General features: G+C 41.4%; 1 protein-coding gene and 1 long non-coding RNA gene across 2 annotated transcripts in view; both read left to right on the top strand.

Annotated features, from left to right (window-relative positions):
• Positions 1-13660: 13660 nt before the first annotated feature.
• On the top strand, positions 13661-109601 carry large1 (LARGE xylosyl- and glucuronyltransferase 1). The gene is made up of 15 exons (XM_071905093.2): positions 13661-13725; positions 33923-34109; positions 48708-49006; positions 53205-53287; positions 61610-61733; positions 62325-62496; positions 84281-84385; positions 85758-85870; positions 88100-88225; positions 89310-89465; positions 96610-96773; positions 106168-106446; positions 106764-106910; positions 107483-107678; positions 109386-109601. The coding sequence occupies exons 2-15, from the start codon at positions 34004-34006 to the stop codon at positions 109581-109583; spliced, it is 2268 nt and encodes a 755-aa protein (XP_071761194.1). The 5' UTR covers positions 13661-13725; positions 33923-34003; the 3' UTR covers positions 109584-109601.
• Positions 109602-140128: 30527 nt separating this feature from the next.
• LOC139916274 (uncharacterized) overlaps positions 140129-144179 on the top strand; it is an 8063-nt gene continuing 4012 nt past the window's right edge. The window contains exons 1-3 of the long non-coding RNA XR_011784851.2: positions 140129-140219; positions 140423-140566; positions 140741-140831. This is a non-coding gene — a long non-coding RNA (uncharacterized LOC139916274). The remainder of the gene's footprint in view (positions 140220-140422; positions 140567-140740; positions 140832-144179) is intronic.

A 144179-nucleotide genomic window follows, 5' to 3' on the forward strand; every position in this document is an offset into this window, starting at 1 on the left:
CTGTAATGATTAGCCATGCAGGGTAGAGGTCTCTGGAGAGACCAAATGAGCCTTAAATGAAACCATGATTTCACACCATGACAGTGATGAGCTGTAGTCGTGCCCGTCTAGTAGGTGAGCAATGGCTCTCTCTGAACTCGTGCTCAGTGCATCTGCATAATCTGTATGGATACATCTCTGAAATGCTAATGTTAACTGAGGGTTAGCTTCAAATGCTTTTGAATTCTCTAAAAGGTCAGCAGAAATACAACAGGCAGCGTGAGGCCCAAAAACAAATAGGAATTACATTAGTTTGCTTCCCTTGAGGCCTCATTAAGACTAATTGATTGATTTGCTGTTGAATAGTTTAAGCGCTACCCAGAGCATGCCGGTCCCAAATAGTATTCCACCAGAAAGACCCTCCGCTTTTAAGACATTTGTCAATCTCAAGCTGTCTTCAGTTTGTCCATTAATCCAGACACTGAGATCAGAGGATGGAACAGTACGGAACAGTAGGTCCATGCAGATTGGTTCTCTGTTGTCCTGGGGGGGATTAGTGTGAAACGTATGAAAGGTTGTTGGGGGAGGACGTCCAGCATCCCCCCCCTGTTTGAGGCTGCTGGGCTGGATCTCCCCACCAGTCTGCAACACAAACCAGGCTCAGTGGGAGAGAAACCAGGGCCTGTTTACATCAGCAAAGCCCTCCTCTCTCTTTGGTCCCTCTCTATGGGGAGCTTTCATTCTGGCTGTTTGATTTAATATCACATGAGAAAGAGTGGAGTATGTGTGTGTGTGCGTGTGTGTGTGTCTTACACAGTTGGTTGTAATTACTCCCCGAGGGACCTCTCGTCCCCCGGAGATATTTGCCTCCGTAGGAAAACAGAAGCAACCATGGATTTCACCTGAATTACGATCAGTGCCAACGAGTTTAACCACATTTAAGTGTATTATCTGTGTCTGATTTGAGTACGTTCGCACTTTTAATTAAACCAGTGTGTTGCAATAGTCTACATGCTTTATGCACTTTGGTTGGTCTCTTCTATAAGGCACCCAAGTGCAGAATCCTCTGGAAGTGCACTGTGGATCAAAATCTCTGTTCTGCTCTGCTGTTTCTATATGGAACAAGTGAATATCAACTATATGAACTTCTGTTCTCCTGTTTGAATGCCTGTCATTCATCTGTTTGGTGTGGGGAGCAGGAATAGTTTTTATACTCTGGATATCCACTATGTACCAATAGAATAGAATAGAATAGAATAGAATGGAATAGAATAGAACAAAATGGAATAAAATAGAACACACCACAACAGAATAGAACTGAGGAGTACAGTATTAGGAATGGGACAATACTGTATATTGAAATTCAATATATCGCAATACAAAAATGTGACAATATGTATCGTGGGACAGAAAAATGAATCATGATATTAGCTCCAAATGTTCTGCTGTAGTAATCACAAATGAGACGACTTGACCATCACAATTTCACAAGCTCTCAATCCAAATTATATGTATGTATGTATCGTATTGTAGCGTATCGTATTGTAGCGCATCGTACTGTAGCGTACCGTAGCATATCGTATTGTAGCGTATCGTATTGTAGCGCATCGTACTGTAGCGTATCGTAGCGTATCGTAGCGTATTGTAGCGTATTGTACTGTAGCGTATCGTAGCGTATCGTAGTGTATCATAGCGTATTGTAGCGTATCGTATTGTAGCGCATCGTATTGTAGCGCATCGTATTGTAGCACATCGTAGCGCATCATACTGTAGCGTATCGTAGCGTATCGTAGCGTATCGTAGTGTATCGTAGCGTATTGTAGCGTATCGTATTGTAGCGTATCGTATTGTAGTGCATCGTACTGTAGCGTATCGTAGCATATCATATTGTAGCGTATCATATTGTAGCATATTGTATCGTTCCATATCATATTGTATCGTATGGTAGCGTATCGTAGCATATCGTATCATACCGTACCGTGTCTAGTCGTATTGTATCGTATCGTAGCGCAGTGTATTGTATCGTGACATAAGCATATCATCTCATCCCTAAACAGTATTAAACAGAATAGAATATGCCAGATCATAATAGAACAGAAAAGAACAGAACAGAAAAAAACTGACTAGTCGAACAGAACAGACTAGAAGTGAACAGAAAAGAATGATCTCACCTCCTGAGGGGATTACAACATGCATGCTGGGTTACACCATGCAGAATTATCATGCATGAGCAGAAGACCAGCGTTGTTCTTCACACCATTAACCCAAGCACACATATGGTCCTTGGTGAAACTTCAGTGTCATCTGCCATGACAGGCTTTGGCTTAAGATCAATTAACACTTTTTGAGCACTGATATATGCAAACAGATGCATTATGAATTCATGTTCGCAGCGTTGTTGAGGAACACTCACTGTATTAAATATGTCTTTTTGTGTTTGTAGACTTTGTGCTATTCTTAACCAGACCCTCCAACTGAGTCACATCCATAATAAAAATTCATTTCGTCTGCATTTAATATTTTACATAAATCTGAGTCACAGTTCATACAGAATGGGATTTTTGTTGTTGTCGTTTGTTGTTCAGTCAAGACCCCCTGTGAGAATGATTGTAAAACTATGATATGATAAGAGATGTCTTCCACATCTAAAATTGATTTTTGCAACGGCATTTTTTGCTACAGCATTGGTCTTCAGTAACTAAATTCAGCCAGGGAGAGGACTTTTACTTCACTACAGCCTTCATGCTATAAACCTTCATCACTGTGTTGTAAAAGTCATTTTGTACAAATCAACTCTGATCTTTATTGAGCTGTAATAAAACAGAGTAAAAGTTGTATTATTGTGAAAGCAACTACAACGATCTTCACATGGTGGTGATTGGTGTTTATGTCCAAACCAAAACTCTGTGTAGATTCAAGACTAAAAATCTGTTTGCACAAATTTGGAAACATGCATAAGAAGTCTTATTTTCAGATTTATAAAACTCTGCTTACATGTTTTAATGTGCACTAATGCCTACTCCCACAATTAGCCATAACTGGGTGTCAACATAAACATTTAGACACAAACAGCAATCTTCATCGTGAGCCAGAAAAATCTGACTTGTTCTCTGATTCTCTAACAGCCAAAGCAGACATTGTATCGTTACGCCATTACGCACCGCTATATATTATGAGGCATAATAGCTTGATCGATCACACGTGTAGTAATTTATGATCCGATATGTGCGTTATTCTTATTTCCACATTACTGTATGATTGCCTACCATCACTGTTTTATTAACTGGACCGAATCTGCAATTATTCTCTACTTTGCCAAACCTTAAATATTTAGCCTTAGATAATTCAATCTGTTAACTGAATGACATGTTCATTTTCTGCTTGGAGGCTATTCTTGTTTCCGGTAATGTTCTTACTTACTTAAACCCATGTAACTTGTCTTGACACTAAATATTCCATGCACTATTATAAATGTTAAAGTGATATTGTGGCAATTTTAATTGTTGCCTGTTATATGATGTCACCAGGCACAGGTCTTATACAGCAAGTTTTTGTACTGACACTTGAGATGATGAAGAAACTGATAGTTAGCAGTGTTAGAAATCCTAGTAGCACAATGTGGCAGGTTGCCTGACGGGTCAGCTTGTGGCTAGGTGCTGCTCTTCCATTAAATTAGTGCTAAAAATGCTAACTAACTGGCTTACGGGTCAGTCCACCTATGTGACAAGTGACAAATGCCTGGTGCAGTGAAGTAACAGACCAAAACTGCAACAGAAGACCAAGAAGCCTGTAGTTGCAGGGTATCAGCCCCTGTTAGAGCACTGTTGTCCATACTGGTTCTGGTTACATAGTGGTTTATTCGAATGAATTCATATTTTCCCACTCATTAGCTTAGCTAATTCATTAGCTAAGCTTTCAGTATGTGAAGTACTCAAGTATGTGAATGTTGCAAGGGCAAAAAATCTGCTCCACCAAGGTGAATCAATAGAATGAAATAATTCAGCTACTGCTGTTGTTCTCCAAGAGTAGATGAATTACTTCAGTATGTGACAGTTCAACATGAGCTTTACATGAATTTTGAGGCTGTAAAATATGTTATACTTGTAAAACGTAGAGCAGTAGAGGCTCGCATTTTGAGTTATGATAAGATAAGAAAGTTACCAAAAAGTAGTTCCTAGTATCCTATGACCGGCTGGTAAAATGGAGGAAAGTGAATGAGTAACACTTTCTTTTTCTTCAACAACTACAGTCATGTTGCCCTTGAGCAAGGCACTGAACCCCCAACTGCTGCCAGTGGAGCTGCACAGTGGACAACAGTAGAAGGTTGCTGTTGTACTGGGCAGCTCCTAGTGTGAATGTGTGGAACTTTCCCCAGATAAATAAGAGTTAAAATAAAAATAAAAATCCTAAACTTTACTCAAACAAATTTTGGATTGTATCTTTCACATGCAGCAGGCTAGTGTGCTTCCTCATCATGCCTATAATTTCTGTGATGATCCTCTCTCATCCTCTTCAGCTCTTGTCTACTTCTTGGTGGTGGTGAGAGGTGTGTGTGTGTGTGTGTGTGTGTGTGAGGTGGGGGAGTTGGGGGGGTCATCAGCCCTGACTGGCTCTGTCACTGGGAGTTTTAAGGCTGGATGCTCCGCTGCCGCTCAGGCGTTTTCCTGCAGCCTTCTGCCTCAGCGACACTCTTCTGTCACGAACTGCCACTCTGAGTTAAAGCCCCATGACTGACGCGATGGCTTCCTCTACCCCCCTCAGCCCCCCTCCCTCCCCTCCCCGCCTCGCAATTCTCTGTGGCATGCAGCTCGGTTAGCCCACTTAACAAATCCACACCACTTTTGTACGCCTGCCTTTGCGGAATTGGTACAAACGTGCTACCGCCGCCTGAGTATTGCGGAGAAGCGGGGATCCACTGGAGAGTCTGAAGTGCACAATATCATCAACACACCTGTCCCTATTGACCTGTGTGGGTCACAGTGAGTGTCTGTAGAGAGGACACTCAAAATGAATGCGATGTGTGTGAGCGTTGGAGCCAGTACCTGAACACACCAACACCATCGAGGCAAAAGCTGGGCTTCCGTCCAAGTGTTTTTATGCAAATTATGACGGATCAAATAAAAAAAAAGCTGAATGGAAATTTACTCAAAATTGCAAAAAAAAAAGTTTTTACGCTTGCTTGAGGCTGAAAAGTGTTTTGTCGATAAAGAAAACAGGCGATAAATTGAGAGATTGGAACACATTTATGGCGTGTAGGCTTAGTTCAGTCTCACTGCACAACAGCTCTGCAATTGAAATGTGGCTTTGGATATTCTGAAAGGCTGAAAGAAATGGTTTCTAACATGTAGAACCCTCTATCGTGGTTGTATGTCCATTAGTTGGCACATTAGAATATCGCCAAGGGCATTCCTTTGTTTTCATCTTCGGATGAAAGCATGAAATATGTCCGACATTAGCTGACACCAAAGAAAAATAACAGCTTGCCCAATAGTAATCAATTATTGAAATACTCTCCATTTTTCTGGGAAATTTGCCTTTTTTCCTGACATTCAGCAAGCCGATTTATTCCCTTCAACCCAGCTGACGGAAACTAATTTGCATGTTATGTTTTGCAACATTTCAGAAGTCTGCTTAAAATTCGCTTGACAGTTGGATGGAAACATCGCTATATTCCAAGAATGCCTCTCCACCTCGCAGTCATATCAAAACACGGCTCCACTGCAAGGCCAGTACGCCATTAAAGCCTTCTCTAGACTCATTGTGTTCCCTGCTAATCGACGCTAATAGAATTAGCTTTCACCAATGCATATCATTAGGTAATGTGAGAGTCCCTTGGCCCTGTCCTTTACAGATTACAGCAGGAGTGATTGAATTAGCGAGGGCGGATGAGCGCTAGGAATGCGTCGCATCTACAATGGGCGGTGCGCACCGCATGCTTCTCATATCAACACCATACATCAGCACTCGGTTTACTTTTTTACTTAAGCCCTATGGAACACATGATGTAATTACACACACCTAATGTGTCCCATTTGAATGCAGAACAATACATCCAAGTAATGGATCGATCAGATGGATTCAGACTTCACTGTGACACACACCAGAGTTTCCATCATGACACAAGCATCATACATGGACGATCTGCCATCGGTGAATAATAAATGAAAAGCGTCTGAACAAGACAAGTGATGTGTCATGAAATATGAATTTTTTTTTAACATGGGGGTGTCGGTGGGCTAATGAGGCTGTAGCCCTGTGATGTCCCGCAGTAAACCAGCAGGAGCCCGCACTTTTTAATACACCATCATGCTGACTCAGTCCCATTAGTGTCCACACTTAACCAACAACAATCCTCTGCCTACACCTCCTCCTCCCTAGTTCATCTCACTTACCGCTTACCGCTTTGTACATGTGTAGGATGTGGCTGTGAGTTGTAACACCCTAAAGAAAGCACTTATAGCACCGGTGAAAGCTGGGGCCGTATTCACAAAGCTTCCTAGTGCTAATAGTTGGTCCTAGTGGTGAAACTCTAAGGAGATTCTTAGAATTATGACGTTTTCCAAGAATTTCCCTTTAAAAATAAGATTAAAGAAATATTCCACTTAGTTTTAACATGGGGGTTATTATGGCTCTTGACCACCATGAAAACCAGAACATAAACTAATCACCAAGATCGGATGCAGCTGGAGGAGTTTGTAGTGTTCAGATTTTTACGTCGCATTAATTTGAAACGAAAATAGCCTGAAAACTTACATTTAGTATTAAAAAATAAAAGTAGATCTGGTCTCCCAAACAGGAAGTATCTCTCCTAGAAGAAAAATAGTCTGTCTATCAATAAAAATGTTATTCAGCGAAATGATGTTCTAAAATGTTGGACCCACAGTCAATTGAAAATCACAGTAGTGGGATCTGTTGCCAAATAACCCCCATGTTAAAACTAAGTGGAATATTGCTTTAAATCCTAGTAAAGATAGAAGCTATTCATGAAGCATCATTGCCATCAAGACAACTCCAAAGGTGAAAAACTGTTAAGAGTCGGAAGGAGGACTTTTATAAAGCTTAGAATTTTCTTAAGGAAAAGAGATAATGGCTGCAAGACGTGGAGGCGGGAGAAATGTTCTCCAAACGCTGAATGACAGGGAGATAATAAAGCGCTACAGATTAGATAGTGCAGAGATGAAGTTTGTGGTTGGTCTCATTAGAGATGCGCTCATGTCTCCCACTCACTAAAGTATTATGACGCAATTTATTTTATTCCCACTGGATGTGCACACCTTGCACTGCAACAAAACAGCATTTAGGGGTATAGCAGCATCGACATCAACATTGAGCACTTAACTTCAAATTGATAGACAAGTCATGACAAGATTGTCTCATCCATACAAATATCATCAGGCATTATGCGTCTTTTGTCAAAATTGTTAAATTGCTGTTAAATTGCTTAAACTATTTATTAAACAGGGATTTTAATTTTTCAGATTATGAGTAAATTAGGTAATTAATTGAGTAATTAATTCACATTTCTGGAGATATTGAAATCCCTGTCACATTGTTTTCCGTGTGTAATGTTATATTGTGGAACTTAGACAATGATTCGCACAATAATCACATATGCAATTACAACTAACTTGTACAATAAAATGTGTTTCCATTATTTCGCCGGTTGCTTGTAGTTTGTTTTATGTAAGTGATTAAAAAGGTTGCATTCAGTCAGACATATTTGGCTACGCTTAAATGAGTGACAAAATTGCCACGATTGCCAACACGAGTAAGGCAATAGTCTGTTTAAGCTGAGATTGCTTACTGTTTACACATGATCGCATAAACTGACAACCCCCGATAATAATCCCATTTACATGACTAAAGTACATATTTCAATTATACAGAGAAATTTTTGGAAATTGGAATGTTTTTGTTAAAAAACAATTACAGCCATGACTCTGCTCTGTCATGTTGTTCGCCGCAGCCATAGGCCTGGCTTTATTGCAATTAAAAATGCAATACTTCAGGTGCTACTTTTAGGCAACTGACAACGCATGCAGTTGTTGTTGATTTGCACTGTAGAAACTTTGAAACTGCTTGGAATAAACTACTGAGTTATAGCCAACCAGTTTGGTGTGCACAAAAGCACAGAAGTTCATTTACCTATTTTTTAAGAGCCAGGTGCTAGTTCTGAAAGATTTAATAAAGGTACCCACATTGGATGAAGCATGCATAATTGCACAGCACTTTGAAAATGCACACCACATCCCTCAAATTATTGGCTGATATGACTATAGGGATTTCATCATTCTAAAGGAATGGCCCTCATATATCCTACAAGCAGTTGTGGATGACAGATATTGATAAGAATCAAATTAATCAAACCCAATACAGACTATGCCCTACTCTCATTAAAATCGCATTTATTATGTGCATGTAATGACGCATAATGACGCCTCCTGTCTGATTTACTAAAGCAAAAACTGCTGATTTTACACGGTATTTAACGCCTAGTAAAGTCTTATTTTTGGCGCTAACATGGCTGCTGCCTTAGTCATAGGGAGGGATAGACGGAGAGGTCAAACACAATGAGAGAAAGTGTTTCTTCCATACATTACTCTGTTTGGGATGTCAGAGGATGAGATGAAAAATAGGTATAGGTTGCCAAGTCATGCAATTCTATCTCTCCTGGGAGAAATAAGGCATGACTTGGAATCATACACTGAAATAGAAAACACACCTACTCCATGAACGTCCAGATGGTTTATAATGCCCAATGTCCCATCACCAACCAAATTCCCCAGTTCAACCCACGATTCATTGAGAACTAACAGCAGGCTGCATGAGGCGATGTCAAACAGAGACCAAGGGTGTGGGTGGTTGTTAGGTAAGTGTGAAGATGTGTAATCCCTACAGTCTCCCAGTCTCACAGATGGGACATATGCTGCCTTCAAGTGCTCCTCGGTAGGTCATACTTACGAGTTTGGAAGTCGAAGGTACTTGCTATGCGTTCAAGTGGTTGTGGTCATAAATACCATAAATATGTTTCTTAATTGTTCTTTCATCACATCAAACAAATACAGAACTATCTTGTGCTTCAGCAGTATAATGAAAAGGAAATGATGCACATTAGGAGTGAAATTGAAGCTTTCTGAAGTTTGAGTCTTAATTTTAGCCTACTGAATGAGAGGCACATCACTGCCGTTATAGATGTGTGCGTGCGGCAATGCGTGAGTAGGCTATCATGTGAGAGAGAGAAGCACAAAAGTGTGGACAGTCTGTGTGTGTGCGTGTGTGTGTGTGTGTGTGTGTCCATGGGTTCCGGCATTGTTGAAACTACTGACACACCCAGGTAAGTTTGAAAATTTCAACTTTCCCACTGGTGAATACAGCGTTGTCAGGTTATTCATGTGCACTCTTCTCGTGAACACCAATATAGCCACAGCCTTTCTAAGCCAACAGAGGTGCTGTCCGTTCAGCACCACAACCATAGTGTGCTGCTGGTTTATTAGCTGAAATCACACACACACACACACACACACACACACACACACATACATATACATGCACGCACTTTTCAATGTACTTTTTTGCCTCATCCAGCACTTAGCAGTTTGGGAGAACTCGTATCATCTCTTCCTCACAGGTGATGCGTGTGGAAATATGGGTGTAAGTTGACCAGTAGTGTGGAGCGATGGGGAGACACAACATCCCTGCTAGACTGAGCATACTAAGAGGACAGGGATTCCAACTCAACAAGTATTTGTTTAAAACGCATTATTTGTAATTTGCTGAATATGGCATTCGGATTCTGGAACATCGCTACTATCAACCCCAACGATCGATGCAACCGCTCTCCAAGCATCGTTTTTGAGACGTTTGCTCCTGCAGCCTTTCATAAAAAAGTTGTAGCAAACAGGGAAGCTTTGAATGACTGTAATCAACACATCGGTAGAGAAACAAGTCACTGTGGAAATTTGATTGGCTGTTGGTGACCAATGACTGTGAAATGTTCAGCAGTGGCCATTTTTTCTTGGCCGATAAGCTAGTTGTGCGAGTTTCCCTGGTTGGAAACTAATGGACTTCCAGTGACTTGTTGATCGTGTTGCTCGCAGTGTGAATGACAAGGTTAGGCACTAATTGACTGGATTACTGGCTGGGTGACAAATACATCAAAATGACATATTCAAAACATGTCACATCTGCCTTAGCTTCCCCATGGGGCTTCATGTCTGAGGCAGAGATCAAGCACATCCCTTTTCCTCAACAGTCTGCGGGGAGGATTGTCATGATTGGCTGCTCAGATGGAGTCTTCATCCAAAAATGATGTTTCTTTCAAGGGCTAGAATACAATGATATTTCAGTGTATCCAAGAGGCACGTCGGTGGGAAAGAGAGTCGAGCGGGGAACGCGTGGTAGGTAAGAGAGCGAGGCTGAGCGGAGGGAAGGATGGGTGGATCTCCCGGAGGATTCTCGGGGGTTAGGGAGTCCTGAGCCCTCGCCAGCCAGCGGTGCAGCTCAGAGACTGGCTCCCCCGCTGAGGGCTTTGAAGGCAAGCGCCGCAGCTTTAAAGCAGCCTGCCACATGTGATCCCATTGCTAGGACTTTGAGGTTGTCACCGCATCACCCAGAGCCAGCAGAACTCCTCTTGCACCCTGTGGAATCATCTATAAATGTTGACTTCAGTTAAAAAGGACTTAGCTGCTAAGAAGAGACTTAGATTTAACCTTACGGAGGTTGGGTGAAACTTTGTAGTAATGCAGGGGCATGATGCAAAGGAAGGAGTGTCAAGGCAATGATTAACTACTTGGAGACTCACATTTCAGCACTCTTCAGTACTCATATTAACAGTTGCTTTCACTTTATATGGTTGTAATTATCGTTAAGTTAAATTCACCAAGGTGCTGCCAGACTACGCAGAAGCTGTTTTATTTAATTCATAGTACAGTGCTGGGCGTATATCATCGCTTCATTATATGGTTCATCAGTTGCAATACACAGTATGCTGCCTGTAAGATAAAGAGTGAACAGAATAGTTAAGAGGGAAAACAGGTGTGGGCTTGAAAAAAAGAAGAATTCCTGAAGAAGAGCCTTGAAGAGTCTGAATACAAGCTATGGTTGAGTTTTGTGAAAACTATCGCCTTTTTGAAATCTGCTCTGCAGTGATTTCACATTCCATACAAACCATCTCTACAACCTTCAATCTACAATTTCTATTCCTCATCAACTAACTATAATTGAAAAGGCTGCGGATCTGGTTTACCATGAATGATCCCACTGCATATTTCAGCCAATGATATTTTGTTTACTGTCTATTGAGGGCTGGAACTGTTATTTTTACTCATATCGGTCTATAGAGCAACCTTTCTTCAAGATTGCTTTGTTTTACAGTGTTAAGAATTATTATATTCCATCATGATTTAAGACAGACAGCCACTGAGAATACAAATGAGATCTCATTCTTCAATGCCCACACGGTTATGGAAGGTTTATGATGGTTATGAGCTAAGCGACATAAAACAGAGTGCAGTTCAAACGTAATTGATGAAATGTGGGGGTGGGTTGAACTTTGAGTAACCCACCTTGATGTCACTGTGCGGCGCAAACTCGAGCTCGTATGGGAGATTTCTTTTGTATTCATACTTCATTCTTTTAGAGAAATCAAATAGGATTATTGGCTCAACGTTTCAAATTGGTGAGCTGCACCTTCGCAAAACAGCCAAAGTCGAGAAGGAAAGTGATAACTCTTACAGGCATATGTCTGGCTTGACTGTTAAGCCCATTTGAGCTGCTGCACAAATCATGTAATTCAGGGTCTCTTGGGCATAGGTTTCTCTCTGATATGTACATAAAGTAGCCTAAATCTGGTGCATGCCTATGGGCGATTTCCCAGTAGATTTATTATTCCTCTCAGCTTGAGCTGAACTGTGCATCAGTATTCTTGGCAACAATTTTCTGCAGTACTAAAAAGAAAAAAAAAAAAGATAAAAAGTTTTTTGTCGATGCTATAACATGCTATGCAGAGCACCGCCACTGTATCACCTGTAATGAATGCGTAATGAATGTATGGCATATGGCTGTGGACCTCTTCCAAACAGACATTCTAGAAGAATGCTGCTGCGCTCTGATGACTCAGTGCTGCTGCAGGTGCATGGAACAAACTTCAGATGAAGGAAAAAGTAGAAAAGTCAAAGACATATTCCACACGCTGCCAAAACTGAGCTGAAGAAAAATCTAGCCAAAACAACATTGTCCCCATAATCTAAAATTCAGATCCTCGTTCATGCCATTAGGTGCCAATGACTTTAACTCAAATGTCAAAAATGCCTCTCTTTGTAATAATATTATGTTCTGTTATTATGTCACCACCTCTATGATTCTGAGGGACTCTTTCAATGCCCAGGAACTGTAAATAAGAAGGACATTAGTTAGCAGATTTGAAATATCTAAAAAACAGCAGATCTCTCAACTTGCCTGTGAATAGCACTTATGTTCTCATCAAATTAGGAAGTCTTATCTTAATGGGTAATATGTTTGTTCTCTATAAAGCACTTTTTCTCTGTTTTTTGTTGATGCACTTGCACCTTTAAGTTTGCCGCTATACATTTGTGTTAATAAATTGATTATTTTGGTTACATTTTTTTCCAGCTAATTTTTGGCAGTGTGCAGAATATTTCTTTAAATTCCAAACATTACCATTAATTTTTACCATCAATGATTCTGCAATGATTTCCACCCCTCTGGATAAAAAACACATTAGGTCACTTTAGTAATAAGTAAAGCCATGGCTGCTGGAAAAAGATTGCAACAAAATTTGTAGTTTGTTATTGGCAGTTGATAAAATACAATATCAAGTTTAAATTTTCATTGAAAGATAACTCACATAACAACTTTGTGATTCAACCTGAAATCTGGAAATTGACGGGAAGACACAATTACTGCTATTAGCTGTGATGAGTGTAAAAAGTAATGTCTATTACGGGTTTGAATGGCCATTTTATTTCCGGCACCAGTCTGACTGAAATCTATGGTCCTTTCAGTCGGTGGTCCAGTCCACACTCCAATCCCCGAGCACAACTCCGTGTTTTCCCGCCGCCCGTCTCTGGAAACGGCGCTGTGATTGGATGCTGACTGCTGGTCAGGAAGAAAGGGCTGCTGTGTTGAGGCCGAGACTCAGACACAACCAGGACCTGGACGACGCTGCAACGCCTCTATGTAAGGGATATATGCGCAACCGGACACATGGAAACCTAATTTTAACTAGCAGAGCTTCGGAAGACACCCGCCGAGTCCGTTTTCATGCTGTCGAGGCCGCCGCAGCTCTTGTTTTTCCCCGGCTGTGTGTGTCACTGGCTGCTGGTCACAGTAATCCAGACCCGCTTCTATTAATGAGACTGAGAAGAGACTAAAGAGCCGCTGTGTGGCGACGCAGCCACAAACCTGTCTGAGATACAAGTCTTTATCCAGGCCCGGAGGAAACACACGTCTCAGCTGCTGTTGATGTTAGCCCGGGCTAACAGCTGAGGCCAGGCTGGCCCAGCTAAACACTGGAGCTGAAACTACATGGAACAAGTAAGCGGTGGACACCGTCTCATTTTGCGCAAGAACAACTGTTATGACTGACCTATAGAAGCCCGTCTCCTTTTTGCTGTTTGTTACACAGATTGTTTTGCTAGGAAAAGCAGCACAGTGGGATCTATTCAGAGAGCTTGTTTGGTGACGGTTTCTCTGTGAAATCACCAGTTTGAACCCTTTCTGCATCAGGTGAGTGTTAATCCGCAGTTATTCATGAGATTGAGCCAACACGGAGCCTTCTTTTGCGATTAGAAATGCCTTAAACAGTTCGTCTACAGCAGATTTCTGGTACTATTTGTCTGTTTTTTTCCCCAACTTTCCTAACCTAACCTTAAAAAGTCCTTGTACGTAAATTCCCATTTGGGTATAGGCCTATATGCTTTAATCTAGGGAGTGCAGCAACGCAGCAGATTTTGCCTCTCTTCCATCCAAACCCACAGAAACCAGGGCAAAAACTGCTCCTTTAGGCTAATTCCCCTCATCAACTATAGCAAACTGATGGGGAGAGATGGGAGAGGAATAACCGGGTTATTACAGCCCACAGAGGGGTTAAATTCAACGCCATGAAGTTTGCCCAGTTTGTCCTGATTGGGTTTAAGTTAAAATGGATGCTTCCACCTGATGCTGCTGGCCTGGGGGAAAGACAACAGCTCTATAAACTGGGGCTTCCTGCTCAGCCATTCAAAGAAGAAGACTTCCAAGGGAGCTGTCCAGCATTACAGACACCCAAACATCAGCGACATTAAACTTTCTGTCTTTGAACTTGAAAAGAAACACATTTATAAGACTTTTCATGCAAGGTGTGAACATTTTGGCCTTGGGTTCATTTTATCTTGATGAGAAAGGATTTAATATTTTGTCATTAATATTTTTCACCTGTACTGGAGGCTTCTGGGCTGTAAACAATCCAGAGAATTCAGCGTTTTGGATGTAGACAATTGCGTCCAATCAGTCAATAACCTTCAGACAATCGATGGCTCCATCTGTCCGTAGATGCACACTGTGTAGGTATTATGTCTGTTTGTCTTCGATTAATGAATGCCAAAGCAGACTCTCAGTAGGAAGCATCCGCTGTTGTAACAGCAAACAACCCCCATTCTGTCCACTGCTTCATCGATTTCTCCGTTAAGCCCAGCATCAAACAGCCACATTTCTGGTGATGCAGCCATCACAATGTAATCACTTTGAATATTATGGAAGGGAAATGCCTCTCCAATGTAGATCAGCCCAGACTCTAAATGTGGGAGGCATATAGGAGAACCTTTGACCTCTGCAGACTCCGAGGTGAAATCCATGAGTCAGACTCACTGTTGGACATGATCTGAACATTTCAGCTGTATCCACTGTAAGGTTATTTGCATGTATTTTGAAGTGAATAAATTCACAACAAATCACAACATTCAAAAATCCTATACATCTTTTTGGAAAAAGTTTGCTACCTGAAATTCATCAGGCAATATTTGAAAACATAACACATAAAATGAATAAGCAAATGTCTTAAGACGACTCCTAACTTCAATACTAATGCATGATGTGCATAACTTTGATGCCAGCAGTCAATCTGGAAGAGTGGGTGTCATTTCTTTTCCAAATGGTGGATATCCCCTTTTGGAACCAAACTCATAACTCAACCAAATTAATTTGGGAAGCCTCTAATAACTAGGCTATCCATGTTCCAGGGAAGTGATGTCCTTATTTTTTCGATAACTGGTGTAGAATTCACTTATCAGAATAGATCATGGTGTGATGTGCAGGATGTCAAAACAAAATTATTCCTTATTTCTAAAGAAAATTGGTATACTGATGTGTGGTAAAGCCTAAATTAAGACAATATTGTCTTACTGAGAAAAGATATATGTGGGAATTGTGTGTCGCTAAAAAGTTGAAGAAACCACAGATCTCTCTGGCTACAGCTGAGATTAGAGTCATTACTATAAGCTATAGAAACATGAAGGTTCAGTGAGAGGAGAACAGAGTCTGTTATGTGATCATTGGGAAATTGAAAATGAGATTCATTTTGTGTTTTATTGTCCTTTGTATGATAATTGGAGCATAATGACTTCTATTTCCATTCATTTCTTTTGGTTAGATGACTCTGAAAGACTTGAGATATGTTTCAGAAAAGGTGGATTCGATGAGGCAAACTTTGTCAGTAAAGCCTGGAAAAAAATGGCGATGTACCTTGAGTGTGTGATAGCTGAGTTTGTTTAGGAATATGTTTGATAGACACACATATCACAACATCGTGTATGGATGTGTCCTGTAAACCCACGTGGGCTGAAATTAAAATCAATCAATCATGTCAAACCTGTTGCTATTAAAGGATGAATCTAAACATTAGAATCACTTGTTAAAGCCATAGGTTTGTCTATCTGTAAAATCTTGATGTAAGATGATGTAATGCAGTTCTCGAGCCTAGGCACATAATATAAAATGCATGGAAGGCTGCCTATTCTGATTCATAATGCCATATCTACAGTGCAAAAGTTAATGGCATCAATGCAGATCAGTGCATCTGAACGTGAAAATAATTTACAAAACATAATGTTATATGCATATTTATAATGCTGTCCAGTCAAAAGAGGTCTTGCACATAGCCTGTGATCACTTTGAATTATAAGTGGGTCACTATCGGCTCAATTTAATGTTTGTCTTATCAGAATGCAAAGGCAATATCATGGCGTGATTGCATTCTGTGTATGCCTTTTTGATGGCCCCTCCTGTTTAAATGAAATGACTTAAGTGCCTTGATAGGAATCTGGTTAGTACAATAAATCCAGTGAGGGACATGCTATCACACAGTTCTAATTAACTCCAATAAATTACTTATTTTTCAGCTGTTCTGCATTGTTGTAGCAATGGATCAGCATACAGTATGGAGGATAAAATGTGAAGTCTGGGATTATCAATGAGCAACTCATTTATAGGCTAAACCTGTGTGGATTCATCCTGCTGAATCGCTGCATAGTTAAATAGTCACATCACCAGCAAGCCTTCTTTGTCAAATATGAAGGCCATTTAGCAATGTTGGGATGCATTCTGTAACAAGGGTCCTTAAAAAGTTTGACAAAGTCTTATCATAAATTATCTGACTTTAAGGATTTAAAAAGTATTAAAATGTGTTAAATACAGTTATTAGAGGTCATATTTTTCCCATACAATGGCGGTTTTATTTGAGCGGCATGTCCACTCTTGGATCAATACAGAACGTGATTAGTAGTACAAAATGCGTCATTTGCTTTACTGAACGCAGTGGGACTTCATGTCCCTTAACTATTAATTTCCTGGTGTCCTTTCTATTTGTAGTTCCACAACTTTCATTAGCTATGTTCAATTAGAAATAGGCTGGTTTTCACAGCTTTGTTTCTTTATTTTGTTTTTTCAGTTGGTCTTGAATTCAATGCAGGTAGAATTAAAAAGGCCTTTTAAAAGTCTGAAATATGGCTTTCTAAAACCTGCAGACACCCTGTATAATTCAAGCCCAGCGATGGCCCGGGAAGAATAGTGTGAACCTGAAATAAAACGAGTTTTAGCCAGGTGCTAGCTACACAAAACCAAAAAAGAAAGAAAACGGATTACGTGTCCTGCTCTCATCCTGGGGAGAGTGTACATATCCAGAATAGCACACACTATACCTAGCACTGCATGTATTTGTAATGGTTGATGTTGTAAGCTGTGCGAGCTGACAGTCTATTGCCGGCCATCTGGCTCTGAGCTGGAAGGCCTCCCGGTTTCATGCCGAATGCAAACAGCATTCAACCAGTCCCACCCTGCTCTACCCTGTAGGGACTGAAGAACACACCCTCTGCTTTGACATTTTGATGACCGCAACAGTGACTGAAACATTGGATTGATCCTCTTCAAACAGCGGGTTGGCCGAATGCGTATGGGTGAAGCAGGGTGTCATATTGGTTCATCAGCTCAGATCCGCTGGTTGAGTCGTGGCTGTTAAATTCAGTTGGAACAATGCCCACTATTTTGGGCATCACTGCAAATGACCCCAGGGACGGCGGATTCAGACTGAATAATAAAGTGAAGAGAAATGCTAATTCAGGATGAGTGTCACAGTAGGATACGCTTCTCATTGAGGTCAGGTATAGGCCTACAGTTAGAGTATTTTCCTGATGAGTGTCTTTGCCCCTGAGACACTCCTATGATGATGTACATTCATAGAGGACATACACAACTGATGTTATCAGATTAAGACGTCCTACTTTTCTTTGAAAGATGTTGGTTCTAGTAAATCAAATTTATTTTTGAGCAAAATCCTTTAACTGTAATCTGTTCCCTCAGCTTCTGGTTGATGCCACTTTTACATCTTTTAAATAGCAATATAAAAGTCTGCTCTATTACACACATAAAGGTGCCTGCTGCCACTAACCACTATTGCTCTTAAATTACAGACTTCCATTCTAAATGTGACAGACCCATGACTCATGAGATGTACATGCCCAGCAAGCAACATGCAGGAGGTGACCAAGTTCAACGTCAACCCAAATGAGCAAAAAACTCAGAAAGATATTTAGATCCTGATTTCACAAAATGATGGAAAGAGGTAGCAGCTATGGACGACTATGGACGTTGTCTCAACTTTCATTTTGGCACTATGTTTACCCCAGTTTTCAAGATTGATGCAGGCCATTGTATCAATATCTATTCAGTGTCTAAATATTTGCTGGGTAATTCTACATGTCCATGTTTCTCCACACTAGCTAAAAACACCAAGTCACTAATTTGCCACAAGGCGTTAATTGTTCACCGTCTCCAGCTTTGACCTCACAAAGCTTTCCCTTGTTCCAAACCAATGCTGCAGTTTTCAGTGTGATCATGAACAGCCTTCTTGGGCGCCCACTGACCCACTGATATTTCAACACAGTGAAATGACTCACTACCCACTTGAAAGGCTCTCTCATTAAATGTCACTATTTCACAAGACAAACTTGTCAGAGCAGTTGAAATGGCATCCAGCACGAGTTGACTCAAACATGGCTGAACATAAGCTGCTGTTTCAACTACTAAAGATGCACATTTTTAGTGGGAATGAGTTGTGGGGAATGTGATGACAAAGCGGTGTAGTTTGAATGCAAATGTATGGAGCAAGGCCCGCCAGGCATTGAGAAGCGCCTGGACTCAGGAATTAGCAAGCCAAATGTTGGATAAACAAATTTGCTCTTGTTTAATTTGGACAGAAGGTGAAAGGGGATCTGCATTGCAGTCAAGCAGAGCTGTGGTAAATATGGTCCCAGGTCAGCTGGTGGGTAAGATGCAGTCCTATTAACATGTCTGACCCTCCCTGACCCCTGGTCCAGGTTCATATCCCTTGGTGCTCTGCCTCCGTTTATTCCTTAAAACAGTGCTCTGGTCAATGAGCTGCACATCTACCATCTTCCCAGGCTAAATGAATCAGGAGTGGGACCTCTGGGTGAGGCAAGAATCCAAAGATTGGTTCTGAAATATAATTGAATCATATCAAAATCTATTTGTATTCGTAAAGCAGTCTGTTAGCTAAACTGTCTAGTAGGATTGTTAAAGTGCCACTATGTTCAGATAGGAGTCATTCAGCATTTACATACTATCCAAAACCCTTTACTTATGTGTATGAATTAGGGTTCGGCATGGGTTTGATATGGGTTTATGAAGGCTAATACCAATATATTTGGATTGAAGCTGCCAATATCTTGTGCTGATATTCTGTACATTTGAAGTTGACCATTTTCATGCTAAAAAATGCCAACATATTACAAGTATTCAGTGTTTCCCTCAGAATTGTATCATCGTTAAGGTGGAAAAGCCTCTGAAACAGCATTTAGACCATCATGGGACAAACTCTCCATTGAAAGCCAGACTAATGAAATTCTTATAGGTGGGATTGCAGCTCTTTAAGGCAGGGTGAGGCAGGTTTCATTGCAGGTTTTAAAGACTGACAACCCTGAAGCTGTTGATCACATTCTCACCTCCATAATATTGGTGATGAACAACACTGATGGACAGATATCCTTTTGTTTTATTTTATTCTATTGAAAGACCAATATCACCCTGATATATCGACAAACTGATATATTGGTCTAACTCTATGAATCCTTTGTATGTGTAAAGGCGAAAAGGCTCATATCAGGTCCAAAATACAACAATACTGATTGAATTCTATTGTATTCTTGAACCAATCCTGTAGGATTTTCATATTGCTTTCCAAATGTATCTTTTGATGGGGGCTTTGAGAATTAAATTCTGTGTTGTGGAGGTCTTTTTGAGTGGAACCATGTTGAAAGCAAGTGGTTGCAAAAACACACATACTAATACAGTAATTAACTTGGAGTCTATGGCTAATTATTTTTTTAGTTTGGCTTCTCGCCCCGAACTGTCACAAAACCTTAATATTTCTTCATCACGCAGTTCCTGATTTATTGAGTAAACAAAGAATTATTCGGTGGCTGACTCACTGACTCTAGATGTAATTGGTTATTCATTATTTCCCATTGAGTTACTTTGATTCATTCCAATTCTGTAAACATTCAATCTCGTGCATGCTACGTTGTCACTTTACACATCTTCCATTTCTCTGTGTAATTACAAACAGATAAAGGCTATGAGACCAGCATGCCTGGACCGTGCAAAAACTGGAAATGGCTGCCGGTTGCTTACCCAAAAATCGGTGGTGCGGTTGTGTAGGTCCGGTGCAAGTGCCTCTGTCAATGTAGCTGGTGGTAAGATGTGATATGTTGGTCTTCATGTTGATACAAGGGTAAGCCGTGTATGAAGTCACACTTCATACGTCCTGGTCATCGTGCACCTGACATTCCTACTGTGAACAGATCAAACAAAGTCCTGTGAATAAAGTCATTTTTCATCTCGTCTATGTGCATCAACATGTGATGTCTAAAAGTACTTTTTTTCAGCTGTCCTCCTCAGACCCTCTGTTGCCTAGAAAAGCGTGAAGATTGTCTCTGCCAAGGGCATTTGCTATTGATTTCTGCAACAGAGTGTAGATACTGACCCAGCGGGATGCCTATAGGGAAACCACCATGCCCCTTTTCTGCCCCACTGACCCCCCAGCTGAAGAACCTCCAGAACTTTCCGCCTGTTTCTGATTGGTTTGTTCCACTGTATGTGTGTGCCATGCTGTATCCATACTGGCACGATGTGGTACGTTTTTTCCTTTATGTTTTTCTCACAGTGCAGTTTGGTTTGGATATTACAGTGTCCCGATAAGGCACAAAACCATATTTAGCCCTGCCAGGGTGATGTACTAGTTTGTGCATGCTGCTCTCCTGAACAAGCAGGACCACACCTGGTTCCTGATTCCAGTAGAAAACCCAAGGGTGCTGATACTGTGCCATAAACATAGAAAGACCGGCACAGCTAGTGAATGTCACTGGTGCAGTAGGAAAAACCCTAATAGAAGACCTCTCCATCCTATCCGTCTATGACCACAATGACGCAGCTGTTTTCCACTGCTATGAGAGCTGCTCCCAGACAAGACCCAGGAAGTCCTTCTGATAAATGCAACGATAATGTTGCCGTGATGTGGATGATGTGACACTACATTAGCCGAAGCTATTGTGGGATTCTGGGACCCTATTTTCTTCTGTAACCCAGTTAGATTGATGATTGAAACATCACAGAGAGGGATGATGGGGCAACATAGAAACAAATTGATGCTCGACCAGAGGACCATTTGCCTGTTGTCAAGGGTGATATATTAAATGCGTGTTGTGCAATTCAATGCAAATTGAATATGCTTGTGTGCAGCATCGTGCCCGTGCAGGAGGACCAATAGCTCACAGCGTGAATGAGGTCTGTAGGGATTCATCCAGCGGTTGCAGTATTGAATTTCCTTCCATTACTCCCCTTTTTAGCTAATGAATTCAATTATAAGTGTTCCTTTTTTTTTATGAAAATGTAATATTTAGTATAGAAGTTTCAGGCATTGTGTGTGGCTGCAGTGACTATGTGTGTTCACAGTTGGACAGCTTTGGAAAGGGTTTTGCTGACAGCCTGATGATTGGCAGCTTGGCTGGGATGCCACAAGTGGTTGATGGTGGTAGTGGGCTGTTTCCATAACAGGCAACTGGGAATGTTGTCCTGAGCTTTGTGAAAGATCTATGGCAAGCAATTTAAAGGGGGATTAAGTAATTTATGACATCTTTTCACAGTGGAGATGAGTAAGCTAGCTAATAAGTGCAGAGATCCAACAGAAACGTCTAGTGAAGAGGTAATATATCACCATGCTAAATACTGGAATAATAACACTCCTTTTGTCATTAGCTTTTTAGGCTTGATAACTAGGCTTCTTAGCCTTCATAGCTGAAATGTATTGTGACGGCGGTTGCTCGCTCATAGCACCATCCTTCATTGTTGAGCTGTTGAAAATGCCAGTAGTTGGTGGACTGTAAGACAAATGGGTACAGACCATTGTACCTATTTGTCTTACTGTGTTTTCCCCGTTGTTATGGTAAAAACAGTTTGGTCAGCAATTGGCCAATCGAAAGTCTGCACAGACGACAAGCCCAGTCAGTGTTTTGATCAAGATGCAGGATAACCTTACCTGGCTGTCTGAGTCTTTGATGCCAGCATGAGGCGAGACGTATATATCTCAAAATGCCAAACTTAAATCATAAATCAGAGGTCCGAAAACAAATGGAGCCTAGCAGAACCTGCGTCCCAGGGAGGACTGAGAAACCAACAGCATGTATTTGCCTTGATAAAATATTTTTTTTTGCCGAGGCGGCAGGGGGGAGGTTTTACAAACAGACAAGAAAGAGACATCTGTGTTTAGATATGTTGGCTGTAATGCATTAACTTGATGTTATTTTCTGATACCTTGTTATTACCTTATATATAACTTACTAAATAATTCAGGTGTGTATATCTTTCCACTAAATGCCTTAACAAAGCAAATTTATTAGCAAAGATAACATTCAGTATTTGGTAATGATTTCCCTGTGTTCATGCAACCTCATTAGCTAAAAAAAACAAAAAAAGTGTCACTGAATGTTTTGAAAGAAGGCAACCTAGAAGTAATTTCTTTGTGCTTTGGATTGGGGTTACTAATAAAAAAGTTTCCTCTTTTTGACTTGATCGATTGCTTATGTTGTGCAAGATATTTATCCTTTGCTCAGCTTTAAATAGGCCAACAAGGCTGGAGTAACATTGACTATGTTTACATGCACACAAAAAATGTGATTGTAAAGCAATTAATTAATTGTGAGTAAGACAGGAGACAGGACCTATTGAAAACAATACTCTGATTATGCAAGTGCTATTATGCTCCTATTTGAAGTAAATGCAATCACAGTATCATATGTGGAGTACTCTGATTTCCCTGGCATTAATCTAGACCAGTCTGAAAATGGATACACCTACATCACATGTCTGAAGTGTCAGTGCTCGACGGTGGGCTAGTTGCCTTTGGCAGCCAGATTTGGACCACTGTCAACCATTTCATGCTGTCTGGTTGCCCCTATTGGCAACCAGTTTTTCTGTGTAAAAAGATAATAAATCCTCACTAAAAGACAATAAAGTTACTTGGCCAGCTGTGGGATTTTGGAGGTCAAAGTTCACCACACGTAAACTCTGTGTGGACACGAGGGGGAAAAATATAAATAATACATGTCTTATAAATCAGGAATCAGGGAATCTCGTTTGCAAGGGAGACCTGGCCAAGGTCAGACAAAGTCCACTTAAATACAAACTGTTGAAAACAACCAAAAAAAAAACGTGTGTTAAGTTAATGATATATAATAAATATATGTAATCTATATATCACTGTTTCATTATTGAAATATTGGTTATAATTACATAGGACCTTAATCACTCCAAATATATCAGCTGTATCAGGCAATATGGCAACCAAATTGTCAATTTTGGCAACCAAAAGCTGATGTCTGGCAACCACTTTGGGCCCTAAGTGTGATCAAGTTGTGTAGTTGGTGACGTAGCTCAGGTTGTTCTGTCAATTTTTGTTGGCGTTTCCATTTGAATGCTCTCAGTCACCACATACTGCATGTAAACTAGATATTAAGTAATCTATGACTTCTGTCTATTGGTGACCAAGGAATTGCAACACCATGGACAGGTCTCTGGCACAGCGTGCGTTGCGCTGTAATTTACATTAATAATAAAGCCACATTTTCCCAATAGAGAGGAGTACTCTAAGATAGCTAATTGGAGCAGAGATCCAACAGAAACTTCTAGTGAAGAGGTAATATATCACCATGGTAAATACTGGAATAATTAATACTGATTTGTCATTTGCTTTTGACTTGAGAACAAGATGTGTTGCGATGCCGATCGCTTTCTAATACCACCACCCTCCATCATTGAGCAGTTGAAAATGTGACAGTGGGAGAGGAGGCACCTTTTAAATCACAGGAACTCTGGTGAATTATGCCATTGTAATTGTACAGTCAATCAAAGCTTCTTGTGACGTCCTAAGATGCAAGCATTTGAAAAGTGTTTTTCTGGTTCCCTCTTCCAGGACTCACACAGATGGCTGGAGGATTAATAGTTAAGGTGGTGATTGTCATTCTGTGGCAATGCAGTGCACTTTATTTTAGGTGAGGGTTTACATAGGCTTTAGCATGCTATTTTTGTCTTTGATGATGAATGGTTATGTCATCCCAATGTTCTCTGCTCCAGCATTAATTGCTTTTTGTTGCATCAAAATATCTTCCCAGATGTTTTGTTGTTTTTTTCTTTTTTTTTTAGCATTTACTTTTATTTATTTAACCATGTAGCAGCAAGACAAACATACAGAGATGTTAGGCATCTTTGGTGGAATCTAAAATCCACTTTGAGTACAAACTTGAGATAGTTAAATTGTTATAATTGAGGTGAAGTTAAGGGCTGCAAAATCTGAATTCAGGAACAATCGCGTTGAAATGTGTGGATTAGAAAGATGAAGAGGAAAGAAGGGAGCAGTTGGTAGGTTTAGAAATAAACAAAGCCTTGTTATTGGTCGTTTGCGCCGACATTAGTGCAGAGAAGGAAGTTCAGATAATTGGAGATTAACTTCCTAGACACAAGTCTGAACCAGATGGCAGCATGTGCTGCATGGAATACATTGGGCTAAATATACCATGGCATCATTAAGACCACCCTTTCAGCTGGGTAGTACTCAGGCACAATTAAAGCTGACTTTTACAAAACAAGCTACTTGATCTTACAAAGCATGCATATTTGGGCTAGAAAATGGCTGAGTTGCAACATTTATTTGAGCTGTAAGTAGCTTCTTTAAACCAATCTTGCTCACTAATTTGCTAATCTGAGCCAAAGTCTTCAGTAGCAAAGGATTAAAGTCATCGGTGAATCAAGCATATGGCATTGTCTTGGTCCTACACAACTTCCCCCACATAAAATACACACCATTGGGAGTAAAGTAGGGCAGGGGACTAAAAACAAAAATAGAGCGTGTTCAAGGTCTTATCCCACAGAAGGTAAAGACTGTCAGAGAGGAGGGTGAGAGTTAAACATATTTCTAATAGGCAATGACAGTGGGTTCCAAAAGTGATTATACTGCTTTTTCAGGGTTTCATTAATATATGGACACACCAGACAAAAACGTTTATGCAAAATTAATAAACTCCTTAACTCGCAATTGTTCTGTAAAAAATCAGCAATGAGCATTCATCTCAACTAGAAAGTCTGGGCCAGACGCTCTGTTCCGAGAGTCACAACCAACAATTTGAAGATGTCCAAACGTGTTGGAGTTGTACCTTCGCCTGAACTAAAGCTAGGCGCTGCTTGGCTTGTGACAGCAACAAGGAACTCGTAGCAAGAGAGAGATGAGAAAGGAAAAAAGCCACCATGAAGATGAATGTTTCAGTAGGCTGATTTTTCTTCTGCTTAGCCCCCAGCTCGAGTTGGGCTTGATTAATTGCTCCATCCGAACCAGTAAAGGTCTGTGTCCCTTCTGACTATAAGCAGTAGTTCATCTCATAGCTGTTGTGTAAATATATAGCACAGGGTTTACATGAACTATATGCTATATGCTAAGTGTAGCTCAGAGTGGTGGGATAACCAACTAGACAAAACCTAGAATTGCCTGTCACAACTATGAGTGAGATCTACTCGGGTGAAGAGATTGAAGAACAAATACAACAGTATAACAGTATTTTCTGAGCTTTCGAGGCAATAGAAATGGGGACTTGATTTGAGGTGCAGGTAGAGGAGACACTGACTTCAAGGCAGCCACAAACAATTTCTTTTCAAGTGCACACTGTTAACAGGGATTTTAGGTCTCCATGGCGACGGAACATCACTCCCCTTATCCTAAATTAATGAATTGTCGTCTTTTAGAGCTGGTGAGGGAAAATAGCTTCGGTACTGTGGGGTAGAGGGGGCATCCTAGGTTAGACCTCCTTAATCAAGCCACTAATTATCATGACCTAAGGTATCTTTCTATCTCTGGTTTGAGGTAATGTGAAATCTTATTACTGCATGAGGAATCACCTCAAAGGTAGACATCCTCAGCAGAGTAAGCTGATTTGCATGAGAAGTAGGTTGTCCTCGTCATGGTGTAAACCTTTGCCACTGAGGGTTTGATTGAATTTTAACCTTTAAATGCCTTTCGGTGCTCATAGCGCTCCAGTGACATACATAGGCCCTCCTTTGCATGGCAGTCCAGAAGTCCCTCCCTACTTTGACAGAATGCTAATGAGTGCACAGCTAAGGTAACATAATGAAATGGAAGGTAACTCCCCCTCTGCGATCAATATGTTTCTTTTTTTTTTTCTCTGGGTATTGCAGGGACCCATTTAGTCCAGAGTACACTCCGTACTCCTGTCAGGATAATTGTCTACTGTTTTGACCCGTGGCCACTCTTGATTATCATGTAGAGAGTGAGATTCTCCTCTCTGCTGGCCTCCGGAGATACCAGAGGCAGCTCTTCACCTTTGCGCTTCTGCCTGACTGCATGCCCATAATATGCACACTTGGTTGCACTGAATGCGTTGTTATCGCCTTCTCTGCTCAGCTCGGAAAGCTGATGGAAAGTTGATCCCTTTTGTCCTCCTCAGCTCCTGAGGAGGACATAACACTGGACATAACATAGATGGTGGAGGGCACAGACTACCTCTCATGTCACTACTTCAAAGGAGACTTATGAGATGCTCCCATAGCTCAGTGTTAAGGGCAATCTGGGATCAAACCAGAAGTGACAGGTTTAATAAACCGTTCTGAGGCACGGTGCACTGTTCTCCCTAGCAGCAAAGATTTCTTACACCGGGGGATTTTCTAGTGCGCTTCCTAACGCACGTTATGCACTCATTACGAGGCCTCAAATTCAAATCTTGGAAGTGTCAGCTGTCATCCAGAGTTGCCATATTGGAGGTGGATGGCTAAATTTAGAGGAGTCTTTCTTAAGCTATTGGACAGGACCAAATGTTGACCTCTGCTGAGTGATGAGCTGTGTCACTGCAGAATATTTTTAAGAAAATGTGAATTCGCGCCAAAGCCATTTATCTTGCTTCCGTGGTCTTTGTTAGACCATTTTTGGATAAGATAGAACTTTTTAGAATTAAGTTCATCCATCAGTGTCTAAATTCATCCGAGAGAGGTAGAAGTGCACCGGTACAGAGTTTTTAACAATCGACGCGAGTACTGAGTACTTTATTAAGTAGATACGCAGATACGAGTACTGATCCAAGTACTACTCTATTTACACTAATTCATGCTGCCTCGTTTTGCGCTATTATGAAACAATTACGAACAAGTGCATCAGTTGTGTTTATTTATTCACTTGATGAGATTTTGCTTGCAGTCCTCAGTCAAAGGAGAATAAGGCTAAATGATAATAATAAAAATAAAAAGTAGTTTGTTTTTTTTACATTAGTCAAACTCAGCTTATGAATGGACCCTCAGAAGCTGCTTATTTAGATGAGGTTAACGGATAAAACAGCCCCACAGTAAAAAGCTCCCACAGTAAAAAGAGAAAAGGGAAAAAGAAAGGAAAATAAATAATACATATATAACAAACAAATAATTAAACATACACATTTTAAAAAATAAAACAAATTTCTGGGTAGGCTATTTCATACATCATTCCATTCAGGTATCAGCTAATTGCTCCTGCTGTATAAGTAAGAGTTAACAAAATATAGCTGCAAGCAGCAATATGGAGGCCAGGAACAGTTTAGCTGTTTAATCATGAGGAAAAAAGGGACAATAGGAGGACAAAAATGAAATCTATTAGGCCTACGTAACATCTTTAAACTGTTAGAGGAACTTATAGACCATAACAATAGGCTGCACTAACATTAGCATATCAGCATAGTCTTTTAGCATGCATGATTAGCATAGTAGTATGAGTAATCGGCAGGCATCATAAAATGAGCTATTACCATAGTACCTATTAGCAGAAGTAAAAATTGTATTCAGTAGAAAAAGATCATACTGTAAATACAGCAACTAGTGACAACTTGGGGCAATAACATTATTACTAAATCTAAAATTTATTGGCTCACCTTATTGATGAACATATGACTCAGTGTATCATAATTGCATTTTGGCTAGTTTGCCCTAACTGTTGCAACAACCTGTTGGACAGCCCAGGGCCACTGAATAAAGGCTTTTCTTGACAGTAAGGGCAAATTTATTATTGAAGTGGATGTGTACAGTACCATTTACTGTCAGTCACTGTCAGACATTTTCCTGCGCTGTAGGCTTATTTTTTGATGAAATTTAAAACCTTAAAGAAAAATTATTTGAATATGTATCAAGATGCTATACACTTATTTGGTGAAATTTGAACAAACAATATAAAAGTTGAAAGAGTTGATTAGTTTTACAGTTTACGAAAAAATGATGTGATGGACTCCATAATTTCCACTAGGTAGCAGTGTACAAAAGGTTCCTCTTACCTGGCCCTACATCCTCAGAAAATTACACACCTGCAGCATGTACGGCTGATTTTTAACACATTTTTGAAGTGTCAAACTTTGGACAGTGGCTATAGCGCCACCATCAGGGCACCATCAGTCCCCAAACTGAAGTATATGTAGTTTTGGACCAGACTAGACCACTCTGCATAGTTTTATGAAAGAAAGAAAGAAAGAAATTGGCTGCCAGTCCATTGGCCCAGCTGCCTAATAAAAACATCTTTTTCAGAATAGGTTAACAGATAAAGAACAGTGTAGTATGGTAGGCCTAATAAAACAGAATGGCCTTTAGCCTTCATTGTCAAGGCTTCTCGTATAATAAATAGGTGTTATGCCTATGACCTTCACAAATGGCAGCTTTTTAGCATTTTAAAATGTTATACCTTTTATATGTATAAAAGTTTTATATTGCACCAAAGCCTATGTCATTAAAATATGGATCAGTACAGCTTCATTTGCTGATCTGAGTTCAAGTTGGGAGCTGGATCAGCACTGATACTACAACACTATTGGTATTCAGCTTTAGAGAGAGGTGATTTGGCTTGGAGGCACACAGGAAACCCTTGTATTCTGTGTGTATAATAAATGAGGTTTGGGGTATTGTTGGCAAAGGAAAAGATTATAAGTTGCATTCTACATTTAGTGGTGTATAACGCTAAATTTGTAAGAAGAATGTAATATACATCACAGAATCTCTCAACCAAGGTGGATCAAGCTTTGTGTTCATTTGCCTTTTTTTCAAACCTCGAATTCAGCTTGCTCCTCTGACATACCAGTGTCACTCCCATAGTGTGCTGTAGAGCATAATCTTTATGCAGTAGTATGTATCCACATTTCCATCGAGTCCACACTTTCATGTTTCTCCCTCTGAAAATGCATTAAAATGCAACACGATATGTGCGCTTGCCGTGAAACATGCCAATCCCCGCCTCGCCATCAACAGAGAGCTAGATGGGGGTACGTCACACCGGCAGCGCGCAGCCTCCCCTATTGTAGCATAGAGTCTCCTTCAGTTCACAGGGAATTGTTCTGGAAAATCAAAGTCAAAATTGTGTTTGATCGAAACGTTCCAGGCAATATGCATGCTCAGTTGGAGATGTGCTTTCTGTACCAGTTTAGGGCACGGTTTCCCCTCTCCAGTGACCTGTTTATAGGCGCAGTTCTGGATGTGACATTTTTGAGAAATAGCAAGAATGGAAATAAATGGAAAAAAAATTGGTTTGAAGTTTTGACAGGCAAACCACCCACTGATGCCAGATGAAGGAGCATCTTTTTGGGTAGATTTTTTGTGTTTGTTTTTCCTTTGTGTGAAGCATCAAGTTAAGATTAGAATACTGTGCCCGTGCCATAGTTCATTCAAAACATCTGTTGACATGTGAAAATGCTGAAATGCTGCTGTTTGTGAAGTTGGTAGGTATTGCGCTTATTGTTTATCCAAGCTATTAATGATAGCTGTGGTTATTAAAGAATTTCATTGTTGTGCAATTGGTGTGTGGTTCAGATACTGTAGATCTTGGTGAAAGCTGGCCCCTCCTTTTTTTTTGTTGTTGATGGATTTGGATCATACATGCTCTCTCACCAAACAGACATAATTTCTTGATGTAACTGTCACTTCAGTGTGCCCTGTGCCACAGAAGATGCCCACTCATCTAATTAGCTTGGCCCTGTACCGTTGGCATATGCTGCCAGCGCTCAAAGTGCTTTAATAATTCTGCTGGAGCTCCTTTGCGAGCCAGGCCTGTCCACTCTATTGTGCAGACAAAGCAGCTCTTTAGAGGACATTCAATTCATCCATCTCTCTTTGTGTCATTCTATCGGTTTGTGTCTTTTTCGAGATGAATTCACAGACACCAATTTCCCCTCTTACAAATTACGACTTGCTATTCATAATCCCCTCACTTCATCTTCCTTACAGTATGAATTTACAGTGATGTCCTCTTGCTCATTTATTTTCTAAATGGCTATTAAAAGGTTAAAGTGTAATTCCCTGTGCTACATCATGCACATAAATAAGGCATAATCCCTTAGGGGTGTCCAGTTGCTGTCTGTGGAGTGGTTTACTGTGTAGTGTAATGCATAACCTTTGTCTTGTGTACAATTTAATTTACTCTTGTGTACAATTTAATTTACTCAAGGTACCAAAGACTACAGTAAATATGCAATATTTTGCAGTTCCTTGAAGTTAATGGCCAGTGAAGAGGTCAAAACAATGGGCTGTTTTCCCTTGATTTCCCTCCATTATTCCTTGATATTGGTACAACAGTTGCATATAACAAGCTCTTTGTCATGTGAAATGCTGGTATATAGGCATCCAATGGTCACCTGAGCTGAAGACTCAAGACATGAGTATGTATTTGGCTTGTTTAGATTCACACTGCCCGGTTACAAGTGAATCAGGACATGCAAACTGAAGTCACATGGACTCACAAGTAGCTCGTTTATTGGACAGTTTTGGTAACCTGTCATCCTACCAGGTTAGAGGTTTTGACGGTGGGACAAAACAAATCTGAGTCCAGTCCCTGTAACTTTGGCTTAGCATGACGGCCTCGTTTGCGCTCTTTGCCGTAATTGACCTTCTCTGGTGTTCATACCACTTAAGAACACGTGAAGAAGTAGCTGAATATGAGTCATCAGTCCAGACTGCGGTTCAGCTCAGTCGGCTCAGTTCATTTTGTATGCTAGGCTTTCCAAGCATGAGGAACTGCTGGCTATCAGATGTCAACATCCATTTATTTATACCTATAAAAACCTTGTGTTTTGGGGTTGTTTCCTGTAGTTTGTTCAGATTACGCTCTCACTCCTAATGAAACGCACCGCATTTCACTTGGAAAAGGAATCGTAATCGGCCGCAAATAACCCTGATTGGTGCTTCCCCTACTTGAAATCTTGCTAATGCTCGGTGCTGCCAGTGCAGCGGAGAGTGAAGTGTGGAGGATGTACAGGATCTGTCAGTGGAGGAGAGTGGAGTTTTCTCCCGTGTCGCCAGCACCTCTTTCGTCCCTGGGATCGGTGTCAGCCTGCTTGCCCACAGGGTGTCATGAATCCTCATTACCTGGCAGGACCTGAGCACATCTCCCCTTTGAAAGGCAGCCTGCTGCTGTGCTGCGACTGGTCTAACTGGGAGGGAAGACACGGGCCAGTAAACCCGTCGTCAGAACCACATCCTGGTTCCCAGACAGGCTGTCAAGGTCAACTCATGCTCGGCACGCGGTTTTCATCTGTTCCCATAGAATTATGAAAAATTGGAGATGGGACTTTGAAATTGTCTCCAGGTTATTGAAATTCAGCAAACAAAGGGGTAGTTCTATGCAGACTACACTGCAATTTTGGATTTGAATTGACTGTTCCTCTTAGCTACTTTTGCCCGGTCACTAATGGTCTCTATTCTCTTTTCTCTCCTTCATAACAATTCTGACTGTCAGGCGGATTTATGTTATATGTGTGACCTATATGTAGCCCTGGAATGTAAAATCTCCAAGCATTTTCCCTGCTCCACTACAATGCCTACCTTCCACAGAAATCAATTCAATCCAACTCTCTCAGCACGTTTCCCCATGGCCTTTTCAACCAATAGACCATAGCTACCGTAATCATCGCTCATCACTTTTAGTGTCAACACACAGCAATTTACTATTGAGCTCTGGATATTAAATTCCATTTTCTATTAACTTACTGTCGAGTCGTGAGGGAAGACTCACCGTTGATATCTATAGCAATGACTATAAACTTGAATGGAGGGTATGGATATCGCATCACTTTTAGTATTGGGCAAGATTAGAAAAGATTGAATGTGATTCATAGCTCGTCTCCCTCTCAGATTCTCTCTCAAGTGTTTGGGAAAATTAGGGAGTTGGGATGGAGGTTGGGGACAGGGACAGGGACAGGATTATGGCACAGTCAGCATTTGCCAAGCTAAATTTGACCAAGGGTCGAAAGGGAGGAATGAGATAGGCTTCAGCTTTATGATTGCATCAATTGTTGAAGAGTTCATGGACTGTTTCTCTGTGAAGAATGTGAACTAGGGTTCGACCAATATGGGTTTCTGAACGCAAATACCGATATCTTTGGATTGAAGCTGCTGATAGATAATATTTATGTGTCAATATGTTGAAATTTTAATGCCAAACTATTAGAAGGATTCAGTGTTTTTATGTAGCTGTGGTCAGGGAGGAACCTCTGTCATATCACAGATGGATGACACTGACTGGCTGATATCTGATATTTAATAAAAGGCCAATATCTGCAATCCAATATATTGCCTAACCCTTATGTGACCCCTCCAGTCGGACTGATCCTGAATTTCAGCTTTTGCATTCACACTCTGGGAGATAAAGCCTTTTCTTTTCGCATCCTGTCCCGATCGGCTCTGCTTACTCTCTACTCTGACATCTCACTTGCATATGGTAATAAATGTCTTCAGCGTAGCATTAGCAATGTAGATCACGGTATCCAGTGGAGAGCTAATATCAGTCCGGGGTCAAAGGCTAAGGAACCATTGAAATGATACAGAGCCCTGCTATCAAAGCTGCGGTTGTTGTACTTAAGAGACTTCTCTAATCTCCCCTAGCCTCGTTTGACCCAGTCAGACTCCTCGCTCTTCACACTGCCAAGGCCACAACAAAAGCCCCATGAGATTCAATAAGCATCGGGAACAGTGATGGAAATAAATACTTCAACATTTTTGTAAACCGCTCCCTCTCCTGCATTGTAGCGGGTGACACTATGATAATTGGCATCCTGGCTTGTGTATGTGCCAACTTCCACTCTGCCAGCCAGAGGTATTGTGCCTCATCCCTGGGCGGTCTCTAGTGAAGATTAAAAATCGACTGAGGTCAACCGGGTAATTGGACAAATGTGGTTGTAATGGAAAGAGGATTTAGACTAATATCATATAATGAGACTTCTATACTGTCTGCTCTACACTGCGCTAGAAATTGACCAAAATGACTCTAGGTTATCAAAGCCAGATTTGCGCTATATGCGACTGACAAATTTATGCAGCATTTAACGATGCGCAGATCCCTTTGAAACTTGGTTGACAGGTTAATACAGGTTGAACTTTTTCATGCTCACACTTGACGTTGACACAGAGTTTGAGATTTGTGTTCTTTATGAATTATTTAGGGAGCTAGATAATTTGGCTTTCAGGAGAATTGGCAATTCACTCAGTCATCTTCAACCTCTTCAAAACTAAAACGGCTTCTGTAATTCTCTATGGCTTTACTCTTGTCTTTTCTGTTTTTTTTTGCTCTGAATTCAAGCATAGAAAAGAATCATAATTGACAGACCTACAGAATAGGAGTGAATTATTCAAAAGTTGTCGTCTTTCCTTGAGCTCAGGAATTTCAGTGATGAATTTGCCCTCCCTGTGCAAGGCAGCAACAGAAGCCGTATGCTCAGCTTTTGATGGCATCTATACAGTGTGTGCAATGCTGCTCTCCGTTCCTTTGTCTCTAACCTAGTTTTTCCTTCTTCTCCCTCCTTCCTCCCCTCCCCTTTCTCCTAGATAGTGCTATGAATCACCCTAGACAACAGCTGCTGCCCACATAGAGGTCACTTTACCTCTCTTTCCACTTGCTTTGGCCCAGAGGATGCTGGGAATGTGTCGCGGGCGCAGGAAGTTCCTGGCGGCCTCCCTCGCCCTGCTCTTCATCCCAGCGCTCACCTGGCTCTACCTGTCAGCCGGGAACTTTCAAGGTAAGCAAATGGGCCGTTAATATCAGTACCTTAAGAAATCTATTGGTATCAGTTTGTAACCGTACTATTAAAGTGATAATTGCTGTACTGTTTTGTAAGGGTGCTCCGATCAGGATTTTTGGGGCCAATCACCGATCGCTGGAAGCAGTATCGGCCGATACCGATCACCGATCACGGGGTCTATTTGAAGCCTTCTATTCATCGTGTAGCATTATTTATTTATTTAACTATTCTTAACAACATTGTATATTAAGTATTAAAATTAAGAGATGAGAAAGTATCATGAATTGACAACTGTTTATTGGCAGGCAACATGTGCAACATATTCCACTCTCTCTCTTAGAGACACAACTTAAACCATAGCAGCCTACGCTTGGTTATTGGGAGCAGCTTAGATCTTAACAAATATAGCTTTCCTTTGGAATAAAATAAATAAAATTTTATAAAATAAAAATTAGAATAAAAGCTAAATGTGCACAACACACCAAGTTAGAACAATAAATTATATATAGGCCTACTGAGGCAACAAAAATCAATTCCAATAGACGGAAAACACAGGGCCTTTATCAATTTACTCCAACTTTAGAGACTATAAAAACTGCAACATAACAAAAATATTTTTCAATATTAATCTGGATTGAGGGAGCAAACATTGAGTCAGAGTTAAAAAGTAAATATTAATGTTTTCAGTCCACTCAGTGGATACTGACTAGCACCTACAGTAGCCTATATACAGCTAATCTGCTAGTCTCGGAAACCCAGCTGTATTCCCAATAACGTTAATAACCCTTAGTTCTTCTTTTTGGGAATTCAGCCGGTCGTCTTCTTGGCATGGAAAAAAAAATATCCCTCACGCCCGCGTGTGCAATGGGAGGCAAACAGACGGGTCCGGCGAGAGAGAGAGTGAGCGAGCAAGACAGAGCGAGAGAGAGAGAGTGAGCGAGAGAGAGCGCGACACACACAGAGAGAGAGAGAGAGAGAGCGAGAGACAGAGAGAGAGAGCGAGAGACAGACTGCACAAAGAGACTACTTCTGTTTGGATCTCTTCCCAACTCGTCTCTCCCTAACATTTTTGCAAATTTACTGTCTTTTTCAGACACCTGGTAGAACTGCCAGACCGGTGAAGCCATTTTAGTGGCGTGTAGAGAAATTGCCTCGCGTGTTTTGCGTCATCTGATCGGCGCTTCTGATCGGCCTTTATAGAGACCACCGATCAAACTATTTAGAATGAATATCGGCCGATAACGATCGGTGGCCGATCGATCTGAGCACCCTTACTGTTTTGCACTGCACTTCCCAGAGATCACTTGTCAATCAAACAGTGTGTCCAGTACTGACACGTCTTTTTCCTTGGATTTTCTGTTTGAAGTTTGAGTTTCTGTAGGTGGCGCTCTTTTCTTTGTCTGTTCAGCCATGGTGGCTATCGCTGCTCATGCTAACTACCCAGTTCTTCTATTTATTCCAAACAAACCATAAACATAAAACACATCCCTGTGGGCCAGAGGATTTTTTTTTTTATCCTACCAGAATCCTTCAAGAAAGGCCTACCAGACACCGGGTGTTTAGAACAGCAAATGTAAAAGCTTTCATGAACTGGGTATAGGTTGAATCACTGTTGTGTTATATCAATTATTGATAGTAGCAAAACAGACAGTCATTTCTATGAAAATATTGTGGATTATTATTTAAAGAGTAACTAAACCCCATCTAAATCTGTGGTGAAGCCTGACACCTCATGGTGAAGAGTAGGGTACTGAACTGGCCATCTGCTATTGGCTGGTCTTTGGTGTCAGGTAATGTCATCTTCTATAGAGTACAACAGGTGGTGACATCACCTGGCAAACCTTTTAATATCAAGGGCCTAACATTGCGTTCTGCTTATCCCAGAAGTTTAAGGGAAGAAGTTTCTAGTACACAAAGTCACCCTTCTCCCCCCTTTTTTCTCGAGGTGGTATATTAATGAATTACTGAGGCCTGTCCAAAGTTGATTACTTCCTCAAGACGATTTAGTCCAGGGGTTCTTGGAGCCATTTTAATGACTTTGTCTTGGAGGATTGAAATTCTGCAGCAGTGCCATTATTAATTATGATTAAATTGACAATTTTGACTTGGGGTCACAGTCACTGGAGACTGTACATGTGAATAAATTCCCATAATGCAATAGTCACCAAGGTCTGCAAAGTAATTATTTGATTTGGCAGTAAACTCCTGGCGGTAGGGAGTTGTTGGTGGGAGTATGATAAGTTGTGAAAGGACCTGGCTGGAGGGAGCATCAGCTATAGGTGAGGCCTGAATGTGTGAGACAGCAACAATGTGGTTCCACTGGCTCGGACTCCCCCCTTTCACACTTCCCCTCTCTCTCTCTATCCATCTCCAGTCTCTTCTAGCTGCTCTGTCTCCCATCTTGACTCCCTCTTCCCTCTCTCACTCTGTCTTCCTCTCTCTCTCTCTCTCTCTCTCTCTCTCTCTCTCTCTCTCTCCCCCTCTGTGCTGTGTTTATCTGTCTGATAGAGAGAGGGGGAGGGATGGCGGGTCTCTGGGGTCCTTTGTGCTTTGTCCGGATGAGCTGCCATGTAGACCGAACCCTGGAGAGAAAATGAGGTCTCAGGGAGGGAAAAATACTTAAATTCTGGTACAGGATTAGAAATAAAGACTTTTCACTAGGGATTGGACGATATATTTATCTCATAATACGATTCGATACGCGATATGGGGTTCATGATTCAATACAACCACGATACGATGTAATAAATAAAAGTTAAATGACAACAAAGTCTGACTGTGCAGAATGATGTTTATTTCTGAGCCACAAGTCTTTCTAGAAATGGCATTGGCTTGCTAGAATAAAAACAACAATTTAAAAATGTCATTACATAGTGCAAATAATATAATTTGGATATAAAGTTTGTGAAATTGTGATGGGCAAGCTAATTCATTTGTGATTACTACAGCAGAATAAAATGTAGCTAATATCATGATTAATTTTTCTGCCCCACGATGCGTATTGTCACATTTTTGTATTGCGATATATTGAATTTCAATATATTGTCCCATTTCACTTAGTGGAAAATGCACAATGAGCATCTTCCAGGGTTTCTGGAAAAAGCTGACAATAGGTGAGTAAGCACACATCATGCTCACACACTAACATGTAATACTATGTTTGGATAAAACGTAGGATTAGGAATGGGACAATATATCGAAATTCAATATATTGCTATGTATCGACAATACGTATCGCGGTGCAGAAAAATTAATGGTGATATTAGCTCCATTTTATTCTGCAGTAGTAATCACAAATGAGACGGCTTGACCATCACAATTTCACAAGCTCTCCATCCAAATTATATTATTTACACTTTTTTATATGACATTTTTAAATTGTTGTTTACATTCTAGAAAGCCAATGCCATTGCTAGAAAGATTTGTGTCTCTGAAATAAACATAATTCTGCACAATCATACTTTATTGTCATTGAACTTTTATTAATTACATCGTATCGTGGTTGTATTGAATCGTGAACCCTGTATCGCATATTGAATCGTGAGATAAGCGTATCGTCTCATCCCTACTACTATGTCATGCAGCCATAAGAACATCGGTTAAACATAGTGATATATTTGAATTTATTTATGCTCATTTATGCTCATTTATGCTTGTCATGCTCAGCCCAGAGGCAGTTGCAGAATCATAGTAGGGTTTTTGACTGGTGCACTTTGACATCAACATACATAGGTCTGAATGAAGCAGCATAGTAAACACTTTCAACAGCATGCCTACAGTAATATATTGTAGTGTGTCTTATCTGTTGCTGTCTCTCTCCTCACTCCTCCATTTCTGAATTCTCCTCTTATTTCTCTCCTCCCCTCGCCTCTCTTTGTCTCTGTCCTCTTGCCCTCTCTCTTGTTCAGTTCAGGTTGTGCAAAAGATAAAGAGAGAGACACAGTTATCAATGAATATATGTATATAACTGTAAGGGCTATATATGTTATACAGTATGTACAGTATCACTCCTCAGCTGTCTCTTTACTGTAAAAGAAAAAAATCAAATCCAAAATGACCAATGAGTTATATTTATTCAAAGGTTATGCCTCTATATATACTGTATCACTAACTCATAATATTATTACAACCTAATGGTAAGCTATTGATGCAAATGGTTTCACCTTTCATCTTCTTCAGTTAGAAAGCTGATATCTTTCCATGCTCCATCGTTGCTGTAGTAACACAGATCATTATGCCATGGAAAGGCCTAATCTGTTCTGAATGGCTGGGCGAGTCTACTGTGCATCAGTAAAATATATGGAGCCACAAATTAAAAATCTAAATTTTAATCACATTTTCTCACATAAAAGGGAAACGGTGGCTCAAGTTGGGAAATGTTTCTTATGCATTTAAAGTTCAGCAGCCTACACAAATAGAGCTGAATGAACTTGACAAGGCCGTACTTCAGTAACTTACTGACTAACTAGCTGGCAGACTGGAGACACACGAGACATTTTGTTTACACTGATCCAATACTGTATTGACTCTAAGAAAGACGTTGTGCTCTGGTAGATGTCAAGCCTTTGAAAAGCCATTTTGCATTTGGAAACAATGAAGGGTTTAACTATAGCTTGCAGGCATCTAACCATGAAGCTCTCAGACAAGTCACAAATCAGTCCAAGCAAGCACTCCAATGTCTATCTGGCCACCAGTGGTAGTCGGCTCAAAATGCATCTAGTATATCTAACTGGCATTTAAAAGATCTTGAAAAGTCTCCAATTTATTTTAGATTTATCTTGATGAAACTAGCAGATACTTTGTTTATTTTATTTGTTTATTTGTTAGGATCCCCATTAGCTTTGCCCTAAAGCACAGCTAGTCTTCCTGGGGTCCACATTTTAAAGACATACATTAAACATTACAGTCAACACAAATGGCAAACATAAACATAAGACATATATTTAAAAAAGAACAAAACCAAACCAAAACAAAACAAAACAAAACAAAACAAAACAAAACAAAACAAAACAAAACAAAACCAGAACAAAACAAAACAAGACAAAAAAACAAAACAAAAAAAAAACATTTATCATGTATTAGTAAAACTTACACTGATGACTCTCTCAACAGTTACTGGCAAACACTACAAATCTGCATATGCATAGCATCCTACAAATATGATGTTCCTAGGTGTTTCCTTATTTGCTTTTTAAACATTGATTTCTGTGTTAATTTAGTCAGGAACAGTGGTAAAGTATTCCATGTTTTCATTGCTCTATATACTACTGTGCGTTTAAGGAAATTAGTGTTTGCCTTGGGAAGTGAAAACCGGCCTTCTGTTGCCTGTCTGGTGGCATATGTATATGACTCTAAATTGTGTTTTAATTGACTGTACTGATATGATGGAGTTTTTGATTGCAAAACTTTCCATGTTGAGAATAGAAGCGCAGCGATCAGCCTGTCTTCAACTCTTAGCCAGTTGAGACGGAAGTGCATTCTATTGATGTTGGTGCCGTACGGACACTGGAGAGCAAGGCGTGCCGCCTTGTTCTGTACTAGCTGGAGTTTGCTTAGATCTTTTTTTGTGGCATTCGCCCATATTATCTGGCAGTAATCAAGCTGCGAAAGAATAAGAGTACTTAATACAAGTTTAGTTAAATCAGGTGTTAGATATTTTCTGCATCGCCTTACTACAGCTAATGATGGGAATGATTTGAACCAAATACTATGCTTTTAGTTTTGGATATGTTAAGTATCAGTTTGTTTTCAAGGATCCACTTTCCAATAAGATCTAGCTCCCTGTTCAAGATGGCAGTCAGATCAGCAGATGTTGTTGCTGATGCGTGTACTGTAGTGTCATCTGCGTACATAGTTACTTTGATCTTCGCATAGCCCCACAAGCAAGACTAATCCTGATACTGAAATCTTATTTGGGATAAGTTCAGGCAATGAAGATTTATTTTTGAGGCCATCTTGGTGATAGTGTAATTTGCTGACACCAATGGTCATAAAATTGAAAATAAGTTAATAGAAAGTTGTTTACTTCCCTGACTCACGGTGCAGAAGCCAAAATACAAATACACATAGCCCAGTTCTCAGCACTGTAGCCCTGAGCCAGCCTCGCAGAGGAACATGGAAACACTAATTTCAGAACAAAGGGTTTCCTCATGAGTGCTAAATACTGTCTCTTCCTCATTAATCACATCTCCTGTTCATTACTTCGTTAGTTCGACCTTCTTGCAGAATTCATTTAAGTTCCTTTCGAGGCTGTGAGTTGAACCTGTGAGTTGAAACTTTCAAAAATGGATGAGAGAGTCTTTAATATTCACAAAAAAGGAGATGTCCACTCTAGGGGTATCATTCTAAGGAAAACATTCCCTCTGGTAGCTCAGAAGTGGAAATGAATGTTTCTGTATCCTCAGCATGACTTAGCCCTTCAGGCGATTATACAGACCAAGCATAGCTGTCTGGAGGATTGTGCAGTTATTACCTAAGAGTTTGTTCAGCAGACGGGAGAAGGACACCATGAAACAATCAAACAAAAGATGTTTCTGAGAGTTGTGTCCCTGTGCTCACTTCCTTCACAATCCTCTCCAGATTGCCCTTTGGGATAATGCACATCGACACAGAAGCATTGATGCCCCAGGAGACTGCAGAGCTAACCTTCATAACCCATGTCAGCAAGCTAAGGGCAGAGACACAGGCTGTAGTTTGATGGATGCCTCCTGACCTTTTTTTGTTTTGGTTTGGCTGTTCATCAGGGAATGGTTGCAGAGTGTGTGCGTGTGTGTGATTTGGAAGCCGATGGTGTCAATGTCACGGCAGACCGAGGAACTCTGGCTCTGAGACGGTGGGAGTGTATTTGTTGTTGTTGATCGCAGCTGTTGGCGGTGACAAAGACTCTTTCAACATAAGCCTGGAATTAGGAGTTCCTCGGTCATCCTGACCATGACTCAGACATAACAGGAATTCTTGAGTCAGAGGCAACTAAGTAAATTTTAAAAAGAAAAAAAAAACATTTATTTACTTAATAACTTCCCTTAATAAGTGAACATGTCATCAGGGAAGTGAGTTTTTTTGCCTGTTATTATTCAACAGTCACTTCATTGTTTTAACTTTCACAGGACATTGTACTTGTCCAAGTTCTGCTGTGACTTAGCCTAATCTTCAGACGGTGCAGGACCACTCTACAGCACTGGAATCCCCTGCCATTTGAGCCATACAGAACATGACAGTTTCAGGGCTCTGTAACTTGATTTAGCTCTGCTCTGAAACAACAGGCTCAGAGAAGATGAAAGGCTCTCTGCTTCACCAATATCAGATGAGGTTTGTACTGACAGTTATACTGTGTTTCCTCATATAATGCTGTGAATGGGAACAAAAGTTGTTCGCTGTTGTTTCTAGGGGAATTTATAGTGATGGAGAATCCCAAGAGAACGCTGGTTTTATCTGTAATGTGTAGAACCTGAGGACCCGCTAAAGCATGAGTCAGCGAATTAAGAGAGAAAAACACTGATGGGGTGTAGACTAAATATGCTTACTCCAACGAGGTGACCAACCACGGTGACTGCAAGCTCCTCCTGATAACTTATTTACATTCTCCTCATGAATATGCCGAGTGTTGATGCCCGAAGCAAAACAAAACATCGCCTTTTTCCTATTAATTGGGACATTCATGTTTATGGAAACTTCATTATGTCACTGTGGTAAAGCCCCCACTAGTGAATCATAATGCAAATTTACACCCCAATGTTGCTCCAGATAACAGCAGAGAGTGTTCTGAACTCTGAATAATCAAAAAGTATGGTATAAACTGTAGAAATCGCTCATACGCATGAGTGCATAACAGTGAGAGAATCACTACAATCATCAGGGCATCATACCATACCTAGTTTGACAAATTCACGTAATCCTTTTCACTCTGTGGTGAATCCACCTACTTTTGTTCAACTTGCTGCACTACAGCATCCTGTCCTGCATAGGTATCTGGTTGAAAAGCTACCCACTATAAATGACTGCAGTGTCACAAGTTCTCAAATAACAAGTGCAAACTACCTTAGTGCTAGTTGCATGCTAGTTAGACAGCATCTTGGCAAATAGTCATAATAATAAATTAATAATAATAATAAATTTGCTTACCATCCACAAAATATAGAAAATCCAAAACACATTTGCACTACTCTGAAGTAGAACTACTGCTAGCTAGCTAACTCAACCAAGTTGTCTAGGTTACTGCAAAGATAGCAATGACTGCACACAACCATGGTGACCTGCTACAGATGATGGTAATGGTGCTAAACACAAACAAAAATAACAGTAGACATCATATTTGCAAGTTCTGAAAAGCAACATGAAAAGTAAAATCAAATAACAACTAACAATGCTGCTAACATACACTTAGCAAAGCCTACTACGCTAATGTTACATCCTTAACAAAGGATTCATTCCAATGCCAATTCCTGGTACGCTTAGCCAATTCCTGACACCATTGGCCATTCCAAAATTGTAGCTTATGTATGATTTCACCCTTGCCTTTCAAAATCAAGCACTTCAAAAACGTTGAGCTGAAAGAATGGAAATCACATCAAAGAGTGTTTGATGAGAATTGGCCAAGCTTGAACGGAATTAGCCACCGGTATGTTAAGCCGAACGAAGAAGTCCAACAAACAATAAGCAAAACCTAAATCAATCTAATGTTGTAAAATGACATGACATGCCTATCAGGAAACCAGGGAACTTGAAATTAATCTTCCACTTGCTAGCCAAACACTTCCACTAGCAATTTGAAATGTAGAGAAATGTGAATGGATGATGAACTCAATCTTCCAGTGTAACTGCAGCAAAGTGGTAATAGTGGTAGCAAGAGCAGTAGCTTAAAGGCTATCAGCTGGCCTATAAAGGTTAGTACCACAGGCATTTCAGACAGTTCAACATGGACCTAATGAAAATGTAAATGCTTGCCTGTCTGTGAAGCATAAAAACTCAGAACAATTTTACTGCAAACTGAGAATTGCCCATGCAAAGGAAAGGTTGTATTGGAAAAGTCCCCCCCATTATGTTCTAAATCCTATAGCTATAGCAGTGTAGTTGTCATGACTACAAGGTCCTTCTTCCCAAAACCTCTGTAGCACTTGTTGAACCAGGGAAATAACTCTTGATCATCTGTGGTAGGTGAAACAATTCAAAAGCGATACCAAACTGGACACCATCTATCCAGCTGGGCAGCGCGGACCACTGAATGGTCCCCAACCCAACTTGACATTGCACGTACATAATGTAGCATTTTATGCTACTTCTACATTTATGCCTTTATATGCCAACAATCTTTTATGAAAAATAATGTAAACTTAAATATGTAGTCAGACTTTGCCTATTCATGAAGTATAACTTTACTTGAAGTCAGCAAATGTTGCTTCTGATCTACTCTAACATATTTATATTAAAGTCCACAAGTGCTAATTTTAGCATGAAGGTTGAAATATACATTACTACTTTTACTGTATATTGCATGGGTTGTATGTCCTTGTCCATGGTGGTTATACCTCCTTGAATCTGGTACCATCCATCCCCCTCTGTTTTTACCACTTGACCATATGCTCCATTATTTTATTATTAGAAGTAGCAATAAATATTAGGACCACTTTCTCTTTCCACGAAATGGACTGACCAGGTGAATCCAGGTAAAAGGTACGCTCCATCACGGATTCCATCAATGAAATCCTCTTCAGTCTTGAAGAGGTATCCCCGATGAGGATTTTATTGGTGGAATCTGTGATGGATCATAGCTTTTTCCTGGATTCACCTGTTCACTGTACTTTATGGAAAGAGAAAGTGGGCCTAATATTGTACACACTGTGTATATTGCTGTTTAATGAAAAGCTAAAATCCCTGCAGTCTCATCCAGTGTTTATGTCACAAGTATTAATGAAATTTGTCTTTCCATTTAATTTAATATACTGTCAAGTGCCATCCATAGGCTTTGGGTTAGCCGTGACAAACTAATTTGCATAGTTTTGTGTCATTCTGTAAGTATTCTTTAAATCAAATCTAAATATCTGGAGAATAGAGAAAAAAATAGAAGTGTTTCATTGGCAAAATAATTATGGGGGCCAATGTATGTTGTTAATTTTTCTTACTACCTTTTTTATGAGATACTATGAACTGACACAAATGTGTTTTTAAGACTTAATAAGCTCAAAGGCATACTAAAACGTTACCAAAACATGTACTGACATCTAGTGGACTTTTCATTTTAAAACAACAAAAAAAACAACAACAAAAAAACACCTATCTAGTCATTCTAGGGAGACTTTTCGTGGGTAACTCGGACCACTGAACAGCCTAGAGCAACCCAATTCGACAGTGCCCGCTTTCCAAATCGATAGTGCGCACAACCCAACTCAATAGCATGAAGCTATCCAATTGGACATCACGTGATGCCCACTGAGTGTCGCAACTTGACTGGATAAGTGGTATCTTGTTAACTGGACATATCTCATTTAACAACTGTGTAGCGCACGACAGCTGGATAAGTCGTGTCCAGTTTGGCAAAGCTTTTGAATTGTTTGGCTCGCCATAATCGTCAACAACATTAAGATAAGGTTGTTTAAAGCAACATCACATCCATTGGCAGTACAGTTTGGGGAACATTGAGCTGATTGATTGTATTCTAATACTGTATACTGACTAATGTCCGGTGAGTATTCAAATGGGCCAGCAGCTGTCATACAGAATACCATCCATCCAGTCATCTAACAACATTCAAGGTCACTGACCCAGATAACTCATCAGCTTTTATTACTATGCTGTGGTGGGTATCTGGATCATACCATCACTGTCATCACCAAGATTAAGCAGCTAACACTGGGGAGATTGGCGTATCCATCTGTGCTGACACCTGCACCCCCTGTTGGGTACACAGAAGCCCTGCTCCCGCCTATCCTCTTCCAGAGCTGTAAACCCTGATCAAAAATCACATGTGGTTGGCAGTAGCCTGAAAGTTGGTGAAGTGGACTTGTAACCGAAAGGTTCCTTCCTTTTTCAAATTCACCTTGCGCCGGTTGGGAAAATGAGTAATGTACTTCCCCCCCTCCTTCAAAAACTACTGTTGAAGTTCCCTTCAGCAAGGTGTTGTACCTCTTACGTACTGATACCTGTTCAAAAAATTCAGAGTAAAGCCCACACCTCTGACGCATACTCCCAAAGTTAATAACAATGTTTTGTTCATTAAATTTGGGAACATTCATAAAACGTGTCGCGAGCTTTACTCTGCAGTCTGCACCGAAATGATGTACGAATAGACCTACAACTTTATTTGCATCCTTAAACACAGTACCCCCACAGGCAACCAAATGAACAACATTCATTTTTTAATATTGAGTTTCCTATATTTATTTTCCAGAGTCCTTTTCTTACCAAAGGATGTCTTAAATCTTGCCATGGGCCATCTCTTCTTGTTCCTTTCCCTTCTTGTCTTTCTTGATGCTATTCACTTCAGCCTCCTTATCCAAGTGATGAGACAAAATGGCGGCTGGCCGGTATACTCCTCTGCAGGTGATTCACGCTGTCTGCCAGGTGAACAGCTGCTGTCACATGATGGATGTTTTGTCGCCACACAACAGATGTCTCCGTGGAAACTGGAGGGGATGTATGGGGCATTACAGCCGACGACAATTAAATCTGACATACATGAACGCACTGGGAGCACAGCATCCAAACAGTCCATGAATCACCCTCACCAAGTGGCACAAGTGTCTCTGATATTTGGCTAAGAGGTCGGCTGGGTCCACTAAGAGCATGGGTACATGAGCTTTAATTATCACAAGGAGCTGACGGACTCTGAACTCATTTTAATATGACAGTTCTCATAATTTTTGTCATGCATTGTGCATATCTGCAAATGAAGGTTACATGTCATTAAGCCCATATGGTAGTTCAGCTTTTACGCATTCAGATTTCATACAGGGTGTGAACATTTTAAATCTGAGACATAGCTGAGCTGAACATGCATTATTAATCTTATCAGTGTAAAAACAAATAGTTTACTGGTATTTTTCACCAAGATGTGAATTACATTACATTGTATTATGTTGACATACCGTTATTTTTCCTACACCAAAGGGGAAAATCTGATTCATGTGCATTGCTAAAGCTTTTGTTTGCATGTAGATGATGAGCTTCATGACAAATATCTAAAAGCCAAATGAATTGGCTTGGCTGCATAAAAGACCAGGTGCATCTGCTGCCCTGCAAATGCCATATGCAATCTCTGAGCAGCGCAAACAAATGGCCACTCAGTCCAGTTCAGTGGGATTAGGCCCAGCAAATCCACTCAGAAAATTAATTACAGCTTGGACGAAATGGAGTCCAGAAGGTGCTTTGGTTCTCCGGGAGAGGGTTTAGTGGCCCTCCATGGTTGAAAGGCCCATGTATATGCTGGCTGCTTTTATATCTTATGGCCACGGGGGACCATAAATCTGAAGGAAAACAAAACGGTGCCACTTCATTAGTACACTTGGTTAGGGAACAAACCAAGCCAAGGCCAGTGATAAGATAGGTTTCATAACATTACTTCAATTCATTCTGGGCTGAATTTCGAGCCCGTTAACTTCTCAAACCTGGTAAATGTGAACAAAAATGGCAGTTTTTACTAATCGTGTACTGGAGTTTTCTGAAAATGACAGTCCACATTCCTCTTGTGCCAATCTCCAGGTCAAAGGGGATGGCGACTCTCCCAGTTGGGAAACTCAACTGGTTGTTGCGACTGAAATGACTGATGGTATCATACTGAAAAGCCATCTATCTCCCACCACTGATCAATACATGTAATAAGAGCTATAACGCCTCTGGTTCCCTGCTATAGTGTAACATCCATAGTTCTCTCATGCTGTCTGTTTCCCCCAGTGAGTTCCTGTATAAGAAACCCATTGTGTTCCTTAATGGCCTTCATCCAAGGCTTTCCGCTCCCCTTAGGGAGCTGCTGAGGTTTCTAAGATGTACTCAGAGAGAGAGCTTCATCCTCTCTCTAAAGACTTTTCTCCCTCTAAAAGATCCAAGGCTGCTTGTTCATATTTGAAGCAGTCAGAGAAGAGGGGAGGAAATTGCTACTGACTCGAATTAGATACACAGAGCGTGTGTAGCCCTGCTGTCAGTACTGACAATATTGATTGAATGGTATCTGTGTACTCCCTGGCTTGAGATGCATCAACACTTGGATCTGACTGCTAATTTGAAACCCTCCACGTAGGCTATGGGGCTTGTTGGTACAATGTTGTGATCAGAGAAAAAAGCTAATTATAATGACACAGTGAATAAAATATTTTGGCCTGTAATGCTTTTTACTTCTCAGGATACACAAGTGCGCATGTTCCTCCTATCTTATATTTTTGATTTCCTTTTTGATCATATTCCCTATCTTCCTTAACATTATTCATAGATAAAAGTTCAGCTCAGTTAAAAATCTAGTGCAGTGATTTTTATGGATTTCTAATGAGTGTCTTTTTTTTCAGTTTTTTGATGGTTCATCTAATTTTTTAGAACAGCTTTAGTGGTCCTCTAAGCCAATTCTCAGTAGGTTGAGGACGTGAGGAGGAACTGTTTTTGATACCAGTTGCAGACATAGCTTGTAGGATAATAATAATAAGACAATAACAACCAAAGTTCTTGGATTATGAAGGGTTACTGTATTTCTTGGGCTTCTGTATTTGATTATCATAGACTTTTTAAAATTTAGATATGGGAGAAAACCCATTTGCTGGAAATGGTGGAAAGAAAGCTGTCCACCACGGCTGCAATGGCTCCAATTCTGAAAATGTTCAGGGCATCAAACTGTATGTCTACCAACTATGGTGCATTTATGCAAATCTGAATGATTTGGCCTGTTTCTGGCCTGTTTTGCCTGGACTTAAAAACCATGAGACTGGGAAATGTGATTCTCATTGCATGGGACGTATAATGGAAATATGTTCCGTTTTGTGATTTGCCCTTTGGAGCCCCTCCAGTCTAGTCTTGTTTATTTATATAGCCCTTTACCACAGTCAAGTCTCAAAGGGCTTTACATACCATCATATACATGTCATATACCATACTACATATAAATACACACCACATACATCCTATACTATGTCATGGCAAATTTTGGTTTTCTGGGCCCATTTTGTTGTTTGGTGGTGTATTTTTCTTATACCCATGGATAACTGGCCAAACATAGACAATGTAATGCCACGTCAAGATATTTCCAGCACAGCTACAATGGAGTTTGATAGCAGAACATTTTTCACCTACGTGAAACATCAACAGTAAACGTCAGATTTTGGTGTCAGCCCCTCAGATTCAAAGAGCGAGGGCTTTTTTGCTAGACCCACCATTTTCCACTGACACTCACCCCTCATACAGGGAGAAATCCATCATAGGAAACGTACAAAATCATTATCTGAAGTAGACGGGGCAGGTTGAGGGAAAGTGGGTACACCAAAATAGTAAATTACAACACTTCATCACAAAGTCACTCCTGGAATGCACTGAATATCACAAATTGATATCTAACAGTGTAAGAACATGTGAGGGTTGATGTTCCTTTAGGTTTATTCCTCTCTCTCTGTCTGCACCCCACAGTAAAGCCACTCCCTCTGTCACCATTGGAAGCCCAGTCAACCACGCCAGTGGGCGGGGCCGGGGAGCGCCAGGCGTTGGAGCTGCGGGTTCGGGCGGTGGAGGAGGAGAACCGGGCTCTGCGCCAGGAGCTCAGCCGGCCACCCAGGAGCTCGTCGGCACGCCTTCCGAACGCTGGTCACCGTGGCAACCAAAGCCGAACCCATTCAGAGGAGGGCACCGGTGACAACGAGGGTCAGAAAGCGGCTGCAGCAGGAAACAGCTCAGACTGTATGCAGCAGCCAGCAGTGGACAAGTGTGAGGTGAGTGATACGCTGTGCTATGGATTACTATTGATTTGTTAACAGCAGAGTGGTGCACATTATAACAGAATACTGTATGATGCTGGCCACCAGTATGTTTGGTCCAAGACATACACTATACACATACATACACTACTACTGTGAATGTCAACAATCTTTTTTTTGAAACTACAAAATGTTCCAGTTGTAATGGACCAATAGGGCTGGGCGATGAGTGAGAATAATATCACAATATTGTAATCAAGAAATATCACGATGCACGATACTACCGTAAGGCACACTGGCCTTCGTGGGCTGAAGCCAATCAGAGGAGCTCCTTCTCAGGTTGAGAGCCGGCGGAGCTCCCTCTGAGGCCCACTGTAACGCGCGATGCCACAATGCACTTTGTGACGTGGACGCCACACTACACGTATTGTTACTTTTGTTGTTACTGGCTTAATTGCTCCCGGACCGTGGTCCGAAAACCCGAGGGAAATTCACTTGAATTTCCATGGCCAGAATCCATCTTCACTAGCTTAGCTGGCCTCGGGCTAGATTCTGGAGTAACCCCCAATCATGTCTTTCTGCGGCATGCAAAAACTCACGGGAGAAATTATGAACTGCAGACAAACTGTTCCTGTAGCGTGGCAGGTTTGATTCAGCCGACTGCCTTTCATATTAACTGCATTTGTGCTCTACATGGGGCAAAATGCGTGAATGAAGCGGGGGACACCATCAGTACAAACAGAGACGGAAAGCAAACAAAACATACAACCAAAACAAAGATGACCCCCAAACTCCCATAGAGCAACAGTCTTAACGCAACAGTGCTCCACAGTATCTGCAATGGGGTAGTCAGCCTTAAGTCACTTTTATGCAGTAGTACAGTATGACCTTGGTGATAGTTTCCAGAGTGAGATTGGGGCCTGACCATATTATAACTTGGCTTAAGGTTCCTATTAGCCTAATCCCCACCCAATTATGATATTGGTTTGCTGTTGGGATATGGCTCTGTCAGAGGTCCAGGTAATATGAGAGATTTAACCCGGCCATGCTGGGATCTCCACACTGATTGCACTCTTAAGTGTTGGTAGCACACTGCCTCAGCACCAAAGCAGGCCACCTTTTCGCTCAGTGGGAGTTTGACTGGATGGCTGGAAGAATCCATCCTCATAGATGGAGACAGGATCACGTCAGGCAGTCAGCCGTCTTGTTCCAGACTCAGGATATTGGCTCATGAATTTACACAAGCCCTGTCCAATTTCCTTCTAGTGGAGTAGTCAGTATTTCAGTTAAATTTCAACAAAATAATATTGTGATGAATCAGATTGTTAATACTAGAGCTGCCATAATGATGATATCATAATTAGGGTCAGACCGGTTTGCTGATATATCAGAAAGATATTGGCAATTTATTGAATATCGGCCTATCATCGTTGTCCACTGTCAATATGGTGGAGGTTCCTCCATGAAATTCTTATTTATTACTATTTATTTGCACATTTTATTTATCTATGTAACTGTTCAAATATGTTTTTTGTAAATCCATTCTTCATTTAAAAGCCTAACATATCCCAGAGTTTTCCACTATCATTGAACAGGTGCAGGGGAGCGATTTTGTGTCACATGATGGTCTGTTTCAGAGGCTTTTCCACCCTGACAAGAATAAAATTATGTGGGAAACAGCGAATACTTGTAATGTTTAAGCATGGAAATTGGCTTGTTAAAGGTATAATTTGAAGTTTGTATGAAGTTTCGGTGACGTTTGTATGTCCACATAATGCACAGTGAATTAGCTAGCCCTACTACATGTCAGCCTTCTCCAAAACAATTGAAGTAAATGGGAATTGGTTCTTTAGAGTTCCAAAATGGAGAAAAAAATGAAAATGATAAAATCATTTAAACAGCTTGTGTAGCATAATACAAGTGTTCCGGCGACAGTCTAATCGCAGTACTGCTATCTTTCAAAACAATTACATGAGAAGTTATTTTTAACTTTGACATTATATTGCAGTGGTTTCTCAATATGCTCAATATGCATGGATTCAGAAATTGATGTTGAAACACTTCAAATGAAATGGTAGACTAATACACATAAATACACAGGTTAGCACACTAAACCATTAGACAAATATCCACATCCTACTCTATCATGTTGCTATTTAAATACATTTTTTAAAAACTTTTTTTTTTTTATTAATGATGTGTAGTAGTTTTGTACATTACACGCGGCCTTATAAAACCAAGTCATTTTCTTGGAATTAACAGTATACATTAATACTTTGGTGTACTTGGTATACTAATTTAATTCTGCTTTAGCAAATTTTAAAAGTTTATATGTGTCGTGCCTGCAATTATCAGTTTTAATTGCCACTGAAACCAGCGGGATGTAGGTTACTGACACCAGTTCTGTCCTGGGGGAGAGAGTGTGCATACATCAAAGGGTAAAACAAAAAACTATGCATATTTTGTGGATTAATATTGTAATTTTACACAAAAATATCAAGATATATCGTCAAAACTGGGGAACTGTGACAGCCCTCGCTAATCTCCTGTTGAACACCTTTAGGGGAAGAGACAACTCTGTAATATATTTCTGTTTTGCTGATTAGTAATGACTAAGCATGCACCAAGAATTATAGGAGGTTCAGAGCTGATTTTCCTCTCCCGCACATTCTGTCAGTCGTTGACCAGACACATACCTTGTGCTCTCTCACTGGCAGTAGCATGATTTTTGTGTAGCGCTTTGAAAAAGGATATGCCCTCAGATGGTTTCTTATCACCACCTTCTACTTTCCACCACGTTGCCTGTCACTCACACGCAGTTTTTGGCCATGGCGAAGCACTATTCAAAAGCCTGGCGACTGCGGAGAAAGCAAGAGCTCCTTCAGGGTCTGGAAAGGCGAGTCTAGAGAAGGCAGTCTATCTGCAGTACATTCCCCTCCAGCCAGGAATGACCCCCGATTGGACGGTTAGCCTAGATGCCCTGACCCCTGCAGGGAGAACACATCAGACGCACTGAGAGAGAATGGGGTAATGGACGTGGAGTCTTGACATGTCATGCTGGCATCAGGGAAAGAAGTTTGGAGCTAAAATTGAAGCTATAACCAAAGACTTAAAGGTTCCACCCTAATCCACCCTAAAACACTTAAACACTGTTAAAAAACAGCTATTAGCGATGTGCCTTGAATTCCTTGGCCCATTTTGTTTATTGGTGGTGTATTTTACTTATTCCAGTGGACAACTGGCCAAATGACATGACGTCACGTCAAGATATTTCCATGGCAACTACAACGTAGTTTGAATTTTCTGCTATCTAAAACGTTTGTGGATTTAAGAAAAAATAAATAAGGCCTTAAAAGTTTTTGAATTAAGTACTTGATTTTTTTATTGAAATATAGCACCCAATCATCATTCATCAGTATGCCTCAGCTCTCTGTTCCTCTCTCCATCAACACTTCACATCCTGAGGCTCGTAGCAGCAGTTTAAATGGTAAACAGCAATTTACCGTGCTGCAGATTTTGCGCTGTGCAAACGCTGTTACCACTGATTTTTATGAATACAGGCCATTGTGTTTTGAGAAAGGGGCAAAAGTCATTCTGGGAAACAGGGAATCACTAAATGAAGTAGAAGTAGGTGAGGCAGGTTGAGGAAAAGTGGATACAAAAAAGTAAATTACAGCACTTGTAAGAATATCTGAAGGTAGATTTTTCCTTTAAGCAGCTCCGCTCCCCTCATTTGTCTCAGTTGAACAATATGACTGGCTGAAATGGATTTATACCTTATATTCTGGCATCAAGTGCAGTCTGATAATAGGGATTGAATTGTCCGGTCTCGCTTCAAAGGGTTTCATGCCTCGTCTAAACACTAATACTGAAGACTGATTGGCTCCAAGAGGACTATAGACGATAAGCAGTTGGCTTGATATTGTTGTGGTTAATAGGAATTCTTCCCTTGATGCTGATGAAGCAGGTGAATGAATGTTCCAATGTGTGATTTGGTATAAACACCATTCTCCTTGCTGAAAATAAAATGGTGCTTTGTGCTTTAAATCTACCAATTAAAACTGTTGGTTAATTCTACTTCCCAAATTCAAAGCCACTAATACATTTGTACATTGCATCATGCAGGGTGGCAATGTAAATATCTTTCTCTTTCCTCACTTGTATTGTTTTTTTAATTACTCTTTATCCTTCATTTTTGTCCTGACCTCCACAGACCATCCATGTGGCCATCGTATGTGCAGGTTACAATGCCAGTCGGGACGTGGTGACGCTGGTGAAATCTGTCCTTTTCCACAGGTACAGCATGCTCTCTCTATTATACACTCCTTTTTCCTCTTATTACACACACACACACACACACACACACACACACACACGCACGCACGCTCACACACACGCACACACACGCACACACACGCACACACACGCACACACACGTTTGTCTTACCATACTTGTGAGGACCTTCTATTGACTACATTCATTCCCCAACCCCATCCTAACTGAAACCAAATCCTAATACTAATCTTTACCTTAAGCCCAAGCCCTAACCCTAACATCCTAAAACTAGCCCCATGAAGAAGTGAGGACCAGCCAAAATGTCATTGCTCTGAAGGTCTAAAACTCAAACTAGTTCTCGCAAGGATAGCAGTAAAAGAACACACACACACACCAATCTGAATATGCCGCCTACACTCTGTTGCCTGGCAACACCACCACTGTGAACAGGGAGGATGGCCTCTGGCTCGGCCTCTGTCCGCTTTCTTATACAGTAACACTGTATAAGAACTGTTGGTGGAGGATACTGGGAGGGGAGCAGGTCCAGTTCGGTTTCAGTGTGCGCTCAATCTATACGTTTTTTTTATAGAAAAAGCGCTGCCTCAACAGCAGTTTGTGCTGATAATTTGAAAAAGCCTACCACACAGTGCACAGTTTGTTTCCATAAGGACCAGCTGTCACTATCAGTAACAGTACTGATGTACAACTCAGACACTTACAACAAACCACCACAACACAGCCAGTGTGCTCCATACTGACTCTTTATGATCAGAGGAACAACTACTAACAACTTTACTACTGCTATTTTCAGCATTTTCAACATAGAGTAACATGTACAGTGCCACCAACTGTACTACTGCCAATTTCAGCATTTTCAACACAGTAACAAATACTACCAACTTTACTACCACTACCTTGATCACTTTCAACAGAATAACATGTACTTCCAAATAAGGTTGGGCCGATTACTGATCCGAATCTGTACATTAAGCCCCAATACTCGTGGATGTAAAGTTGGACTCGGAAAAACCGGAAGTTGCCTAAATGTGTTGGGTCCAGACAGTGATCATTGAGCACCAGCTAGAGCACAAGAGAGTGTGTCCCCCATCGTTTCCTTACTTAGCAGAATGAAAAAACACTTCTAAGGCCATGGCACATATGCATACCATCTACAGCCTCCCTGTGAGGAAGAGACAGAAGAAGCAGTTGAGAGTATTGGAGATACAACAGCTGATGGAGAATCAACAGGAGAGTCTTGTGAAAGGACACTGAATGATCTCAAGTGTGTCTAACCACAGAGCAAATGTACGTATCCTTGGCATGCCCAGAGCCTGGTTCTGCTTTAAATGTGGAGAGGATGTTCACATTGCAGTAGCTGTATGCCAGAAAAATCTTGTCTGTGACAAACAGGAGCAGTGGAAGATTCAACATGGGGATCTTCCAAACCCCAGCTCCTGCTACGGGACGCCCAGGAGCTGTAGATTTTGCCCCATTCAGTCCCCCAACTGTTTGAGTCTGAGAGTCCATTCGCTTCCCCAGTTGTGGTGGTGAAAAAGAAAAATGGAAAAAATAAGGTTATGCGTGGACTACAGGAAACTAAACCTGCGCACCTTAAAAAATACCTATGCTCTCCGCAACACTGAGAAAGCCTTCTCAGAGTGGTGCCAAACGGTTCTCAGTCATGGACCTTAAATCAGGATATTACCAGGTGAAAGTGGCTGAGGAAGATGAGCAAAAGACAGCTTTTGTCTCTCTGCTGAGATTCTGGGATTCACACAGGCCACAGGATGTCACAATGGTCCAAGTACATTTCAACGGTTGATGGAGAAGCGTATCGGAGACCTCCATCTAAATAAGGATCATGGGTTGAAATTAATCCCACACAAATGTCATTTTTCCAGTCATCCGTGAAATATCTGGGACATGTTGTAGATGCTGGTGGAGTTCACATTGACCCAGATAACATATCTGCATTGAGGGATTGGCCAAGACCTTCCAATCAGAAGGAGCTGAAATGTTTCTTAGGTTTCCCGGATACTACAGGCGTTTTGTTAGAGGGTACTCAAGGCCACTGAACAGACTTACTGCTGGATACACAGTGGGAAGAGGGGCAATAAATATAAGAGGGAAGCCCCACAGAAGACTGTAAACACCACTGAGCCCTTTGGAGATGCATGGATGCCTTTCAGGACTCTGATTGACAATTGGCCTTTGCACCCGTGTTAGCATTTGCCAATCCTAAGCTGCCTTATATTCTTCACACAGATGCCAGCCAAGAGGGACTCGGCTCTCTACCATGAGCAAGAGGGGAAGTTTAGAGTCATAGCATATGCAAGTAGGGGACTCTCAAGCTTGAGTATCTTGCATTGAAATGGGCTACATGTGAAAACTGTCATGATTATAACAATCCTTTAACAATTCTTACAATACTACAATACTTATGTATTGACCTCAGCAAAACTATGCAGCAGGACATTGCTGGCTAGCTACCCTGTCTACTTACAAGTTCAGCATTACTTATAGGGCAGGTAACACCAACCAAGACACACAAGATTGTCAGGACGTCCTCAAGACCCCTCCCTGGAGGATGTTGGCTTCCTGGAGGAGAAAGCAAGGATAGATGAACTCCATCAGCGAGTGTTAGACAGGAACTGAACTCATGTATTCTCAGAAGATAGTTTTGCTGCTTTATGCCTGCGACACTCGGTTTACATCAGAGGTAATGGATCCCCTCAAGAGCCTCTTATTCTGGTGGAAGCTCTAGCAGTCAATGTTTCTGCAGTTCCATCCAGCTACACATGCTTGAGACAGAGTGCCATTCCAGGCATGATGCATAATGATTGGCTGAACTCCAAGCTGGAGCAACCGGGCATGAGGCTACATCTCAGAGAGTGGAACTTGCTTGAGCTCCAGGATGGGGTACTATTCAGCAGGTACTTTTACAGAGGCAACCCAGTTTTCCAGCTGGTCCTACCCGAGGAATATAGACCCATGGCCATGGGGGTTCACAATGATGTTGACCATCTTGGGGTTGACTGTACTCTTGGCCTTGCTCGCAATAATAGGTATTGGGTAACAATACGGTAACAATGTCACCCGTCTTCTGAACTAGAATATGGAAGTTCCATTTAAGAGAGAGGAAAAGGACCAGTAAGCCAAAGTTTCCAAAGTATTACATACTAATTATTCAGTAATCAAAACGTACTACATTAATGTATTATACATTATAATTACAAAATAGTTGCTCGTTATTACCAGAAATTAGCAGTTACTTTCTCATAATTTCTCTGTAATTACAGTTATTAGCCTGTAATTTGTGTACCGTAATGTAAAGTGCTACCCAAGACTTTTTATTCAAGATGTTTGTTGTGATGATCTGTAACATAAATAAAATATTGTGATTATTATTTTTGCTGAAAATATGTTCTCCCCACCATTTTTGGCACTAGTTTTGGTATGAATAACCATCCTTTACAAGAGGGATTACTTTTTAGAGCAAGCTAGAGCTATTATTGATAGGTTGGTAGCTAGCCAGCTACCCCACCTGGGCCCTAGTTAGCTAGTGCTAGTTTGCTAGCCCAAGCAAAACTTTAAATAGTGTACAAGTCAGCGGCCAATCTTATTATGAACATTTATGTTTGATAATAAAGAAAACAGAACACACTACAGTGAATTGAGTGTATTCCTATTGCAGTGTGTTACTTGTATGAAATGCTCCACTCTGCATAAAGAGAAGCCAGGCTTAGTGCCTTTCCAAAGCTGCTGTTTTCCATCCGCCTTGCAGCTGCTTCCCATTGACTTACATATAAAAAGGCGCTGGCAGTTCAAAAAAGCCAAATAGTGTGAACACGCCTTTAGACCAGCTTTACCAGTGACCAAGCTACAATAACAAGTATTTCCTCAGAAACACACACACCAGAAATGACATCTGCCTATCAACTCACCACTAAACCACAGGAAACTAAAAAATTAACAAGTCTGTCAAAGAGGCCAAGATACTTAAAGCAGATGAGGAAATGTGTTAAATTTGATAAAGCACATTATACTGTTAAACCTGGGGTTTGCAAAGTACAAGTCTGCACTCACACAAGTTGACTTATGAGCACTTAACCATTAAATAGTGTGAAACATCACTGGGTATTAAGTATGTTCCATTACACTTATGTAAACATGAATAATGAATGGTGTATTATTGCGTCGGAGATGGAGTATTCAGCCAAGAATTCTGATTAGTAATCAGTCAGCGTGCATCAAGCATCGCAGCTTCCACAGTTAACAGCACTACTTCTTAATTAGCTACAGAGTTACAGGTGAATTAATCATAAGTGCAATGATGATTTCACTTAAACTGTTACAAAGTCGCCTGGAACTCCTGCTGACAGCCACACTTGATAGCTCTCAATGTTTATTTTCTCCCAAAGCACACCCTCTTAAGATTGGGCCATTTTTCATTATTTATTTTTTTAAATGAACAAAAAGCAGCACAATCCCTCTCTAAAGTTTTATTCTGTTTGCAAAACCATTCGTTGTGGTGTCAGGTTAATCACTGAGGCACTTATTTCAAATCATCCCAATTTTGTTCATGCTTGCAAATGTGTCAGTGTGGTTTTAAATAAGGATCAAATCCAACTGTGCCTATTCATTACTGAGTGTTATGGGGATGATAGCTGAGAAAGATGGGAAAAATCAGGATAATAGTTAGTTGGAAACAACAAGGCCTAAAAGTCACTCCTCTCCCCAGTTTTGGTTTACAAATTGGTGCTGATAATGCAGTCTAGATGCTAAAATATGAAGCATGCAGCATAGAGTTTATGCTTTCTTTCTTCTGCTTTTCCCATAATTCATTGTGTGTCCGCTGACATAGTGTGTCAGATGACAGGAATGACCTTTTTTCTTGGGGACGGTACCTAAGCAGCATGGCTAATATGCTAGGCCCTTCAGGCACTGTTTAATCAGAGGCCATGTTTAAATGTTGACTTGTTGTTTTTGCCACAGTGACAAAGAGAGGAGTGGACGGACTCCTGGGAGGCCAGGCTGTTGGACTGCCATCTGTTAGTATAGAACAGTGTGCTGACTGGCTGAAAGAATGTGATGGCTGCAATAATCTCAAGGGGCAGTCATCGTCAAAACACCACCTGACCCTTCAATGAGCTGACCTGCAACTTTTATCAAGTAGTTTCATAAGCAATATATTTTGCCCCTATCTCTATTGCCGATTTGTGATGAAATATTGAATATGCTATTAAAATCCCTGTGAAGCAAGTTATAAATGGCATATATGATGTACTATTCTATTCTTTTCAATTACTTTATGTCGTTGGTCAAGTGCCAGAGGTGGTGTGTTGTTTAGCCTGCGCTGTAAATCAAACCTTTGCCATCAGTTCATCTCTCGCCTCTGTGATGGAGAGCCCAGTAGGTCCACCCTCACTGTGTGACTGATGTTGTCCGATCTCAAAGATGACATCTCTCCTTTTCTTCTCTCTATTCAGTCGGCACCGGGACTTCTCATCATTCTGATCTGGTTTAGAGTCCAACAGCAGCTATCTCCCACTGGCCTGATGGTTTCCATTAGAATAATTGGGAGGGGGAGATCGCGTTTTGGTGTCGCTCAGAGTATGTTCTCGCTCCTGACAAACAGTACTGAACTGCTGACACATTTTCAGGTGTCTTGGTGCGGTTATTTAGTGCATGTAGAGTACAAATGGCATTGTTCTCACCGGGCCAAATGAACCAAACTAAAGGAGTAAACACTCGACAGTTCAAATAAACCACTTCAAACATTCTTGCACCCTTAATCATAAAGATCCCACTGTTGGTTTCAAAGGCAACCATTCTCTTCTAGAGACACTGGGATTAAGAAGGTTCTTCGTTGTTACGTGAAGCTGAAAGCTCAGGTTTGGTCATTACCTACTCACCCTCATGCCAGTCGAAGTTGCTGGTGAAGTTGGTATATCCACACAACACACAGTGAGTTTGCTAGTGCTGCTCCATATCAGCCTTCTCCAAAAGAATTGAAGTGGCCGGGTCCTGGTTCTTTAGTGTTCCAAAAAGGGCAAAAACTGACCATAAATAGTCTCCGAGCAGCATAATCCAAGAGTCCTGAAGCCAAATGATTGCACTGTGGGTCCAAAAGTCCAATATTTACCTCATTATCTCCTAGATTTTCTGCACTTGTTCTGCACTGCTCCAAGCGTCACAACAGTAGCAAGCAGATGCCTTCAAATGCTGTTGGACATATTGTAATTACGGATACAGCACACATGAACGACCCAATAAAGTGGTACATACAAATAGGAGTCAGATTTTACATGATACCCAAGATGCCAAGATGTGACATTCTCACTCTTTCTTTAACTTTTAGGTGTCACACATATACACCTTTTATCCAATAAACATGATATCACAATATCAATTACAAAACTGATGCGAGTATTCTCCTCTTTATCCTGCCTTTGCAGCACAAAGTATCTCTGTAACACTTGTTTTCTAAAATAGTCACCAAAAGAGTGTCCTGTGTTTCTGGGTTCATTTCGTTATTTTCAGACTTAAAAAATAGCCTACTTGAATACACCAGTTGTATTTACGACTGTAAAACTCGGAAGTAGGCACTTACGAGGAGCACATGTGAGGACACAGGAGCTCTGTGATTGTGGAAAATCTAGGAGATAATGAGGTAAATATTGAACTTTTGGACCCACAGTGCATTTGTTCGGCTTCAGAACACTTGCTGCACAAGCTGGTTGGAGTCATTTTATGGTAATTTTTTGCCCTTTTTGGAGCTCTAAAGAACCAGGACCCAGCCACTTAAGTTCTTTTGGGGAAGGCTGGTAGGGAACAGTGCTAGCAAACTCGTTGTGTGTTGTCAGGATATACAAATTTCACTAGTGTTTCAACTGACATGAGGTTGAGAAGATAATGTTCATGTTCCAAATGTTCATTTTTGGGTGAACTTTAAGGACAGACTTTACCATTCCTTTCTGGAGCCGAGCAGATGGGAGCACAATGAATGTCAATTTGAAGTCACTGTGAAGATCTTTATCTACAGCACTAGAACAAGATTACAATAATCCATTTTGAAGATTAGATTATTAGATTACCATGGGCCCAGCTCTGATAATCTTCTTCTTGGGCATAATCCCAAGCGTCCAGTAAAAGGGCTCGTTGCTGTTTGTCCAGAAGGTGTGAAGACCCTTCCATTTGTGCTGCTGCTGCTGACAGCTTGTTTTGAACCCAGAGCTCGGATACATTTTGAGAGCTCCCAGCCTCCACTACTCGTTATTGAGCAAGTGCAGCTGACACATTCATTCCCAGAGTTATTCAGCACAAGACGCCCCGGGGTGCTCACATCCTCACAGAAAACCAGCTCGGTGTCGCTATCTCTTGCCCTGATTTGGAAGTTCTGAATACATATTTTTAACCCCCTCATTCTGTTTCCCTGAAGAGGCTAATGTAACATAACAGCTCATACTGGGGCAGAATGTACTGTCTTTTCTTGGTCAGGCATTGGTCGTCCTGTCTGCTGATGAGTCATCTCCTTAGCTGCACTGTCTGGCTCTACCGGCCTCAGGGCTGACTGCACACACTCACATCCAGTCTGAAAGTGTGAATTCTACCTGTTGTCTTGGTCATGTAGTTCATATGGAAATGTACAATGAATAGAATATAGACAAGTATAGAAACACATGAAATATTCATCTTGAGTATGCTGAACCTTGAAAAGGGGGTTGTGGGACTATGGATCGGGCTGTGTCCATCTGTTCATCAAGCGTGAAACATTTCAGACACCACTGGTCTCATTTTGAGAAACTTCTGGGTATGATGTACTGTATCTTCACACTGTGCTCCAGTGTTTAAAAAATACACTGATTGGCCTGATGGGGGTGCAGCATTTTTAAACTAAAGCATGATATTTCAGACACCATTGGTCTGATTTTGATTAAAGTTGGAGGGATGATGCATTTTAGCACTGTGTTCGGGCCTTTAAAAAATACACTGCTCTAATTAAATGTCAAAATTTCAGACGTTGAAAGGCCATACTACACCACCGATCCAATTTTGATAAAATTTTAATTCCAGAACTGCCTGGGGAAAAAGAATGAGTAACACTCCCCTCCCTCAATAACTGTCGTGGTGTCCTTGGGCAAGGCGCTGAACCCCGGACTACTCCAGTGGATCTGCTCAGTGGCCACTAGTAGAAGACTGTGGTTATACTGGACAACTCCCAGTGTCCAACAGCAGAGGACTGTTTTTTTACTGGGCAGCATGTGTGGAAATATATGAATGTGACGCAGGTTTTTGCTGGGAAAGGGCATGGAGTTCATTCGACTTGTGTGTGTCCACAGGCGGAACCCCCTCCATTTCCACTTCATCACGGATTCCATCGCCCAGCAAATCTTGGCCTCTCTGTTCCATACGTGGATGGTTCCTGCCGTCCAGGTTGATTTCTACGATGCCGACGAGCTGAAGGTGAGGAACACCAACTCCTCTGCACCTCAGCACTTCCCGGCTTCCCTTAGAACTGATCAGAACTGCATTAAACTTCGCTCTAGTAGTTCATGATCTGACTAGTACTTTCTTTGATTCTTCTGAGAAGTTATGAGCATTATAAACCCTCTTTGATAATGCTGATCCCAGCATATACCCAGAGAGGTTTTATTATTGAGGGAGCAAATTTTTATTGAAAATGATTGATGACTTTATACACAAGGAGCTGGAAAAGCAGCACTGGTGGCCAGGGATGGGATAAATTAATTTTCAATTCAGTCAATTTAGGAAGTGAATTTTATTCTCTAAATTCAAAAACTGGAAATCTGCCATAAAATGTTATTTTATTCAAACTGTAACGACATCTCAAACCCAGTCTCTATCATTATTATATAAATTGCACTTTTAATTCAGTGATTTAATTTTCATTTGAATTAGGTGAACTGAAAATCAAATGATCCCTATGGTACAACATCTAATTCATTGGTTATTATACTGATGGATTGTTCTGACACAGCCATCCCCGCTGGAAACCGGTCAGTGTATGAACTGGTTTGGTCTGCTGTGTTTCAGTCTGAGGTGTCATGGATCCCCAACAAGCATTACTCCGGAATCTATGGCCTAATGAAGCTGGTGCTCACCAAGACGCTCCCATCCGATTTGCAGCGAGTCATCGTTCTAGACACTGACATCACCTTCGCTACCGACATCGCCGAGCTCTGGGCCGTCTTCCACAAGTTTAAAGGTAAGACTATGCCTATTTTCTGACTGCTCAACTTCTGCTGTTGCTCAACATCTTCCAATTTGAAGTAACTTGTAGCTGGATAAATTAGACTTTCAAATGAGCTTCCCCATCACTGCCAATGACAAAAGCAAAGTGCCACATAAAAGGTCAGTCAGACTGGGGATTTGTCCAGAGGTTTACCTCTTGCTTGTTTCTAATCCCTAGTCTCCCCACACTTTCTCCAGCAATGGCTGAATGTCCATGTGGAGAAAATCAGCAACATGTCTCACCATGTAGGACTGTTCTTTTTAAATCCATGTGGTTGCCGACTATACTGTAGATGCAGATGGCAGGAGGATAGTATTGTAAGTGTGTGCGGTTACACTGGTGAGATTCCAGTGATGAGCCTGAAAGATTAACTAGGTGTCTGTTCACTTCTAACAAGCTTGGCAGGCCTTTTCACCAGGCTGTGGAAGTCTGAAGGGAATGGGAGACGAGTTTGAGGGAGGATATTAGGAAACCCGTTTTCTTGTGGTCAGCTACTCAGTGCATGGTGTAAACAAATATTCAAATATAGGGCTGCAACTATTGGATTATTTCCATTTTCAAATAATCTGTCCACTAACTTTTTTGACCAATGCACAAAAGTTCCATAGGGAAATATAGCTTCATGCGATGTGCCGGGGTTCACTACATGAGGACAAGAGATGGGAATGATCTGGTTGTTATTGGTAAATGTTTGGAGCATATGGAGTTACACTTATGTAGTTGTGCAGAGCAATTTTACTTCCACTCAGAGGTGAAGTATTAGATGAATGTTGACATACTAAGTATTGACTAATAATTGTGTTCCATATTTCCAGTGATAAGCAGTCTGTTACTGTTTGGGCAGAGATCCATAGCATTTATACTTATGAAAAACGTGGTGAAATAGAAGTGCAGTGTGTGATGTTAACATGGGTCTTTGATTTCACACAAGAATATATAATTGTATAGAGTATGTGGCTAGTTATAGTAGATTGAGAAGCATTTGGAGTTGTTCACAATGCACTGAGCGAAAGGGTTAGGTACAATGTTTGAGGATGACACAAGGAGACACTGAAAATGTCAAATGATATAGACTCAAGCATTCACTGCACATATGGCAATGTTAGGTTAACACAAACAAAATTAGAGTAGAAATGCTGCCCGGTGGGAGGAGGCAGATATTGTCGGTGCTCCCAGTGGGTAGTCTGTACAGGCTAAGACGGATTTACCAGTGAATTCAGCAATCATTGGCAATCGTTTTTCCTCCATTGATTTGGATTGTTTGAAACATATTTTCTCCAACTCCATGTCCTGGTAATAAACAGTTTGCACAGCTATGTAAACTCTTTGAATAACAAAATATTTGGGACGGCAAAGTTGATTAACCCCCACCTGCAAGGTTAAAGGACAAATTGCAAAAACTTGACATTGATCCCCACAAACAAATATTTATATGACTCATCTCTAGAGGATATAGAAGCTGCTAAGGAGTTGGTGGGAGGTGATATTAGGGAGCCCACTATGTCCTCAGATAGATGTAATGGAATGGGGAGGAAAGAAAGGAGGCAGGCAGGAGTTATGAAGGAGCTGGGACATAGAGTGGGTGGCGGAGGAGGAGGGGGGTGGGGGGTGGGGGATGTTACATATTGGGGGTCTGCTGGGAGGTAGGGAAGAGTGGAGGGAGGAAGGGAAGTAGGCAGGAGGTGGGAAGGAGGTGGCAGTGGAGTGGCTTCAAAGATTTATGGGTAGCGCTGTCCCATAGTGCACCGCAGCCAGCAGGGGTTTGGATCAATCTTAATTAACAGTTGACTCCAATGCGGCACCTCTGCCACCCACTCCCTTTGCTGTCCAGTCTGGCTGAACTGTCTAGCCCCATTACTTTTAAAGTGGTACAACAGCCCGCTAAGACACACTCAATAAATGTTACTCCGAAGCTTTAGCTTTCTGCAAATTACCAGCTGATACACAAGCTTATAAGGATGCCAAAGAGAGCTGATACAGTCCCACGATTTAGCCGACACGATTACTGTTATGCATGGTCATTTTAACTTCTTTTGGCACCATATATCCCACCAGCATATCAGGGATGATAAAACTGTTCATATTTGTTTGAAAACTGTATTCATACATGTTGGCAAGGGTTTGGCTGGAGTTTACATGTCCACACACCCCTGAAGATTTATCCTCCCACCCAAGACTCAAAGCCAAAATCTATACTTCTATGTCATCCCTACACTGAAAGTAAACATTTCTGCTGTGTTTTTGTCGGCCCTTTATGATCTCTGCCATTTCAGCTGAAACATTTGGCTGCCACTGCCGTCAGCTGCCTGTAAAGTAGGAAGAACTGATAGCTTTGTAATGCTGACAGCCATTAAAAAAGACGGGTAGAATCGCTAGCAGTTAACTTTGCCCTAAAAAGCAGTCTGATGTGCTGTGTGTGGGATTGAGTCGGTGGGATTCTCTGTAAGTCAAATATTGCAGTCTCCTCTGCAGTCAGCAGACAGCAGCTTGTCTCTCCGCCTGCTCAGGTAATAGTGCTGCTGCTGCAGCCTCCTGCTGGGAGCTTCTCTCACTTTTTCTCACTCTGTTTCTGTCTCTCTCTCTCCGTCTCTTTCTCTCTTACCAAGTATACTTCCTTGCCTTTTCATCTTCCTTTTGTCCCTATTCTCCCTTTGCCAAACTTCCTGTGGTGATTATATTCAGACTCAGTTTGTTTTCATACACCCATCAGGGAACAGGCTTCGTTATTGGAGATAAAAATATGAGGGTGAATATTGTAACGCTGTTTCTCCAATTCCCTGTCAATGTGATGGCAAGAAAGAATTGCGATCTAATGGCGTACCTGGTTCAGGATGGACTGCGGCGACTTGTTCTGATGTGGAGTGCAATTATGGGCTACATCCTGGTGTCTTGATTGCACTCCACTCCATGTCAGTCTTCTCCAAAATAACTGAAGTGGCCTGGAACTGGTTCTTTAGAGTTCCAAAAAGGGCAAATAATTACCATAAAATTATTACATACAGCATGTGTAGCATAATCCAAATGTTTTGTACCAAACAATTGCACTGTGGGTCCAAAAGTCCAATATTTACTTACTTTAACAACCCCCCCACCCCCACCCCCTCCTCCCTCCCAGTCCCGACTAACCCTGATAGTCAGGACGATCCAGTCAATCTTAGAATCACCATTGAAATCGTCTAGTGTGACCTAGGCTTTATTCCGTTACAAAACTACAGAGTTTCCACAGAACATAGTGGAGGCAGCTCCTACCTAGCCACTCTCCCCGGCTCTCCATTTAACCCCGGCAGCACTCAGGGAGGTGAAAGGTTTGATGTGTGCCACTTCTGTTCCCTGATTGCTAATTGTATGTTCTTGCTTAGGGGCTCCTGGGCCACACAGAGGCGGTGACACACACCATTCATTCATCCATTCTCAGCAATCACTGGTCCCCCGCTTGTACTTCATTGTTGTTAAACCCCCAATGCTAATCAGCAGACATTCTGGGGTTAGGTGTGGAACCCCGGGGAAATTAGAACGCCACTCAAAAGACCTCATATTTCATTTTTTACTCCTTCCCATATACCCCGGCCTCCAGGGAGTGCATTCCATGACCCCGGCCACTCTGACAAATTTGAGGCTTGCGGGGTTGCGTGCCATGGGGGAGAGGGCAGGTATTACAAGGTCAGGGTGCTTCATGTAGAGGTGGGGAAGAGATAGAGCAACGTGCCGCACTGCATGTGACCTCATTTACATCTGAACCAGCTCTCAGGAGTTGTGTATCGCTCCTAGGGTTGGATACCGTTCACATTTGAACCGATACCGGTACCAGTACCTGGAATTCGGTACCGGTACCCAACGGTACCTTATTTCGGTACTTTACTCTCTCTGTAATAACAAAAATGTAATTTCAGTTGTAAAAAATAAGTCCAAACTTCTCAATTTCAACATTGTTATTTATTTAGAACATTGTTATTTATTTAGAACATTTTACACACCACACAAAATAAACCCCCTCCCTACCTCCCTCTCCCCTCCCAAACCCATCCCTACAACCTCCAACCTGTCACAGTCTGTCACCACCAGGGCATAGCTGGTGGCATAGCCAGGGGTAACGATGTCTTCTGTGCCAGGGTGAAGGGTGTAACCTCTGCGGCTCTCACTGTGACACGAGGGCGGGTTGAGAGTGGGACAGGGTGACCTCTCAATGAAAGCAAGAGTGTAAACAACACGACTCACGAGCTGATGATAATGATAACGCTAGTAAAAATGCTAAGCTAACGTCAGCCAAGACAATGAAAAAAGCCCAGTTATCTCCAACAACAACTTATCCAACTAGCTAATTAATTACCTGAACATGTCGATGAAGTTGTCGATGCCTCACTTAAAGTTTCATCGTCCATGGAGGGTTCAACTTCTTCGGCGCTGGCTGCATGCTGCTAACGTTAGCTACGGCTGCTGCTGGGGACTTGGCTTTCAGGCTATCAAATACGGTACACTCTTCAGTAGGGATGCCCCGATAACGTTTTTTGCCGCCGATCGTCTATGAGCCATATCTGCCGATACCGATCGGCCATACCGATAGTTTTTTTGTTTTGTTATAGCAGCTGGTATAGCAGTATTATAGGTCTAAAAGTTTCCATTTTACATACATTTCATCCATCAAATTGAGTCCTGGTTAAAAAGTATCCACATTTTCTTTTTTTCTACCTCAATATTTACTTGATCATTATGTAAACAAAACCATGTGCGTTCTAGGTAGCGCGGCATGATTTAGTGAGATAACCAAAGCACAAGACTCTGACTGTTGCCACTTGCCTGTGTTGTTGAGTCAAGTTAAATAAATGGAGACACCCTCTGAAGATATATATCCGTTTCAGTCTTTGTTTTTGTATAGCCTAAGTGAATGTTCTTAAGAGAGAGAGAAATGAGACTTTTCAGTTGCCTCTCCGCTGTTAGGGTCTTGACCAGACCTTAGATCGGGCCCAAAAAAACAAGCCCGACCCGAGCCCGTGCACGTTCTTTCTGAGCCCGGCATGGGCCCGTCCCATTGGCTGCATTTATGGGCTCAAGCCCGGTTTAAAACCAACATTTTCTTAGTAAGTTGGCTGTTTATAAGTAGCTAAACTAATTCTGAGTTGGTTGAATGACAAAAATCTGTTCAGAATTACGTGTGGGATCTTACTGAATAGCCTACTTCCTCTCGCAAAGGACTCGCAAAGCGAGTGTGGTGCCGCAGCGAAAACCCGACACTTACATTTCAAACCGTAACCTTTGATTGACTGGTGATAAAAACATAATTGACACAAGGAATTAACAATCAGACTTTGCGGATTACAGAGAAATTTGAATGACAGAAATCTGTTCAGAATTACGCATGGGATCCATGGTTATCAACCTGCCTGCGTGCGCACGGCGCCAGAGGAGAGGAGGAGACGCTGTACCGCTGCTGACTGAGATGTGAATATGTACCGATCACAGTGATTGATACATAAGGTTTAAGGTTACAATGTTATAATACATATAACATTCTGATTATCACACCAAATAGCTTACTCCCCACCCCAATTATATATAAAAAAAAAAGACATTACAAACATCTCATATTTATACTGAATATCGGCCGATTCCGATTGCTGGCCGATCGATCGCGGCATCCCTACTCTTCAGGTTTTAGAAATGTTTTGTGTTTGACCAGGTGTTTCCTCAGGTTAGACGTGTTGCCATGGCCAGCTTTGCATTTCGCATCACAGACATTGCAGCGAACGTTGTCTGCGTCAAGTTTTATAAAGTGTAACCACACTTGGGACCGCTTTCCGCTCGCCATTGCCCTGACTGTGTTGAACAAGCTGCAGGAGTGACGTAATCTCGCTCTCGTAGTCTCGCTCTCTCTCTTTCTCTCTACTCTCTTACCCAGATGCGCTCTCAGGTACTGAAATTTGGCATCGGTACTCGGTAGTACCAACGTAATTCGGTCGGTACCTTTAAAAGTACCGAGTTCGGTACCCAACCCTAATCGCTCCTAGGCCCATTTCTCTTCGTCCCCAGCTATGGCCAGGTATGAGTGAGTGATTGAGTGAGTGTGTATGTGTGCAAAGGGTCATGTGAGCATGTGTGCTACGTGTACATTTATTTTTTAGAGAACAAGTGGTGCCTCAACCATGAAGAAGAAAAGTGGGTTACCTGACTTGCACTTTGTTTCCATAGTGACCAGCTGCTACTATCAGCAAACAACAACTGTCTGACCCTTTTCCTAACATGACTATCACACAGTTAATTAGTTTAATGGGGATTATTTTCCCTTTTTCCACTGCACACTGTAACTTACTTCTAGTGACAGTGAAGAGGCAAAACGAAACAGACAGTGTTAGAGTGGGAGGCAACATCAATTCTGTTTTTCCATGCGATATATGCTTTTAAAACATATAACAGATATCGACATTTACTGGTCTGAAAAAGTCTGAACAGACTTTTTTCAGGGAATGGCTTCAGAGTGTGTTGACTTGGGGTCAGAAAATTATGAGGACAAGAGATATGTCTGAGAGAGTATGTGCGAGAAAAGCGTTTTTAATGGACTGAGCTCACTCTATATCTATCCATATTTGACATTAAGCAAATCTCATCCATACTAGTTATGTCCTGTTATTTTCTATTACATAAAAGCGCATTCCAAGAATTCCATGCAGTAAATTCACAATGATTGAAGAAATCTGTCATGTTTTTTAATACCTTATACTTTGTTGCTGTTAACCATGTAACTGCTTAGTTCTTTTTGGTGTTTTGCTTACTCAAGCGCTTTTGGCAAAGTGCTTGCTCATGTTATATAATCAAGTAATGACTACACCAACGTTTTGCCTCTATATATCGTCATATTTTAGGAATAAAAATGCAGATACTGATTTGGTTGAGGTGTTTTATTCCAAAGATTAAGTTTTACAGCATGACATTTTATATCCTTTATACATTAAGTCATTAAATTGCTGTGGATGCAGACATCAGCTTTAACATTGTGCGGTCTATTGGCATCTTTGCTTGACTGGTGAAGGGGGTTCAAAAGTCCAGCCTTCCTATTGTGTGTGCAAAAACGCTTTGAAGTTCATCAATGCTTGTTTCCGCTGGGTCCGACGTTGCAATGTAGCACAGCGAGCAACATGGATCTCATTGCAAAGCCACATACAACTTCACCCATCCACACATCATTTATTTTTAATAACGTGACCTATTCGTTTATTTCATGTGCTCAGTTCATCACTCACTCTCTTTGGGTAAAAAAGACAAATCTTTAATCGCATTGTAATTATTTGTGATGTAGTACTCGTCATCAGTAACTGCTACTACCAACTTTAATACCGCTACTTTGTCCACTTTCATTGTGGTTGTTGTTGACGTAACTGTCAGCTGCTGATGTGCTGTAGAAACCCCACCTCCTCTTCATTGTGGTTGATCGGCTCATAAAATTGCATTTCATGTCATGCTCTAAAATGCTCTAAAATGTTGAACTCTTCACAACTTTCTCGTATTTTCAAAGCAACCGTTTTACATCCGGCTTACGGCTGCTCCCACTTGACTTTAATGTAAAAAAAAAAAAGCCCTGGCAGTTTGAAATGCAGATTAGTGTGAGCAATATCTGCTGCAGTTCATTTATGGTTGATTTTAAAATAACTTGTTAATAACAACAATAGGGAGGGAAAGTCATCATGTCGCTCCCTGCTGTTTGCGTTCAAAACTGGCCATCAAAATTAATTGGATGGTTGGCACATTTAATATTTCACAACATCAGGTGCAAATACACTTCTTTTTGCGCCAATGATGTCACTGCCACAGTCCAATCCAGCAAGCTCCAGCGATACTTTGGATCAAATACTTTGGATTTGATCAAAAAGCATCCAGCATAGTGAAAACCTGTATGAATCAGGGTATGTAGGACTCCATCTTGATTGCTGTCCATCATTCTAAAGATGTGACACAATCATACATTTCAGCAGCAAGGATGCAGTTCTTTTGTACAAGTGTCTGCACACTGTTATGCCATTGCAAAAAAAAAAAAAAAAAAAAAAAGTTAAAGGGCCATTAAGTAATTATGACTTATATCAACCTCTATTAGCGATCAATCAACAAATTACAGCAACATTGACAGGTCTCTGGCACAGCCTATGGTGCCCAGAAATACAAAAGTCACATTTTGACAATAGAACGAGTTAGCTGGCTAATTAGAGCAGAGATCCAACAGAAACTTCTTGTGAAGAGGTAATATGTCACAATGCAAAAAATACTGCTTTGGCAGTTGCTTGGCTTGAAAATTAAATGTGTTGCGATGCTGATCGCTCCCTCATTGCACCATCCTCCATCTTCCTCCATCTTTGAGCAGTTGAAAATGCGTGGGGTTGTTCCAAAACAGAGTACGGGCCAGAAAGTGAGCTTTGAAAGCCCAAAATCTCAGGACCTAGCCATGTGATCATTGGTATCGTTCACCAACCCTGTCAGTCACCCACACATATGGTCATTTTGTGCTATGGGACAGTAGACATCTTGCTCATTGCACCCTTAAACATGTGAACACTTCCAAGTTGTAGCAACAAGATGTCACCCTGTTCTTCTGCTTTGACCAGCATACGGTCAAACTTGGACTGGTGTTAGCTGGTGAGGAGCCTCAGTGCAAGGTTTCTGAAATGGCCGACTTCACCGGGGGCTTTTATTTCAGCAGGAAGCCAGTGTTTGGAACAAACAAGGCTCATGAATAGGATTTATCATGCATACACACGCTCTGTATCTCTCTCTGTCTTTCTGTCGCTCTCTCTTTCTACATCCATCCTCACACTAATGCATATATAAACTAACACATGCACATGCAAGCACCTGCAACACACACATACACACACACACACACCCATGCACCTGCGATTACAGGGCTACACAAATACATGCGCATGTTATCATGAACCATTAAAAGGTTTTATCTTGCTTGTCATTGAATAATCACAAGGTCATAGGTATATGTGGATTGTGTTCTGAATATTCCACAAAAATATTTGTGCCTCCAAGTGAATTAGAGCAGTCTGAGCTTGAGTCAGATTTCCATGGAGTCTTGCAGAAGTATCGCCCCTAGTGTTTGCTCCATAATCCTTTTCAAAGACAAGCCGATAGTCCACCATGTTCTATGTAACAATGTTATATAAATCATTGACCAGAACATTAGTTCATCTGCTGTCTCAAATTCTGGGAATTTGCTGAGAGTGACCTATTTTCAGCCTGCACTCAGCAACACGGTGTTGGACAAGCTTTTTGCCTTCCAAAGCGACACGCACACATGGTGCTTTGTGGGCCCTTAAAGACATCTAAAAATGCTCAGTGGGTTTATAGGCCAATGTAAGTGGGGCATTAAACAGCAGATGTACATTTGCTTGTGCTGCTGGGTGAGACACGTCTGCCGAGTAAATCAATAATGCAGAGGTGGGCTCTGCTGATGAGAACCTGGCACTGGAGACACAACAGATTGACTGGGGGTGGGTGGGTAACAGACAGGTGCTGTAGGTGTTGCGCACACCAGCTTCATGTCCTGACTGTATGTTTCTGCTGGAGAATGCAGGACGTTGTGAACAACAGCCTGTTGCACCAGTTAAACTTGTTCAGACTAAAGTTCAAACTTTAGTCTCACTTCACTAATAAGCCTTTTCCAGTGTCCTGCCCTGCCGCTCTGTCAAACGGGTTCTGGAAGTGTTTCCATTACTAGCAGACAAGTTCAGGACATACTTCTTGGAACTAAATTACGTCCAACCTCAGGAGCAGACACCTACACAAGTCTAGCAATAACAAAATATCAAAAAACAAGATGGTAGCTTCAACCTCCTCCATTTTGCCAGTGTTGTCGTAGCATTACCCTTTATAATGCTACGACCTTTGTGGATTCTTGAAGTGCAATTGCAAACAACCAGGAACAACTGGGAACCCATCCCTGGAGCCACCTATGTCCTGGTTAGTTCTCACCATCAAAGGTTCCTGTGCAGTGGAAGAGGGCAGGACTGCTAATGAGGAAGAGTGTGGGTGTGCTGTCGGATAAGCTTCCCCACTCTTGTTGCGACCTGAGAGAGGGAGAGAAGAATTACAATTGGTCACATTAGGTTTGACCCAAATGCATGGACACTCTTAGATTGATTCAGAACAGGGTTAATACAGTAAGACATGTTGGATATCATGTCCCTAAACATTTAATTTCCTGGTGTCCCTTTTACTAAACTGCTAATTTCAGTCAGGAACACTCTAGTCACAAGCTAAAACCATTTATAGCAACAAAGGAAGATTATTCATCTGGCTCAAAGCAAGACCTGGAACTGGTTCTTTAGACTTCCAAAAAGGGCAAAGAATGACCGTAAAATTATTACATACAGCATGTGTAGCATAATCCAAGTGTGTTTTATACCAAACAATTGCACTGTGGGTCCAAAAGTCCAATATTTACTTACTTTAACAGCCCCCCACCCCCACCCCCTCCTCCCAGTCCTGACTAACCCTGATAGTGTAACCCCAATTAGAGTTTTTACTGTACAGCTCCGGCCATGTGATTGGATGAGACAGCTTTCAGAATTGAACGAAAATGTGTGCTCTTTTTCCTTTGCAGTGAGTGGTTTGCCTGGCTTCACCGAGGTCCTCCTCGCCACTCACGCCCTGCTGGAAATGTGATGTATGGGGTTTCAATGAGGCATTGAGGCTCAAAGGGCTTGTGGGACACTTTGACTGAGTTCACTGACCACGGTGTCAATAGAACCCATTTTACCAGCATTCCTACTGCCTCTGCTTTCATAGTGCCCCTCTGCTATCTACCATTCACCCCCGTTTTGAAATGTGTGTTGATTTGAGAGAGAGACAACAGAGATGGAGACAGACAGAGAGGAGAGAGTAGTAGTCAGGCAGAGGGAAGCGCACAAGTTATCACAGTGCACAGGGGCTTGGCTTAATATCAGTTTGATTGACACAAGCAATAATTGCCCATCACTGGTCTGATGAAGTCTTTCCAAAGAGGTGGTGGGCTGGAACGAGTCCCATAGACTGATACGACACTGGTACTCTAACATGTCCAGCATCCTGCAGCCTTGGGGCCCAATGGTCCTGAAAAGAGGAGGGCTTGGCGGTGTTTTCCCCGCAGAGTTGTCCTTCCCTGGTGACGAGCCTCATTTGAGAGTAGTCAGATAGATTTAACACCACACCTCACTCTCCACTAAATCAACCGTCAGTGCCTCTGCCCTGCTTTAGCCAAGCAAGGATCCACTCCACGAATTAATCTTGACAAGGACAAATTCCTCTTTACGAGGAAGTCCTATATACATATATCCTTTACTTAATAAGGTGGTGACTTGGGTGATCAAAACCAATGACGCACTTATTTGTCTCTTCTTTTTCAAGAGAGAAAAAATTATATGACAAAGAAAATGCACAATACATTTTAGTCAAGCAGCAACATATAAGGACATACATTATAACAAAGCAATCACAAAGGTCCTAGAGATGTGAGATATCATTGCTTTAAAGTCATTTAGGCAGACAATTTCAAAAATTGAAGTGCAGTCTGTTCCATTTATAAAGTGCATAGTACCAGAAACCAGTCTTCCCAATATCAGAATTTATACATACCGTAATTAAGTCTAACCAGTCTGTGATCTGGTAGAATAGTTACTGGATTTAAAAGACAATAGAGAAGTAGAAGGGAACTTCACAAGTAGATCATAGAGTAGAGTATAGATAAATATTATGCAGTGCATTTCCCATCTCGTTGTTCAAGGACACAAGCCAATTTTTTGATATGATTCACAACGGTGAGTTTGAAATGTAGGGCGTGATGGATGCAAGTGAAGGGATGAGGAAATTAAACATCAGATTTGCATTGTGCTGGAGCACAGAGCATCAATCCTGGGGAGATAGTGCCACGCTTGGATGCATGAGGAGTGTTTGGTTGTACCAAAAACCCTTTTTTGCACTGGACTAGTGTTATGTTGGTAGTTAATGAATTACCCCTTAACGTCTGAGCTTCATGAAATACAATTGCACAGGATAATTTAATTTGCTGAAACCAGTGGTGCCCCAGATAGGCTTGCATAATCAAGATTGCGATTTTACACTTCTTGATGTGTCAAATGCATTCAAAACCTTCCTTTTATAGATTCCACTACTACTTCCATTTTTCACGATGGGAGAAAGATAGAAACTGCATCAAGAAAAAGAAATTGAGTGGCAAATTTAAATTACAGTTTCAATTACAGAGAGTTTGATCCGCATTATATTAGCATTATCAGGGGACCTCTGTCGTCACCACAACACAGTAGATAATTTGTGCTGGAATTGTTACTTTACACATTACACAATCTCTGCAGTTATTACAAATCACTAGACATCCGCAGGTCAGGCTGGGTACCAAATCATGTCGGTACTACCAACTGCCAAAATATGTTACAACATTCGGTGCCAAAGTTTGGTATACTGTAATGGCTAATCTCGCATCATCTTTCATCCAATGAGTAAAGTGACTGCTGATTGGCTCGCTAGGTAACAACTTGACACAAAAAAAAAAACAAATTTGTCCAGGCATCTACTACACCTTCATCTCTCTGTTTACTTAATTAAGTTAATACATAACGTCGCAGTAATAGTCAAAAGTCTGGCTACATTTCATTTTAACATAAGTATTGAAAAAGTAACGTTTTGGTACTGGTATCAAATTCAGTTGTACTAGTATTGGTACCGGTACCAAAAAAGACCAAACAGTACCCAGCCCTATCCCCAGGTAATGTTGTGAGAGCTGAATAGAACACGTAGAGAGTTGTGACCAGCGTCATCAATAGCAGCAGGCAGATGTGCTTGCTCCCTTATCTCCTCTCTCGTTCTCTCTCTCTGCTCGGACAGAGAAGGCTGATTAATCATGAGAGAAACACTGGAGTTTTCACTGAAAATGGAGGTCAGAGGCACTAAAGGGAGTTAACACTCTAAAGGCCAAGCTGCCGTCCATTGACTGCTGTTTTGAACCATTGAAATATCTCAGCTTTCAAATTGTCCATCCATGACTTTTCCAAAAAACACACCGCACAAGCCAGTATTAGGTTTACCCCTCTCAGGCAACGGCTTGTTGGCCTGTTCTTATACCCCCAAAATCCATAGGCCTTTATAGTGTTAAAACACAAGGAGCAAAGGAAGGAGCGAGGCATGAAGGAAGGAAATGAGAGATTTGGTGAGAGAGTTGATGATAGGTGGTAGAGGGCTTTGGAGATACCATATCAGACCTTTCTCATCCATTATCCTTTAGATTCTGAGTATGAGAGTTGGCTCTTCAAAGTATATCTCCAGGGTATCTGCGGGTCTAAAATAGCCTAAATTGTCTCCTGTATTGTTTTCCCATTAAACTCACTCTTGCGACTGCGGAAGTTAAAAGGTGACTGATCAGACCCTTTGGATTTTTTGCCCACTCCCAAATCTTCAATTATTCATCTGGATTACTGATTAGGTTTACTCAACAAATGGTGGTAGTCTGCAGGCAGAATTTCCAGAGCACTATATAATGCATGATTTGTTTGAGTCATGGACTGCAGTGGATGCTGCTCTCTGCTTGAGAGCGGCTTCAAAAGGAAGATATGTAAGATATGAAACCCAGGAAACCAAATTCAGACCTGTTCCACTCCGGCAGTTTATGTGCAAAATGCTGTCCTGCTTGGTGACAGAAATGCGTCACCATGACGACACACTCATCCACATCATGACATCATACCTTCCCTTGATCCTCCACTGTCTGCTATCGACAAAACGAATGGCAGATGATGCTTTGGCAGTGCTAAACTCCCAGCATCTGCCCTTGAATTATGAACACTTAAGTGTATTACGGCTCCCTGAGTGCATGAAGCATCATCTCTCTCTTACTCAGCAGATCAAACCTTTGGTGACAGTAATGCTTTTTAGTTGATCACTTGGCCTTCAAGGACACCGGGACAGATACAGCCGCTTGCTTGGTACCGCTAACTCACTAGCTAAGCTCTCTTTTTGCCTATTAGCATTCCAGAGTTATTTAATTTTTTTGCAATTGTACATTATGTTGACAGCAGATAGGCAAACGGGTAAAAGTGTACATGGCTTAACATCATGACAGGTTAGTAAACTTGATATAAAATAGGTGGTGAGCTTGGTTGACTACTGATCTAAAACATAATGATCTGGATCTGAATGTGCGAGCAGGGGTTTTCCAGCTTAGCCCTGCTTGCTTCCATGTGTCTTTCTGGGACACCACTTGCTTTATGTAATCCTAGTTTCCTTTGAAAAGCACAGGTCTTTCTCAATATGTGTTCTTGTGTGTTCTTGTGTCCTCCATGATGCCTTTGATGTAATATTTAAAAGCTGGAGTATACTTCCAAAACAAAAGAACACCCAGGATGGAGAACATCCTGGAAGTTTATTTGCTAACCCAGGATGCATTGGATGATGACTTGGTCGACGGGAATGATCCAAACAGCGCAACAGTCTACAGTACAAAGCCGGTTGAAATAGATGGGAAAATGAACACCTATGCGTCTTAATTGACGGCACAACGTCAAGCACACAGCCCATTTGGAACTGTAAAGATGCGTTCTCTGTTCTTGCGTTCTTGAGAAATTTGTTCTCTCCAAGACGACTTGGGAAGAACATTCTAAAAGTATCGACTTGGCATTCTTGGATTTGATAATCACCTTGGAGATTTCTCAGGTTTTGCAGTTTGTTTCACGTACTAATAAAATTGTTAATCAATACTCCCATGTAAGGGAATGGGTTTGTTTTGTAGAAGATGAAGCGATGGGGTGAAAACCGAGTAATGTCAGGACCGGTGACCTTGGCTTTTGTCTTTCACCTGTAGCAGCACCATTGGATCAGCAGGAAAAAAATCTCAGACTGATGGAGATTTCCTCCTACCTCTCCACACCTAATTTAAGATCCGATAAGATTCCCCTCAGCTGCTTATATGGTGGGAGATGGATAGCTTCTTGAAGACCTTGCTTGGGTTTGCTGTCTGGGTTTGCTGTCTGAAGACCTTGCTTAGCAGCATATGCATACTATTATGTCCGACTATCTAATATATGCTGTCCAGACTCTAATCTATAAATAAAGCTATTGGCTTTAATCCGTTAGGGGCTGACAAGCCAGATAGCCAATCAGTGAATTGGAAGATCAATAGTGACTAAACAGTGCAATGTGAACTAATGTGTTGTGAAACTGAAAAGTTAGTGTAGTGGCCGTGGCTGACAGCTGGGTGCTTTGTTTGAAGGTTTGGAAAGGTTTGAAGAAGCATGGTGACTTTTTTTTTAAATGGGATATTTTCATTGTGATGTTTGTCTGAAACAGGGCATTTCCTTCTTTTTGTTGAAACAGAGTAGAGCTGTATTGATTTTGTTATCTTTCTCTCGCCTGTCATGGGTGTCTGACTTAGAAAGGGAGGATTTGACAGTGCTTTTGAGAAAGCTGGTAGTTAAGGCTTCACGGTCAGTTGCCGATCTGTTTTTTCTCATCATGGATGTCAAAACAAAAGTTTGAATTTAGTCAAAGTTTTTGGTCTGCAAAAAGATTAGGTAGAATATGAACTGGAAGGTTGATCCCCACGTAGTCTGCAGTATAACTTTCTTCACACCACCGCTTACACCAAGGTTTGATTGAGTTAATAGACACTGCTTTGATTAACACAAATCAAACCAAAGCAGAACCACTTCTAAAGTGTCTCCCAGTAAAAGAAGCTGGGTTTTGTTTTTGAGGTCTATCTAATTGTCCCACTCAGTTGTCACCTTGATAGCAGAGTGCTGGGCTTTGTTTTCCAGGGTTTCTAAAGGGCTGCCTGCTCTCCGCTGCCTGCTCCAATAAGCTCTCATTAATCTTCCTTACAGCCTTCATTAAAGCTGCCATCACTACACCCCTTCCCTCTCTCCAGGCTCCTATCTCCTCCCTAATGCCTATCTCCTCGACCTTTATCTCTGCCCAGCCTGCCTTCCATAATCTCTCGCCCCAAAGCCCACATACATCCCCTCCTCTCTCATCCCTTCATCTTCTGGATCTCTCTCTTCTCTTCTTTATTTCATTCAGCTTCTTTTCCTGTACGCTTTATACGTTTGTCTAGTGGCTCAAGAACTTAAAATTCATGTGTACTGAGTGAGTCTCACTGAGGGCTTATTGAATTCAATTTGCACAATTTCTCTCAGTTTTACTGGTGGTAGTAGCGTGCTGCCGTTACTGAGGCAGCAGTTAAAGTTCATTCCAGTTTGTAGTTGAATCACGCATAAAACCCCACTTTATGAGGGGATTATGTTCCTCCTGGCGCTGTGTTGAACAAGTTGACCCAGAAATGGCTGCTGTTGATCCCCTCCCACCTCTGTTTCTGTCCACACACAATCCACATTGTGTGCCAATGTGCATTTACTATTTGATAGTTGTCAAAAAATGGTATGAAATGGTAAAAAAGAAATGGTAGAATGACAAATTTGCAGGGGTATTGAACCATGGACCAGTTCTCAAGTTTAAAGCAAAATCCACCATAAAACCCTAAAAATAGCTAGTGCTGGTGTGTCTTGCATTCCTGGGCCAATTTTGTTGTTTGGTGGTGTATTTTTCTTATTCCAATGGATAACTGGCCAAAGGTAGACAACGTGATGTCATGTTGAGATACTGCCAGTGCAGCTACAATGGTGTTTAATTGCAATATCTAAAACATCAGCGGTAAATGTCAGGTTTTCGTGTCAGCCCCTCAGAATCAAAAAGCAAGGGCTTCTTTCTAGAGCCGCCATTTGGCAGTGATGTTCAACAGTCATACAGGAAGAAATCTCATTGTAGAAGAGGCAGAGAGACCAATTGCTCCAACGACAGTAGCCTCAATAGCCCACAGTGTTTCCCACAGGTTGACAATTTACTTGTGGCGGAGACGGGGGGGGAATTCAATAGGATTAATTACTTGTCCATACAGCGACAGCAGTGTGTCCAGTGGAATCCAGTAGTAAACAGGAACAATATGCTAGTCTTGCACTCATGTTAACTCTCTGAGTTTCAAGCAGTGTTATAAATCTCTGATTAAAAAGTGTTACTGTTTACAGTACCGTTACTAACACATGCAAGTTTGGAGCAAATTGTAGAATTTTAAGTTTCACTTTAGTTTTCACAACGGGCGGCTCTTTCAGATTGAGTGTGATGTGGTCTACTGGTTAGGGCACCAAATTCTGTCATTTGACGATGATGACGTCATGTGTACATTCGGCACATTAGAGATTGATTTAGATCAATTTCTATACATTGACCAACTTCTGATTTTGTGACAGCTATGCCAATAATGTGGCAGTGCGCCACAGATGAGCCTATGTTTGGCAAACATTGGACTTTTTGTAATTTGAACAACCGGACACGGCACACTACAGCATTGTTCTCTATCTCTCACTTTCACTTTTTCTTGACTGGCTTTCTTGCTCTTACTATCACTATTGCTCTCTCCACCAACATGTATAACCCACAGCTGAATGATCTCTCTTTCAAACTGTTTATATGCCCATACACCCATTGACTGAAGTACAAGTAGACGAGGCAAGTTGAGGGAAAGTGGGTACACCAAAACAGTAAATTACAACACTTAATCATAAAATAACTCCTGGAATGTATTGAACATAGCAAATTGATGATATTTAACAGTAGAAAAATATCCAAGGGTGGATTTTTCCTTTGAGGTTATTGCCATGTGCACCAAGTTAAAATGAAATGCTTACCGTAATTCCTCTAATATTGGCCCGGGCCTTTATTTACCTCAGCTGCAAAGGGTACCAGGCCTTTATTGGAAGCAGGCTTATATTAGAGACAGGCCTTTATTTCTAATTCCCTCTGTTTGATAAGTATATTTGCTCATATATTAGTACGAAGCCTCCTTGTTTTCTGATCTGCTTATGTTGGGGTACGTTAGGTAGCCGTTTTTTTGTTACTGCAATGCATTACGATAATTACGGTAATCGACGACGGCATGCTCCAGAGACTTCCGCCGGCCGAGCCATCTTGTGGCACTTGTACGTTACTACAAACTACAGTTACAAACAGGCACCAGGAGTTTACCGGTATCCACCGTTGTTTGCATGTAAGCTGAAGCTAACTGAAGCTAACTGAAGCTAAGAATAGAATCTATACAGTTATATCTAGTGATGGCCAAACGAGGCTTTCTGAAGCTTTGAGGCTTTACAGCCAATTGTGTCGAAAATGGGTTCACTACTCGAAGCTTCAAATAACACAGCGCGCGTGTGTGACATCTGCTGGTCAAATAAATGTAGTGCAACCAAGACGCAGATGCTCCGTTATTGCTTCTGGGATTGTTTTGGATGTGATGCGCCATGCACATTTCATTTGTTTGACTGCATTAATGTTGAAGACAATGTATGTTATTTGGCACGTCTGATTCTATATGTATATTTCTATTTTTGTTATGAAGCATTTTATGCTGCTATAACGTTTATGAAATGTGCTCTACAAATAAAGGTTATGTATAAGTATTCGGGCAAAGTATGTACTTAGGTTTTGGGGTACATAGGTGTGCTTGGGTGACAGGGAAGAGGGTGTGCTTGGGAAACAGGGCAGAGGGTGTGCTTGTGTAACTCATGACAATGTGGGAGAATGGGGATAATGCTCACAGATTTTTATTGAGAAACAGTATTTTCTCAACAGTATGAGGACTCAAACGGTTTCTTTTTTTGCTCACAATTTCCCCAGCCTTTGAGAAAACCCGTTCACAGGGCACAGATGAGGCTGGGGTACACAGAAACTGTCTTGCAAGGTGATACAAATTAGGGTATACACTTTTATGATTGGACCAGTAGGTCAGTGGGTCCTCTGCTCTTTGTAGAGGAGGATCAGTCAGGTAGCGTTGCACTTCCACTGTTGCATCCGAGGTGGCATTTTTTGCTTTTCTGGCCTCGTTGGCATCGTTGTCCAGCAGTTTCCACAGGTTAACACCTGAAAAATATGGAATAACAACCTCACCAGAAATGAACACTCAGTAGTTATTCTTCATTCATCTTCACATATCTTGGGTTGCATAATGCGTAATGAACAATTTATTAATAGCATATAAAAATTACCTGTGGAGGATGCAGCTTGTGCACTTTGTGCTGCAGGGTCTGGCTGTGCTGGCTGGATTGGTGCCTGGGAAGATGTGGATGGCTGGTCTGTGTCTTGTGCTGTGCTTCTGATGAGCGCTGCACATTCTGCTGTCAGTCGTCTTGTTGCAGCCTGAGCATGCATGTGATTGTGAAATCCAAGAGTTTTAAATCGAGGATCCAGCAGTGTAGCCATTGTCATTACACTCATCGTCTCAATAGCCGATAATTTGTCTGTTAGGATTCTGACAAGGTTCTGTCCAAGCTGTGTTGCCATGTTGGTGGTGATTTGTGGCATCATGTCATTTACTGTGTATCTCAGCATACGGATGAGAGGGATGACCTTCGACCCTGACACTCTCTTCTCCTGTGAAAGCTCCACAGTGGCCACCTGGAATGGAGACAGCACCTTAAGGCATTGTTCGGTGCTGTCATATTCTTGGGAGTTCAGAGTACACACATCTGTCTTCAGAGTGGCAAGAGCTGCTGCCACTGGTTGTCTCTCTTCATATAACCGTTGCAGCATTTCCAGTGTGCTGTTCCAGCGAGTATCCACCTCCAAGATTAGTTTCTTCACTGGCCGGCCCATTTGCTGTTGCATTTGCCCCAACCTCTCTTTTGCTGTAGTGCTGGTTTTAAAATAAGTCACCAACTTCCTTGCTCTTGTTCTCATTTCATCAAGCCCAGGAGTGGCATCAATTGATTTTTTAACTACCAGATTGAGGGCATGTGCAATGCATATAGCATGCCTCAACTTCAAGTTGTTGGCGGTAGCAATCATATTAGCAGCTGCATCAGTAACAAGGCATCTTACCTTGCCCTGAATGCCCCACTCTTCCATCAGTGACTGCTTCACCTCTGCTATGTTCTCTGCTGTGTGGGTTTTAGGAAATGGCCTCACCCCTAAAAGAGCAGTGGACAGTTTGTCATTGTCGTCCACAAAATGGCATGTGACAGCAAGATATGCATCCATATTTATTGAGGTCCACATATCTGCCGTGAGGCTCACAGCCTCAACCCCCTGCATCTCAGCCTTGGCCTTCTCCTTCTGCACCACATACTCCTTATCCACCATGGCCTTGAGAGCCTGCCTTCTTGGAATAGAGTATGTGGGGTCCAGCTTTGCCACAAGCTCTCTAAATCCAACATCATCCACAACGGAGAAAGGCTGAGAATCTTTTACTATGAAGTTGACAAGAGCTTCATCAAGTTCTTGCTTTCTGTTGCCTAAAAAAGGTAATGCATAGAATATAATTCATTAGGTTTGATTTAAAAGAAATATTAAGTGTTATTGAAATGTAGTAAGAGTAACACAGGGCAATATACAACAAAGTTACATAAATACTAATCCTTTGGCATTACTACTGTGGATTTCATTAAACATAATTGATTAGTGTAATATTCACTGTTTCCTTAGTATGACAGTTGTAAGCATGATAAAGTCATGTAGGCCTACCTTGGCTGTTGGCATTAGCCGGCCTGTTCTCTGACTGAGACCTCTCATGCTTCGCCCTGTAATGCCTCAGCATTGAAGAGGTATTGTTGTTATAAGCCAGCTGCTGAGGACACAGCAAGCACTGGACCTGTAAAACCATCAGTTAGCAAAGTCAGTGATCATTTGAATGCATTATGTTATTTTACCCTTTCATTAATATTGTGCATTTTACTGTAGGCCTACACATCAAGGACAATAAATGTTTGCTTATGTTGTAATTACCTTATTCGGGGGCATCAATTCAAAATGTTCCCACACTGCGGACCTCTTTCTTGATGGCTCCATCACACTTGAAAATACGCAATCCAATCCTGTTTACTACGACACTCCAAAACACCTACTACTACAACTCACGACAAATGCATCATGTCTGGTCTTTAAATAGGGAATCCCGCGCGATCCCGCCAAAGTTTTGAATGCGCCAACCTGTCAAACCAAACCAGTCATGTGATTCAGGTACTGAACGAAGCAGTGTTTGCTTCATACGTCATAAGTCACGTGATTTTTTCCGCCCCAAAGCAAGCCTCGGCACAGTGGTTTAGATACAATTGCCTAGCGAGTACGGCGCATGCCTTGGAGCTTCGGTGTCAGACGTAACATCACTAGTTATATCATATTGCCGTTTATTTCGATGCATATGCGCGAGCTCAGTCCACCTGACAGCCCTCTGTTCTGTCGGCGGAGAGAGAGACACAGACAAGTATGGAGATTTCGGCACGCTGAGGACTTACTGTCGACGCTTTCCGGAGTTTCCCGGGGTCACGGTTCCGGCCAGTGCCGATAGCTGGGCGCCGATGTGTTCCCGGTGATCCGGCCGAGATTTTGGCGGGGGTCCCGATGCCGATGCGTCACCGGGCGTCCGGGGCTTGGATCGGGAGGATCAATGCGGGCCGTGGGCGCGGTGGAGAGGCAGCGGCAGAGAGAGGAGACGGACACGGTCCAGCCATATACTAGGTTTTGACCTAGTCTTGTTTCCTTTGTTTTTTTCCCCGGCCTGTATTTGAGGCCGGCCTTTATTTGTTTGTGTCGACCACGGCCCGGCCATTACCAAGAGCCCCCAGACACAATAAATAACTAGAAAACACAAACTAACAAGACCACATCAATTTAAACTCCACAATAAATTAATTTCAAATTGATGTGATAAATCCAATAATGAGATTGTGTTTACTTTGTTCAGGTCAGCAGGTTCTGGGTCTGGTGGAGAACCAAAGTGACTGGTACCTTGGGAACCTGTGGAAGAACCATCGGCCCTGGCCGGCCCTGGGCAGGGGCTTCAACACAGGTAAATAATTGAACACTTATGATAGCATGGTGTGGTTCTATATGATTTCACTCTTTTAATGATTACACTTTGGACAACTTGTGTGTTTCAAAACATATTAGGTGATTTCATTTTGATTTTTTGAAGTTTTTACCTTCTATAATGGGAAAACTTTTGATTGCTTTCCGAGTTCCCCCGCCCCCCCCCCCCGTTTTAGTTTACCTCTAAGGACTTCAGTCTCCACATTTCAAAGCTTAACAGTGGAGCGCATTGAGTAAGGGAGTTTATTTCATGCAGGAATGGATTGCATTTGCACAGGCATTGATGAAATATGCAGGAACCCCACAATAAACTAACACAGGCTTGTTAAAAGTTGTATGGAAAAACATTTTCAGAAAGGAGCAGGGTATAATTTCAGAGAAAGCCTCAGAGCGGCTGATAGTGAAATTGATTGGATTCCATTACACCTTGTTATTATTTTCTCCCGCCTTTTATTTTTTTCGCCATCAAATCCAGCAGGTCTTTTCCTCCAGGAGACTTATGGGCCCTCTCACTATACAAGCTCTTGGTAGGAGCCGCGAAGTATGAGGATAATCTTTTTATTGACTGTAACCCAAAACAAACAGCAGTGGGCTTTTCTTTATGGCCTGGTGCAAGAGGTGCTCTGTGAATTTCGCAGCAGACTTAGAGGGGAACAGTGCCATTCAAAGAGACCACACAGACCGGTCGAAAACTCCTCAAACAAGACCATGTTAAAGGTTTAGTGTTCTCCCGCCCATAAACTTCCCGTCACTGTGACTCAACAGGGACTGCAGATTTCGGAGATGGAACGTCATTTTATGCCTTGGCCACCGATGGCATGGCTTTATTGCTAATGCATTACATAGAACGACAATTTGACAGAAAGGCTCCAATTCAGCTGTGGTTGGTCGGCTTTGTGGCGGTGGCCCTGGCAACAGATGGAGCACAGCAGGGTGTGAAAGATGGTTTGTTTGTTCCAATCCAAAAAATTATTCACCGTGTCTCTCCCTCCGAAAGTTGGCCTGTTGATTTTATTTGTACCAGCCAAGAGGATTTATTTTATTAGCAAGGGAACTGGGAAGAACTTGGGCACCAGAAATATAAAGGAAGGTTTTCTTTTTTTCCACGTCTGTTTGGGGAGAAATTTAGCAGAGAAGCAAGTGTGCCACCAGAGGAATTCAACATGTTTTCTACATCCAGAGCCTGAGATTCTTGTCTTTAACCTTCAGCCTACAGCTTTATCACAAAAACACAAGGTTACCATACAGAGCCTTACGATGGGAATTTATCATCTTTGCGTCCAGCAGGCAGCAAGATGGTAATCTGTGTGTTCCTGAAGCCACCACAATGTGTGTGTGTGTGTGTCTTCTAGGTGTGATTTTGCTTCTTCTGGATCGGCTACGGAAGCTGAGATGGGAGCAGATGTGGAGGTTGACTGCGGAGAGGGAACTAATGAGCATGCTGTCTACCTCCTTGGCAGACCAGGTAGCGCACACACACACACACACACACATCCTCACGCATGCGCATACCTGTCCTCAAGGTCATAAATAGGTCTTATTGTAAATTGCATTGGGTCCCACCTCTAACATTGTAACAGCATATAATGACGCCCCAACAAAGGCTCTCCATTTCTGAAGAGCTATTCAGAGCTCATCTAGATGAGAGGCATGTTTATGAGATTTTAATTAAACCTTCATTAAATAAAGTCCCGCAAGGTATGCAGTTTGGAAAATGAACAGGGCTTTCGGAAATCGTTTCACTATTCCATCTGCCTTCTGCTGTATTGGCTCCTCCAATGGACTGTCAGCCCTCTTTATCGCAGCGTTCATTATGTGGCTATAGAGTTTTTATGCCTCCTATTAGGAAGCCGGGAACTTTTCGCTCAGACCCTTGTTCTGTGAACACACAAAGATCTCAAAGTCAAAGAGTCTCTCAGTCGCTCTGAAACACAGCTAAAGCACATTTCCTTGAAGCAATGTTTTCAATTTGACAAGTGTGATTACATATGAGCGAGGAATGAAGCCCCTAACATCTGTAGTCATGCGGAGCACTTAAAAGACGGAAGAAGAGTCATTACTGCTCCCAGTCAAAGGCTGCAGAAGAAACTGGCCTCATATCAGTTATGTCTGAAGAGAATATATATTACCGTATTATTTTACTTGTGAAGTGAAGTCTAATACAGCATTTGACAATCTAATGATATCCTTCCCGCGTCTCACGACAGAATAGAGATGGTAAAATTATACAGGGAATCCACAGGTCCTTTTAAAAAGCCTGAAAAATTACATTATCTAAATGTAAGGCCTTAAAAAGCGTTAAAATGTCTTAAATACAGGAACTAAATACAGTCTTAATTTTCTTCCCCATGCTATGCAGGTTTATTTTTTATTAAGTTTCATTTTAACTACAAAACTCGCTAGAGGTATGGACAGATTCTTTACATTCAGTGATATATAATAAGGCAGAGTTGGAAAGTAAGGCAAACAAAATAAGACAAATGTCATGAATTGTGTAGTTCCACCTAGGGCTGCACGATATATCGTTTCAGCATCGTCATCGCGATGTGCGCATGCGCAATAGTCACATCGCAGGACGTGCGATGTCAAGTAAGGCAAATTAACTCAAACACGTCATGCTACAACTTTTTTGCTGCTTGATACAAAAGGAAAACTCGCATGGTTCTCATTTTCCATGACTAATCTACAAGAGAAGTCTGTCTGATACAACATAATTTACTCCGATTTAAGGGTTTGTTGTAAGAGTAACGTATGTTACCTTTCCAGCTTTCGCGGCTCCAAACCGTAGTTGGGAAGCCTCTGGTGTTGTGCTAGCCTATTTTAGCTTAGCCTGGCTCGTAGCTGGTAACAAGCTTTTTACTAAGAGTCCGGACCAACTCTGCAGTGGAGAACTGGCACTTTATTTCGGTACAGCAGCGAACATAATGCACGGCCTCTCGGTGACGTTCTAAGCTCTTTTCCCACTAACTATGGTAACTTTACTCACTTAGCATCCTGCAACTCACTCTGGCTGCGGCTAAAAACCATGGATGTATTAAACTAGCTAAAAACACACTCACTTCCTATTACGTCACCCGCGCAGGTTACCCACAAGGCCACCTTCTTAAAGGGGCAAGGCTTGATAGAGCTATTCAAGTCATTTGGTGAAAATTCCTGTATTTTTACATATCGCAATATATATCGCAGAAAAAAAAAATATTGCAATGTCAGTTTTTTCCAATATCGTGCAGCCCTAGTTCCACCAAAATTTGTGCATGGGACCAGCGGTAGTGTTGGTTTTATTTTCTTATGTAATAACATTCTTAAACTTCCAATTGGTCGCATTAAGTTTGACATCATGTTGGACATCATGTCCCTGAACATTTAATTTCCTGGTGTCCTTTTTCTTATATTGCTCATTTATAGTATCAGAACTTTCATTAGTTATGTTTGGTCAGAAATAGGCTGTTTTTCACAGATTTTTGTTTCTTTATTGTGGTTGTTAAATCGGTCTTAAATTCAATTTCATATGGCATTAAAGTCTGAAATGTGGCTTTCTGAATAGATACCCTGTTATACATAGTTTGGTTGATGGATTAGATTAGGTGGGCTTCTAACAACAGTCAAATAGTCAGGGAGCAGGGTCAGACTGGCCTCTCTGGTCCGGGGCTGTAGATGATGTAACATACGGCAAGCTCTGTCTGTGTGTCTGCAGGACATCTTCAATGCTGTGATCAAACAGAACCCATTCCTGGTTCACCAGCTGCCCTGCTTCTGGAACGTCCAGCTGTCCGACCACACCCGCTCCGAGAAGTGCTACAAAGATGTGTCAGACCTCAAGGTGAGATCCTCCTGTCTCAGCTTTCCATGCACTAATTGGACTTCATTCACACCTGAACCGGGCCAAACAGCATTTGCAAACATTTTACGGGGGCGACAGTAGCCTAGAGGTTTCATCCAGTAAAAAGATTTGCTTTTTTGACTTGAAAATTAGGTTTTACCCTTCATAGCAGAAATATTTCATAGCGCCATCCTCCATCGTCAAGATCACTGAGCAGTTGAAAATGCCAGTAGGTGGGGGAGGGGGGGATTGGGAGTGTCATGAAATTCAAATGGACAGGGAGTTTTTGTTTGAAAACAAAGATATACAGTATTATGGTAATTCTGTGATATAAGGCAATAAAAATCTTACTTGCTGCCCCTTTAACCTCTTGTTATATTTCTTCAACTCTGAGTGATGAGACGAGTGGAATTTGTCATAAAGAACACAATAGTGGCAGAAAGTGTAGTGAAATATAGATAATTGATTGACAATGTGACATTATCTGTCATACTTCAAGCAGCTACAATTTTGCAGTTGCCTCAGTTCTAATGCTCCCTCTATCACATTGGCTAATTGACTGGCTGGACTGATAAATATAAATGTTAACTTGTGAGTGAGGTCATGTTTTCCCCATTTTGCCCCCGTTTTCTCTGTTGACCTTAGCAAACTGAAATTCCTGCAAGACAATAAATGGTATTTTATCATACAACTCTCTTTTTTATCCCTTATTTATCCAGGGAAGTTCGACTGAGCTTCATGCTCTTTCCAGTAACACCCTGCTTCACATTCATACGGTTCCACACATTCACACCTGTGTGTTGCCCAGTATAACCACAGTCTTCTACTGTTGGCCACTGAGAAGCTCCAGTTGGAGGTTAAGTGCCTTGTTCAAGGGCACCTCGACTGTAGTTGTTAAGGGAAGGGAGAACGTTACTCATTCATGTTTCCTAGCCAGTCTGGGGAGTCAAACCGGCAACCCTTTGGCCAAAGGGTTTCTTTTGGCCTTCTCTAGCTTGTAGGCTAGAGCCACCCATTGCAGAACCTCTTTAATACTCCGTCTCTCTTTCTCTCTCCTGTGTTTCTCTCTGGCTTGTTTGCCCAGGTCATCCACTGGAACTCTCCTAAGAAGCTGCGAGTGAAGAACAAGCATGTTGAGTTTTTCCGTAACCTCTACCTGACCTTTCTGGAGTACGACGGCAACCTGCTGCGGCGTGAGCTGTTCGGCTGTCCTAGCGAGGCCGACCACAACAGTGAGAACGTAAGTGGAACCGCTTCCTTCCTACAACCAGATTAGCCGGCGTCCTATCGGGCTACAGAGGTTAAAATGTGGTGCTGACTTGTGCTGACCGCAGTGCTGATTGCTGCTGTTAGGCTTTGTGGTTCTAAATAATGTAGTAGTGTGCGACTGTATCTCTGGCCATGTTGTCTTAATAGTGCTGTAGATAGGGAGGATGGTGATGTTCTAGTGTACCCTAGTGTAGCAGGACATGAAGCCTTAAAGCCAAATTATACTTCTGTGTCAAATTGGTGCTGTAGCTATGCCGTAGATGATTTTGGTCTTGGGTTTAAGTGGTGGGCTAGGGTATCACCTAGCATCAGCCTCACATGAGAGAAACCTTGCTGGGATTGTCAATCCATGCAGAGCCATATACAGTGGAGACATACAGCCCCCTTTGTGGCTATAACAGCCTCCACTCTTCTGGGAAGGCTTTTCACTAGATGCTGGAACATTGCTGCGGGGATTTGCTTCCATTCAGCCAGAGCATTGGTGAGGTCAGGCACTGATGTTGGGCCTGGCTTGCAGGTGGTGTTCCAATTCATACCAAAGGTGTTTGATGGGGTTGAGGTCAGGCCGGTCAACAAGTTCTTACACAAACCATTTCTGTATGGACCTCGCTTTGTCGTCCAGGAAAGGGCCTTCCCCAAACTGTTGCCACAAAGTTGGAAGCACATGTAACACTGTTCTGCTCTACTGGCCTTATGAACAGCGCCTAGATTCGTTTACTTACACTCAATAGTAATACTAACTAAGCTGTATACTTCTGATGTGTACTGAGTGGGTGACTGTCTACTTTATAAAAGAATAAAGACCCGTAAACTATGTGTATGGTCTCAATTATAATGCACCTCTAACCCTCTCTGAATAAATCACATTGGCAAAAATGAATCACATTAAACAGTTTTAATCCTCAACATTAAAATATTTATTAAACCAAAATTAGGCCTAAATAGTGACAAAATAAAATATTATAACTACCCAAATAGGCTACCTGTTGTAGGCAAATCTCACAAAATAAAAGTAAACAAATTCACCAGTTGAGGATTTCACTCTTTTTCCTTCTGTTGGGAAGTAGTCTACTCAACTCCACTTAGACAGTAGTAGAACTACAGCAAATGTACGTTAAGGACACTTTATACCTTGTACCTTCAATTACCTTACCCAAAAGGATTCAACAACATAGCAATACACATAACATGTTGGTGGGCCCACATTCTAATTAAAACAAACAAAAAGCCGGCAACGTCCTGAAATTAAACCCCCCTGATGCAGGCCTGATCGTGGCTGGTGTGCGTTGGGCCACACATACGATGACGGCCGCTGAATGTGACCATCCATGAAAACAGGGTTACTCACCCACTAGGAGTCCGGTCTACCTCAGTCTATTAGCAACAGAACGGCGGCTCCTCTCACTCGTTCCTTGACAGTCAATGAGGAAAGTCTCTCCTCCCTTGGCGCCAAGGATGCTGCTGGGCTCTGCCTGGTCACCCAGTGTGCGATCGGGTTTCCCCCTGTGCGTTGTCGGGCTGATGATATCCACTAGGGTGCTAGCTAACGGTTAGCACCAAAGCTAATGAAGTCCGAAGTCCACATGTGCTAGCTTAGCGATAGTGTGCAGTTCGCTTAGCGGTTAGCTTAGTTGAAACTCAAACTAAACTTCGACACTGAACACACTGTATTGACTTAACATAGCAGCGACTGCAAATCACTGTGTTTCACAACTTCAATATTACACTTATTAAAGCGCATTGACAGCATTACACTGAATTTCTGGAGCTTCTCTCCGCCCTCACACCGAGAGACGGCAGTCCAGTGAAAAACCAAAACATCAAACTCCTCTCACACACCCTTGCTTCACGCTCTGTTGTGGTTCTCCCGCCCCCCAGCCAATGGTAGCTAAGGAACTTGACGTTGCCTCATGACTGATCAATTAGAGGTAGAATACAACAAACAGCATTATAGGATGTGAAATTAGAATAAGCAGGCTAGTTTATAACACTTCCTCACGTGTAACCAACTGTACCTTTCAACCGAACTTCTTATGCTGCATTCACTGTCATCAGTAAATTACACTACTCCCCCATGTAAATGGTTACAGACATTTAAACACTATATTACATACACACAGAAAACAGAAAATATCCTAGGATTGTGAACAAAATAACCCAGGGGGTTACACACACAATTGTCTAGAATGTCATTGTATGCTGGAGTGTTAAGATTTCCCTTCACTGGAACTAAGGGACCAAGCCCGAACCATGAAAGACCTTTATTCCTCCACCACCAAACTTTACAGTTGGCACTATGTATTCGGGCAGGTAGCGTCCTGGTATCTGCCAAGCCTAGATTAATCCATCGGACTGCCAGATGGTGAAGCGTATTCATCACTCCAGAGAATGCGTTTCCACTGTTCTGGGGTCCGATGGCAGTGAACTTTACACCGCTCCAGCCGATGCTTGGCATTGCGCATGGTGATCTTAGGCTTGTGTGCGGCTGCTCGGCCTTGGAAACCCATTTCATGAAGTTCTGGAGCTGACATTGCTTCCAGAAGCAGTTTGGAACTTGGTAGTGAGTGTTGCAACCAAGGACAGATGATTTGTACACACTACGCGCTTCAGCACTCGGCGGTCCCGTTATTTGAACTTGTGTGGCTGACTGCTTCACACCTGAGCTGTCGCTCCTAGATATTTCCACTTCACAATAACAGTACTCTAGGACTGCTCTAGCAGGACAGAAATTTGATGAACTGACTTGTTGGAAAGGTGGCGTCCTATGACGGTGGCACGTTGAAAGGCACTAAGCTCTTCAGTACGGTCCATTCTACTGCCAGTGTTGTCTATGGGGATTGCATGGCTGTGTGCTTGATTTTATATATCTGTCAGCAATGGGTGTGGCTGAAATAGCCAAATTGACTAATTAGACGGGGTGTCCACATACTTTTGGCCATGTAGTGTATTAGTACGTTAGGGTATGCCTGTTGTTTTGAAATCATATCAAGAAGAAGGAAAGAAGAATTTGAGAATTTAAGTAGTATGAAGCAAGCGATTTGGCTTATCATATCCATAACTTGTTTTAGACCAAGACCGACTATTACACAAAAAAATATTGTGCTTCTCCTCAAAACACTGCTGGGCTCCCTAGACTTGTTCCACCTCCTCTCAAGAAAAGATATAATGCATCCAAAAAAAACCTTAAATGTAAGTCTGAATCAGGAAAATCTCAGGACATGCATGTATTTTAGACTAACCTGAGAGGTGTTTACATTACAGATACTCCACGTCTAATGTCTGAATACCAATGCGCAATTTTGGTATTTTCCTGCTGCGTGGACTTAACACAACTCTGAATTGCAGCTTTAGTGAAGTATTGAATTGTTTGCTGTCTGTGGTGCTGAACGGTGTATGGGATACTGAACAGCCAGCTGCAGTAAGTGTCTGCTATGCTATGTTTGAGGAACTGAAACAAACAACTGCAAAAATCAGCCGCAGGTTACTGGAAGTAATGTAGACTCCACACTGTGAAACACAAAGTACACACACACACACACACCGTGAGAGCAGTCGGTAGTGTGTAATGCCTAATCCAAAGTCATAACGTACTATCTGGCTGTTTGATGGGGCCGACTTTGTCAGCTGGGATATGATTGCTTAATTTGAGTCTCAGTGGAAGGAAGGTGTCGAGGTGAGGGGTTAATGGGCTGAACCACGGAACCTGCCACTCCAAACAGACAGATTCGCTCACTCCATCCATCTCTGCCTGTAGGAGAATAAGGACAATGTTAGCCAGGGGAAAAACACACCCCTCACCTCCCCACCACAGGGTCCAGGTCACACAGAGATTTCCAACAGGATGCTTCATCCTACTCGGGCCCGACCAATCACAGGGAGCTGTGGGGGGTCTGCATAATGAGGCGACTTTTCCTTTCAGGCACACAAGCAGAGAGCCCTGTGGGGTCTCAGATGGAGATCAGGAGGCAATCTGTCAAGCCTGGGTCGGGGAGGCGCCCACCTCATAAACTGGACCTGGCGCTTGGATACTTGGAGCGGGAATACATCTCTGTCAGAACAGTTAGAGGAAGGGCTCGTCACATGTGGAGCATATGGACTCGCTGTCAGTGTTTTATCATCCAAATAGAAGTTGATCCTCCCCTTGCCCCTCCTCAGCTCCTAACCCGCTGAAGGTCACCACTGATCCGGAGTATGTTTTTTTACGGAGAGACAGCCCGCCTCGTGTGGTGGAATTATTAAAGTGTCAGCTCTGTGGTCAGTTAATTAATCACATTATAATTTTCCATCATGGCGTGCCAGAGTCTTTTTGCCACCAGTCAACTCCAATGTGTCCTTAACTCAGGAAATAGTTTGCTCACTCAATTTTTCAGAGTTTGAGCAGCGATTTAAATCCCATTAAAGTGATGATTAGCCTAATGAAGTCACTCAGGGATTGGCTCCAGCAGCACACTTCAGCCTGGGGTCCTCCAGGAGCCTTGATGCCACTGCAGCTCAGTCACTCACTAAAGCTAAACTAATCACACTGTTCAAAGTAGAGCAAAGCCACAGACACTAACGCTGTACTGACAACTCCACAACCTTTTTTAGTGTTCCAGCAGACCCACGAGGCAATGAAACGTTGATTTGTTGAGCTTCTGCAATGAGCAGATCTTGACTAGAGCTGAAATGAAGTTAGATAGACCTGGGAACAGCATATTAACATGCGTTCGCATTGCGAGCAACTTGATGGGTCTCTCCATTCTCTGAGAGACACCGATTGCTTCTATGTAGTGGTCTGTAGCTACAAAGTTTTGAACAGGCAAATCATGTATTTTTCACTGCTTTAGTATTGCTTTTCATAACATTACATTGTTTTGATGAGTTAACATTGATAGCATTAATTCAAAATAAAATGAAAAAACAAAAAATTACTTTAGAGCTTGCCATCAACCCAAACGATGGATGCAACCGTTCTCCAAGCATCACTTTTGAGATGTTTATTCCTGTAGTCTTTCAAATAAAAATGGTAGAGAACTGAGAAGCTTTGTAATCAGCTTAACGTCCCTTTTGCACTTGCCAGGGGGAACTATTGTTGATGAAACAAAATCACATCGGTAGTGAAACAAGGAAGTACGCAAATCTGATGTTGACATCGGCTGTTGACATCTGATGACTGCGAAAAATTCAGCTGTGGGCAGCTTTTTTCAGCCAACAAGCTTGTTGGCTGTCCATGCAACGGCCACGTTTCCCTGGTCGCTCAGCTGTATAAGAAATTAATCAACTTCCGGTGACTTGTTCTGCTGCTTGCAGTGCAAATGCACGGTTAGGCTCTACTCTACTCCACTGTTGCAGCAGACCCCCGAGGCAACAAAACATTGATTTGATGAGCTGCTGAGATTTTAGTGGATTCGGTGTGCAGATCTCTGCTGCAGATGAAATCAAGTTAGATAGACCTGAGAACAGCATGTGGTCTCATCACAATTTTGTTTTTGTTTTTTTGATAGAATACACAAAATAAAAAAGATCTGCCACTCGTAACTGCAGGGAACATCAGCCCAAACTCACTGCGCAGACTCAAAACGCTTCCTCTCCTCACTTAATCCATACAGTTCTCCGCTCCAATAAGAGTTTTTTGATTAAATACAGGATCTTTTAGGTGGCTGGTGGGAGGGCGGGGGCAACTGTGCTTCATCTCCCTGTGGAAACAGAGCTGGCGTTTGATCCATATATTTCCCTCTCATCTCCCCCCTAATTGCATCAAAGATTGCATTAAAAGTTGCACCAAAGAGAAGTACACAACTCACACATAACTCGGCTAGCTCTCCCCAGCGCGTTCGACAGCTGAATCTGAATACTGATCAAGTATCATTATTGTGAGAGTTGGCCTTCCCCTGAGAGAAAGACATCAATAACATAGTGTGCTGATGTAGTGGAATGGAAGAGCTATTATTAGATTGGGATGGTTTGTTTATGGAAAAATATATTTTGAGCTTTGTTGTGTGAAAATGAAGGTTCATAAACACAAGCATGAATTGTAAGGGCACATTTTATAGTTTTATTAATATATTCAATTAAAATATTATTGTACTGATATTTCATCAGGGATGTTTCCATATGTCAATATTAATTCATTTTTAGTTTCGGCTTCAACACATCACAACCAGAAATTGTGATTGGCCCTCCTTCACAGTTTAGATCAAGTCAAGTCATGTTTGTTTATATAGCCCTTCATCACAAGCATATCTCAAAGGGCTTTACATACAATATCATATACATACCTGCAGACCTGCATGTCTTTGAACTGTGAGGACCAGGGCCAAGATTTGAACCCAGGACCTTCATGCTGTGAGGCGACAGTGCTAACCACTGAGCCACCATTTAAATGCCTCCGCCAATCAGGGTCCAATATAATGAGGGTGTGAGAATTTAAAGGTGCTATATATATCATTTTAGCATCAATAAAGTATTACCACATTAATTTTGAGACATTAGTATAATTACCATAAACAAAGAAACCATTGCTGAGAAGTTTGGCAGCTACCGGCCTGCATTTTGTACTGTGTGCTGCCGGTTCGGATTTGGTGGGAAGTCTGCCGAATTGCTTTATGGCACAAAGGGAGATTGCTTTGTGGCACAAAACAGGAAGAGGGCACTGTCCTTTCAGTGTTCAGCAAACAGAGCTTCAGCTTTCAGTGTCTCTGGCAATAGCAGATTATGGAAGGCCAATGGAAAAATCACTTTCCAACATGTTTATCCTCTTCAGTTAAGCCAAAGCGAAAGCCTTTGACCAAACAAGCAAAGATCTTCTTTGTGACAGGAAGCAACAGGGTTTATGGGAAATGCGGTCTTAATTTTGACTGAACACTAGCACTAACAATACCACTGGCATGAGATAGAGGCTACCAATCGTCTTGACCATGGTCTCATTTATTTACAGTATATACTAAGGTATCATAATTAATTTAGCAAAACATCATAGGACAATATTCTTATTCTGAGACAGAGTACATTTGAAATATGTGAAACATGAATAATAGGGCACTTATTATTGCTGTCCTAGCTGCACAATTGTTTATCTCTTCATAGATTGCATTAAACTCTCTGACTGTTGGTGGCGCTCTCCTCTCTGTCCACAGCTCCAGAAGACTCTGTCAGAGCTAGATGAGGACGATCCATGCTATGAGTTCCGTCGGGAGCGATTCACCGTCCACCGAACACACCTCTACTTCCTCCACTACGAGTACGAACCCAGCATCGACCACACCGACGTCACCCTGGTTGCCCAGCTCTCCATGGACAGGTACTGTGCAATACAAATGCCTGATGCTCCAGCAGTGCTCAATGGCGAGAGAGTTGAGATAAGCGATTTATCCACAAAATTGTGCGGGTTCGGCATTCAACCTTCTTTGTGCACTGAAGCTCTCGCTAGGTGCTTCTTGAGCAGCTCCGCATTTCCACAAAAAAGAGGTGTTCCGCAACATCTCCAGGATTCTGACTTACAATATATTTTCTTTTCAATTACTCAATGTCTGTCTGACTGTTCTGGAGTAAATGTGACTCAAATACAGCACCCACTGTGTGTTTTTGATTAGGCTTGCATTTAAAGGTCCCATATTCTACACTTTCCAGGGTTTTATTTTGTGTCTTGAGGTCCATTCAAAGCTGTGTGTGTGGTGTCATGTACCAAAAACACTCTCAATCCATTTTTACACGATCCATTTTCCAGCATCTCTCTGAGCCTTACCAAGAACAGGCTGTTTCTGTCGCTGTCTCTTTAAGGCTCATTAATATTAACGACCACTCTGTTTTGATTGGCTAACCATTTCAAGAGTGAAAGTGAGAAACCACAGCCCGGCAGCTACAGGTAGGGAAAACTCTCTGGTTAATAAACAATGACAACCGCTCAACCGCTTTGAAAAAAACACTTTGTTTGTCTATTATTTCTTACAAAAATGATAATGAGCGAACCTTTGTGACGCCACAAAGTTACGGAAGTCCAAACAGCTCGTTTAGAGGCTCGCTTTTCTAATATTGATTGTGTGGATTTAGTTGGCGACCGTGCGTTTTGATACTTCCACCATGCTTAGATAGCACATCCAACTCCTTTATAATCACAGAGGCAAGGGAAATCCCATTTTCCACAATATGGGACCTTTAATACCGACTATAAAGACAACAATTTCATTTTATTTAGTCTAACTGATATTATATTCAAAATAGGCTACCTCTTAGGCTTCAAGCCATTTTCAAATTGTAGCACTTGATAATGAAATCAAATTAAAATATAGCTGCAAACAGTGATTGTAGGTGTCCCAAGCACAATATGCCAATATGGAAGAAGAAGAAGAAGAAGAAGGAAGAAGAAGAAGAATTTTTTTTATTACTTATAAAGTGTAAATGCTATCATTATGAGTTTGAACACAGTTGATAAGCATGCCACACTGAGCTTGAGCTTTATCCAAGGAATCTATGGAAAAAATAATTTTGTTTCCAAGTCAAACAGTTCAGAAGTTATTGGCCAAAACGTAAAGTTGCTTGTTATAGCGCCACCATCAGGCCAATCCGTATATATTTTTAGTAGCATTTTGAGTAGCAGCTGAGATTTCAGACCTATCTGCCAAGTTTGGTTGCTGTGGATGATACGGTTTCTGAGCTCCAGAAACCTTTAGAAGAAGAAGAATCTAGCCTAACCTAATCTAATGTAACAATTACAATTGGCTTCCCAGCACTACGTGCTTGGACTCCTAATAAAAACACAGATTAGCCTATTAGGCCTAATGAAGGAACAATGCAATGATGCATGTCCATATAATATGCGAATTAATAAATTGCAACCCAGAGGGCAAGTGTGAGAGAGGGGTAATTTAAATATTCTCCCCTGTACCGGCCCAACTCTGAGCTACGCGCCCATGTGGCACAGGTCAGCATACGAGTATCTTGTCTCACATAGTTTTTGTCTCAGCCGAAGGATGTAGGCGCATGACTTATGTGCGCCAACTCTAAATCGGAGCCGATATGCCAATAATCAATAGTCTAATATTACATTTATTAACAGTACGCTGCATACAGGGATGTAGTGGGGTGTAAACCCACGTAAACTCAGTTTACCAGCCTTTTTATTTGCAGAATAGTTTACCACCTTTTCAGGCTGGTGTAAATCTTTGATGTAAATTCATAAAATATATCATGGTATCAAATTGAGGTAACTTAATGACGATGGGGAATAGGCATAAATCAATACTCTTCTGAAAATATAATTAAAAATATATTAGATTTTTCTTTATATTGATAAATGTGATGATCACTGACTGGAGGTCATCGTACAAGATTTCATTTAATACTGATATTTTCTCATCTTGTTTTTGATTTCTTGTGCAGTGTTGACCTTTGCCAAACTGCTACTTTTTCAGTAGCTATGTTCTGTCAATTGAATTTTAGGCAAACTTTTGAAATGTTGCAAAAACTAAAATGTAAATTACGTGCATTTCCATCAGGTACGTTGATGCGAATACCTTTGTTTCCTGAATGTCCAAAAAAAGGATAATATCCACCAAGTCTTAAGAACAGGATTGAGTTAGTGTTCTTAAATGTCAGCTAATGTCGGCCATATTTCAGTCTTCAAAAACAAAAAAATGCACATAAGTAACACTTTTCTGGGAGGTCAGGATGTACAACATAGACAGCGTTTCATAACTTCCAAAGCCACTTTTGAACTATTGTGCATTGAAATTGATCATGCCAAGCCTACATCATTATTTACTCAACCGATGCATTTCCATCACTATTTTTCGTATTTCTATATTGACAAAAAAAATCAGCTTCAAGCAAGTGCAAAAACTTTTTTCACAATATTGTGGAAATTGTATCAATTTTGACTTCCATCTGCCATTTTTAATTCAATGCATCATAATTTGCAAAACAAACGATGGAAACCCGTCTAGTGTACCTGTGAACACCTAGACATAATATTACTGAAAATATTTGTACACCTTGGGTTCTATGTTGTGGTGCTAGTTCTGTGAGAATATTATAGGACATGATTGGAGTACAGGGCAGTACTTAAGTCCAGTCTCAGTCTCCAGACTTGTCTTGGTCTTATGCCTATTTTAACTGGGACTTTTCTTGGTCTTAGCTGCTATTGGGAGTTGACTTTTCCCACCTATCTAAGCATTTTCAAATGTATTTTTTTTTTATCTACCTGGTCTACGTTTGTTTATTTTCTCCCCAGCACTACAAACAATTTAAGGGATTACACCTGTGTGTATATAGTATGTAATGGCCCTCAAACTTGCATTGGTTAGTCAAAATCCTATGCATTGATTAGTTGCATGTTGAAGGGCATAGTACAGAGTTCCTGCAGATAGATCTACATCTCTGTTTTAAGAAACTCCTTTAGCATTATTTTTACATTTGGAAAGACATGTACACCATTTATTGCCTGTTTCGGTCTTTGTCTTGAATATGATTTGATTTGCTCTGGTCTCGGTCTTGACTTGGTCTCGACCCCCTTTGGATCTGGTCCCGACTCAGACTCGACTGGAACTGGCCTCGGAATTGACTTGACTCGACTAAAGTGGTCTTGACTTCAGCACTATTGTAGAACAAAAAAGGGCAAGGCTGGGTTTGTTGCTGCTGCATCTTCAGCATCTATTTTTGTTCACCTGTAACATTCAGAGACAGGAGAGGGAAGTGATGCATCCCAAACGGAAGCGATTGCTCATATGTCATTTACATTTCAGCTAGACTCTCTCTGTCTTGGTTTGTGTTTGTGTGTGTGTTGCTTCTGTCCAGAAGTCTCTATCTGCGACTGACTCATCCAAACCTCAATAGAGTGAAAATGAACAGTGTGGCTGGCTGTATGAGCCATGAACACAGTGTTGATTGAACATGGAGCATTTCAGAGGAGAGGTCTCTGAAGTTTACAAGTTATTAGCCTCTGCATTTGGAGTCTTGTCTACTGTCTAGTCCATAGAAACTACTATAAAACAGCTACAACAGCCCATACAGACAATACCTCAGTGAATTCTGTGCAGCCAACATAATTAGTCCTGTTTTAGGGAAATTATTAAAATAATTTGTAATGAAATGCTAGTGGAAGAAAGAGGAGTTGTCCACAGGCCTGGAGATGTGGATTTTCACTTCTTATGGAGTGCGGGATTTGGGGTAAAGGCCTTGGGCACTTGGAGTGGACTGGAATGAAAAAATGAGTTGTGCTGTGACTCAATTAGTAGAATTAAGCACATGTTCAGTCTTCTCCTTAACAGGTTCAATGATATTCAAGCTTCTGGCTAAACTCAGAAAAAAAGCTAGGACCATTTAATTCAAACTGCTCAAACAGCTAGCCACTGGCAACAAATAACTTGTCTTCAGAATTACTCTTTTGCCTTTTTATACCTTCAGCTGATTAGAGTACAGAATTATTGGACGGACTACATTTGCTTATGCTCCATAGCGTCACCATCAGGCCAACCTTGCAATGGTACCTATTTTGTTTTATTTCTCCTACAATGCCTCAATCTCCACCAAGTTTTACACACAGCATGTTTCAACTGCCCACATAATCCTTCTATCACAGAATTTTGATACTTAATGTACATAACTATTTGGCCATGACACACAAAAGAAGTTGATGGTGAGACACGCAAACAGGAAGGGATTCATAATTCCTTAACACATAAATGTTTAAGCAACCAAACTTCATATTAGGGATGCACCGATCCGATACTGATAACGGATATCGGTCCGATACTGACTCAAATAGCTGGATCGGGTATCGGTGACAATGGGGCCGATCTATTGAATTAAATTCTATGTTTATGTCTACGTGCGCATACTACGTCATGCGTCAGCAGCGCGCCGGTAGACCTGGCCATTTGCCTTCGGTCCGTCCGGTGGCTCCTCCGGTCCAGCAGCTCCGGAGGATCCCGGAGGATCCCGCCTGCCGCGCGCAGCGTCTCCCGCACTGAATTCTCGCTCGCGAGCCTCCCGCAGCTAGCATCCAGGCTAACAAGCTAACCTGGCGCCCAACCCTCATAACAGAGCCGGGGTCGGGGTGAGCTGACCGGGGGTCGGGGTGAGCTGACCGGGGGTCGGTGCTGATGCTCGGTAGTTAAAAACACACCTGCATGAATACTTTGTCTCGGTTATATGTTTAAACTCTCCCGGGTCACCGCGCGGCCGAGCAGGCTTAACCTGCGAGGTAAAATAGTTTTCCACCAATTATACAATCGGCGCGTCCAGCCAGACTCCATTCATAAATCCAAGGTTTACGGGGACTCGGCTGTAGGTCAACGTTGTTTCCTGCCACAACACGATTTAAAGTGTTTTCCGTGTTCGTCAGATTACCAGTTAAGCCAGAGTTATTTCAGTAATTTAGGCTTATTCTGCATATTTTGAATGTTTTGTTTTTACCAAGTTACTTGTTTATACTACTTGTGTGAATTGTGATTTAATTTATCAAGTTTGTTTGCACTAGTTTGTGACTTAACTGTGATTTAATGTTTACATTTTGTTCTCATTTGATGCAGTTGTATTGTTTTATACTGGAATTTTAATTCCTGACCAATTTGTTGCTGCATTTAAAAGGTTTACACTTGAATTGTAATTCCTGTTAATTTTGAAGATGTTTTACCAAGTTGCTGGAGCACGATTATTTATTATTTTAATAATAAATAACAATTGAGTACATTTATATCTATGTATTTATTTGTTACATTTTGTTTTACAAAGTTAGGAAAGCAATGTTAAAGTCAAGCCTGATGTTGCCTTACACATAAAAGAATGATCCCAGTCTCTTCCACACAGTGAGGCATAGCCTACAGTTTATTAATTAAACACTGGTATGGGATCGGTACTTGGTATCGGCCGATACCCAAAGCCCAGTTATCGGTATCGGTATCTGGACTGAAAAAGTCGGATCGGTGCATCCCTACTTCATATAAATGTTTGTGAAGGGCTTAAAAGTATGTCAGACCACATTTGGATGTGCTCTATGGCTTTATCATAATGCCAAAATGCAGTTTTGGCCCAATGGCCGCTGGTGGCTATATTTTCACATTATTATTGCGTGGCTCACATTGGCACAGCGGTAGCCTGAAGTTTGGGGTAGCAGGCTTGTGAAGGTCGCTGGCTTGAATCCTGAGACCAGCTGGGCAGGGAAAGTGAATGAGTAATGCTCTCCCAAGCCTCAAGAATTACTATCAAGCTGTGGCGATTTTTAGGATTTTTTAAATGGGGGGTGGGTGGCCAGGACTTAATTAGCGCAAGGCCGAGGTTGAAAGTGAAAAGTGAGCCTCTATTGTATGATTGTTAAAGCTAAACATAGTCATAACTAAATCCACACAGAGATGCACTGAAATGCAAAAAGGGTTTAAAGAGAACCTTGCAATTGGATCAAACAGTCTGATGATTTTTTCAAGTTTTCCAACCTTCTTTGCACATCAGGAATTTTGACAAAATATCAAAAATAATTATATTAAAGCTGCACTGTGTAACTTTGGGTGGAAAAATAACTTGCAGAGCAATCATTGGACAAATCTAAGAATTCTTCTATCCTAGTTATCACAAGTAAATACTAATTTATTTTAGGCAATGTACGCCAACTTTAAGTATCGAATGTGCTTCTTTATACTGTAAATAGGTTGTGTATTGGAAATAAACACTAGGTCCTGCTCTTGTAAACAACAAAGTGAAACAGGAGAATTGGCGCCATTGGAGAATTGGCTGTGTACAAATAATGGCTAAATACAGGCTAGAACAAGAGAGATATCTGAAAAAGATTGTTGTGGTGTGGTTGTGGGCCAATTCAGTAAAACCGAATAGTCTGATGAGGTGGATTTGTTTCTAAATGTAGGTTACTGTGACACAGTAAACTGTCTTGTCTTTAGCCATAGTCTCTATTCCAAAACATTGAGATGTAGCTTGAAGGAAAGTCTCCTCAGTTCAGTTGTTTTTTGGCTTTGTTAGTAGGCTAACTAGCCAGCAGTCTAATTCAGCAAAGCAACTGATGTTTAGATGTGTTTATGATCTAGGCTAACAGTGGTGAAGTGATCAATTTGCAGTCAACAACAGCACAGAAATGAACCATGTTAATTCAATACTGTTGAGATGGCCAAGTTGTACATTTAGAAGCGCAATCAGTTGTTATCAGCCATAGTTGCCCAAGAGCTGAGGACCTCCAATATCGCTGCCAGAGGGTATGTTACATCTGAAAGCCCTCTGTACCTTTTGGACTTCAAACGGTGTTCTAGGGACCCATTTTTCCTCTGAGGACATCTTATCTGACCAAATAGTTTCGGCAACCTGAAATGGGTGAACCAAGTGCAAAAACAGCAAACATAACAAAACAGAAACACAACCGAGTCTGTTTTGGACATTGATCGAGGCACCTTACCACCAAATGCCCGAGAAGACTGTGGTTGTACTAGGTATTTCCTGGCAGTGAATGTATACAATGTTATGAATGTGAATCTGGGAAGCACAGAAAAAGCCTCGATTTAAAAAAAAAAAAAATGCATGATGCTGATTGGGTTCATTTATGGGCCATCAAACAGCATGGTTCGTAAGTATGTGAATAGTGAGGAAGATGTCTGCAGCTGTCAGTATCCTACCGACACCATGCTGAGAGACAATGGGGCGTATGGAGAAATCTATCTGATAAGCTATGCGAAATTGAGCTTTTAGTGGATTTTAAACACCCCACTGAAGTCAGATATGGTTAGATTTAATAAAGATCATTACATTATCTCTGAAAATACACAGAAAATCCCAAGATTTTACCATGGAACTTATCACTTTGCCATTTATATGCTAATTTTGCTGTTTGGTTTCATCATTCACAGTGAGCGGCGTGATTGTAAGCAAATTTCTACAGTGAACACTGTGTTTATGTGAACATCCAATTCCTCTCAGGTTCGTAAAGAACCGATGTCTCCAAGGTTATTTAGTCATAAACTTATCTGCTGCCTCTTTCTCTCTTGGCGTCTCTCTCTTCATTTCTCATCTCGTAATGCCATTGTTTTGTTTGAATGACTCAAGGTTATTACTGCAGCCTTGTTTGAATTGGACTGAATAAATGTGTAAATTAAAGTCAAACAAGGGATTCTGACTTGTCCTAAGCAGGGAGGATACTGGAAAATATTAAATCGCAACAACTCAGCTAACTTTACTGTTATTTCATTATTTCTTTCCTCTCACCAGTACTCTGCAGGCTCATCAGCCAAGCAGAGCTTCATCTAGCAGCATAGTTTATTGGCCCTGTTAGCTGTAGAATACATATTTTCCTGTGGATTGGCAGGGAGGCCACTGATATTGATATTTGATTCAAAGCAACCATCTCATTAGCATTAAACATATAGAACACCAACGGCTTATTTGGACTTGATTTTGCAACTCGGTATGTAAGGAAGCCTAGACAGAGTTTTGAAAGTAGACAGAGGATTTAAAGATCACAGACACTCACAAACACACACACTGTCTCTCTGATGTAAATACAGCAGTCTCTAACTGCCTCTCAAGCTACTGTTCTCATACAAAGAAGTGAACCCCTCACTGCTTCTCAGATGTCATTGAGTAGATGGAAACACCAGCAGAGATGGCATTGATTTCATATTTGGAATGACAGCTCCAACCCCAAGCTATTGGCATCTCATTCTAGCCAAAGTGGAACACCACAGTAGGTAGCGAGGTTTTGATCTGCACAGAGCAGGATTACAGTGACAGACGTTTAACCATGCTCACCTCGCCTGACGCCTGAATCCACTTAATAATAATAATAATAATAATAATAATAATAATAAAAGTTTTTTATATAGCACATTCATGAACAACTGTTAGAAAGTGCTTTCCAAAACAAATAATATAAATAAATACAAGAAAGAGTACAGGAAACAAGAGTAAATAAAAAGGCAACCAGACATGAGAATAAAGTAGGACATAAAACAGCATTATAAAACCACTTTCCTGTACAAGTGCGCTTTGAGAAGTGATTTAAAAGACGCTACTGATCTGGTTAACCTGAGGTCCTCTGGTAGGGTATTCCAAAGCTTGAGAGCTCTGACAGCAATGGCCTGGTCACCTTTAGTTGGAACATTTTGGACATTTTCATTAAGTTGGAGGTAATTTTGTGACATCCACTACTGAATATCAAAAAGGCAATCTTTGAGGCAATTTAGGGTCCTAGATTCTCCTGGGTTTATGGGTATGTAAATGTGAGTGTCATCTGTATAACAGTCAAAGTGAATAGTATGTTTGCAGATGATGTTCCCAAACAGAAGCATGTAAATGGAGAATAATAGAGGGCTTACAATTGACCCTTCAAAGTTCTATTCACAAAATAAGATTTAAACCAATTTAGAACTATGTCTTTGAGTTTGAGAACTCCCAAAATTGCAATGCTGTAACGTGTTGCCACTCCTGTCAGTTTTAAAGTTGTGAAGTTACAGGTTTTGTATGGAGGAACAGAATAGGGGATTGTTCAAAAATCTGATGGTATTATTGGATTTTTATATATACGACTACTGGCACCATGACATACACAATTTTTAATTTCATTGTGATCAAACTCTTGAACAAAGAGATGAAATTTTGCCTCGCTTCCTGTCTGAACATAGGGCTGGACTTGCATAGAATACAAGATTAGTTGACCCTTGTTTTTTGTATTGGTTTACTTACGGTCCCTCCCCCTTCTCCTGCAGGCTCCAGATGTTGGAGGCCATCTGTAAGCACTGGGAAGGCCCCATCAGCCTGGCCCTGTACCTGTCAGACGCCGAGGCCCAGCAGTTCCTGCGCTACGCTCAGGGCTCCGAGGTGCTGATGAGCCGAGGCAACGTCGGTTACCACATCGTCTACAAGGAGGGACAGTTCTACCCGGTCAACCTCCTGCGAAACGTGGCCATGCGGCAGGTCAACACGCCGTACATGTTTTTGTCTGACATCGACTTCCTGCCTATGTATGGCCTCTACGAGTACCTCAGGTAAGAGGGGAGGATGAGCGAGATCTGCTGGTAGTGGTGTCTGAGACCTTGGTACTTAGCATTGTGAGGCCATCCAGGGTATCTGCAGGTTTCTGAAAACCAAACTCAGGAAATTAATTATGAATTCCAATGAATCATGAAGTCCCATTGTGTTTAGTAAAGCAGATACGATGCATGCATAGCTCAGCTGAGTGCCTCCATTCAAGTTCAAAGCAACTTTTAGGAGCAATTTGCTATTTCAAATCCATGGATTTCCTGTCTATAATAATGTGTTTGTGTGTCTGTCTTTCTGTCTGTCTGTCTGTCTGTGTTTATAGGAAGTCAGTGGTGCAGCTGGATATGGCCAACAATAAGAAGGCTCTGGTGGTTCCAGCCTTTGAGACACTGCGATATCGCCTGTCCTACCCAAAGTCCAAGGCTGAGCTGCTGTCCCAGCTGGACATGGGCACACTCTTCACCTTCAGGTGAACCACTTTTCTATATTGCTGCCACTTGCTCTATATTGGTTCTCAGTCATGTGCCATTGATGTCTAAGGGTCTGCAGGTTTTCATTCCAAACAAACACTTCAGCAGCTGATTTATAGGTTGAATTACTATTGTGTTATAGCAATCAGCCATAGAGATTTATTAATAGGGATGGGACAATATATAAAAATTGAATATATTGCAATGCAAAAATGTGACAATGCGTATCGTGGGGCAGAAAAATGAATTGCGATATTAGCTCCATTTTATTCTGCTGCAGTAATCACAAATGAGACGCTTGCCCATCACAATTTCACAAGCTCTCCATCCAAATTATATTATTTGCACTTTGTAATGACATTTTTAAATGTTATTTACATTCTAGCAAGCCAATGCCATTGCTAGAAAGAACTTATTTATTATAGCGTATCATGGTTGTATTGAATCATGAACCCCATATTGCGTATCGAATCGTATCGTGAGGTGAGCATATCGTCCCATCCCTATTTATTTATATGAAAATGTCAGGGATTATTGCTGCAATTAACACATTTCTCCTTTCTCCTGCTAGGTACCATGTGTGGACCAAAGGCCACGCACCAACTAACTTTGCCAAGTGGAGGACAGCCACCACGCCCTACAGGGTGCAGTGGGAGGCTGACTTTGAGCCCTACGTCATGGTGAGGAGGGACAGTCCTGAGTACGACCGCCGGTTCGTGGGCTTCGGCTGGAATAAGGTGGCTCACATCATGGAGCTGGATGCACAGGTAATTAACACACCTCTTTCTGCAGCTTCTATCTATCTTTTCAAACTATCCATCCCATCCATTTACACCTTACGCAGGGTGTGTGTGAAAATGTATGAAATTATATTGTTTAAAGCAGCAATAAGCGATTTTCCAACCACTAGAGGGTGACAGAAACCGCAACACATTTGCAAAGAAAGCACAGCAAAGCTACTGCACTAGGAGGCCCTGCAAAGCAGCGTGCATGAAGGCTAATAGCTAAGCTAAACGTACCTACGGAGAAGTGTCACCGGTTACCACTCTCACTTTGCCAGATCTTTACTTGCTGTGGTGTTTTTCTGGTGAGAAATCAGTTCAGTCCAGCAGACCTTTGTTCTTATTTGTTTATTTCAATTGCCAAACTGGTCTAATATTTCATTCTAACTGGCGTTTAAAAATATGTTAAAAAGTCTTAGTTTTATCTCACGTTTACCTACACATATACTGTAAATAAATACAACACCACTCAGGTTAAGAGTTCATGTCAGTCTAATCAGTCTTTATAAACATCAACAACTGTTTCCCAAAGCCACAAACCAGGGAATGAAGACTCAAACTTGTGATGTATACTGTATGCTGTAAGCTGCTCCAGTGAACAGGAGACTGATTCTCAGGACTTTAGTTTTTAGTTTGTGTTTTTGTACCCAAATCAACTTTATTCTAAGGTTCGATCGATTTGGGTTTTAGGCTGATAGGATACTTTTTTTTTTTTTTTTTCTGAACCAGAAAATGTCTGCATGTCCCCAGAAAATCCCCCTGGGTGCTCTCCCAGTTACCTTTACCCATCTTTCCCAAATCTGTACCTGTGGGCCAGACTTCATAGATGATATCATTACAACTCTTAGTCTTATTTGTCTGATTACAGGCTATGGGAGAGAGATGTTCATGCTCACAAATATTGGTCAGACTGTCCTAGACCTTTGGAGTAATTGGAAATCTTTAATTGAGTGGGTGTTCCCTTTTAAATCCAAAGTGTCCTTGTCCTAGAGTCCTCAGAGTGAAAAATTGTTTAGTTTAGTTAATGGGGTCTGAAAAAGTTGAATAATCCCTTAACACTACATATAACTCCATTATTATGATTTGAATCTCAACTTTCTCCATCTTGTCTCACTCTTCTCAATCTACCTGGTCTCCAGTGCCTCTGTAGCAAAGTCTTTCTCCAGCTTGACCTCCTTTGTGCACTTTTTACATGTCCTCATGCTTTCTGGCTATTGGATAACCTCTTTCATCATGAATCCAATTAATCAAATTACCCTATAGGCTTTGTTAAGTTGAGTTGGCTCAGGTTTGGATGAAGAACTCTCACATCTTTCTTGGGATGACCTCCTACGCTTAGCAATGAAATCCCATATTTTGACAGAAAGAGCTAGACTAGACAAAGTCCGGTCTAGCTTTTCTGTCAAGGGACAGAAAAGCCTCCACTGCCCTGTCAAAGTATTGTGTGATTGCTAAAAATCTTGCTAAAATGAGTCGTGGTTCCTTTATTTTTTATTTTTTATTTATTTTTTAACATTTCCATTGGGTGGTTTCTGGATCACAGTAATTGATGGGAATAATATTATATTAATGTATGAAATATTTCGCTGCAGTTGGTCTTGGATCAAAGAAGTCAGTGAGTAGGTTATAAAGTAGTAGTGTTACATGCCAGTTTAGACTGCAAATCATTTGTTTGACTTTCTCTCTTTACAGGAGTATGAATTTGTGGTTCTGCCCAACGCATACATGATCCACATGCCTCACGCGCCCAGCTTCGACATCACCAAGTTCCGTTCCAACAAGCAGTATCGGGTCTGCCTCAAGACCCTGAAGGAGGAGTTCCAGCAGAACATGTCGCGGCGCTACGGCTTCGCCGCCCTTAAATACATGACGGCCGAGAACAACAGCTAGCCACCACTGCAGACCCTCGCTACCCTGGCCCTGGACTACTGACAAGCCCTGTGGGGCTGGGGAGGGGAGGGCACCAGGAAACGGACAGCTCGTGTTTGGCCATCTGGAGCGTTTCAGATACTTGCAGTGTGAGACTGGAGTCCTTCAGACTCTCTTACAACCTTTGACCCTCAGTATAAACCAGGCAGGACTCCGAGGGGTCGTCATGTCCATACTTTGCCCTCCGCTGGGGATGAGAGAGATGCTAGATCCAGGACCAGATCATTTCTGCCAGGGTGTAAAAGCTGTGAAAGACAACATGGGTGACTGCTTCCCTTTTAGAGCGGCCTGGCTCGGGCCCAGGCTGTTTGGGCCCCGAGGCTCAGCACTAGAGTCGTCCTGCTATCTGACAAACAACAGAACTGGACTGCGCAGCAGGCAAACCCAGAGTGACAGACTTGACTGTTGCCTTGGAAAGCAGACATTCATTGCCTTGCCGTATTTGTAAGACCAGTGACTGAGTTGTGGGCTAAGTGTAACATTGTGTGTGTGTGTGTGTGTGTGTGTATGCGTGTATGCACGTGCGTGCAGATGAAAGTGTGAGTATGTGTGTTCCTCTAGGACAATGCTTAGCAAAAAGCTTAGGGAGAGCTGAGAATGAAGCTTTGAAGCATTGTGGGCTTACATTATGTTCGCACGCCGCAAATGGGAACGTTTTCCAAGTGCCATGAAATGACAAAAAGCAGCGGTTTGACTGACAGCACACCCGGATCCACTTTCATAGAAAATGCAAATCATCACAAAGCAGCGAGATAAGACAAAGCAGTAGTGCCATAAGTAAACATGTCCACACACATTTTGAAAATCTCATTTCGATGAGTGACACATACTAAGATATTCAGGCAGCCAGCCAGCCAACCATCTGCTATTGCTTAATTTGTTTCATAGCTGATACTGATCAAAATAAATCTTCTTACTCGTATGACAAGGGAACTTAAGTGCAAGGATGGCTGGAGGTCAAACAAACAATTGATTTTCAGGATACATCAGCCTCAGTGTGCTGATAGGGATTGTTTTCGTGTTTTTTGTTCTGACGAGAAAATCTGACAGAAGGCCTGAAAACTGCAGTCTGTCTCGCAGTTGGTGAAATGTGCTTTTTCCTGTGTACTTTTAAATGGTTACAGATACCAATGTGGTCTACATACATGCGCACACACAAAATCTCACACCTAACTCCTGTTGGTTCGTGAAGCTCCCACCCCATGCTGTACACCAAGAAGCGAGGCACCAATCATTCAGCTCACTGTTTACTTTTCTTTCCAACAATCAGTATTATTTATCAGCGTGTTTACAGTCCTGATGTCTGAAACAGGAGAGCGACGTCTCCCATTCATGGACAGGGAGGATCTGTGGAGGACGGAAAAGGGATTTTAACTCCAGAACAGCATTTCTATGTAAATCAGCCACTTACAAACAGTCAGAAGGAGAGATGTTCAGGGACAATCTCTGTGTCTCTCTCTTTCTCTCACGATAGTGGTCTCTCACTCTGTCCAGGAAAGCTGCAAGCAGCAAGACTCGGCTGGACGGCCGACGAAGCGCCGACCGGTCCGCAGAAGGGCTTGATGCAGTCATACACGCGTGTGTGTGTGTGAGTGAGTGTGGTGTGTATGTGTGGCTGTATAGTGTGTAGCTGCGTGTGAAACTTGATTCTGAGTGTGTGTGTGTGTGAATGCGTGTTTGTGTGTGTGGCTTTTGCAAGTGATGAATCTCAAAAGGGACTGGGAGGAGATACAGTATGTAACTAGGACAGTGCTGATAGACATGCTGCTACCTGAATAAAAAGCAAATGAGTGAAACAGACTTGTTTCTGTCTTTCATCGCATCCATATATCTTCATGAAAATAGATTAGGCCTGTGAACGTGAGATGAATGTGAGGTATTCATGACTCATATATGCTACCAAAGTGGTGCACCTGACACACAAAAATAGAAATGTAGTGGAGGGTAAACCCATGTGACCCAAACTCTGTTTACCCACCTTTTTATTTACAGGAATTGAGTTTACCACCTTTTTGGGCTGACATGAATATATAAATTCATAGTATACATCATGGTAAGGAGTATCAAACCAATGCAAGCTATATGTGGTCTTTTAAGGGAAAGAACAATTATTTTTTGAAAATATTACAGATTGTTGGTTCTGTTGGTGGTTGTTTGCCTCATGATGATCACTGACTGGAGGTCATAGTTTACCCCCCTTTTTATTTACCACTGATCCAAAGCTTATTCTGTATTCAGTATTATCTTAAGTCTTCTAGGCCTGTTTATATAATCTGAGTTGTTGGGATATTTCAGAATAAAGGGACAGAGGGCTGACCTAACTCCAAATGAAATTAGAGCAGGGAGAGTGAAGCACCCAGTTTATCTGTTCCCTGGTGTCAAACTGTCCCCAGTAGAGCCATCCCTTAACTTCCCTCTAATGAAGGTCCCAGGACATCATTTCTCTTATCGGATAGGCTATTAAAAGTTTTAGAGGAGCTGCTCATTAATTCAATTTAAAATTTAATGCTTGAATTTCAGCTGAGGTTTCAGATAATAAATTTAGAGAATTGGAGAAAGTTAGCCTTGCAGTGATGTACTGTGGCCTTCTGGTATACCGAATGGGCCCAAAGATCCTTAAGGGTGCAATCGCACCTACAGTTCACTTTCTTTGGTCCGAACCATAGTGGAAAAGTTTACCTTGTTGCATTTTTGTATTTGTTTCATTTAGGTTCACGCTGCCCAATTACAAGCCAACCAGGGCAAAACAAAAGTCACATGACTCACAAGTAGCTTGTTTATTGGACAGATTTTTGGTAAACTGTCATCCTGCCAGGTTAGAGGTTTGGGTGGAAACAAATCTGATTCCAGTCCTTGTAACTTTAACAAAGCATGATGGACCTGTCTGTGCTCTTCTTCTCTGGTGTTCATACCAGTTAAGAACGCATGAAGAAATAGTTGAATATGAGCATCAGTCCAGGCTTTCCAAGCATAAGGAGCTGCTGGCTATCAGATATCAACATCCTTCTCCTTATACCCATAAACCCTTGTGTTTTACCACACCACAGTTCTCTTGGAAGAGGACCGAGACTTGCATTTTCAGGCGTCAGTGCAGTTATTTGGGGTTATGTTTTGGGAGTTTGAACACACCCTCAGCAGTCCTAAAAGTGAGAGAACAGTTTATACCTTAAAGTGATGTAGAACTTTGGTAGTACTTTGGGTTGTGTAGCTTTCTGGCCATGATATAACCCCAAAATCGGAAAAGCGAAAAAGACTGAGAGACTCGTTTTTTATATATTGGCATAATCTGCTTTGCCGAAGTCCTGTCTCCCACCGTTTTTTGACAATTTGGTAAGCGTACTCTTTGTTCCAGTTTCCTCTGACAGGATTTCGGTGTTACACTTGTTCAAACTAAAAGGTTTTATAAAGAGAAAGAAAGCGATTCACTTAAACACAATTCAGCAGCATGACTAGTTTTATTATATATTGTCAGAATCTGCTTTGTTCGTGTTTGTTTATGTGCTAGAAGTGTGATTTTCAGACCTGTTTCGCCATACAATGGTAGCGAATGGAGTGAGAATTGCAATTCTCCAATCTCCTCTACTGGAGCAACAGATAACAGAGAATCGCCGATTTTGGGGTTAGATCATGGCCAGGAAGCTAAACAACCCAAGATACTACCAAAGTTCAACATCACTTTAACGTCAAACACAAGATGGCAAGTGATACAAGGAAGCCTGTTCAGCAGAAAAGGTAGCGCCAGAAGTCTGACCGTGATATTCAGCTTCACCCGTAATGCTCGCAGTAGGGTGCACACAAGGCTGGCGACATTTATAGAGCTCTTTGGTATGATCACAACGCATTTGGACAAGCATGGCCTTCCTCCTCGGTGTCCTCAGGCTGGATTTTGCTGGTCTGAGGAGCATCTGAGGACAAATCACGAGGGAGAGAGCAGAAGGAAACAAGACATGGAGGGAGAGAAAAAGAGCTGCAGCCACAGCCGACATGTTGTGTGATCTTTATTTATAGAGATGACTGACACTGGGATCCTGCGTCTCTCTCATACATAGTGAGAAAAACCCATCGTCTTATTGTGCTGTCTATATTCTCTGGGCTCCGTTTAATAGAGTGGAGGCGCAGTGTGGATAAAATTCTAGACCCGTAGTTGAGAAGCCAGACAGCTTGGATCTAAAAGAAGTCATCTGCCATAGTATCGTTTGAAAATCATTACATGAAAACATCTATGTAGAAAAAGCTTGACTATATCTAAATATAAAAGTGCAAATGTCACTTGGCAGCCAAACACAACAGGTGATTACTAATTTTATCAAAAGTCTATCTGTCTTTGCTGAAGGCCATTGGGTTTTTATAATACAAGCACTTTGTAAAAAGTCCCTTCCAATATGCTTTTTCTTTAAAAATATTCATTGTTAAATCTGAAATATGCAATGTCTGAGAGAGATCTGGCCATAGTCTTCACACACACACGCACACACGCACACACAAACATATTGCTAGATGTCACCCCCAGACCTTTAAAACAGATTTTCATGGTCAAATCCATCCATCCAAGCCCCGGGCTGCGATGCGCTGAAGACATTGTCTCACCTTTTTGTTTTCATGAAAAAGAAAGTGAAGATCTGCGAGGAAATGAGGAATGTGTGAGAATATCAGTTTACTGGTGTGTATTGGTGTGAAGAACAATTCCAACCATTACCTAAGAGGACCAGTACCTACATCACTTGACACTGGTTTATGCGTTAGAGGATAACTGATGCTTTTTCTCCTACACATGTAACCATCTCCCTTGAAAAACAGCCTAACCCCAGGTTCAATAACAGAATTGTCAAGTACAGACAAGCATGATTCACCTAGCTTGCCAAGGCCCTGAGGAGAGTGTGAGATGCCCTAAATTAATGAATGTGTTACCTTATTAATACAGCAATTTCAAAAAAACATTCTCATATATCCAGTCCATTAAGACAATAACAGCTCATCCATTATTCTAACTTTTGGAGGAGGCACTATCAAATGTCCTTAAGCAGTGATGTAATTGGTCTATAGCACAAAGACGAGGACTTATAATCTACTGACACGTGTCAGTCTTATACATTTTCCTCCTGGCCAAGGGATCAAAGCACATAACCAACACAAATACAGGTTTATTTTCCAACACCATCTAACTCAGTATTTGCAGCTTATTTCACTAGATATGACTAGACATCATGTGCTCAACTGACAACTGTCAAATGACAAACAATGAAGATTCATCACTCATTTTACACACTTTTATAATAGTTACCCAGCATGCCATCCCACACCCAACTGCATAACTCCACCCCTATACACTATAGAACTATAGGGCCAATCTAACTCCTGGCCAGAAGTATGTTTGTTGAAACCTAAAAAGTAGTGACTGTGATGTCACCCATAGGTTTCTGAAGGGCCGTTTTGAAGCCAAAAGTTGGGGTTTACGAGCACCATGTTGACATTTTTTTGAGCCGGAGCAGCCAGAGCGAAGCCGGGGGTTGACCACAGCTCCGCAGCTCCGCCTTCTGTTGGCCCGTAATCGGCGACCTGTCGATCACTGGAAAGGCGACCTGTCAATCACTCGGAAAACAACCCCGTTTTATAACCATTATAGCCCGTTAATAACGCAATTATTTTGAAAATCGCCATATAGACACATATCAGAAGAAGTGAAATTAGCTACTGAATTTTGAAGCCAAAAAAGTGTCTGAAAGCTGCAATTCCTCTAAGGTCCGCTAGATGCTGCCTCCAAAAAGACTTCAAATCCAGCCCACTCCATGCAAGTCAATGGGACCACAACCCGACTTCTCACTCAAAATATAATTAGCACTGATAAGATTGTGTTAGTTAAGTTATGGGATTGATTTGATTAAAGTTGTTATTGTTGAGTTGGTTACTAAACAGTGTATAGCTGACATAGTTTAGTTGATGTTAGGTAAGTACCATGAATGTGGGAGGTAGGTTCAAAAGTGACTTCCCTGCTGTGAACATGAGTTACTGAGCGTGGTCAGTACAAGTTGCATGCGTTAGTGAACTTGATAAGCAGTATTGACGACTAGCTGTCAATGCTGCTAATAAACTTTACTGAACAGAAATGACTTCTGTTAATGAAGGAAGAACTTGCAACTTACTACATTGTATTAGATCTTAAATTTTTGAGGTTTTGTTTTGATGCCCACTACCGCCCACATCTGTTGTTGAGCCTGGGGTTAGGGTAGCTTCCAAGGCAGACTTTTACAGATTACTAAAGTGAAAACTTTCTAAATGACCATGTCCTCAAAAGCATGAATGTGTACATATTAAATCTAGTGTAGCATAGTCATCATTTACGCTTTGAGCCAAAGTTACGAGAATGCTACATGTACACTACACTTTGCTTCACTACACATAACCAATATATTATGCTAATGTTACGCTACATGCATCTAACACCTAGGTTTCTATTGTAAGTCAGCCCACTGTCCCTACATTCTTTAATCTTTGAGGTTTGGTGATATCTGCCCAGTCCATTTAGGAATTTGTGATTTTGCAATTGCAATAATTAATGCAGATTCAATTAATCCCTGTAATATTTGTGAGATTTTGAGCAATTTTGCAAAACTATCGCAAATCTTTCTGGCCAAATCAACAGAACACTTGTAATTTTGGCCAATCATCACACTTTTTTGGTCCAATCAAACCAGACTTCAACAAACTATGTCTACGTTGATCTTCTACTACAACCAATGACTCAGTGGAGCTTTATAGAGGGAGATGGAGGAGGATTCAGAGTTTTGCTCACCCTTCACATATACAATAATATAATAATAATGAGTTGTAATTGTATTCACCCTACTGGTGGAAGAAGTTGAGTCACTTTGTTTTTCATTTAACTTGCTTTATTATAGTTTCCATTGATCCTGAGCCTTCGGTTGGCATCCTGTTGATCAGAAGAACACAAAGTCTACCTCAAGCATAAATGGAGACCTTTTAAATGAAATTATACAGTTTTATAATCTTGAAACATATTCAAATGGACTGATTTTATTTGGTGCTTGGTGTGCTGATGTGGAGTTGAAGGTATATTCATAAAGACTGGAGTATTTTCCTTTGTTGTAACTTTGAGCCCATGTTTTTTTATTCTGTTCAGAAAAATAAAGGACAAGCGCTAAAGTATCCATTAGTGTTCAGCAGTTTATAGTTTGCCAATGCTTATTATCACAAGAAGTGACTGTTGAGGTAGTTATAAAAATACATTTTTTGGGGGTATTTCTGTAGTGCAACTTTGGTACCACTTTTTCCTTGATTTGCGATACCAGTTCCTGCAATTTGACTGCAAAAAACACCCAAAACTCTGCAAACTCACAATTTTCGAAGAAAACATGATACAAAATTAAGCATTTTGTTTGCAATAATCTCAAAAAAACAGGTGGGTCTGGTTAAGAGGTCTTGATCTGACACTAGGTACAGGAGGCATTGTAGGAACTGGTTCTCCAGGATAATGGCTGGAATTGTACTCCATAGTATTGGAGGGGTGTCACGCACACTGTGTTAGAGTGTGTGTATGTGAAGTGATTAGCGATGCGGCGCTGCTCTCCCTCCCTGTTGTTTGTTTCCTTATCAGAGTCTCTCTCTGAGCGCTGGGACTCTCACTGGCTCTCTGGAAGTCCCTCTCTGCGAGGCGGCAGCAGGGTTATTACCTTGTTTGAATAACAGCGAGGGGCTGCAGCCTCGAGATTCCTCTGGCTCAGCCATGTTTCTCTAGGCCACAGGAGGGAGAGGAGGAGGTGATGGATGGAGGGAGGGAAAAGATTCAGGGAAAAGGTCTTAGGAAATAGTGCAGGATCTCACTAGCTGGCTTTATTTTTATTATGATGTACCGAATTAGAAAAGCTGAATGGAAACGGCAACATTTCTCAATATCTCACATGCTTTTTCATTGCACAGCAGTTCAAAAGTGTCTTTGGACTTTCTGAATTGTTGTCTATGTAATATCTGTCCATCATGATCTCCAGAAATGTGGAACCTTTTTTCCAAGTGCATTTCTTTGTTTTTGCCTGAGAAAAATGAAAGCAGAAATATGGCCAACATTAGCTGACACTAAAGAACAATAACAACTTGCCCACTACGAATCAATACTATTCATCTCTCTCCATTTTTCTGCTGGGTGTGTTTTTGTGACATTCACAAAGCTGATTTATTCACTTCAACCCAACTAATGGAAACGTGCCTAATTCACAATTCATTTTTTGCGACATTTCAAACGTTTGCGTAAAAATTCTCTGGAGATTTTTGATGGAAACCTCACTACAGTAGGTTGAATCAATGCAGGCGTACAGTAACACATGTGAGCTAAAGGGAGAGGTGGGGAAACTTCATCTGTCAAACTTTTTTTTCCCTTCAGTATTGATCCCTCTCTGAGGTCCAGGAGTGGGTTTTGTGTGTGTGTGTGTGTGTGTGTGTGTGTGTGTGTGTGTGTGTGTGTGTGTAGGTGTGTGTGAGTGTGTGTGTGTGTGTGTGTGTGTTAAGATGCAGTCAAGGCCTAATCCTCCAGTCCGTGAAGCCCAATTAAAAGGGAATGTGTAATAAGAGCAAGTGCAGCAATTCTACTGCCACAGCCTCCCTCCTGTCTGACTTACCACCTTACTGCACTTCTGTTCACTTGTTCACCAGGAAATTCACTAAGACATGAAACAACGAGGGGAGCACAGACAGCAGCTCACCACAAAAAGGTTTCCAATTAGTGTAAAACCCTTAGCCCTCAGTGACCAAAGTAAAGAGACTGGAAACGGAGTGAGGAGATGGACTGAAAGCTTTTGGCATTTAGCTGCGAGTGCATGTGTGTGTGTGTGTGTGTGTGCGTGCGTGCACGCATTGTGGATAGGTCTTTATGTTGCCTTGGCAATAGAAAGGGTGTAATTATGAAAGTACTGTTGGATGGAATTCATAGCATGAATGAGATGCAGTTCCCAGAAAAGGGCTTGCAGTGATGAGTGCTTGAATGAAGACAGTTTTAATACATGATGCAAAGCCGGGCCTCTTAGTCCTGCACCTGCCTTCCACACCCAAGAAAGATGCAGTTACAGCAACTAACCTAATCAGGCTTAATAATACTCTAGTCTATGGATGCTCATATTTCATAACAAGTTTTCAGGAAGTTATAGAGCACTGCTGTGATTTAGTACAGTATGTAAGCGTAGGCAGATGATGATCAAATATTTGTTTATATCTGCATGTTGCTACACGCACTGATGGGATTGAGAGGGAATTTCATTGAGGCATGAGACTTAAGCCCTACTCACATGCGACTAGTATTAGGTGGGGACTAGGGTTGGCCGATCTATCGATTGACCTTTCAGTAAAAATATGATATCGCATATAATGTGATTTTCCGCAACAGCTTCATGGGTCTCAGTCTGTAAAACCTGCAATGACACCTGCCTCACCCTGCCTTAACCCACCTCAGAGATTAGTCTGGCTTTCAATGGAGAGTTTTTGTGTCCTATGATGGTCTAAATGCTGTTTCAGAGGCTTTTCCACTCTGACAAGAATAAAATTCTGCGAGAAACACAGAATACTTGGATTTTTTTTTTTTTTTGCCACGGAAATGGTAAAATAAAAATATACAGAATATCAGTCGGTCATATCAGTCATATCGGCCTTCAAAAACTCATATCAGTCAAACCCTTGTAGGGACCTCCTGTAATTAATGATCACCCTCTAACCTCCGGACACAATTGTATTAGGATTAAGATTTTACAGTGCTTCACTTCCTGATTTAGCAAAGCAAAACGTTTGTGCATTCAAAGCATAGATTCCACCTCCATTTTTCATGACAGGAGGAAAATAGAAATTGTGCATCTAGAAGAAGAAGAGACAAACAAATTATGGTGGAAATTCTGAACATCAGGGCACCTGTCTTCTCAAAAATATGGTAGGTAATTTGCACTGTCATTTTTTGCTTTACAAATTATAGACATGGCAGATTTGCACTGGGTTAAAATCACCGAAAATCACCACAATTATTACAAATCACTGGACGTCCAGAAGTAATGTTAGTCCCGTGCCACCAGGACGTTAAAAAGGAATGCGAGTGTGTGTGTTTGGGTTCTGTGGTAAACTGTGTGCACGGTGCTGCTCTGCTCTGCCGTGCTGTCCATGAGGAGAGGCCCGCAGACGGTGATTGACTGCTTCAATCGGGGCGCTCCAGACAATCTCCATTAGGGCTCTACGTGAGGAGACTGTGCTCAGCCCTCGGGGAGACGGCGCCCAGCATCACGCCAGCTTCGCCCTACCTGCCTCTGTCACGGCCATCTGTAAACATTCGTTAAAGCGAGAGGCCGGGAGGGTGGCCGGGACGCGACTGCTGGCGCCGAACCCTCAGCTGCTCCTTTCAGAGCCAGGCGCCGCTCTGCTCTCCAACGCCAACACTCCCTCCCTGCTGCTTCTCCACCGGCTCACCTCGCTGCCTCCGTTTGTCCTCCTCCTCCAGCTCTCCTCCAGCGGTCTTCACCCCGGCATTGACACCCCTAAGTCAAGGCATAATGCCTTGACACCAAGACCCACGGCATGAGCCCACAGCTATTTCCAGTACCCAACGCTCTGTCGCTTTTATAAACTGCAGTTGGGGATAATTTTGAGTTTTGACTGACAGCCCTGTAACAGAAAGGAGAGAACAGAAATGACTTGAGCAGTTTTCTCTTTTATTAAACCTTTTCGAGGCGTTCATGCTAAGGCCAGGGGTCAGTTGTATAAGCATTAGACTTTGATCCAACTTTAAGTCAGATGTGCTATCAGGTTATAATGTTGACCAGACAGGCCTTTGCGAGTATTAAGACCCAGGTGCAAACTGCAGGCTATAAAAATGTAATCTTATTAGTACCAGCAATGTTATCAAGACAGTGCCTCTAATAATTACAGGAATCTATTGAGGACTTCAAGAGACTTTGTGATATTAAGGCTGATTTATTGCACTCTAATAGGTTATGTTTAGATGTGACAAGTTATGGTATCATCTCCTTAACAGGTCAGTATGCTGAATGAAATTAATAAATGACCTATACCTTTCTGAGCAAGACACACAGACACAAAGCTACAGGTCAATCTGTTGGGCTTTTACTTGTAGTGATATATGTATAGCAGCAGTCTGAACATATTTGTTACAGGCCTGCTGTGTTCAAGGTTCAGTTTTATACAACACCATCTGAAGGAAGTGGCAGCTAAGAGTCTTACTTTTCGATATTTTGTATAGCCCTATTGAGCTGTATTTGTAGAGTCTTGTATTAATACATGTATGCACCCCTTCCTCTCACCTTATGTGAGGTCCCAAATGTCCTAATTTATTATTTGTCAGTCGGCTTGTACAGCATCGTGGCTTATTGATATCCCAGCACCTCTTCATTTGGGGTGCAATCAGCCGTCCAAATGTTCTTCATTAAACTGAAGACATACTCAGGGCTGTAGCCAGAAGAAAATTGACAATTTCAAACCAATTTCTAGCAATTTTACAATAGATTTGGGAAATTTATGTCCATCTGAAACTGCAAAAATGACTTACTGTCATGCAATTTCCGTGATCACAACAGCCTGGTTATTATGTTAAAATTAGATGTGGGGATTTGCCAGGAAGGCCTCCTGAAGAGCTACTGCGTATAGAGCATTTTGAACCTGGTTCATAAATTAACATGAACAGAGGAATCTTTTAGAAGGTAATTTATTTTATTAGATTGCACCAACGTATTCCTCCAATTACTCACAATTGCTTTGTTACATGCCTGAACACTGAAAACATTGGCTCCCTGTCAACCATCAGTAGGCCTAGCCTATGTGATCAAACCCTTATTTGCATAATACAAAGACACAATTAGATTATATTGGCACAGAAAAAATAGATTTTTGCAAAAGCCTTTTGGTTTGAACCTTTTTTGGCTAACCTATAATATAGTGAAGGAATACTGGGTAAATTCATTCTAATCACATAAAAACCTACACTTGTACATTTTATAGCCTTTTTTGGAAGCCTTTTACACAATGTGTGTTGACATGGTTTTTAGTGATGCTATCTTGCCATTAGTGGTGTCCTTATGAGACCAATTCAATACGCATCTTGGTAGGAGACCGAAAATACATTTTAAGCATCCAACAATTCAACATGATTCGAGTCAGACCTGTCTCGATGCAATACGATTGTGGTGCGATATGATGCAATTAAATTGTGCAAACTTCCATTTTACTTCTACCGTTGTCTGGCAAGAAATATGTAGAGAGAGAAAGATATACATTAAAATGGTCTCTTTCGCAAAAAATCTGTCAATTCAAAATAATCCTTTCAAACAGGCCATTGTTTATTAATTAATAATGCCTTGCTGCTATGATTATATATGCAATGGCTTCAGTAATTGATTTTGACAGTGCAGAGTTGTTGGAAAGTGGCAGATTAGTACTGCTACCTGGATATTTCACTGCTGCTGGGCAAGTTTTACATGTTGCCACACTTTTAGAAAATGTTTGTATTTTCTTATAAAACCCAAAGCGGCTCTACACTTGCGATTTGGTGTTTTGATGTTTGGTGCGGCATTTATTTCCTCTCCATCAGTAGACTTTCTTGACAAAACAACGGGCACACTGGGCAGAGGAGCACAGAGAAGTTTGACAACACTGGCAGAGACAAGCATATGAACTGAGAGGGAGAAACACACAAGGAGTAAATCACATTATTAGGCGCTGAAATAAAAACAAGATACATCTGTCATATTGGGCTTTTCCGATAGAGAGAAGCCTGCATCGATTCAGCTGTGATTCCCTCCCAGCTCTGGCCCGATTCAAGCTGTTTGAATCGATGCAGCTGTATCTTAGATATTAAGCCTGGTGCATCGATTTGAATCGGTCAATCGTTACACCCCTACTTGCTATACTTGTGATGCTAGCCAGCAAGCTAAAGGTTGCGTTACGCTGTAGTGAACATGGCTTGGCCAGCACAATTTGAGTGACAATTTCCAAATATACAGGAAAAAATGAGATCTGGACCATGGTGTCCTCTTGTTGTGCACTCTCCACATAAATGTTTTCCTGAGTAACAGTAAAGACATGCTGCTTCTGCCTTCTGAAAGAATTCAGCCCACATCTTGGTGAGAGCTTTTGTGGGAGCTTTTGTGGCTGTTAGGCTGCTGCTGAAGGAAGTATGTCTTTGTGCTTCAGTGGAGGGAGGACTTCAATTCAGGACGCACACCTCAGAGAAAAGAGCATCACCCTCCACCTTCATGCACAGATGAGAGGCAAGATCAATTATGTATTCACCTTCAGAGGTGCATCCAGGCTGAAAGGAGCACAGAGCTAACTGAGCTCTCTGAAAAATCAAACTGCTTCTCCAGGAACTCCACAATGTGCATAGGCTTGTCAGCATGTACGGTAAAGACAGCCTGCTGCATTGGCTCCAGCTTTCTGAGGCTCTGGTAACTTTGTAACCATAAAGTCATTGGTCAGCCTGCTCTGGATCTCTTTCCACATCCTACTGAACACTGAGATGGGTAAAAGCAGCTGGGAAAGACTCATGTTGCCCTTGTTTGATGCATCAGTAGCAACAGACACAAGTGCAGACTCATTCTGATCCATAACAGGTCTGAGGGAATGAGGAGCAAACACATTTTGCACCAAAGCCTTGGCTTTGGTCCTCCCACGGACACGTTGGAAGCAATGATTGAGTCAGAGAACATCATTTCTGACAGCCTACAGCCCCAGTCATAGCTGAGATAATGTGATGATGCTTGACCCCATAGAAAGTGGCAAATAGCTCAGCTTGGCTCACACTTGTTTCATCTGATGTGTGCTGCTTCACAAAGAACTTGCTGATGGTGTTTGAATGAATGGCAAAGTGTGCATTGGTTTTATGGTCATCTGTTAACGCTGATATTTCATTGTCTTGACCAAATAAAAATGTATTGTAAAGTTGACTCTTACGGCTTGGCCAAAATGTAAAGTTGTATGTTATAGCGCCATCATCTGGCTGATTGGGGCTATTTTTTTACTTCACTAGTGAGAGCGATTTGAAACCCATTTATCAAATTTGATTGCTGTAACATAAAGCATTTAGGAAGTATGCCAAAAAAAAAAATCGGTGAAATAGGCAGCTCAATCATGCTGTGTGTAAAAATCAACTTTTAAGATAATTTTTTAAAAAGTTGCTATTGCAAGGTTAGCCTAATGGTGGCAGTATGGAGCATAGCATCAAGCTCTAGCATCAAGTGTTCAAGAATTATGCCTCACTTGCTGTTTGTGTGTCTTCACCGTCAAAATCCAACAGTTTGGATTGTCAAAACTCTGGGTACTCTGGGTAGCCGTAATCTAGGAAGTCCATATATGCTGTGTGCAAAATGAAATTTCATTGAGAGTGGATCAACTTTGAAGAAATAGCAAAAAATTGCTTTTGCATAAAATTCAAAATGGCAGAAAAACTATCATGGCGGAAATGAAAACCAGCATGTGCAATGGATTCGTTTTGAGCCAAGGAATCTGAGGGGGGGAAATTGTAGGCCTTATGATTCAGCAGTTATTAGCCAAAAGGTTGCTTGTGATAGCACCACCATTTGGCCTATTAGTGTATTTTTTTGTTTTTGTCTCAGTAGTGGGGAAGATCTGAAACCTATCCACGAAATTTGATTGCGTTTGGAGGCTGAGGTAGGCTGGTTTTACAGCTTTGTTCATTTTGGTTTTTAAATTGCTCCACTGCACCAACTGTAACAGAATGTAAGTTCACACTACTTTGTCTTTCGTTTTGGTGTTGGCAGGCCATACTGATCAAACAAAACTGCCCCCTTAATTCTATTAGTGGCGAGTATTAATTGTACAAATTAGATATAAATTTGCCTGTAACCACATGTAATCACCCCTCCTCTCTCTTTCCAGAGTCTACTGGGTTCCAGAAATGCACACTATAAATGGACAGTGGATGAATGAATAAATAGACCATAAATGGACTTCCAACTGTTAAATTTCTCCACTCTGTGAAACCACATGCACTTTTTAAATGTAGTCTTCATTGTATCAGTAACTCACGTTTTTAGCCCACGTGTACCTTTTTGAAATATTACTGTAATTTTGTTATTTCATTATGTTTTGTTTTCATGTAGTATAGTGCAATATAGTATTATAAACAACAAACATTTGTTTTGCCAAATATAATCCAAAGAGTGAATGTTAAGTTTGTAAGAGTCATTGTTGCAATTTAAAAAACATCAGTGTGACTTATGTTGTACTTTTTTTTTTTTTTTTTTACATCAAAGGTAATAAAAAAGACATTTCAGTTGCTGAACCTACATTGTCCCAGCACAGTTAGCTATAAGCAGAATTCTAACATTGGCTCAAATAGTTGGCCCAAAGTCAGTTCACCAAACAAAATTTTGTTGGCCCGACACAACAGCTTACATCGGCCCAACATTGGGCCACCACTGGCTTACTACTTGGTACCATCATTAAAAGAGCCTGGCTGTTACAAGTTGCATTTTCACAGTAAGAACATGCCATGCAACAGCTTTCCAGCTGAGGAAATCATTGCGGGAATGTGGCATTTCCCATGACTATGATGGCATTCGGAAAGCATAATAGAGTGATGCTTATGCAGCTCTGTTAGTGGGATCTTGAACACAAGTCACACAAATCCTTTTTTTCCCTCCTCCGGCGTGGCACTGAGAGGGACACTGAGAAAAACAGAAGAGGAAGAGGGGAGGGATGGAGAGGAAAAGACTAAAAGATACAGCTAGACGAGCCTTGCTGGAAATCACTTGTCTACCAGCTTGGGCATCTGCTGCTGTGAGATAAAGCATCACTCTTCAAGACACCCTATGATAATCAGCTCTCAGAATGGGTGGAACCGAAAAGAGATGGCCTGCTTTATGCAATCACAAGACCTTACTTATTTTTTCCCAGAAACCAATAAAAAGGTCCTGGACTGGATTCCACTGTTTCATGTAGAAACAACATCAGGTCAAGTTTACTTATATAAAACAATATATAAAACAATGTTACAATGACAAAAGAATGTAGAAAGAAGAAATGCAAATGATTTTTTGTATTTAGGGTGGCCTATAGTGGATATAGAAATTATTCAATTCAAATGTCAGTATTCAACTCATTAAAGACTTCAGCCTTTGTTACAGGGCTGTGTTGTACAGAAAAATATGGGATTTTTGACTGAGTCATTGCAATGGGCATTTTCCCCATGGCGATAGTAACATAAGGCACAAACTGTAGTGTAGGACAATTTCTATGGACTATATGCCTTTCAATCGGGGAGATGGAGATGAAATATATTAGTTTGAGAGGAGATACCTGGGTGTGTTCCTGCTTTATGCTTCTCCAAACCATTAGTCTGTTTGACAAGAAAAAGGTGCTCATTGGAGGGAAGGATAAATTAGGAGGCAAATGCACTATTCTTTTGTGTGAAAATGTTAAAAAATCTTAAATTTGAGCATAGGTGCCTTCGCCAGGGGTATCTCAATTAAAATGGAAAGACAGGCAACATACAAAGTATACAATTGGAGATAATTGGCAACAATCAAGTGGCTTTTCGACGGGGAAGCTCGAGATGAAAAATTTCAATTTCAAAAAGTGAAACCCTACTCTCACACCCATTTTACGATGGTGTATGTCATCTATTGCCTCTTGCCATCTTGTCACTCGTGAAAATGAATGAACTCATCTAATCAACTCCCTAAATCACTCTCCGTGGTAAAGGGGCTGAGTGGCTGCAGATCTATGAGACAGTGTCACGGCATCCCTGATTACTGAGGGAACAGAAGTGCCAAGTCCTGCAGCCCCGGCTAGAGTTACCGGGCAGCCGTTAATCACCACCGACAATTTTAAAGACAATGAACAAGAGAGAGGGGGCTCAGCAGAAATGAGCAGAGACTAAATACGCTGCAGCTAGCGGCTGAGGTTTTATTCTGAGCCAATAGAGGAGCGTGTGTAAATCTGACTGAACACCAAGCTGGAGCTGCTGCTCATTGAGAACATCCCAGCTCAGGAATGAATGATTAGTATTCCCTACAGAGAAAGAGTTAAACTGATTATACACACCCGTCAAGCACTAGGATGTTGGGTACAGAACTGACTGATGACCTAGAGAGGAGGGACTCATCCATGGCTCTTCTTCCACTTCCGCCTCCTCCTCCCTGTTCTATACACAATCTCACAGAATTTCATGAAATGCGAATGAACTCTGAAATGCACATTACATGTCGTGGACACGAATAATGTGAAGATTGCATTCCTCCAGTTGTTGGACATGCCATTTTCACCTTTTCGTCACATGAAAAGGCTAGATAGCGATGAAGTTTAGGTAGGTAAAACAATTTTTGGTTAAGATTAGGGTTAAGTTTAGATTTAAGTTTAGGCTTAGGTGTAGGCAACTAAGACTTTGGTTCATGTTAGGGTAAGGTTTTGGTCATAAGACAAGATAAGATATCACTTTATTAATCTCCTTGGGGAAATTCGGGTGCCACAGCAGCAACTGGCAGAACAGTACCAGGGAAAAATAAGTACAGAAGATAATAAAGAGAAGAGGTAATAAGATAATAAGGTAATAAGATAAAAATAAAGGTAATGTACATAATTCATTCAAAAGTCATGGTTAAATAAGAAACATCTTGTATGAAAATAAAAACCTCACAGTAGAAAACTTCTTGTCATGAGTTGGGAATTAAAACCGGGTGGTTGGAGTTGAAGGTAAATCCCCATCCATTTGCATTTGAAGACATTGCACTCATTTCATGAAATTTCATGAGACCAGGATGGACCATTTCAGGCATCAGTCCTCTCGGTCGATGGATCCATCCTCCTGGAGCTGCAGGTGCTGATGGAAGATACCATAAACTTTATTTTACACTGTAAACACACTGCACAATGTATGAGGTGGCAATGTGTCAATTCAATGCAGTAACACAGTATCTTTATCTCACCATCTAGTCTTCCTACATTCATTTTCTCTACCTGCTCACTCCTTTTCGGGTCACGGGGGGGCTGGAGTCTATCCCAGCATGCATTGAGACACTCTGGACAGGTTTCCAGTTCATCAGGATGAACATAGATAGACTCCCATTCATAGCTAAAGGCAATTTAGAGTGTCCAATCCAGACCCATTCAAAGCTATAGGTAATTTAGAGGTAGGACGAAACCCAGTAGAACATGGAGAGAACATGCAAATACGTAGTGTCAGTCAAACATATTGCTGAATTCACATTTTCGCCCCAATCTGACTTGTCTCACAGTATAGTATATGGAGGAATAACATCATAAAGGTCGCTTGAGGTCGGACTGGGATGCTCAGATGACTCACACAGTCCAAGTGAGGTAAACAGCATCATGGACTCATTGCTCATTTGGCTCAGTAATAAGGGTAAACACTGCCATCCTGTGGTCATATGTCATCCCTGCTGGGTATGGATGTGCAGTGGAAGTATACGGCGTTTGTCCCAGACCTCCTCCCAACTGCAGGGCGCCTCTTCATTGCCAAGAACAGCGTCTGCAGGCGGAGAGGATAAACACAGAATGTAAGGCTCATTTAATACACCAGGCATGAAATTCGATGGTTATTATGTTGCTTTATTATGGTCTGTTCAATGTACTGAGATAATCACACTCACCATTTAAAAGCAGCAGTCTGCAGAGGGGAACGTTCAACTCATGAGGCAATATTCTGGCATGATTCAGGATCCTCTGCTGAGCTCCAGGCAGTTTTGTTTGGACAGCAAGATTTACCATCTTTAACATCTGATCTTATCGCACCAGAGCAAATCATTTCTTCCATGAAAGGTTTTTGTCTGTATATTTTCCAGTGCTGTTACATTGTTGATTTGTATAGACACCCCAGGGCCAGTGTACAGACATTTCTTGACATTTTGGCTCAGAAACAATGTACTGAGGTCTTGTTGGATGGCGAACTCTTAGAGCAAGTGAGAGATTGGAATTTTATACTTTCACATAAATGTCTTGAATTTCCTCTCCAAGGGCGGTGACCACTTTTTATAGCCAATCTATTGCTTTCAGGATGCAGTGTATAAATTCTGATAAAACTAGATAGCAGTCAGTAGAGCACATACCTCCGCCAACGCAACGTCAAGATATGACAGTTCCACATGTTGGAGTTTTAGCAAAAGTAATGCCCCTTTCCATGCCCCATTACCAATTTGTTTCACATTAGGAGATGCACACATTTTCATGACTGGACCTGAAATGGGACATGAGATCTGCCTGTTCAAATTCTTGCCAATTTTGAGCATTTTAGATGAATATTGCAACACCACATGGCCAATCAGCTCTATTTATTCAACAGTGGCCATTGGTGCTGCCCTTCTACCACTGTACCAAGTTTTGGAAAAATTGGCAGGGCGGTTATGTCTAAACTGGAAATGAGCTCTCCAGTGCCCCCATGTTGTTTGATTGGGCCAATAATGAATGGTTTGCCTCTTCTTTTGTCTGCTGATATAGGCACACAAACTTTGATGGTGTTACATGTGTGTTGTTAAAGACATGTTTCTTTGCTATAGGTTGTATTACATTTTAGTGAGAGTTTGTGGATGGCATGGTGTTGGATTCCCCAGTGATCAAATACATGAGCACTGTTGACAATCTCCATCTGAAGCAGTGGAATTATCACATTAACAACCAATATAGATAGATGTGTGTGACATAATTACATTCCTTTTGCAAAACAAGCAGCACCTTGCATGCTGTGCCTCATCCAGTTGGGAAATTTTGAATTAAGCTCTCAGTTTGTCTTCAAAATGTGCTGTTCTTACTGCGCTGATTCTCCATTGACTTTCCATTACACTACATAATAAAATGTATTGATTTGTTTTCATTTGGTTTTCTCTCTTTATCTCTGGCACCAAACAGAGGAAGCATAGCAATTTCATGCTCGTTTCAGCTTTTGTCTGTCTGAAGGTTTGTCTGTTTGTATAGGAGAATGATGATGGTGAGGATGACAGAAGTGTTCGTCAGCATAATGAAATAATAAAGCAAATCCCAAAAGAACAAACTCAAATTCATAGTCACATTTCTGCTGAATTTCACATAATCTTGGCAGGTTGTCTGAATAGTTGAATTTAGCTGAAAATAATAACTTTTAGTTTTTACTCTGTGTCGCTTTAGATCTTTGTGTTTCTCAAAAGGTCAACTAATGGGACAAAGTGGTTTACATTAATTTGGCACATGATATTGAAGATGTATTACACACAGAACTTGCTCTGTCATGCTCTTTATCTTAAATTCAAATACATTTCCACTGCAAATTAATGTCAGGTTGTCTTACTAATATGGCATCTCATGACAGAGGACTTCTGCCTACTGAGAGAGACTGGAGGGGTGGTCAGTATTGGTAGCATGTAGAAATGTCATGCAATTACCTGCAAGTAATTACAGTTATTACTGTGCTCGATATTCAGTCTATACTGTAGCTGGATGTAATGGATCAAATTTTCTGTGTGGAGCATTGACTAAGAAATCATTTGTATGCATATTTGTTTTCTTTTCGCTGCTTGAGGAGGCATCAGTACTTCTTAAAGTGGATACTGAAAGCCAACTCATGACAAGTTTAGACAAGATGTCAAGTCAGCTGGTTGATATGGCAAACAACAGCAAGCTGAAGGATCTCTGCCTGAAGTCTGTGATAGAATGCCAAGCCAATGTGGAGAGAAATGGTAACTTATTGTGGGTGTATGTGTGAAATTGGAATTGAACTGCAGGCCAGATGGTGAAGCATCTATATTTCTCCTGCCATTTATTGTCAAGGAGGATCCTTCTTTGCTCTCCATGATCAATGGGCAAGTGTTTGCACTAGGCTGCAACTAATGATAATTTTACTATCGTTCAAGCTGCTGATTATATTGTCATTTAATCCATTAATCTAAACTTAAAAATGCTCCAAGGAACCCAGTAGGCAGTGGGACCTCAGTAGCAAGTAGGACTCCAGTAAACAGTGGGACTCCAATAGGCAGTTGGACCCCATTAGGCAGTGGAACCCCAGTAAGCAGTGGGACTCCAGTAAGCAGTGGGAGCCCAGTAGGCAGTAGTGGGACCCCAGTAGGCAGTAGTGGGACTCCAATAGACAATGGGACCCCAGTAGGGAGTGGGACCCCAATAGGCAGTTCGACTCCAGCAGGCAGTGGTAACACACCAGGCAGTGGGACCCCAGTAGGAGGTGGGACGTCAGCAGACAGTGGGACCCCAAAAAGCAGTTCTTTCTTTTCAGGCCAGATGGTGACTCCAGTAAGCATTGGGACTCCAGTAGGTAGTGGGACCTCAGTAGAAAGTGGGATTCCAGTAGGCAGTAGGAAACTAGTAGGCAGTGGGCCACTGGTAGGCAGTGGGAACCCAGTAGGCAGTGGGACATCACTAGGCAATGGGACATTAGTAGGAAGTGGGACTCCAATAGGCAGTGGTAACACACCAGGCAGTGGGACCCAGGTAGGAGCTGGGAACTCAGCAGACAATGGGACCCCAAAATGCAGTTCTTTCTTTTTTACTTTCTTCAATGCCATTTTGGTCTGGAAGATTATGAATGTGGTTGTGCTCCTTTGCCTAATATGGCTTTTCTGAGGTGTTGCCATTATATTAATTCATGATAATTAAGGTCCCATGAACACGCTTCCAATGATTGGGATTCATCAACATATGCATGTGGATACGATCGAAACCATGTGCCTCCGAACATTTGATAAAAATACGGTGGCAGTTGTTAGTTCGTAAAACTAGGACTTACACACTTAAATTATTGATAAATGAAGGCCATTGCATAAACACACGAATAACAGCTGAAGAAATCTTAAGAGTTTATAAAGAAGTTACCAATGGGAAATTATCTGGCCCAGACGGCTGGGTTTTACAAATACTAACGAATTTAACTTGCCCCAATACTACTGGACATGTACTTAGGCCCTTCTGAAAATGGTCCACTAACACTTTCCAAAACACTTAACCTTAAAAAAATAAGGTTCCAAATGCTGCAAAAGTTAGAGACCCATATCATATTGGTAAATCACTTCCCTTACACCACATTAACACAGTGGTTGCACTGAACACATTTTAAAAAGCCATGGGTTTACCTTTATCCAGCCAGGTGTTTTGTGATGCTGGGGGGAAATAGATGTGGACTAATTTGTCACTTAGAGTGGGGCATCTCCTCAAAGTGATAGTAGGTGGATTTGTAAAACTATCCTGTAATGAAGGGTCACTTTGGATAATTCTTCAGTGACTGTTCAAAAGTGGGCGGGTTGGACCAGAACAAACATAGAAAGAAAGGCAGTGAATCTACAGCAATCCACTATGAAAGGCTTTGCTCATAATCTTGAGCTTTACAAACTCCAGTTTCTTCAAAATGAGTAAATTCAACCACTGGTACACAACCATTGTGTCTTAGGAAAATAAAACAATGTTTTCACCTTCGTAACATGTTGTCACTCTGTCATTTGAAAACAATGTTTTCACCTTCGTAACATGTTGTCACTCTGTCATTTGAAAGTTGTGAAGTATCAAGTTTTATACGATGGGAGGGGCGGAGGGGGGCCAGGGTGCTGGCTCAAAAGTCTGTGATGTATTATTGATTGGAAATTTTATGTACACTTTATATTTAAAAATACACAGTTTATGTAAAAGTTATGAGATTTAGATCTAAAAATACGTGAAAATAAAAAAAATCTTTAACATTTTTGCCATTAAATAGGAATATGTGATAATATGGAGAATTAGCAAACAAGGTGAAAAAGTCATTTTTAATTTCATTGTAATTTTAATATGTTTGATCTTGTGAATCTCTGTTCTGTATTTGGTAGCAAAATATGGAATATATTTTATCTGAAATCTCTTGTGGTGTTAAAAGATCTGGTAACCCTTTATTTTACAGTCCGCTAATTACCTGGTATTTACTAGGAAACTAGATGGTAACAAAATATAGTTATTAGGAAAGTACCAAAAGAACTGGCTAGTGAGTACCAAGTTATTACTTAGTAAGTACATGGAAACCTACCAGGAAACTAGATAGTAATGAAATCTAGGTATTAGTAAAGTACCCATAAGAAAAGGATAGTAAGTACTAAGTTATTACCTAGTAAGTACATGGAAACCTACTAGGAAACTAGATGGTAAAAATATGGTTATTAAGTAAGTACCCAAATAAATGGTTAGTAAGTACTTAGTTATTATCCAGTAGGTACATATTACTTACTAGGAAACACCACAGTATGTACATGGAAATACCATAAGTTTCATTGTTCTTTCAATACATTGGTGAGTTCCAGTTGCTTACCTTTATATACCATTTACTGCCAATCCGAAAGTATCCTGTTGTTGCTTGATGATGTGTCATAGGTGCTTATGCAATGTTTTCAATGAACCAGTACCATGTTCTTTCCCGGTACTAAATTATTACTTTTTGTGTACTAAACATATACTAGGACTGTAAAATAAAGCCATTCATATGTCCCTATAAATACCAAGTACTTTCTTACCAAGTATACATAGACTACCTTAAAATGGTTGGATTTAATAAACTCAAAGTACCATGTTCTTTCCCGGTACTAAATTATTACTTTTTGTGTACTAAACATATACTAGGACTGTAAAATAAAGCCATTCATATGTCCCTATAAATACCAAGTACTTTCTTACCAAGTATACATAGACTACCTTAAAATGGTTGGATTTAATAAACTCAAAGTACCATGTTCTTTCCCGGTACTAAATTATTACTTTTTGTGTACTAAACATATACTAGGACTGTAAAATAAAGCCATTCATATGTCCCTATAAATACCAAGTACTTTCTTACCAAGTATACATAGACTACCTTAAAATGGTTGGATTTAATAAACTCAAAGTACCATGTTCTTTCCCGGTAGTATACTTTTTGTGTACTAAACATATACTAGGACTGTAAAATAAAGCCATTCATATGTCCCTATAAATACCAAGTACTTTCTTACCAAGTATACATAGACTACTACATGTGAGTTCGACATATTCACAGGTGATTGGCTTTATTCACATTTTTACATGTGAAAATAAAGTAGCCTATGTTACAAAGTCACATGGAATTCGACATTTTCACATGTGATTGTCTCTATTCACATGTGAAAAAAGGTTTTCACAGGTGAAAATGAAGTCTGTGTCAAAGTCATGTGAATTTGACATGAGATGTGAAAATCACAAATCACAACATAAAAAAATGTTTTGGCAATGACCATGTAAATTTTGCCAGTAAACTAAGCAAATTATATTCAGCAAATGGTAATTAGGGCTACTGTGTTACAAGCAAGGAGGTTCTTATAGAGAGCCTAAGTCCCTCCCCTTCCGGTGGACCACCATGGGACCTTATTTCGGAAAAAATATGTACAGTAGTCAATGGCGAGAGACAAATAATTGTTTGATCCCGTTTGAATTGTGCCATGAATTACACATATGATGTTTTGTCAATTTAAAAGATAATTTTGCAAGTCAAGAAAGTCGCAGTTTGTCGTAAGACTGTTGAAGTATAAGACTGTGAAAATACGTAATTCGAAAGACTACACACCCAAAAGTCGCGCAAGTGACGTAACTTTCTCTCTCCACAAGCTACCCAGAGCTGCTGAAGCTAAGTCCCTCTCAGATAGCAGTAGTATTATACACAACCTGGAAGGTAGACAGTAAGAACAGATTTAAACTGGTTTAGGATAGTTTTAGTACAGTGGGGGCTAACGTTAACGCGATGCCTGTGTGTTTCGTATGTTTCGTTCCATGTTGGTGTTGGTGACGTATATTGTGTGAGACAAGAGATGTAGTTCACTGAGCGGTTTCACACAAAACTAAACGTTACTTTACTGTTTTACGACAAACTGCGACTTTCTTGACTTGCAAAATTATCTTTTAAATTGACAAAACATCATATGTGTAATTCATGGCACAATTCAAACGGGATCAAACAATTATTTGTCTCTCACTGTTGACTACCGTACATATTTTTTCCGAAATAAGACAGCGGAAGGGGAGGGACTTAGGCTCTCACCTTATTTTCCACGACAACAAGGGTGACGTCATCGCGTTCGTTTTTGTCATCCCACTTCTGGCTGAGAGGGACCTAAGCTAGCTAGCCATAGACGACAAACAAAAACGATGTCAAGTATAATATGTTCAGTTAGGGGGTGCAATAATAATTGGATAAAGAGGAGAGAGCAATTACAACAACAATGTTACGACCATAAAGTGAGGAGGTCGGAGTGTTGTGGGGCGTTTTACAACCTGCACCCACCCCCTAAATGTGAGGCTGAAGGCGTTAAACCTGAAGTACCCACCGAAGCGCCCATATGTGTGTTCTTACCATTTCGTGGACGGGAAGCCGACAGATGAACACCCTTACCCCGAGAAATGGCTCGGCTACGATGCTCCATTAAAGAAGTCACGTCGGGTGATGAGGAGGTTGTCAGATACAGGTAAGCTAGCTAACGTTAGCTATGTGTTCAATTGCTTGTTAGCTAATGCTAGTGAAATCCGTGCTCTGAATACATTTAACGATCAGTAAGTGTCTCTCACTCAGATATTGATATTGATATTGACCTTCGTCTTGGTAATTAAAAGATTGTGTGTGTATATTGTCTCATTTTTTCGTTCATCTCTCTCTCACACTGTTTTGCATAATTGTGGTTGCCATCCTATAATATATTAATTCTTATGATGATGGACCTTAAAAAAACACTCACTTGACTAGTGGGACCACTTGGTTGAAGTCCTAATGTGAAAATATATTTATGGTTTATATTATTTCCACAGATACATCAATGGCCGTCAGTGATGCAGTGGAGAACTGTGAGGAGGACCACGTCGAGATGCCTACACACTGTGATGCAGAAACACAATGGGAGGATCCATCTAACACAGTGCGTTGTGCCGGCTGCGTTGTACATAACTCTGCTGAGGAACAACCACCTTTGTCAGCTCTACACAGGGTTGTCATTGGATGCATTCCATTTCGTGGCCGAGGACCTTACCAAAGGGTACAACAACAGCTTCCAGCTACACCCCTGGGATCAGCTCCTGATGACCCTGATGAAGCTGCGTCTGAATTTAATGCAGGGGGACCTTGCTGAAAGGTTTGGCATCTCTCAATCTGTTGTAAGTAAGGTGATTTCATGCTGGCTTGACCTCATGGAGGAGAAAATGAGGTGTTACCTACCATGGCTTCCCAGAGAGACAATCCAGGCAACAATGCCTCAGTGTTTCAGAGAACATTACCCAAACACAACGTGTGTGATCGACTGTTCAGAGACACCCCTCAAAAGCCACGTAACCTTGACTCGAGAGGTGAGTCCTACAGCCATTACTACGGCCAGAATACCATTAAATACCTTGTCTCAATTGCACCATGTGGACTGATCATGTTCATCTCACCAGCATATGGAGGAAGGTGTAGTGATAAATTCAGGGTTCCTGGAATACCTCCGTCCAGGTGATCAAGTCCAAGTCATGGCTGACAGAGGCTTCACCATCAAAGATCTCCTCTATGAAAGGAAGGTGAAACTTGTCATTCCAGCGTTCACCAAGAGAGGCATGCAACTCTCTGAAGAAGACACCACCAACACTAGCCGCATCGCCAATGTACGGGTCCATGTTGAGCGGGTCATATGCTGGCTGAAAAACTTCAAAATAATTTCTCAAACAGTTCCAATTAACCTCGCCCCTAAAATTGACAAAATTTTGAGAATTTGTGCAGCCCTGTGTAACCTTCGTGGTGATATCATTTCTGATGTAGAAGATTAATAAGAGTGTAAATTTGCCGTTAAGGCACGCTCCACTTGTGGAGACAGACTGAGCTCCACTTCTGTCCATACACTTATATACCTATACAATCTGAGCTCTGTAGATTAACCTTGTGTTTTAGAGGAATAAACTCTTGTGATTTGAAGAAATACGTCATGTCAACAAGTTTGCAAATTAATTCCATCTTGGTTTATTACATATAATAAGAATTCAATAGTGAAATGTGATCTGTACATGAAGGGCAGTAGGAGGCTCCCAAAAACACACTTCCCTTCTTACAACATATTATACAACTAACATTTACTAAAAAACACATCACAAACATATCTCTTGTTCAACTCTCATCACAACTGATTTAAAATGGTTACCTATTATCCTATCCTAAGTCCTAATTATTCTCGCCCCAGTCAAAAAAACATCAAACATTGATTGACATATGACAAGACACAGAGGGGAGGGGGGGACGTGATACACATACATACATACATACATAGTATGTGTAGACAGACACAAGGGGGCAGACAAGGTCAAGTGCAGGGGAAACAGGGCACAATATGTTGAAATGAGATGCCCGTTCTTGCCAATGTTGACTCCTGAGAGAGAAAAAAGACAGTTCAGTAGGTGACAACAAATATTCACTCTTTACAAAGCTGCAAGTATCTTGCTGAAAGCAACAGGCGGCCTGCCTGAAACTCATCTGACACATGAGGGAGCATATACTTAAAATAAAAGGCTTTAAGTCTAGCTACAGTCTGGGCACAGAATTGCTCATTGTATGGGACTTGTAGCAAAACTTGCTGTGATGGAGCCCAGATGAGCAGCTTACAGGCCCTCAGCCCTGTGCAGAACATGCCAAGCTGCACTTGCATGTAGAAGCCCCGTGGACCATTTGGCTGCAGCTGAGGCGTCCCCTCCACCATCTTCACGTCGTACCTCTGGCTTCTGATCAGGTCCTCCAGAGACTCATTACCCTTAAGGAGAGGACATTTGATCTCCAGCAGTTCCTCCGAGTTCAAAACTCCATCAGGGCTTGCTGACAGCCAGGGCTCACTTGCACACACGACTGTGCCTCTGCGGCTGACTGCATACCCGCAACCCTCTAGCCACTGGGAGGCCGATGCCTCGCTTTCTGTACCATGGTGAGTTGCCGCATTCCCATGGAACCTGGGGTAGAGGTGCTCTCTGATGTAGTTTTGAGGGTTGCCTCTGATGGGGACCTTCTTTGCCGTGCTTGCAGTGATTCTTACCTTACGAGAGTCATGCCACAAGTGAGAGGCACTCTGCTCGAGGGTTACGCGCTCCAATGCTGTACATTTGTTGGGAGCAATGGCCACAAAAGTGTCGTAAAACAACATACACCTCTGGCAGATGTTGGTGCCATCATGGTCGGCATGTGGGGAGGATGCAGGCTGTTCTGGCTCCTGTCCCTGTGCAGCATTCAGACATTTGTGCTTGACATGGGCAGTTTAAGATGTTTGAGACCCTCTCTCAGCTCATCCTGGGTGTAAAATGTAGGAGTGGGAGGCAGAGGTACATGGATGGGCCTTATCTCGGGCGTCAGCAGCACATCAGTGGCTCGGTGGTGGGAAAAGGTGATGTTCATCAACCGCTTCGGGGCAAGGTTCCTCTGGGTCCCCACATTCCAGAGCCGCTGCTCATCGGTGCAGGCAATGCCAGTAAGCCCACTGGACACTGCATTTTTGACCTGAGACCAAACATATTTAGAAACAGTATGAGCTGAGAGATATAGAGACTGTATATGAGATATATACAGTATGAGCATGTGCAGCAGTTACAGTAGGCACTGCAGGTATAAGCAAAAGTATAAAATATATAGTGCAGGTGTAAGTACAAGTAATGCTACTAGTAGACATTATATACAGAATAAACAGCTGGAGGTATGATATGAATACGGTGTATACACTATGGACAAAATATGTACAGTATAGACAGTAGTATAGATATGAATACACTATAGGTCAGATATATACAGTATGGACAGTAGTATAAATATGTATTGTATGTGAGAGCATAAATAGTGCAGGTAAGTGTATGACATATAGTGGATGAGTTTATATACTCAAAAGATAAAAGACAATAATTCAAAACTTTCACAGTTGTCTTTATCCAAAATCATATAATCATTAATATTACACTTGATGTTTACCTACCTTTTGCATATTCCTTATATCAGGTGATAAAGAGTGATTCAACTTAATATTACACTTAATGTTTACCTACCATACCTTACCTTTACCTTACCTTTTGCATATACTTACCTTACTCCACTGTACCATTAAGAGATTTGACAAGATACTTAGCCTACAGATGGTCATCAGTTCAGCAGCTGTGTATATGTCAACAAACACATGTTAATATACTTATGTTTATATACTTATGTTAACAACACAAACGAACTTTGCAAGATATTAATGAAACGTTAAGTACAATATACATAATAATAATAATAATAATAATAATAATAATAATAATAATGTGCGTGATAGGTATGAGTCTTACCTTCCATAATATTGAGGCTGCGAGACTGCATGACCTTCCCAAGCCAGCGATGCACGAACATCCAGTAGTCTCCACAGATCCCAGGTTGGTAACTAGCACCCACGCTGAGTGGTTCGGGCAGCTCGACTGGCTGGGGCTCACATCTGCCTTCAAAAAGATGAAATCGCCCTCAGTGTGTAACAGTATACGACCCACTTTCCCGCTGTGTAAATATTGGTAGGCTTCGGTACTTTTATAATTTTCTCCTTGAGACAGGATGAAATAATTGAATATGTCGCCGTAAGTTACCTCTGGCCACTTCTTCATATCGTCTACCCACGTTATGACTGACGACGGATGGGACAATATAAGACCATCTGACCTTCTTATGTTGTTTTCTGTGTGCTCCCATTTTGAAACATTTGATGTGTTTGTCATTTTAGATTCTAGCTACCTAACGACATATAAATCTTCTGACTAGCTAGCTACCGAAAGTTGACCGGATGTTGACAGTGACAGTTTAGCGGAAGTGGGATGACAAAATGCGGAAGAGGCGAACTATTAAAATGCAATTCAAGCAGAGGAAGTGCGCAGGTTTGCGCATGCGCGTTGCGGAGAAAGAAAATAACCGCTCTCTCATCACTAGTGAAAAGTCAACTAAAGGCAAGCTGCTTTATCAGACTTTACAAAGTCATCAGAGTTCCTCAGCTTCGGTTTCTTTCAGAAATACACCCCCAGTGTAAGGTCTATATATCGTGTAATACAAGAACACACTTTATTTTATCATTTTGGTTTTCATCCGACTGTGGATTCTCCAAGGTAAGTTAGCTTGATTTACCTTAAATGTACCTTAGCTAACTAACGTTACATCATTGAAAATGGCAGGGCGCAGTGCTTTCCGAGCCCCTTCGTTAACGCCACAAGTTAGTACATTTTTATTCAGTAAAACGTCTGATTCAGACTGTTTTGTTTTGTAGCCGATGACGAATTGCATCTAATTTTTCCCCGTAACATTATTCCTTTGCGGGTTCAAATGTTGGATGAAAAGTAGTTTATCTCTGTAATAATATAACCTAACGTTAGTTAGAGATGAGCTCAAAACAGAACCACCAAGATGTGATCTGTAAGAGAAAGTTGGCATTTACATTGGACAATCAAGCAGACTGCCACAAAATGAGTTTTAAAAGTGTGTGTGTGTGTGTGTGCGCGTGTGTGTGTGTCACCCGTAGCGCCACCACTTGGATATCAATTTCTAGCTTTGGCCTAGCTAGACCAAAGCTACAGGACCAGCCACTGGTGTCAACATTTAAACAAAGATGGCTAGTTTAGGAACAGGTAACTCTCTCTCTCTTCTCTCTCTCTCTCTCTCTCCCTCACCCCCACGTTTATGCAGAATTCACATATTTTACATTTACATACATATTTTCATATTATAATCAATATAATTGCTCTTTTTTGTATCTGTCTCTCTCCCCCCCCCCCCCCCCCCCCCCCCTCTCTCTCTCTCTCTCTCTCTCTCTCTCCCTCTCTCTCCCCAGGTTTATGCAGAATTTACATGCATTAACCGTGTTGATCGAGCGTTGGACAGTCACACCAGGGGCTTGCTGAAGATATACAGAGCCAAACGAGGACAAGCAGGACAAAATGACATGGAAGACTTACTGGAGAAACTGGATGCACAGGTAAATAATCAATTTGTCAATCAAAGAAAGATTGATTTTCGTGGCTTTATCTCTGCATGACTAGTTTTTGACATTTTTCTTTGTGCTTCATTTCAAACAAGATCATTTCTCAAGCTTGGACATTCTCTCTTTCTCCTTCTCTTCCCCTTCTCTTTCTTTCTCTCTTTGTTGCAGACTACAGACTTAACTGCACACGGGAGATCTACTGTTCTTCGGGGTCTTCCCCTACTTGAGAGATTCGGCTTCACTGTCAAAGACCATTCTGGTGAGTAGTGTGCTTGCTTCAGCAAATCACACTTATACACTCTTATTTACTTCTTTATTAGTCTAGTTGCTTCAGCAAGAACACTATTATTATCCGTCTTACTCACAATTCACGCTAGCCTTCCCAGCCAAACAGCTTTCAATATTCAAAATCTTGCTATTCTGAATGGCTCCTTCAACTTCTGAGCAGTCTCTCTACTCCACTCTAGCTGTTTAAAAGACTTGCACTGGCTTTCACTCTTTCTACTGCTACTACTACAGACATGTCTAACACATCTGTCTATCTAACCAACATTTTAGGACATCCTTAGCTGCCTTTTTCATTCGTAGATGCAGTTTGTCAGATTTAGATGGACTTGTGTCAGGGTTTGCTGTACTTTGTCAAACATAGATTGTGCTCGTAAGATTTAGACCTGTTTATTAATGATTTTTGATCTACTCCTCTGGTTGACGTTTATTTTATTGGCTAACTCTGCCTATGTCAAGCCTGAACGCCCCGGCGTTAAAAACAAGCACATCCTTCCACTTGCTGTCGGAGTTTGTCATGATGAATGCTGCTGATACATTTTCTGGGACCCATGTGGGTTACATTACATTTGGTAACACAAAAGCAAAACACCACCTGTGCAGCCAGCAGTTACTCTTTTGACATATTAAAGTAACGCAGGTCTGTCTGTTTTTTTGTGCTGCCCTTCACAACCATTCACACAACAGCGATAACAGGAGACATTTTATTTTTACATTAGTAAATGACATTGTTCAGGAGTCCAGAGGATGATGCTGTGATTCCCGATCTCGCGAGACCTGGTGTGCGATTCAACATGGCGGCGCCCCGCTGCTGAATTAACAACACTTCACAACAAAAAAGCTAAGGACTAATTCTTCCCTTGTTTAATACTCCACAACTGGAAAACTGGAAGACCTGGAACAGTATATTGACGAGTGTTTCGACCGGCTTGGCACGATGGGCAAAAAAGGAAAAAAAGGATCAACAACGAGCTCTATACCTTCTGCCAAACGCCCTCGTTCACCCGACTCATTCACGGACTCACCCACCCAGACAGAAACTTCCAACTGCTCCACTGAGGTTAGTGACACACTCATATCCATAGACCATAAACTGTCGGCTCTGGATGCAAGGATTTCCCTCATTGAACTGCTACACAAAGAATTTCAGGGGTTAAAACACAGCTTGGAGTTCACCCATGGCCAGATCCTCACCTTAACCAAAGAGAACAAACAGTTAAAAAAATCTGTCCAAACTCTCACTGATGAAATAGCGGCCGTAACCAGAGACAACAAACAAATGAAAGAAACAGTACTAGATTTACAAGTGCGCTCAATGCGAGACAACCTCATTTTTTCCGGTATCCCAGAGCCCTCGGACCACTCGTCCTCTGATCCCGAAAAGGCTCTGGAAGACTTCTTGACCACTCAACTCAAGATCCCATCAGACAAAGTCAACCAAATTTCATTCCACCGTGTCCACCGTCTCGGCGCTGTTAAAAAGGACCGCAAACAACCGAGACCAATAATCGCCAAATTTGAACACTATAAGCACAAAGAACTGGTTAAAAAACAAGGGAAGGAACTGAGAGGAACCAATTTTGGCATGAACGATCAGTGTCCTCGGGAAATTCTGGAGAGACGCAAAAGTCTTTTCCCTATAAGGAAGCAGTTCCTTGAAAAAAAAAGGAAAGCTGTCATCTCGGTTGACAAACTGTACGTTGATGGACAACTTTTCCGCGACAATGAACTGACACCTTGGCTATTCTAATGCAACTGTGCAACCTGTCACAAGAAACATATAAATAAATAGCCCATACCATAGTCTCCAAGTGCTCCTCAAGCCACTGCCTTGTTTTGCTTGTCAGTGAACGACGTAGTAATCATGTCTATATGTTTCACGTTTCCACTCTCTTCTTGTATGTTACACGTTTCCCCTTTTCTTTTGTTATATGTTACATGTCTCCCTCTTGTTAACCCCCACCCCTCCACACACATGTACACCCACTCCCGGCTCTCAATCACGCACGCACACACACACACACACACACACACACACACCAATATCCATCCTTTCAATTCTTCACTATTACCATATATACATACATTTGTGTTAATTAGTCATGTCATCAATCAAATTTGTTAGCTGGAACATTTGTGGCATTGGAAATCAGGCAAAAAAAATTAAAGTTATGAACCACCTCACCAAAATGCAAGTGGATATATGTCTATTACAAGAAACTCATTTAACTGACTCAAGAAGCACAGTTTTAAAATCATCTCAATTCCCCCACATCTTCCTAGCCAAGAGCAACTCCTCTTTGCCAAGGCAAAGAGGAGTTGCTATTTTGATTAATAATAAAATTCAAATCACCCATAACACTACAATCTCAGATTCAGAAGGACGATTTGTCATTATTAATATCTCTGTTCACAACAATCTGTTTACAATTGCTAATCTATATGGCCCCAATAAAGATGACCCATCCTTCTTTCACAAACTCTTCTCTCTACTCAATAACCTCCCCAGCTCAGAATTAATCATAGGAGGTGACTTTAACTCTGTGCTAGACCCGTTAATAGATAGATCAAGTACTGCAGGTAATATTAGATCTTGGCAATCCACAGTAGTTTTAAAGCAATATATGGAGGACTACGGCCTTGGCGATAGTTGGAGGTTAAACCACCCAGGTGAAAGAGAATACTCCTACTTCTCTCAAGTTCATCATTCATCTTCCAGAATTGATTTTTTTTTAACTAGCAATTCCCTCCACTCAGATATTTCAGAAACACAAATTCATTCGAGCACTATAAGTGATCATGCACCAGTTTCATTTAAGCTCAACAGAAAACTCCAACAGAAATCAACCACCAGATGGAGGTTTAACACATCTCTGCTAAAGGACCAAGATTTTGACAGTTTCTTAAAGAAAGAGTGGACATCCTTCGTGGAAATAAATTATTCTCCGAACACCTCTCCAATACTTCTCTGGGAAACTGGCAAAGCTGTATTAAGGGGCAGGATCATTTCATACTCATCCTATAAAAAGAAGAAAGACATAGAATTGGAACTTAAATTGGAAGGAAAAATAAAAGAACTTGAAAACACCTATGCCACTAGTCCCACGGAAAAAGTACACTGTGAATTAAGAAAATATAAATTGGAACTGAATGATCTCATAAACAAAAAAACCCAGTTTCTTATAGAGAGGCTCAGACACAACAAATTTCAGTATAATAACAAATCAAGTAAATACCTGGCAAATCTAATTAAACAAAACAAAGAAAAAGCAACCATTACAGTTATTAAGGACTCAGCAGGGAAGCCTCTCCATGATTCTAA

This window comes from Centroberyx gerrardi, chromosome 24, assembly GCF_048128805.1.
Source record: "Centroberyx gerrardi isolate f3 chromosome 24, fCenGer3.hap1.cur.20231027, whole genome shotgun sequence".
NCBI lineage: Eukaryota > Metazoa > Chordata > Actinopteri > Beryciformes > Berycidae > Centroberyx > Centroberyx gerrardi.

Coding starts and splice junctions, on each gene's coding strand:
- large1 (XM_071905093.2), top strand. CDS start 34,004: ATGCTGGGAATGTGTCGCGGGCGCAGGAAGTTCCTGGCGGCCTCCCTC. Junction 61,734..62,324: donor ACGATGCCGACGAGCTGAAG/GTGAGGAACACC, acceptor GCTGTGTTTCAG/TCTGAGGTGTCATGGATCCC. Junction 106,911..107,482: donor GGCACACTCTTCACCTTCAG/GTGAACCACTTT, acceptor TTCTCCTGCTAG/GTACCATGTGTGGACCAAAG.